At 50.3% G+C, this 102521-nt stretch overlaps 9 protein-coding genes across 17 annotated transcripts; 4 read left to right on the top strand and 5 right to left on the bottom strand.

Moving 5' to 3' along the window:
- Window positions 1-2508: 2508 nt before the first annotated feature.
- Window positions 2509-6278, top strand: TPRG1L (tumor protein p63 regulated 1 like). The gene is made up of 5 exons (XM_062507591.1): window positions 2509-2712; window positions 2791-2882; window positions 3360-3536; window positions 4095-4248; window positions 4926-6278. The coding sequence occupies exons 1-5, from the start codon at window positions 2509-2511 to the stop codon at window positions 5118-5120; spliced, it is 822 nt and encodes a 273-aa protein (XP_062363575.1). The 3' UTR covers window positions 5121-6278.
- Window positions 6279-6390: 112 nt separating this feature from the next.
- WRAP73 (WD repeat containing, antisense to TP73) lies at window positions 6391-22434 on the bottom strand. Its single transcript, XM_062507461.1, has 12 exons — window positions 22313-22434; window positions 21101-21253; window positions 20451-20567; window positions 13445-13517; window positions 12547-12650; window positions 11676-11762; window positions 11016-11150; window positions 10852-10929; window positions 9484-9589; window positions 8891-9016; window positions 7977-8168; window positions 6391-7151 (listed from the first exon to the last, which is right to left on the bottom strand). The coding sequence occupies exons 1-12, from the start codon at window positions 22379-22381 to the stop codon at window positions 7042-7044; spliced, it is 1350 nt and encodes a 449-aa protein (XP_062363445.1). The 5' UTR covers window positions 22382-22434; the 3' UTR covers window positions 6391-7041.
- TP73 (tumor protein p73) lies at window positions 20703-52182 on the top strand. 8 transcript variants are annotated; one of them, XM_062507453.1, is made up of 14 exons: window positions 20703-20734; window positions 29213-29308; window positions 29953-30070; window positions 34663-34908; window positions 46034-46220; window positions 46334-46449; window positions 47196-47305; window positions 47622-47764; window positions 48094-48182; window positions 48490-48614; window positions 49120-49274; window positions 49374-49506; window positions 50226-50319; window positions 51862-52182. In XM_062507453.1, the coding sequence occupies exons 1-14, from the start codon at window positions 20703-20705 to the stop codon at window positions 52180-52182; spliced, it is 1965 nt and encodes a 654-aa protein (XP_062363437.1). The 8 variants fall into 8 exon arrangements, with proteins under 8 accessions (XP_062363437.1, XP_062363442.1, XP_062363438.1 ...); XM_062507458.1 differs by lacking the exon at window positions 20703-20734 and adding an exon at window positions 27122-27135; XM_062507454.1 differs by lacking the exon at window positions 20703-20734 and having other exon boundaries at window positions 29250-29308; window positions 29953-30055.
- A 2035-nt stretch (window positions 52183-54217) lies between these two features.
- Window positions 54218-61448, bottom strand: LOC134052779 (myo-inositol 2-dehydrogenase-like). The gene is made up of 9 exons (XM_062507414.1): window positions 61213-61448; window positions 60153-60656; window positions 59189-59259; window positions 58662-58770; window positions 58399-58529; window positions 57900-58007; window positions 56872-56990; window positions 55939-56095; window positions 54218-55490 (listed from the first exon to the last, which is right to left on the bottom strand). The coding sequence occupies exons 1-9, from the start codon at window positions 61446-61448 to the stop codon at window positions 55342-55344; spliced, it is 1584 nt and encodes a 527-aa protein (XP_062363398.1). The 3' UTR covers window positions 54218-55341.
- A 120-nt stretch (window positions 61449-61568) lies between these two features.
- CCDC27 (coiled-coil domain containing 27) lies at window positions 61569-63891 on the top strand. The gene is made up of 6 exons (XM_062507413.1): window positions 61569-61665; window positions 62457-62587; window positions 62721-62798; window positions 63060-63272; window positions 63531-63635; window positions 63751-63891. Exons 1-6 carry the CDS (start codon window positions 61569-61571, stop codon window positions 63889-63891), a joined length of 765 nt encoding a protein of 254 aa, XP_062363397.1.
- Window positions 63892-65318: 1427 nt separating this feature from the next.
- LRRC47 (leucine rich repeat containing 47) lies at window positions 65319-69068 on the bottom strand. Its single transcript, XM_062507734.1, has 7 exons — window positions 68430-69068; window positions 67909-68355; window positions 67055-67171; window positions 66627-66742; window positions 66209-66311; window positions 65715-65804; window positions 65319-65531 (listed from the first exon to the last, which is right to left on the bottom strand). Exons 1-7 carry the CDS (start codon window positions 69063-69065, stop codon window positions 65319-65321), a joined length of 1722 nt encoding a protein of 573 aa, XP_062363718.1. The 5' UTR covers window positions 69066-69068.
- Window positions 69069-71514: 2446 nt separating this feature from the next.
- Window positions 71515-83602, bottom strand: CEP104 (centrosomal protein 104). The gene is made up of 21 exons (XM_062507676.1): window positions 83490-83602; window positions 82811-82984; window positions 82395-82533; window positions 81748-81813; window positions 81301-81377; window positions 81022-81190; window positions 80613-80771; window positions 79779-80009; window positions 79378-79581; window positions 78702-78869; window positions 77967-78140; window positions 77442-77618; window positions 76200-76406; window positions 75630-75746; window positions 75188-75224; window positions 75028-75109; window positions 74319-74427; window positions 73908-74046; window positions 73157-73224; window positions 72825-72915; window positions 71515-71648 (listed from the first exon to the last, which is right to left on the bottom strand). Exons 1-21 carry the CDS (start codon window positions 83600-83602, stop codon window positions 71515-71517), a joined length of 2835 nt encoding a protein of 944 aa, XP_062363660.1.
- An 813-nt stretch (window positions 83603-84415) lies between these two features.
- DFFB (DNA fragmentation factor subunit beta) lies at window positions 84416-88398 on the top strand. 2 transcript variants are annotated; one of them, XM_062507544.1, is made up of 7 exons: window positions 84416-84529; window positions 84814-84940; window positions 85021-85209; window positions 85892-85971; window positions 86130-86303; window positions 86710-86810; window positions 87288-88398. In XM_062507544.1, exons 1-7 carry the CDS (start codon window positions 84416-84418, stop codon window positions 87502-87504), a joined length of 1002 nt encoding a protein of 333 aa, XP_062363528.1. In that variant the 3' UTR covers window positions 87505-88398. The 2 variants fall into 2 exon arrangements, with proteins under 2 accessions (XP_062363528.1, XP_062363527.1); XM_062507543.1 differs by lacking the exon at window positions 84416-84529 and having other exon boundaries at window positions 84621-84940.
- Window positions 88399-88930: 532 nt separating this feature from the next.
- On the bottom strand, window positions 88931-92233 carry C23H1orf174 (chromosome 23 C1orf174 homolog). Its single transcript, XM_062507672.1, has 3 exons — window positions 92078-92233; window positions 91028-91513; window positions 88931-90269 (listed from the first exon to the last, which is right to left on the bottom strand). Exons 1-3 carry the CDS (start codon window positions 92231-92233, stop codon window positions 90156-90158), a joined length of 756 nt encoding a protein of 251 aa, XP_062363656.1. The 3' UTR covers window positions 88931-90155.
- Window positions 92234-102521: the final 10288 nt, after the last annotated feature.

Genomic DNA, 102521 nt, shown 5'->3' with positions numbered 1-102521 from the left:
GAAATCCCTCCCACGAGCTGCGCCCAGCCCCGAGCAGAGGAGGGGGAGCCCCTGCTCGCAGGGATGGAGCAGCGGTGCTTCGGGGCTGTTTCTCCACAGGCGGCTCCTCTGCACTACCCAAGGCCGGCTGCGGACACACCTCCCCACACCCCTTTCCCAGAAGCTCGAAAAACATCCCACGGAGATTCAGTCTTCCCCATGCACTCCTACAGGTAACAAAATGGATCGCTTCCCAAGGAGATTGTGCTGGCAGGGACACCTCCAACTGCACACAGCAGCTGGCACAGTGGGATGGGGAGGAGGAGAGCAGAGCAGAGCAGGGATGCTGCACTAAACATCTCAAACACCTGCCGGCAAACCCTCCCCAAGGACCAGGAGGAGCCAGAGCAGCAGCCAGGCACTCCTGAGCTGCCCCGGAGCACTCCAGAGCTCACTTGGCCTGGGGCAGGTGCCGATTTCCATCAGAGAAGCAGGATAAGAAGGCTTGAAGGAAGGCTGGGATAGCTTCATGGACATATTTTGTGGCTGAAGGACAACCATTAATCAAGACTAAAGGCCCCAAGGACCATGCCCAAAGCTGTTGGCTCTTGGGAAAAACTGAAGCAGCTGCTCCTTACACCAGAACTCTCCCAAGGTCACAGCAGTGCCATAAATCCTCAAGGAAGAGAAAAGAGCAGTTGAGGGGGGGTTAATGCTTCCACTTAGCAGTAAAATATCAGCCAAGACTAACGGATGGGAAGAAAACATCCTTCATTCTTCTTCGAGAAGAAAGGTAGCTACATAAAGATGTTTTATAGCAACAGAGAGAGCTTCAGGATACAATAAATCCAGGCCTCTCTTTTTCTATCTGAGATTAAAAAGTTAGGACTTTCTTACAGTAGGAAACAGGCTGCTCCCAGTTAGATTTCCAGGGATTCCTCCCAATGGTCAGGGACCGGGCAGAGCCGGGAGTCGAGCTCCCTCTCCAGGACACGGCTCGAGGCCAAGGATGGGGATTGATCAGTCCAGCCACAGCTCCTGTGTCGCGTCAAGTGGCAATCCTGGCTGTCACACAGGCGGGACACAACTCACTGCAGGGTCCTGGCTGGCCTGGCATGGCCACTCTCCCACAGGCTGCCTGCAGGGAGAAGGGGAAGGTGCAATGGGAAAAGCTGTGCTTTGAGGGGTGACCTCAAGGTCACCCTGAAGTCAGCTCTGCAGTCCTTTTAAAGTCCCTTTAAAGCCAGCAGTGAGGTTCCCACCTAAAGAGGCCCGTGTGAGCAAGGACTGTGGAGAGCACAGCAGGGGATTCATGGGACACATGTGAAAGACAGATATCTGAAACCCTACCCTGTCTGTGAAGTCAATTTAGTATGTTTTCAATTTTATGTAATTTCTCAGCACAGCCGCCCACCGAGGATGTCATCCCCTGGCTCTGGTAAAACAGCCCTGAAAGTGGTCCAAGATATGATACAGCTCCATAAATACTGATGATAATATCTGCAGTCATGCCAGAGACCGCAGAAACTGAAATATTAGCGTGCCATTCATTCCCCAGCATTATTTAATCTCCGCTATCAAGTGTGCTGGTTGTGATATGGGCGCCAGGGCTCTCCATGCACAATCCTGTCCCTATCCCACGCTGCTCTGGTACCCTCCTGAGCTCTGTCCTGGTGATATTTAGGGATCTTGCACATCTGACACATCTGCTTCACAGCAGCTCTGCCTGGCTTCTGTAGACCCACAAATCTTGTTCCTTTGTGGGTATATGAGAGTCTTGCCCAGACCACCTGGGCAGAGCAGAGCATCATTTTGGCTGAGCTCAGGGCTTCCCACTGTACACTGTGTGATGTGTGTGGGTTCTTGTCTTAGCCCTGAAAATCCACAGAGCTGAGACAGGCCCCATACGCCTCTGCATGTGCAACCATGGTGGCACCCAGGACCTCATACAGCCCCAGGTGTGTGCCAGCAACGACACCTGGCACCTGATACAGCTGTGGGCAAGGGACAGTGACAGCACCCACCACCTAGTACAGCCCCGTGTTTGTGACGGTGACAGTACCCAGTACCTGGTGCAGCCCCAGTGTGTGACAGTGAAGTCATCTGGGACTTAACACAGCTCTGAGCAGGCAAAAGCGACGGCACCCACCACCTGGCATAGCCCTGCTGTGTGCTGGTGACAGCATCTGGTACCTTGTAGAACCCAGGTGTCCCACGGTCACAGCACCTGACACAATCCCTGGGCATGTGACAGCGATGGTACCTGGTACCTAATCGGCTCTGAGCAACTGATGGCGACAGCACTTTGTACAGCGCCAGGTGCGCGATGGCGAATGACGGTGACAACATCCGCTACTCAGGACCAGCGGAGCGGGGAGCGCTGCCGTGCCCCGCATCCCGCATCCCGAGCCTGGGCTGCAGTGCCGCCTCCCGGCCCGGCCCGGCCCGGCCCGACGCGGAGCGAGAGGCGGCCCCGGGCGCTGCGCCCGCCCCGCTCCGCCCCGGAAGGCTCCGAGCGCCCTCCCGGCGATGCTGCAGCTGCGGGACGCGGACGAGTCCGGCCCGGCCGGAGGCCCCGGTAGCCCCGGCAGCCCCGGGGCCGCCACGCTGGTACCGGGGGGTGCCGGGCCGCCCTTCGAGCCGGCCGCGCCGCCGCCCCGGCAGACGCTGCGGCCGCTCAGTGTCCGCACCGCGGGCCGCGCCGGCCGCCTCCGCCAGTACTTCGTGTTCCGGGTGCGCGCCGGGAGGGCCGCGGGGGCGGCAGCGGGCCCGGCCCGCACACCCTGACCCCTCTGCCTTCTCCCCCCGCAGCCCGGCACCATCGAGCAGGCGGTGAGCGAGATCCGGGTGGTCGTGCTGCCCGCCGAGGACGGGGAGGTGCAGAGCGTGTGGCTGCTCACCGAGTGAGTTCCGCGGAGGGATGGGGCGGGTGCTGAGGGCGGGGGGAGATGAGGGCCAGGGCAGCCTCGGTCCTGCGGGGTTGGTCCAGAGCCGCACATCCCTCTGCGCTTCTCTGTATTAAACCCGGTGAATATTAACGCGCGCACGAGGCCTGGAATGGCCCAGGCTGGCTGCAGCCATCATTATTTATAATCCGGCCCTCCAGTTCCAGACCAACGCTCCCCTGTTAACACCTTACAAAATCCAGTCCCACAGCGAACCCACTCCTGCAGTTTGAAAACCTAACCCAGAGCCCCGTGTGTGCAGCGGGGCGCAGACCCTCAGCCCTGCTGACACAAAGCAAAGGCTGTAAACACGAAATAGAGCACCACCGTGACTTCAAATTTGTTCTCCTCAGCAACTCTCCTGTCTGCCAAGCTCTTGAGTGTTTCTAGCCAGGAGTCAAAACCACTTAAAGCTCACTCGTGTTCTCTGCCCAGAATCGACCACTGGAACAACGAGAAGGAACGCCTTGTCCTCATCACGGACTGGTCCCTCCTGGTGTGCAAGTACAACTTCATCAGCCTGCAGTGCCAGCATGTGACCAGGATTGCCCTCAGTGCTGTGGACACCATCGCCGTGGGGGAGTTTGAGTTCCCACCCAAATCTCTGAACAAGTAAGCAGCTCCAGTCACGTGTGAGTCTTGCAGTTACTGGGAACAGATGGAGCTGTCAGCCTGACCACTGGAATGGTCTGAGAGTTCTTCCTTTTGCTTGCTTAACTTTGCAAACAATTCCTGAAGCTTTATTAGAAGACTTCAGGGTGGCTGCTGGTTTGCTGGGGCGGTGAATAGTTGCACTAACAGCAAGTTGCTCAAGGACTTTCAAGATAAGATGAGTAGATTTTGGAGCAGAAACTCATCACCATTAGATAATGCAGTAAGAATAGTAACACCACCTCACCATTAGAAAACTGTGAGTGGCCCCAGGGGCTGTCACAGGCTGTGAAGGATGGCCAGGGTGTCCCAGGTGCTTCACCTTCTTCAGCTTATAGGAATGTCCCTTTGCATGGTTCAGGGGCTGAATTATTTCATTTCTTGCCTGCAGTAACATTTACTATCACTTGTATTTCAAGATAGCTTCTAGTTTCAAGTAGGTGTTTCTCAGACAGAATATTTTTAGTTAACCTTGCTCCAAGACTGGGAAGTTTTACCTTGTTCATTCTGCACTCTCAGGAGGGAAGGTGTCGGTATCCGCATCCAGTGGGACAAGCAAAGCCGTGCCTCCTTCATCAACAGGTGGAACCCCTGGTCCACCAACATCCCCTATGTGACCTTCACTGAGCACCCCATGGCAGATGCTGACGAGAAGATCTCGTCCCTGTGCCGGGTAAGGAATGGCCTCTGCTGCTCCAGGCAGCTCACTGACCTCGTAGGGTGGACACAACTTGGATTATTTTTAAGAAATACATCAATTAATCAAACAAAAACAGTTACATCAGAGGTAGAATTTAAGAGTTGAGAACTCCACCTCCCCAGTCACCAAATTTTGACTTGCATGGTGGCTCCACTGCCCACTTTTGCCAGCCAACCATAACTGGCTGAGACACAGAGGAAGCCAAAAATTCCAAAGGTGCAGAGTCCTGTATAACCCAAAACTTTTCATCTAGGACTGCTGGCTAATTAACAGATGGTTTAATTGCTCACTGAAAACCTTCACTGAGGTGGTTCTCTGTTGTTTCTGTAATAGGTGCTTCCTTCTGAAGGTTTGCCTCAAATTACAACACTATTAAGCGTAACACATCAGTGATCAGGGCAGAACCACAGTCAGAAATAAACACCTGGTCACCAATAAATCTTTATCCTATTCTAAGTCACACATCAGGAGTGCCCTGTGTGAAATTAACTGAATGTCATTGAGGTTAAATATCAGACTGTGACTATGACAGCCCATAGAGCCTTGACAGCTACAGCTTTAATGCTAATCCTTCACTATTCCTATCAGCAGCTACTTGTCTTAACAGTTTGTAAAATAATGCAAAAGCAAGGTGATTTCTTTTCTTCCAGCTGGAAAACTTTCAAACGCAGCTGATCCAGGCTGTGAAGAAAGCTCACAAGGAGGGCCCAGTGCCAGGAAGTGCTAATGGGGTGTTGGTGCTGGAACGGCCCATCCTCATTGAGACCTACCTGGGACTGATGTCCTTCATCAACAACGAGGCCAAGCTGGGCTACTCCATGACAAGAGGCAAAATTGGATTTTAAACCCCCTTGCTTGTCACCTATTCAAGGGCAAGTGAGTTGCTGGTGGTACCCTGGGGAGAGGGTGCTGAGGGCAGAGCATGTGATAAAGCAAAGTTGCCAGGGGAAGGAAAGAGGGAAGTTGTAGGACAATTCCCAGGTTGGATTTGGAGCAGACACAGGGTGGTGTCAGTCCTGTATTTTGTACCCGATTTACAGCCCTCCCAGGTCCTTAGGCAGAGTGAATCAGCCATGGTGTGTTCTGTTTCCCAGTGCCTGCTCTTCCCAGTCCACAAAGTGCCACTGGAACCTGCTGCAACCCCCAGTGCACAGCAGAACCTTTGTGCCACAGCCCTGCTGTATCCCTGTGTACGGTGTCAAATCCTGTCGTGTGCTTGGGACTGCTTTTTGTTGTGTAAGAGGAATTGCTGTTCCAATCACCATGCTCTCAGTGCTCTGATTAATGCCTGTTAGGAATTTTTGAAGCTGTCAGTCAGTCTTTAACAGTAGTTGCTGGCTCTTGCTAAAGCTGCACTGTTCCACCTGCTCAGCAGCAGTTTGTGAACTCAATATGCATTTCTGAGCTTCTTGTAAAAATCCCTCTAAGAACTACTGGAACTTCCTCTCTACTTCTGTTTCGTTGCTGCAGCCACAGAATAAAGACTGTTGTGAGAGAACGCTGCCAAAAGCCTCAAAAACACGTTTGCCTTCAAAGCTGTTCTTTGTAAAACTGAAAAGGAATTCTATTTTGGTTAGATTGATACTCTTAGCCATTTTTCTTACATCTGCTCTAGTTTGGGCCAGGATTTTCTAATGGAGACAGAAAACTTTCAGCACTATGTGTCAGCCTTGGTTTGTACATTCCTGCTCTGAACCTCTCATCCAGGGATGAAATTCAGAAGCAGCCCAAGAGATTACAGCTGTAGTTGCTCAGGAGATGACTCTTAACAAGCTTTTTCCTTATGTATGACCTTCTCTCCATGCCTTTTCATCAGAGCATTTATCTGCTGGATGAATACTGTGCTGCAGTGGTGGGGTTTTTTGACCTTAATGTAGGTGAGTGTTTGTGAAACTCCTGTTGCAGTCTGTCCCAACTCCAGCTTTCCAAGCTTCTCCATGTATTTTCTAAATTACCTGTTCAATTTTCATTAATCTTGCAGTAAAGCTGAATTTCAACTCTAACTTGGTATTTGTTCTTCATTTTCTGGAGACTGAGGCTGTGAAATTAGGAAGCAAAAGAAAAACCATGCAGTACATTCCTAAACAAGAGGCTCCCTCCTTGGAGGGACACAGGGAAAATAAGGATATCCAGCTGCTCTTTCCCTGCCAAACCATCCAGTCCTATTTGGCACCCAAGCTGGGACAAGAACTCCCATTTCAGTTACCTGTAATTTAGTATCCTGAAGTGTCAATTGTGATCCCTCTGGCAAAGATTCCATGTAATAAATCCATGGTGGCCCAGGCAGTTACTGTCACCCAAAATTATTTGTGTGCAAATAACAGTTTCCTCGTGCTGGGATAAATCACTACATGACATCACTGATCACACTGAAACAGACTTTCAAGTGCAGAGGTGCAGGTTTATAGTTTGTAACTATCAAAATATTTATTGGGAATAGAAAATTTAAATAATAGCTATACATTATATACATACAGAGCTACAGTAGTAGAAAATAAGGGTTCAGTGTTGAAAAAGAGATGATCAACTCCATCAATACCCAGATTTTTTGCAATAGACACTCATTCCTTACATTTCACTTGCTACATCACTTCATTCAAATGCAGTCACAGTATTTCACACACTGAGCTTGGAGCTCCTTCAAATAAATAACTTACAAAAGTTAACTTATAACTTATACAAACACTTCAGACTGGGCAACAGGTTTTGACTCCTTTCCTCTTTCTTCCTCAGACCTGGGACCATTTTTAATGCATTTTAGTTCTTTTATTTTACTTCTTCTCTTTCCAAGTAACACACACAGAAGTTGTCCTTACTCAGGAGCAGCATGGAGTCCCCACTGGAATGCCAGGAGATAGATGTGATCTGGAAGTCACCTGTGGGAAGAGATGAGAGTATGTCAGCAAGGAGCTGGCAGCCCATCCTTCTGCTGGAGGAAAAGGCAGCTGGAATCAGCCTCACAAATCCCTGAGACATTTCCTGTGTCTCACTACAAACTCTTTGCCCTAGGATGGAAAAACCCATTTTTAAGCAGGTCCAAGAACACACCTGAGCTATTTTCTGGACAACACTTGGATCAGTTTATAAATGGAATATTTTGTCACTGAGTGACAGTGATTAGTTTGTTGTTATTTTTATCTAGAGTTAGAATTGAATGTTTGAGAGATGTATTTTTTTGTTTGGACTTGGTTGTTTATAAAATTTTACTTAAAGTATGGAGAGTTCTTTAGTACTTTTAGTTATTAAGTCAAAAGGGAGAAAATAGAGGTGAATTGAGCTAGTTACAAGGTCTTTTAAAGTTTAATTATCTGATTAAAAGCTAACATTTATATTATTTATATTTACTTAATTAAACACTTGTTTAATTAGCACTGTGGTACTAATTACCCCAATTAAAAACTACTACCTGAAATCATGAAGGACGAACAAGAAGAGACAACACCCCAGAACTTTCATCTTGTTTTACACTTATCACTCTATTTTAAAACCCCAAATTTAAAACTCTTTTATTATGTGAAATCACACACTTCCATTCTAACTAATCTAATGCTATCACTCAAATTTGGAAGCCTTCTCCAAGGCCTCAAATCCAAGCAGTGCTGTTTTGGGGGTCAGCGTTAGAAAACGCAGAAAGTTTGAAACTCCTTTCAGGTTTCCAACAACCGAGCAGTTGCTGAGAGGTTGTGGCAGCTACTGCTCACCTTCCCCAGGCACCTGCACGACCACACAGCCAGCTGGGGACCACAGGTACACTCTGCTGCTGCCTGTGCACACGGCCAGGCGGGGCTGGCAGGGGTCCCACTGGAAAGCCTGGATCGTGCACAGCTGCTCCAACACCACTGACAGCTTCAGCTTCCGGATGTCCCAGATCCACACGGCGTTGGGAATGTTATCTGCAGAGAAAATACCAAGAGGTGATAGCTGGAGGATAAAAGGATCGTGGCTTGTTTGTTTTCTAAATTAATAAATATATATAACAAACTTTTAGGTATGCCCCAGGGTTAGCTTCACTTGAGTTTTCGAAGCAGAGACTTCAGGAAATATTCAGCCTTGGAAATATTGAAAAAAAACCACAAAAAAGTAAAAGTGATCTAGTTCATCTCCCAGTCCCTCCCTGGCTTTTAGCACGTGAGTCTGTCTGGTGGGTTTTGCACCTCACCCAGAGCTTTGATATCCAGGCACAAACAGCCCCTCAGGACCAAAAGGAAAAATGGAACATTAATTCCATGACTTTCACTGTTCAGGAAGTCGGAATTCCTCCTGTTATGGGTTGTGCAGAGTTCTGCTTTTGAAGAGACCCAAGCTGTAAGTGGGAAGATTTGTTTCATTTTCAATACAGTGAGCTCACACTAACTTGAAGAAAGATAAAGCCCCACTATTTTCATTAAATACAGAGCCAAGGCTGAGTTCATGCCCTGATCAGCAGTTCTGGCAGCTCACAACAGTTAACACACACTAGAAGACAGGCTGGAATTCCTCTGTAGTTACATATCTCACAACAGAGCTGATTTTACAGGGCCATGACTCTTTTTATAGTGCAAAGGATCATTTCTGCTAAGGAAACCCCCACATGCCCCACATGGTTCCCCTCTAAGGCAGGGCAGTCGGAACTTACCATTTTTGGTTGCCAGGAAAGAGTTATCAGCACTGAAAGCCAACATCCCAACTCCCACTTTGGGATTTGCCCTGTCAGCAACTGGTTTGATGTACTGTAAAGAAACTGGCACCTGGGAAATGTCATCTGGAATGGGAAATAAAAGTATTTCACTGAGTGAGCCTGGATGGACAATGCATTCACATCCAACTGTCAAAACCCCTCATCTCTGAAGTGATACAATCATATTTTATTCTTCTCCAAGATGTTCCAATCAAAATTTCAATTGCTTTAAGACATCACATCTTCATACAGCCACTACTACTATTCCTGCCCTCCTACAGAAAAGGAAAGGCTGGAAATTCAGGCAAGACTGAGATTAAATCAGGAAAATGAGAGAGATTAATTTTTCTACTACCTTTTAACTAATATTTCAAACACTATTAACCAAAGGTGATTTACAGTGCCACAAAGACTGAGACTGATTTTTACTGCCCTAGAGAACATCCAGAGGATCTGTTCCACCATCCAAAGGGCAGAGTTCATCTACAATGTTTATTTAAAGACTTCCCAAGGCAAACTCAAGTGTCTGGTTTGAGTAAACTTTGGCTTACATTTACTCTGTGTGCTGAAGAGAGAACTAGCCAATGCTCTTGTTGGAGGGAAAGTAAGTCTCTCTGTGTCAACAGTTGGGGATTTCTCCACTTCTTTATACACAATCTACAAAGAAACAAGTGAGAGCTCTACAGAAGGGCCTCGGAGAGTTTGAACATGGGCTGTTACCAAACACCCACATCCCACTGGCTCATTTGCACATTTAGTTCATCAACAAAGGAAAGAGCTTCAGCAGGATGGAATCCAGTAATCCCAGTGAATCATGGGCCATTTGGAACCGTGATCAGGAAAAACACTCCAAAGAATAAGTCTGAGGGAGTGTACCTCGTTCATTATTTCTGACAGCAAATTAAATCATCCCCATTACAGTGGGAACATAAATCTCATTTTTGCAACCAGAAATCTTTAATTTGATTCTATCACAAACAAAGTGCAGCACTGCAGAAGGAAAACAGCAAAAAATATTTTAGTGTGCCTGCAACATATTCCAAAACACAAGCACCAGGATAAAACACAGCAACTGCAATTCCTGTCTGTGTAGTGGAGATTAACAGAGCTATTTCCATTTGTTTTCCATGACATATTTTACACCTAACTGGATGTTAAGGCATTTTTCAGCCTCAGTGAGAAGCTTTGCTGAGGTGCTTTAATGGCTCATGCCTTGCTCCTGGTTAAGAGGCAGTGTCACGTGAATATTGCAGGCTTACAGTCCACACACAGATTCCTCCAGGAGGTCTGTTCAGTCCCTCTGCAATGGTAAACAGCACCACACACTGTTCTTGTTACCTCCAGGGATGAGATCAGCTCAGGATTTTGGGAACAGCAGCCCTGCACCTGCTGCCAACAGCCCAGAATCTGCCAGGCCTTGTAGGTACAGGTATAAAGGATAAAAATCAATGCTGACAGACGTTCCAGGAAATGCCCTTTAGGTGAGCTGGATGAGCCTGTCCACACAGGATGGAAAATTTGAACACAATCCAGTTCCAGCACTGTTTAAAGTTAGGAATCATATAAAGCTGAGACAAATCTCTCCTGTTTAGGTTTTCAGTTTGTCATTGGCTGCACACCCAAACCTGTAATGCAGCCACCCCCTACACCAAAATACACTGGCATATGACAGGAGCACCTGAGAATCTATTACTGCTCAAGAGAGAAGATGACAGACACACATTCCATCAAATTTGAAAGGATTCCCATATTTTTGTGACATTCCCAGGTTGCCATACAATTTCCCAAGTCCTAGTGGCGAAAAAAGTAGGAAAAAATTCATTCATCTAGAAAGAAATGGATTCATCAGCATCTTTCAGATACAAACAGCAGCACCCAAGCTCTGCTAAGGACTCCATGGATTTGGGATCCACACTTACAGTCTTTTTGCTGGAAATGGTTGCTGGATGGTCAAGCTCTGTGATCTTCTTCCACGTCACATGGTTCAGGATACGCACCTGGCTCAGGGAGTGTGGCAAGGGGACACTGTCAGGGCAAAGTTCTCCAAATGGTTTAGATAAAAGAGGCAGGAAACTTTTCTCACTTTCTCATCAAAGCTGCCAATGGCCAGGAACTGGCTGCTGGGACTCCAGGCGATTGATCTGACGCCCAGGGGCCATTCGTAGGCGCGGTAGGAGGAGAGCAGCCGCCCATCCAGGGAGTACAGCAGCACCTTGTACTGAAACACAGACATGCTCAAATCCAGCAATGCTGCCAGAAACCACAGGCAGGCAAATCACCCCCTGCCTGTTTAACATGCAGCAAGTTAAATACAAAGGTACCAATGGTCTCTTATCTGTGAGTTAAGAGGATTCCTTGCTCTCTTTATGGATGAGTACTTTCATTAACTGTAAAATCACTGTGCAGAGCAATGTCAGTAATGCTGTAGAAGACTCTTATATTCTTCCATTATTCTTTTTCCATTATTCTTTCATTATTTCAACAGCAGCTTCTGCAATGTTTACAATTTTTTTGCAAGATAAATTAGAAATAATTTGTGGTCATTGAAGGCTTACAGAACGGCGACATCCACTTCAAGGACACCCATCCCTAGTACAAGTGTAATATTTAACAAAAGCTGGACTCACACCCTTTAAGTTCAAAAGAAACATTTTAAACATTAATTATTTTAGTCACTGCTTTATACATGATGGCCAAAGACCAGCTTGAACCCTTCAAGAAAATAATCTGCTTTTCCTCCTACCTCCAGGCATGTGTCCCACGCTGCCAGCACACAGCCATTGGGAGCCCACTCAATCCCAAACAAATCCTGGGTTTCAGTGTCAAAATGCTGCCCACAAAAGAGAAACCACAAAACCATCTGAAATACGTCAACAAATCTTGTTGTACCTAAGCTGACAATGTTCAGTTTTAACCTTTCAAGGGTTACCACAAACATAAAAGAGCTTTTCATATCCCAGAGTAGCAACAAAAACATTTCCTCTTGTAATACATGCTGCATTCAGTGGATCTTTGATCCCCTCTACAGAAAAGCTAAAAGTTTCTCTACCTTCAAATTAACAGCATTTCATAAGAAAATTAAATTAGTTGCATTGAATCATTCAAAACTCCAAGAAGCCTAATTCCTTGTCTTAAAGCCCAATACAGGATCACGTAATTCCCAGAGTAGCCCCAGCTGGAAGGGACTTCACAGCTCATCTCATCCTATGGGCAGTGACACCTTCCCCTGTCCCACATTGCTCCAAGCTCCAGCCTGGCCTTGGACATTTCCAGGGATGGGACAGCCACAGCTTCCACTACAAGGTTCATTAGGGAAAAGCTCAGATACATGACAAACATTTAGTGGCATCTCCCAAATTTTCTCTCAGCTTTTGGTGAGGCTCAGAATTCCCAAGTTAGAGGTGAGACAACATACAGACAAGTCTTTGGGAGGTTTAATTGCCCAGATCCAGCCCGTGGCCAATGAACTCCATGAACATTATGGACTGATCCCATGTGTGAACAGTTTATATCATAAGTACCAAGCACTTGCTACTCTCACCGTTCCTAACTGAGCAGTGTGCAATATGTGCAGGTAGCCTCCACAGCAGAGTGGGAAGAGAGGCAGAGCTTACCCTGAGGAGCTGCCAGTTGTTGCACACGAAGATGCTGATGAAATCCTTGCAGTCACGTCGCTCCGCCACGGCCACGTAGCGCCCATCCTTGGTGAAAGCCACCCCTGCCACGGGACAGATTCATTAAAACTGGCTTAAACAGAAATCAGACAACAAGGCAGAAGAGTTGACAAGGCTTCAGTGAGGAACGGTTACTCCCAAGTCAAAGCAGAAATAAAAGAGGAGACAGAATCTCTTCACAGAAGGTCACATTAATCAAGGCAAAGCACAGCGTTACTGATTCACTGTGTCAGCAATTTTTCAGCTCAGAATGTACAATTTCTCAGGATGCAGAGCTCCAGCATGCTTCAAAACACATCTAACCACTGACAGTTGTTATATAAACCCAACAGATTTCAAATAACCACTTCATTTAGCCTGGCTAAATGGATCAGTTATGCAACCATCAGGTCTCCACCAACTCCCAGGCATTGCTCCCTATCCACTTGGATTTTACATGGAATACATAATTGCCTTTGTCATCTCTGGGACACAAGCCTTGGGCAGGAAACTGCTCACCACAGCCACGTGGTCTGACAGCCCTGACACAAGCTTTCCTTTCCAGCCTTTCCATATGGAGAAGATGACAAAAGTCACTTTGAATTAACGCTTTTCATCAAGAGCAGGTCCAGCATAACTTAACGTCTTAAAGGATCCCTCAGAGGCAAACACAACACAGGTGCACATGTGAAGAGTAAGCACATGGATCAGCTGGAATCCTTCACTCAGACACCACAACCTGGCTGCAGGTGCTGCTCAGAAGGGACGAGACCAAACATGGGGTTTGTCATCACAACAAAGTCATTTTCCTTTTCTGCAACATTAGAGGACAATTCCCAGCTAGGTGTGTGACACTTACCTTGCTGGCATGCTTTGGGGTACTTGATGTAAGACACAGACTTGGTGCACAAGGACCACACCGTGATTCGCAGCTGGCACAGAAACAGGGAGCAGTTTTGGTTATTTTTGTAGATTAAAAAAAAAAAAAAAATAATAGGAAAACATCAACCTAATTCAGCAACACAAAGTGGACCGATGAAGCTTCTGTGATTGATTAATTCTGCAGCTATTTTGTAAAACACAATGTCCTGGGAAGCAGCTATGAGGAATTCTTTCCCAGTTTCTGGCAGTTAGCAGGGAATTTACCCTAAGCTTACACGGGTACTTAGATGGGGATACAAAACTGATACCACTGATATGGAGAAAACCTCTTCACAAACTGAAGTTCCTGACATTAGCACAGATGTCTTCCCAATCTATTGCCCAGAGCCACTTTGCATTGGGAAAAACAGACTCATCACAGAATCTGGAGGATGGGGAGTTTCCTGCCTTTATGAATGGATGACAAGTTACAGCCCCTTCAGAACATTGTATCCCTTCAGAAAAAGGCTTCCAAGTGTGAACAGTGAGCTGTATTTTACATTTAGAAATCCTCAGCTTTGATGGCTGGTTTGTGTTTTGCTCTTCCCTCCTCAGGCACACACAAGGAAGCAATCTTACAGAATTACTGAAAAATTCAGACACCCAAAACCTGCTATGCAAAGCTAGGCTTTACACTGGCGTTTGGGGGATTTCTGGAGAACTGTGCCTCCACAAGCACACCAAGAGCTGCAGAGAGGGCAGGCAGCTGCAGAGCCAGCCTCCCCACAGCTCCCCAAGGTCACAGCTGCACTCCAGGCTGTGCCTTGCCATCTGCACATTACCCAATTAAAAACAAATACTCCCTCTCCCTTAGCAACGGCAGCCCCAGACACATGGGCATTCACCAGCGTGGCACGTGAAGCTTTGCATTTGGAGCTGGAGCAAAGAATGCTTCCAGGGTCAGGTTTTTAACTTGTTTTCCTGCATTTTACTGCACCAAGGAAGAGCTACAGGTAGCTCTTTTTGCAGCGAAGCACCTCCATCACAAAGATGCCTTTCTCTGAACTGTTGAACACCAAAAATAATTCTGATCCATTATGTAAAACGCCATCATTGTCCCTATTTCCTGCTCCTCCCACACAGCCCAGCAGCCCTCCAGAGATCTTGGGAGGAAGGTTCTCCTACACCTTTTGCAGGTTTGTCCTCAACACACCTTTTCCTTCCCTAAAGAACCTGGCACTGTTCATTGGATCCTGAGGGAGCAGCCTATGGATCTGCTTCACTGGTAACACTGCAGGCTCTGTGTTGCAACAGAAGTTGGAGGCTTTTCCCGTGCTGACATGATCAGTTTTGGTGGGAAGCACAATTCAAGGGATTTATAGGGTTCAAACCAACCTTCAGAATTCCAACAAACACTGCCTCCCCAACAGAATCCATGGAATCCCAAACGGTCCCTTCTGCCTTCGTCTGTTTGTCAGACAAACTTCTGAGATTTGAAAGTATAACACAGTAATCTTTTTCCATGGAATCACAGAATGATTTGGGCTGGAAGGGACCTTAAAGCTCATTTTGTCCCACCCCTGCCATGGACACAGACACCTTCCAGTAGACCAAGTTGCTCCAAGTCCTGTCCAACCTCACAGGGAAGGATTTCTTCCCAGTATCTCACCTAACCCTGCCTTTTGTCAGTGTCACTCCAAGCCCTTGGAAATAGTCTGTCTTCACCTTTCCTGTAAGTTCTCTTCAGGCACTGCAAGGCCACACTGAGGTCACCCCAAAGCTTCTCCTCTCCAGGCTGGACAATCCCAGCTCTCCCAGCCTTTCCTCCCACCAGAGCTGCTCCATCCCTCTGCTCATCCTGGGGCCTCCTCTGGACTCTCTCCAAGAGCTCCAGGTCCTTCCTATGTAGGAGACCCCAGGGCTGGAGGCAGCTCTGCAGATGGGGCTTCACCTGGGCAAGGCAGAGGGACAGAATCTCCTCATCTAAGTTCAGCAGCTCCTGAAGGAATCCAAGAGATGAACATTAATCAGCTTTTATCCCTGGGGCCACTCACTTCCGGCCACCCAAACCCAGCATTGTCAGTCTGCTCCTTGGGCAAGATTTACTTTAAAAATACCAACACGATGCCTCCACACATTCTTCTGCAGCAACTGCAGCATTGAAATGCTGCTGGGAACTATTAATTGCAGGCCTAAATGCAATGGCTGCCCTGCCTCCCCTGAGTAAAATACACAGCACACATTCTCCAGCCACTTAATACAAGCTTAGCAGCTGCAGGCTTTGAATGCTGAGGGGTGGATCATCATTTTTCCTGACAAAGGCATCTGAGTGCTGCTACTCAGCCTCATCAACAGCTCCCCTGACTTGCTGGGCATGAAACACACTTCCATCCTGGACCACACTGGCTGATCCAAGCCTCAGGTGGCTACACCTATGCTGCTCGTGTTGAGCTCAAGAGCACATAAATCTCTGGAGATGAGACACAGCACATCCCGTGCTGAGTTCCCACTGTCACCTCCACCCTGCCCGAGGTTCAGCCAAAGAAAAGGCAAGGCCACCTTTGTTTCAAGATATTTCTGCATCCATCTGTTTCACCACAAAGGCACAGAATCATTTAGGATGGAAAAGCCCTCAAAGACCACTTAGTCCAACTATTTCCCCAGCACTGCCAAGCCACCATTACACCACATCCCCAAGTGCCACATCTAAATGTATTTTAAATCTGTCCAGGGATACTGACTGCACCCCTCCCTTGAGAGGTCTGTCCCAATGCTTGACAACCCTCTCCATGACTTTTTTTTTTTCCTAACATCCAATCTAAACCTCCATTTGCTGTAAAACATCAGCTTCTCCAAGAGGGTCAAGCTTTGAGACTCCTCAAGGAGGACAATAATGGTTTTCCTGCTTTTCACTGCTGAGCACGTGCTCCTGGCACTGGATGTTTCAGTGCCATTAAACCCTGATACTGCTGAGGGGGCACTGTCCCACCCTGTGTGCCCCAAAACATGGATAACAAACTGCCCCAGTGGCTGTGTAGCACTGGGGAGAGCCCACAGAGCACAGCCAGCACACATTTCATGACACAGTCACACACACAAAAACACACCTGCAAAAACCCAGACTACAACTAAGCCAGATGCCTCTAAGTGTCTGATAAGCAAAACCCTCATCTTCATCTATCAGCCACAACACACCTTTAACATCTAATAGGATCATAAAATCACAGCATGGTTTGGGTTGGAAGGGACCTTAAAGATCATCTTGTTTCAAATCCTCATTCACAGACTGAGGCTGGAAAAGACCACCAGATCATTGAGTCCAATCCAACCTGTGCCTCATACCCCCCTTGTCACCCAGCCCAGAGCACTAAGTGCCACCTCCAGGGATGGGGACTCCATCACCTTCCTGAGCAACACCTTCCAAAGCCTGACCACCTTTTCCATGAAGAAATTCCTCCTGCTGTCCAACCTGACCCTCCCCTAGCAGAGCTTGAGGCTGTCATTCTTTGTCTGTTCAACTCCAATGTCTCCCCTGTAAGGGCTGCAGGCTCAGAGGGAAGCACACAGACACGTTCTATAATTCCATTGTAACTTCCCACCCAACTCATACAACTTGATGGTTTGGCCTAATGCTAGGAACATTCAAAACCAAACCATTTTGATTCCTGAAAGTAGAATCCTTTTCCTTTGTTCCATTTGTGCCCACTCAGACATTCCTACAGAGAAACTCGCATTATGTGCTTAATCTATGGATTTCACACCCCCTTCTCTTAACATTGTGTTTACAACTGAATTGTGACAGAAAGGGAAAACCTTCATATTCCCACCTGGAACATTCCACAATCTCATTTACATTGCCAACATAAATGAGATGAAGAAGATTAGAAGGATTATGTCACAGCTTGCAGACAGGATCAGGAGCAACAGAAACACCAAACACAGAGGGTGAGAGAAGAAACCAAACGCTTCAAAAATGACAGGAAATTTCCATTGTTGCTCATTGCCTTTCTCAGGGAATTCACAGAGAAGGGACAATTGTTTTTACAGAAGGTGAACAGCCCATGGTCAGTTAAGTCTGCAGCAAGCTCTTCTCCACTGCTCCTTTTGGGGGGGATACTTTCTCTTCAGCATAGATAACTCGATTGAGTAGAGTTGTCAAACTCAAATCCTTACAATAATGGTGTCTGAGAAGTTTTCAGCTGTTGTTTTGCAGTGGAAAAACAAACCAAAAGCAGAAGCATTTTTAAAATAGCATAAAAACAGCTGAGAAATAAAAAGTATTTAGATGGTAACGTGATAAACGGTCTCCAGCGCTGGGCCCAGGACCATGGCCCAATGTTGACAGCTCCAGGCAGGTGTAGGACTGGTGATTTTCAGCAGACAAAAACACACTTTTAAACAACCTACAGCTCAAATGACTGTCAACTCTTGTCCCAGACTTGACTGGGTCACTTGGCCCCCTTACATAGCAGTGTCTGTCAGCACTGGATTTCAGAAGATTATTCAGAGTACATTCCTCGCCAGGAAGCATTTTTCAGCCAATGCAGCCATGCACAGTTACTAAGGATTAGCTGAGATACACACAGAAACACACACTTTTCCCTGCTGCTGGAATTCCAAAGAAGCTCCTTAATGCATAAGGACCTGACATGGAATGAGACAAAGTACACAGTATGTAGTTTATAAGCACAGCTCTTCAGAGAAACACTCCAGAACATCTTCACACTATTTATCCCAAAACACAAGGGTCATGAGGAAGCAGAGAATCACAGAATCCCAGGATGGCTTGGGTTGGAAGGGACCTTAAAGCTCATCTTATCCTACCCCCTGCCATGGGCAGGGACACCTTCCACTAGACCAGGTTGCTCCAAGCCCTGTCCAAGCTGGCTTTGAGCACTTCCAAAAATGTGAGGAGGATCCACTTGTTTTCCTTCAGATCCTCCACCTGCAGCTGTTGGTTAATAAACTGTGCCTGTAAATAATAGCTGTGCCTGTAAATTCTGGTGGAACGATGGTAGTGGAAGGAGTCACATGGGGCTCAACACCTTCCACAGGACACTCTGATAATGTGGAACTGCCCACTGGATTTCAGTAGAGGAGGAACACTGACCACATAAAAACCCTACAAATTAGCTGACGAATTCCACGTGTCAGAGGATGGTGCCAGACTCCTTTTTTAGGTGCCAGTGACAGGACAAGGACCATAAACTGAAACACAAATTCCACCTCAACATGAGGAAGAATTTCTTTCCATGGAGGGTGGCAGAGCACTGGAGCAGCTTCCCAGGGAGGGTGTGGAATCTCCCTTTCTGGAAACATTCCAAACCCACCTGGATGCTCTCCTGTGTCACCTGCTCCAGGTGACCCTGTCTTGGCAGGGGATTGTATGGGATGATCTCCAAAGGGCCCTCCCAACTCCAACTATTCTGTAGTTGTAGGGATTCTGTAATGATTTTTCTGAGGCACTGGTAAGTACAGATTGCTGAAAGAAATTAGCACAACCATAACCTTTAAAAAGCTCAGGGAATAAAAAAGTTCCTTGTGAGCTCTCAGAGGAGTTCACACATTGACCTGAGGAATAACAAGAATGAGTAGTTACTTGGTGCTGTTTGGAAGTGACCAAAGCCCAGGGAACCCCCAAACCCTCCAGGCAACTGCTGGATTTGATAACACATTGATATTAAATATCCTGAGCACTGCCCACATCCATCCCCCCAGACTGTGGATTTAGCAGGGAGGGAGTAAACACAGCTCCAACCACGGCAGCTGTCTGACAACAGCTAATTTAGCAACCTGTTTACAGCTGGAAAGGAAACTTATCCCAACACAGATGCCAACTTGGCAAAGGCTTAATGAAATCCTCTAAGGTCAAATGGAGTTCTGTTGGGAGGCAATAAATCCTCACTGGTCCACCCCCACAGGCACGTGCCATGAGATCCTCTCTGGGAGCCTCACACAGCCCCAGCCTGCAGTTCTGCCTCCTCTGCTGCTGCCTGACCACCAGGAATGGCTGCACTGCCTCCAGGCTAGAATTCTGGCCTTGTTTTTAATTTTTATTGCTACTATCAGGGCAATTCACACATGGGAAAACCAAGGCCTAAAGCTGACACTCGTATCTAGAGGGATGAGGGAGTTGGTCTGTACACACACACACACAGCAGAGTCCACAGCAATATCCCATTAACACTGGGGTTGGCTCAAAACAAGGGGGGCATGCTGCATGTGAATTCCATACTAACCAATGTTATGGCACAAGATCCTGCCACCTAAAACCTTCCCACAGGTTTGGAAAGAGTAAACACAAAGCATCTCACGCTCTTGGCTATTTTCTGACCCTTCATTGTTGCACTGATTAACAGGAATCATCAGCTCTAATCCAAAAGGTGGAAGAGTCGGAACCCACAAGCCTTCCAACAAACCTATCACACACAAACCAATTTGGGTTCTACACTAGCAGTATTTCCCACTATGGATCTTAAGAAGCATTAAAGGTGTTAGTGGTTCCACCAGCAGTATGGCTCCTGTGTGCCAAATCAAACAACTGGGAAAATACTTTCTGGATCTAAATCTCATCTTGTAGGTCAATAAACATAAGCCTGTAAGTTCTAATTAAAAAAAAATCACTCTGAAACATTTATGGTTTGGAGTTTTTTAACTAGAAATCCTGAGCTTTTCTCACTTTGCAAGCAACACATTGGATTTCGAAGACTGCTTTGATGAATGCCACCAAAATCAAAACCATCAGGATATGTTCTAAACCACACAATTTAACCTTCAAATTTAAGTGTCCATTTTCTATTTTATTGCCAGAAGCAAGAGGACAAAATGTCAGTGGAATAACAAACACCTAACCTGGAATTAACCTGAATTACACACAGGAATACAGAGCTGCATCCCTGCTCTCCACCACCGCTGCAGCTTTAAGGACTTTAGGTTATTTTAGGAGGCAAAGGGCAGACAGCAACATCTGACACCGAGGGGAGCAACCCTGCCTCCACACTCACATGGAACTCGGTGGTGTTGAGGATGTGACGCCCGTCCGGACTCCAGCATGAAGCCACCAATCCCGCGGAGCCCTCGTCGATCTTACAGTGCCAGTCCGGCTGCTCCAGGGACCAGACCTGGGGCAGGGAGCAACCAGACAGGGCAGGGAACATCAGCTCATCCAAAGCTCTGCTCACCCAAACCTCTGCAGCTGACAGCAGGCTCCTGTATCCTGCCCCAGGGAGCTCAGGAACACCCAAGTACCCGGAGCCATGAAGGACTGGCGCTGGATCCCGCTGCAAAAGTGAGTCCCACACCTCTGGGTGATCATGGAAGTGGCAAAGGATGTGGGGGTGGTTTTTCTCTGTGCCAAATATTCTGAATATCCAGCATTTCAACGGGTTTAGTCAATTTAACAAGCTTGCATGCTATTTATTTCCTACTGCAGTAAGAAACTGGTAAGACTCTCCAGTTCTGATCTGTTTTGCTAGATATTTTTATCCTAAAGATTCTTTTTAACACCAAGATGTTTGTCATAGCTTTCAAAATCCTGGCATTCTGGGTTATTCTCAAACTGTGTTATCAATAACATCAGGTGCTTCAGCAAAGCCTCAGCCTAGTGCTGGCTGTTAAAATCTCACATCACACCCTGTTCTGCTTTCAACCTCACCTGGACAATGCCCCGCTTGTACATGGCACACAGGATGAACAGGGAGTCTGAGGACCACTCGATGTACTGGATCTGGTCCAGGCAGGTGTACAGCTGGAGGATCTGCAGGGAGCTGGCATCCCGAACCACCAGACGGTGCTGTATACACGAGGCCTGAGGGGACAGGGACTGGGCTGAGCTGGGGCAGGATCCTGGAGGGAGGGCCCATCCCTGCCAGGCCCGCTGTGACCCCAGGTCTAGCTCAGAGAGGGTCAATGTTGCATTATTAAAAAAAAAAAAAAAACAAAAACAAAAACAAAACAAAAAAAAATCTGCCTGTGGGTGGTGCCCAGAGAAGCTGTGGCTGCCCCATCCCTGGCAGTGTCCAAGGCCAGGTTGGACAGGGCTTGGAGCAACCTGAGATGGTAGAGGGTGTCCCTGGCCATGGCACAAGCTTTGAACTAGACGAGCTTTAAAGTTCCTTGCACTCCAGTCTAGGATTCTGTAAGTCTATTCTATACACACTGAGCTCCACCACAAACTACAGTGAGAACTAACTCGGGGGAAAGGGAGTTTTACAGTAACAAATAGAATCTTCATTGATTCCATCACTGCTGGCTAAGTAACTCCAGTTCTCATAAAATTACTTTCTATCTTATGACTTATCTTATTTCACAGAATCCCAGAATTGTTTGGGTCGGGAGGGACCTTAAAGTTCATCCAGTCCCACCCCCTTCCACTATCCCAGGCTGCTCCAAGCCCTGCCCAGCCTGGCCTTGGACACTTCCAGGATCCAGGGACAGCCACAGCTTCTCTGGGCTACCTGTGCCAGGGCCTCAGGACCTTCACAAAGAAGAATTCCTTCTCAATATCCCATCTAACCCTGTTGAAAGCTGTTCTCCCTAGTCCTGCCTCTCCAAACCGTTGTAAATAGTCCTCCTCCATCTTTCCTGTAAGCTCCCTTCAGGTACTACATAACTTAAACTAGTAACTCGTCCAATTGATTAAGGTTAATTTAACGTAATTCAGGTCTCCGCTATTGACCCTTACGGCCTAAAAACCTCTGAGCTCAGGCCCGCAGGCTCCGGGGCTGCATCGCTGCCCGCTCCGTGTCCGCCCTCAGCCCGGCCTGGCCCGGGGGCCCCGCGCCGCGGCCGCTCGGGGGCCCCGCCAACCGCCCCGTCCCGTTCCGGGCCGGGCCGCGCGGCCCCGCTGAGCGCGGCCAGCACTCACCAGGCATTTTCCGTCGGGGGAGAAGCGGCCCAGGAGCCCCGAGAGCTTGAACAGCTCCGAGAAGTTCATGGCGGGCGCGGCGCCGCCGGGATTCGAACCCGCCGCGTTCCGCCCGCCCCGCTCCGCTCCGCCGGGGCTGGCCGGAAGGGGCGGGGCCGCACGGGAGGGGCCTGCCGCGGGGCACGCCGGGAGTTGTGGTCCCCGCGCCGGCCCGGCAGGGGGCGCCTGGCGGCGGGAAGCGCGCGGGAAGGCGCCGCGTGAGCCTCATTGATATGCAAATGAGCCGCTAATGAGCCGGGTAATGATGCGGTTAATGAGCTGAGGGGCGCGTTCCCCCTCCTCTCCCTGTCTTCAGGGAGCCCTTCTTTATCTGGCGCCTTTCAGCGGGCAGCGTCCCGCGCCCGAACAGCCCTTCTGGCTGATTATCAGCTCTTCTGGCTAATTAATCTGCCCTTCGGGCTAATCACTACTGCCGGTTAATTACCGACAGCAACGGGAACACAGGTGGAATGTCCCGCCAGATTCCCCGGACAGGACAGAGGAACTAACAATTGCCATAGAGGTATCCCAGCAAAAAGAATGTGAAGTGTCTGAAATCAATCAATCAATCAATCAATCAATCAATCAATCAATCGATGCAGGGACATCAGGAGAGGGGCAGATCCCAGATAACCCGTCTTAGGGCATTCTTCCTTTAGAAACCAGCCCTCTCCCGGTGCAGCCGTCTGCCAAGGAGCAGAAAAGCCAAGGGGGAAACAAGAAGGGTGGCAGGGATGTTGTGTTCCCAAAACTCTCCGATGCCTCGGGCTGAGGCTCCTCTGCATCCCTTCCCCCTTGAACAGCCGGGGGGATGCACGACTGCCCCCCTTCGTCCCCACGGTCTGTACCCCCGGATTTTTTGGGTGGCGGCAGCCTGGCTCCCGTCCCAGTGACAGCGCGGCCCTGGTGGAACCCCTCTCCCTATTTGGAGACCACAGTCAAAAAAACATCACTTAAAAATAAACCTCACGATCAGAGGTTTTGAGGTTTCGAGTCTTGATTTCACTACGGATTTTTTTGGTTTTCAAAAGCTGGTTCCAGCCCCGCCAATGTGTTTTTTGGGGTGGTGAATGCATCGGTTTTCTGCTGCCCCCCAAAAGAGGGACAGACGTGATAGCTGCTCTGCCATCACCACCTGCCCCACGTGGGACGTGGGGGTGCCTGTGGGCAGGGGGTGTCTGTTGGTCCCCGAGTGACCACAGGGGACCTGAACACAAGCAGGGATTGCCCGAGGAAGAGCAGTGCTCGCAGCTCACCTGGGCGACCGAGGGCAAGTGGCCAGAGAGACACGGGACTTTGTGAGGGGGTGACAGGTTGAGTCCCTAATCAGCCTTGCGGGTGGTGGGTTTTATTCAGAAATGTTCGGTTTTCACCCACTGCACCTCTCCGTGTGCCTTGGCAAGTCGCTGTTCCCCGGGAGAAGCAGCGCAGGGAATCCCGGAGCCATTCCCGACTCCCCAGGCCATCCCGGCCGCCCCAGGAGAGATGATCTGGTCACTTGGCTGAATGCAAACACAAAACCTGCTCAGCCCATCAATCTAATGATGGGAAGAACCTCCTTCATCTACGCTGAGTGTCCTTTGCTGGATGTCCCATCCCTGGAGATGTCCAAGGCCAGGTTGGACGGGCTTTGGAGTAATCTGGGATAGTGAAAAGTGTCCCCGCCCATGGCAGGGGTGGAATGAGACGCTCTTTAAGCTCCCCTCCGACCCAAACCATCCCCTGATTCTGTGACTGATTAAAGCCCAGCGGTGCTGCCGGGTGGCCGCCGCTGTTGCAGCCCCCACAGCCAAGTTGCCCGATGGCGCTGGGGACCAGCTTTAATTCCCTGGCACGCTTGGCTGAGCACTCCCCACCCCCTTGCAACTGCCTCCTATTCCAGGAAGGAGCGCAGGAGCTTTTGCCTCACTTTTCACACAGCTTTCAGCAGCTCCAATGTCATTGCCTTGGCGACCGGGACGCTACTCCAGTGTAGTGCAGTAAATAACGTAGATCCTCAATCCCAGGCCACTCCTGTCTGCGGGAGACCTCCGGGGGAACTCAAAACGCAGGTAGGAGGGAAAAAAAAAAACCTACAAAAGGAAACCCCTTGCTCTGTGTGTGTGTGTTTCTCGGCACGACCCTCTCCCGAGCTCTCGATAACTCGGCTGGAAGACGATTTGCGGCCGCTTTGCTTCGTGGGCTTGTGACACAATATTAAAGTGTCTTGGAAAGTTTGCTCCCAAGTGCTTTTACTCTGGAGTGAAAGCACTTTTGGAGGAGTCTTGAATGGGAGAAGCAACGGAGGGGCTGGATCCCGGTGGGATGCAGGGGCTGGCTGGCTGCCCCAGGTCCCTGGTTGTGCTGCCAAGGAGGGAGGGGGAGCAGCGGCCTCAGCCTTCTGCCCCATCACGAGCTGCTGTCAGTGATGCAGCCACAGAGGATTTCTGTCCAAACTGCCTCGTCCTTGGAAAGAAAATTATTGATAAGCTTCTGGACCCCACGGAGGGGTTCTGAGATTCAAACTGTGCCGCAGGAAAGCTCACTCACTCTCCGTTGCTTTTACAAACCCCATTTTGCAGGTGGGAATTTAACAGGATTAAATTTAACAATTTAATTTTAATGTCCGGGACAAATGAATGATAGCACAGGGCAGCGTTAGTGCCGTGGGACCGGCAGCGTTTTTGCAAACCTTAAGTTGTTTGCGGTGGGCTGGATGAGCCTGATGGGTCTCGTTGTGCAGAGGAGAGAAGGTCCAGGGCCAGTTCCCAAGTCATGGAGCAGCTCCGTGTGAGAGGTGGATACGGCTCGCAGAAGTCCTGCCCTCCCAGACAGTCCTCGGGAATTAGTCATAGCCCTGTTACATGGGGTTTGTGCATTTATCTCCCTTTAAGGTGGCTGCAAAACGCTGTCATGTTTCGTTCTGGGCTGTTGGAGTGGCGGGATAGCAGTGAATCACCAAGTAATAACAAATACTGAGCCTTTCTGGTGCTGAACCTGAGCCCTAAAGTTGATAGTGAGGTCAAAGATGCTCCTTCCAGAGAGAGCAGGAGCTCAGTGGGCTGGCACTGTTCTCAGCAAGGCTGAGAGCCCACGGTGCCCTCCACCGTCCTCAATGTGATGAAAAAAAGTTGAATTTATAAACATTCTAATAATTTATCCAGGCTCTGTGGTCACAGCAGGTGAGTGAAGCACGGTTGGATAGATGGAGGTTCATCTGCTCTGCTTCTCCGGGGAGCTGTTCTCCAGTTGTTCATCAGGGTGGCTGTAGGGATCTTGGTCCGTGCTTTTCCTTCTCCCTCCGTCTGTGGGGCTGGGTTTTCCACAGCACCATGGAAACCGAGTACGTGGAGCTTTTCCATACTAATCTTTGGAAATTATTTCAGTGGCCGTTCACAGGGAAGCTCCATGGGCAGAAGGAACCGGACCGGGTGTGACCCCGCCGGGTCCCGCATCCCCGGGGGTGGCAGCCCCGCCGTGGGCTGAGCCGGGTCCCGCGGGGAGCAGAGGTGGGGGATCGCCTGTTCGCAGCTTTCTCTCCCCTCTGCCGGGCTCTTTTCCCGTGTGCAGTCTCCCTGCAATGCCCTCACTAGCAACAGAGGGAAGCAGCAATCCAGGGAGCGCTGGAGCCGGCTGGGAGTGCAGCCCTCCCAGTGAACACCGGCAACCCTGAATCCCAGCACCAACCCTATGGTTTGCACATTTTGGTCTTTTTCCCCCTAGAAAAAAATGCAGTAAATCCAGTGCAGGTCCCTCCCTATCTGTACCAGCCGTGCCAAGCATCCCCCCTGCCTCCCTGCCATGTCGAGGTGGAAGGGATGGAGAATTCCTTGCTGGAATTTCCCTGGGCAAGGAGATCTCCACTTTAATAAGTAGTTTGGAGTTTGTGGAGGTGATAATCCTCTTTTCGGAGTCTGGCTGGAGAGCTCTTGCTGGAAGAAGTCAGAATGAAACCCTAGGTCTTCCCTCTGGTGTGGGGAGCTGATGATAGCAGGGAGCTGACACAGTCAAGGCAGAGGCAGAATAAGCTCTAAACTTGGGGTCTGGAAGGGGCAGGGAGCTGAGCTGGGCTGTGGATGGTCCTGAACTCAGCCCCAGGTGCCATTTGCTCTGCCTTGGGCATGGGAATTGCATCCAGGCCACCAGGAATTCTTCCAGAGCAATGCAGAATTTGGCTCTAAGGTTCTTCCCAATTTACCTTTAATTCTGATGTTGCACAAAGCTCCCACTGCTTTCCCACAGGGTGACTTTTCCTTCTGCAAGACCTCGCCATCACAGTGCTTTCCCAAATGTGAATGCCTCCTGCATTCCCTGGAACTGGGCTCTAAACTTCACCTCCTTTCAGAGGAATTACATCAGTACCAGACAAATTTTGGGGAACACTATTTGTAGGTAAATTGGTAGGTAAATTCTTTACCAGCCCAGGTGCTTGGTGCCAGGCTGTCAGTCTTGCTGCAGAGGCTCTTTTCCAGGATAAGCAGGGATGAGAGAGGCAGCATGTGCCTTAACAGCACCCAGAACCCCAGCTTCCCTTTGTACCTCTTAGTTCACAGCTCAAACATGAGAAGATGCTGGCCTGGCTTTGCAAACGCAGGTTGTGATTTGAAAGAGTGAAAGAGAAATTCTAAAACACCCTTAAAATAGTCAGATTTCTTTCATTTTGAAAACGAGAGCAGCCACGTGGTTAGAGCTGGTGTCACCCATGATGACCACACAGCCGGGGCTGCGCAGAGGCACTTTCTCCTCTGGAGGAAAAGGCCTGACTACTTCCTGCTCTGGGCCAGGAAAAGCAGCATGGAAGAAGGGTAAGGCCGCCAGCGATCCTGTTCTGTCACCTGCATCTGTTCTAGGCTTTTCTTCCTCTCAGAGCTGCCCGTAGGTCCTTTCATTTCTTTGTGTGTCGCACGTGGGATGAGGAGGGATGGGAGGACATCAAACTCTGCCAGATAGCTGTTCCTGACATGGGACCCGTGGGGTACAAGCCCTCCTGTGCCCTCCTGTGCCCTCCTGTGCCCTCCTGTGCCATGGGAATTCCTCCAGGCAGGGTGGCTGTGGATGCTGTGTTTTGTAGAAAGCAGCTCACGGGATTTACCAATGGGGAAAGCTTCCCTGCTTTCATTTTAACTCTCTCCCCTACAGCTGCCTAGTCCCCAGCTGAGTCAGAGAGGCCCAAGCAACCCCGAGCATCACTCACTCAGAGAGCAGCTGCCCTGCACTCAGCAGCTCGCGCCCCAAAAGCAGGAAGTGTCAGGTTTTTGCTATGAGATGTCACAGCTGAGATGGGATGCCAATACCAATGTGGGTAAAAGGGGCAGCCAGATGTGCCTGAGGGTGTATCCGTGTCAGTCAGGGCAGGGAAGAGATCCTGCTGCTTGCGGGGAGAGGGTAAGGGAGGAGGAAGATGGTTCCCATAGGGGAAGGCAGCACGAGGCTCAAGATGGCTCCGTGAAACCTCCAGCTCTGGCTGCTGGGTCTGACAGGCTCTGCGCACACAGGGAGAGCTGGGCTGGGCTGCTTTCCTCCTGTGCCTGAGAGAGGTCAAGAATCCTTGTGCAGAGGCAAGGGGAACGGACTGGACTGAGTATGGCTCTGGTTATGACTGTGCAGCAGCATCCAGGAGGCTTTAGCTGAAAAACAGATTCCTTCTGCTGAGTTTGGGTCATCCCTGCCTGCTGCCCTGGCCTGCACTGCTGGGAGTGTAGGTATTGTCCCCCACAATGGGCCATGTACAGGTACATGATGGGCTCTGGGGAGCTCTGCTCCTCTGTGTCCCCATGATGGCTCTGAGGGTCTCTGGTCCTGTGTGTTCCCCACCATGGTTCTGGGGACTCTGGTCCTGTGTGTCCCCCTGTGTGTCCCCTACCGTGGGCTCTCTGGTCCCTGCTGTGCTGCTGGAAGTGAGTTGGGATTGAGGGATTCCTGCCCTTGGGAAGCTGCTTTGCTGGAGTGAGATGGCACAGCACAGCACAGCACAGCACAGCACAGCACGGCACGGCACAGCACAGCACACACAGCACGGCACAGCACACACAGCGCAGCACAGCACGGCACAGCACAGCATGGCACAGCACAGCACGGCACGGCACAGCACAGCACACACAGCACGGCACAGCACAGCACAGCACACACAGCACACACAGCACACACAGCACACACAGCACAGCACGGCACAGCACAGCATGGCACAGCACAGCACGGCACAGCACGGCACAGCACAGCATGGCACAGCACAGCATGGCACAGCACAGCACGGCACAGCACGGCACAGCACAGCACACACAGCACACACAGCACAGCACAGCACAGCATGGCACAGCACACACAGCACAGCACAGCACGGCACAGCACAGCACAGCATAGCATGGCACACACAGCACACACAGCACACACAGCACAGCACAGCATGGCACAGCACACACAGCACAGCACAGCACGGCACAGCACGGCACACACAGGACAGCACAACACACACAGCACACACAGCACACACAGCACACACAGCACACACAGCACACACAGCACAGCACAGCATGGCACAGCATGGCACAGCACAGCATGGCACAGCACACACAGCACACACAGCACACACAGCACACACAGCACAGCACAGCACGGCACAGCACGGCACACACAGGACAGCACAGCACGGCACAGCACAGCACACATAGCACAGCATGGCACAGCACACACAGCACAGCACACATAGCACAGCACACATAGCACAGCATGGTACACACAGCACACACAGCACAGCACAGCACGGCACAGCACGGCACAGCACACACAGCACAGCACACACAGCACACACAGCACAGCACAGCACGGCACAGCACAGCACAGCACACTGGCAGTGCTAACCCTGCTGTTTCCCTTTGTCCCCAGAGTGATTTATCCCCTGTCTGACTCCCCCATTGTGAAGATGTCCCAGTCATCCCCAGCTGATGAAGGCACCACCTTCGAGCACCTCTGGAGCACGCTGTAAGTGGAGTGTGATCATTGCCTATGGGGGGTGTTCAGAGGCAGCAGTGGCTCTTTACCGAAGACGAATTTCCTTTTGCATCCTCTGCTTTCCTCAGATGCATTTTGCCACTTGGCAAATTTTTCTCCCTCGTTTCAGGGCATTCCATTTGCCAAATAACATGGCACTGTCTGTCTCAGGGGTAGCTCCTTCTTGGCTGCAGTGCTCTAGGGCAGCATGGGGACAGTGTCAGGGTCAGAGCAGAGCTCCCCTCAAGCTGGGACCCTTAATTCCAAAATTAAACATCTTTTAGCCCCACCAAGATGTTTGCAAGCCTTCTGGCCTTTGGGCCTTTTGGTCTAATCCAGCAAGGGAGGACTGTGCTTCATTTAATCTTCCTTCTTGGTCCTCTCATGTAAAGACAGCCCAAGATAAGAGATATGCTGGAGTAGCTGGGTGGATGCAAAATTTCCTATGTCTCTGCTTGCTTTATCTGCCAGGTAAAGTCTGCTGTGCCATGTTGAAATAAAAAGCAGATGGTGGAGAAAGAAATTGGGGAAGGGACAAGGTTTGCGGCGACTGCGAGTTGCTGGGGGGTGGGTGGTGGTGGCACAGGTTGTGTTGGAGAGCTGGGGAGATGACTGTGCCCTCACCTTCTCCTCAGGGAGCCAGACAGCACCTACTTCGACCTCCCTCCAGCCACCAGCAGCAATGAGGTCTCCAACAGCACAGAGGTCACGATGGACGTGTTCCAGATGAGAGGCATGGCCGACCCGGTGATGGTGAGTGTGCTTAGACAGCAGGAATGGGGACCCGAACCAGACACAGGCTTGATTTCCCCGCAGGGGTGGGCTGGGGACTCTGGGGGAGGCACTGGGGTGTAATAAAACACTGGGGTGTTTGCTGGTTCTAAACCAACCTTGGTGCCGCAGCACTGCAGGCACTGGTGCAGGGTGTGTAACCAATGGCACAAGGGTCAGTAGAACCGTGGCTATTTATTGTTAGACAACATCAGTGCAGGCAGCAGGACAGCAGCACACTGTCATTCACACTCCGGGACAAGCGGTGTGGAGCAAAAGCCATTTGTGAGCTGCTGGAGGGGCACGCAGCTCTGCTCCCACCACAGCCCCAGGTCCGTGCGCTGCCCTTCCTTTGCTTCTGTCTGAGACAAAGTCTTAGAAAACATCGCGGGTGTGAGAGACATCCCGGCCGCTTGTGCGCGTTCGGTGGCTCCCGGGAGCATCCCTGAGGCTGCCCTGGCTGTTGGCTGAATCTCCCTGCGGAGAGCCGCTGCTTCCCTCCAGAAAGTCGCTCTTTCCCTCGCCGACAGCTTGCTTCCCCTCCCCCAGCCCCTTTTCCCTCGCTTTCCGCTCGCTTTCCCTCCCTTCCCCGGCCTTTCACAGCGGGCAGGAGCTGGGCACAGTGCTGCTAATTGGGGCTGCGCCCCTCGCTGAGCGAGCCCTCGTCTTTCCCCTCGCTCCCGCTGTAACCAAAGCCGAGCCCGGCGGGGCCGGAGCAGCCTGGGGGACACGATAAGAAGTGCTCTGGTAATGGGATGCCAGCGGCAAGAGAGGGGAGAGGCTGCGGAGGGACCACTCAGTCCGTGCTGATTCCCGCTGCTCTTGGCACGCATTGGTGCCAGAGTGGTGCTGATGCTCGGTGGCAGAGAGCAGGTCACCCAAATGCTCTGTCCGACATCTATCCCTAACTATTCCTGTCTATCCCTCTAGATATCCATCCATCCATCCATCCATCCATCCATCCATCCATCCATCCATCCATCCATCCTCACCCATGCACATCTGTCCATCCAGATGGAAATAACTCCACATCTCTTACACATGGAGCTCTCACAGAGTCACTGCACTACCTGGTCAGTGCAAGGGTGGGCACCTCAGTGTGCTGGTGACAGGTGCCAGCCCAGCAGGTCTCCAGCCCCGTGTGGCTGGAAGAAGCTTTTGGGAGCGGGATCCGGGCAGCTTTGGTGGTGGAGCTGGACCCCTGCTCTCCCTGCAGTGGGAATGGTTGGTATCGCCCAGTCCATCACTGGGCAAGCTGGGGCCTGCCCTGTGCTTTAATGAATAGTCATGAGGGACAGAAGGGGTGGGCCCCGTTTTGTTGTTGGATGCAGCGAGTTGACAGAACTAAGGGAGATGAAAAAAGCAAAAAAGCCAACAGACGGCGGCACACGGGTGGCCAGCGCAGCATCCCTGGCGCTGCCCGCCCGGCCCCGCTCCCGTGCTCCTTCCTCCCACCCTCCACCCCACCCCGGCCGCCGCCCCGACCCCATGACTCCCGTGCCAGGAGGCTTCCCCGTGCTCCGTGAACCCCGAGACAACTAAAATGCTCTACATCAGCGACCCGATGCAGCATTACACCACGGTAGGTGCTGCTTGCTATGATGGGGTTTGCTTTGATGCTCTTCTTAGAATTAATTATCCTCCACTTCTGGGGTGCCTGCTCTGGTTCTGCCTGCCCAGCCTGCCCAGCTCTGGGTGCTGCTGCCCAGGATGCTCCAGGGGCTGTCCCAGCACACGCCTGTCCCCATCCTGCAGCTGCAGGGAGGACCTGGAGCTGGTCCAGTCGTGCTCATGAGCTGAGTTGGTGCAGGATGCTGCAGCCTCGGCAATCTGTCACTGTTCCTCTTGCTTTGCCCCATCTGGTTCTTGCAGAGCCCAAGGTGGGATTTGAGCCTCAGGTGCCAGGGGTGCAAGGTCCCTTACCTCTGTGTGCACAGGCAGGAAGGGTGTCAGAGCATCCATCCAAGGAACACCTGGAGGTGCTGGACACCACCAGCACCACTTTGTCATCCACCGAGGACCTCCTCAGCTGTGCCCACACCTGCCTTCCCAGGCAAGCTTCCTTTCTCTGCTGGAAATCCCTGGGGGGTAGAGCAGGTGAAGCTGTACCTGTGCTGCAGGTAATACATTTCCAGCCCTGTCCTCAAGCACTGAGGTTGTTTCCTTAGGGAAAAGGGGTTTGTGTCTGTCCCTGGCATTCAGAGCAGTCCAGCACAGGCACAGAGGGAGCTAGAGATAGAAGGAAATCTCTTCATTCCTGGTTTTACCTGTGTTGGTCCCATTGTTGGGGCTGTTCCATGGGAGGTCGTTGCTGCAGTTGTGTGAGTAATTATCCCTGTGTGTGTATGTACATATTTACATACACACACACAAACACTCCTGCCCTCAATTAATCTTTTAGGGGAATGTTTCCACCATTTCACCAATTTTAAACAGCAAGTCTGTTGTTTTGCCCACACACCTGACTCTGGGTCTCTCTGTCAGCAGATTCCTAAAGTCTGGCCACTCAGGATGCTGCCTCTTGCTTCGTGCTAAGGCAGCCCAGCTCGGGGCAGCCAGCCTGGCTGGTGGGGATGATATCTGGGTCTTACATCTCACCATTCTTCCTGAGGGAAGGTTTTCTCCCACACAGAGCCCGGGATGGTCCGTTCTGCGATGGGTCTCCATTCACTTGCCCATTTACAGCCACAGGCTTCAGCCATGGATGGTCCTGTCTCTCAGCATGGGAGCAGAACAGCTCAGTCCTGATACTCCTAGATCAGCTGGGCTGTGAGCAGCCCCATCCAGCAGCAATCCCTTTTCCCGTGTTGCTGTTCTCCTGGTTGATCCCTCAGCTTTGCTTGTGCCACCTCACTGGCTCTGCCCTGCCCACGGTCCCCAGAGCAGCTGCATTTCCAAGTTGGATGGCAAGAGCTTTCCTAAGGTGCCTGTTTTGCCAGAGTTTCTCATAAGTTTTTCTCCAGGTGAAGCCTGGATTAAGGAAAGCTTGGCTTGTATTTGGCTGGGCTATTTATAGAGCGGCAAGGAGGAATAGAGGGATTTAGGCACATATTTTAGGGGAGAAAATGGCTGGATGCATAAAAGCAAGCCAGATCTTGTTCAGCATTCCTCCAGTTAGTCACTGGCTCCAACGACCTTGTGAGAGATGCAGGCAACAGGAGAACTTTCCTGGAGAAGGACGATTGCCTTTAAACCATTCCACATCGAAGAGGGTTGGGTGAGGTTGGGATCCCAAGTTAAAACACGTCTCCTGATTCCTGAGCCATGAGCCTTGCAGCCCTTTGGAGAAGGCTGAGCCTGCTGGCTGTGCCCACGGCTGCTTCTACAGCTTTTGGCTTCCCAGAGCTGTCCCACTGGGTGCTGGGGACAGGGACAGTCCCTGCCAGGTATTGGGGGGGGGGGGGGAGGGGGGGGGCTGTGTCCCTGCTCCAATGCAGGGAGCCAAAATGACACACAGCAATGCACTGGACACTGCATGTGGTCACCAGCACTGCCACTGCCTGTGGGGCTGCAGGGTCAGAGCAACCCGTGAGTAATTTGGGAACTGCAAATTTCTGGGAGGAAAAAAACATCCCACTCTGAGAAATAGTTGTATTTGGGTCTGATTTTCTAATGAAATACTAAAGTCGCTTTAGCCACACAGCTCTTGAGAATGTCGCTGTGCTTGGGCTGTGCCTGTGGGTAATGGAGCTGCCAGCTCTTATGGGAAGAATTTGATAGTAATTGGCCAGAAGAGGAATAAGAAAAAAGTTGTAAAAAGTCATGGTTTGATCCAAGAGGTCTGGAATAAGAGTCAGGACCTGCCTAAGTGGGTCCATTTGCCCCATGACTTTCCTGCAGTGCTCTGCGTTGCAGCCGTGTGCTTTGTAGGTTTGAGGTTTTCCCCAAATTAGAGCTGCATCAGGCACTGGGAGTAAACATCCCGCTGGGAAACCAGCTCCAAACCACTGCTTGGGGCTGGCTGGCTCCGGGAAGCACGCTCGGGAGCGGTGTGTGGGTGTGCGTCTATGACCAGTGAACACACGAGGGACAGGTTGGAAAAGAGGTTGGAAAACAGGACGGTATCTCCGTCGCGATGGAGCGATGTCATCGCCAGGGGCAGCTGCACACCTTGGCAGGGTGGCTTCAGCGACCTGTGGCACTCTGGCTGCTGGAAGGGACAGCGGGGAGCAGAGCCCTGCGTGCAGGACAGGGCTGTCACTCCCCGCCCGCAGAGGGACATGTCCCACACCTGAGCAAACCCCACAACATCTCTGCCCTGTCCCCACTGTCAGAAGCGTGGCTTTCCCAAGGCAGGTGCGCTAGAAATCCAGGACTGTGGCACCTCGCTGCTTCCAGAGAGGATGGAGCAGCTCGAGGGGGGGATTTAAGCACAGGGAGTTCATCCCTCACACAAGTGGTGACCTGTCGAGCCACCCAGACCAGCTCTTTTGGCTCCCCCCCCCCCGCACGCTGGCCCTTTAAGGAGGCTGTAACAGGACACCCCAGCCCTGGAGAAAGGTGGCTGAGGTTTCCCTGTCTCTAAACTGGCTGGTGTTTTCTTTTTTCCCTCCTCCCCTTTTCCCTTCCTCCAGTCCCAGTTCAATTTGCTGAACAACAGCATGGATCAGAGCATCGGCAGCAGAGCAGCCTCCACAAGCCCCTACAGCTCCGAGCACACCTCCAATGTCCAAACTCATTCTCCCTACTCGCAGCCAAGCTCTACCTTCGACGCCATGTCCCCGGCTCCTGTCATCCCCTCCAACACCGACTACCCTGGTCCCCACCACTTCGAGGTGACCTTCCAGCAATCCAGCACCGCCAAATCAGCCACCTGGACAGTAAGTTGCGTTCTTCTACCTCGGCTAGGGAGATGCTCAGCACTGCCGAGCGCGTCCTCACCGCCAGCGCCCAACGCGGCGGCGCTGGGGAGGCTCGCACGGGGCAGCTGCGGGATGCAGCCACCACTGATGGGGACTTCACCGGCACAGGTGGTGGCCCTGGGAAGCAAAGCGTGCTGGAAACATCAGTGCTTGCTTTCCAGGGGGTTTCTCGCAAAGGGGTGTGAAGCACAGCGCTGGGATGTCACTTCCCTCGCCGCAATTCCCTAAATTGTGGGTGAATGTCCTTCGAAAAGAAATGTCCCGGGGAGGTACCTGCTGTGTTCTCACGGTGCTTCCCGGCGTATTTGCCAGCGGGTGCTGTCAGAGACGAGGCTGTGGGCGAGAGGGACCTTAGCTCGTGTCCCCCGGCACGGTTCCCAGCTGTGCTGTAAATGCCTGCTTGTCATTTACAGTCCTTCTCCATCCCGTATTAGAGGAGTAACTTAATCCCTACAAGTCACAGCAAATAACAGAGCAGGTTTTTAAGCGCAGTAGGTTTTGATGCACAGAGGGATTGCTGCACAGACAGCTCCTGCTGTCTGCCCGGGAGCCGGGATGCCGGTTCGGTCCTGCTGCCCGGCACAGAACTCTGAAAACAAGGACCCAGGGGCCGGGCAAAGCGCAGGGGGGCTGCTTTGCTTTTTGTGGCAAAAACGTCCTAAATTCGCATCCCTGCTGCTGGCTCAGGGCAGCGTTTTTATGGAGAACCAGCCAGTGCCACAAGTGGCAATCCCACAGCGGGTACCTTTGGAGAGCAGCTCACCACGCTCGAGCCGGGTGGGTTTTCTCCTCCGGGAAGCGCTGGCAGAGCAGGAAGGTTGGGATGGGATGACTGACACCCCGTAGGAGCAGCTCAGTATCCTCCGCGGCTGCCATTTGACATTGCCATGGAACGGGCAGAGCAGCCCGGGGATATTTAAGCTCTGTGTGATAATGACCTTTGTTTGCGGAAGGTGACGTGTTTAATTGCCGAGACAGTCCTTCCTGCGGGAGCCAGAAGGCATCCTCGGATGCTGTCGTGCAGGAGCACCGCGGGCAGCGGCCGGCAGGATGCTCCCTGTTGTCCTGGGGGGATGCGGGAGGGGACGGGCTCCGTCAGCGGCCGCAGCGCTGGCGCTGTGTCCTGCCGAAGCCAAGGGGTGCGTGGAGCGGGGAAAGCAGCGGCGAGCCGGCAGCGATCGGGCGTGTGAACGCAGCCGAATTCCCGGCTGGGACGGTCCCGCAGCTTCCCCGCGCCCGGTGGATGCTGCTTCACACGGACCGGGGACTTGGGACAGCGCCGTGGTTTTAAACACGGATTGCCCTCGCAAGGGTGGTTAAATCCCCACTCGTCCCACTGTTTTTCCTCGCGGGATGTTGTTCAGGGACGCATTTCATCAGGAACTGAATAAACCGGAGGTCCTCGGGCGGGGTGTGATTCCAGCCCTCTCCTACTCCTGCTGGGGGACAACTCCTATCAGACACAGATAAAGCTGCACAGGACCTGCACAGGGAAGGGAGGCATTCCCGTGCCGCTAAAGCGTCCGAATGGAAACCGAAACAAGACACTGCAAGGTGTCTTGTCCCGGCACGCAGGGATGGGGGCCAGAACGTGTCCCATGCTCGCTTGCCACTGTCCCCAGCTAGGAGTGCTGGGGGATGGCTTTGGGGTGGAGCAGACACAGCGCAGCCGGGCTCCCCTGCTGAAAGCCATCCCATTCCTCTGGGATCTTTGCACAGTTCTAGCTAAAGGGAGCTCAGGCTGTCTCACATCACCCTATGCTGACTGTGCTCCTGTAGCTGTGTCTCACGGGAGCTCAGCTCACCAGGACAGGATATGGGAGTTTTTCCCAAGCTTTTGTGGGAGTTCAGGGCAGGCAGTGCAACACGATGCACTCCCAGATTTGGGGGAGCAGCTGGACCCAAGAGCTGCCCAGAGAGCACATTCATTCCATGGGTGGCTGGGAGCATCTGTGGAGGATGCACCCACCAGCTGGGGCTGGGAGCCACGACTGCAAGGCGGGGTCCTAGGAATGGTCCAGAGTGAGGATTGGAATATCCGAAGCAGCTTTCACACTTGAGGAGACAGTGAGAGATGTGTGGCCTTCTAAGCCGTGATGCTGGGGTGTCTGCGTCCCCCAGACCAGGTTGTCTGCAGGGCCAGTGCCCACCTGCACTGGAGCTGAGCCTTGTGGACAGCAGCAGTGGGTTGGCAGCATCTGGCACCCTGGAGAGCACAGAAGATGTTTCATTTGAAGCAATGATTCCTGCAGGATTGCCACAGTGGGTACCACATGAGGAATGGTCAAGCTGCGGTGACAGCTGGTGTCACTCCATGTCCTCCTGGTGTCCTCCTGACTGGGGCTGTCACAGGCATGGTCAGTGCTGGAAGATGAGGCTGCTGCCTTCCTCCCGCTCACCATGAGCTCTGCAGTGCCACTGCCACACCTGAGAGTTCATCCTGGTTTGACAGGGAAGGGAGCTCAGCAAAACAAATGCGTTCTGTGTTGTCAATGAACTCACAAATAACACTGTGTGGGACATTGGGAACCTCCACAGGAGCTGGAAACACACACGTAAGATTAGGAAAAGCCATTGGGAAATGCAGACACTTGAGAAGGGAAGGTAAATGTCTGGCCACTAGGGCTGGGGACAGAAAGGGACTTTTGACAGAGCAGTGATGTTCACACCAAACACAGCAGCACCAACCATCCTGGTGCTCTGCAGGACACACGTGGTTTGGGACAGCACTTGGGAAGAACCAACCCAGCCTGCTCCTCTTGGGGAAGCCTCATGGCTGTTGGACACACTGAGCTTTGATGCACCCAATAATTTATGCCAGGATGGCTGATGAATTTCCACCAAGTACTGACCGCAATCTCAGCAGAACCAACGTGCTGGGAAATATTTTGGAGCAGTGAGGGGTCCACTGCACTGGAAGGAGTCTCAGCTGAAGGTCTCTTGCAATCTGAGGTTGAATCATGGAGGTTCTGGCCACAGAGGAAAGGACAGCTGGTGAGCAGGCAGTGCCAAAACAAATGGTTTGTGTGAGTTATCTTGTCAAAAGATTTAGCATAATTTTTTGGATATAATCATGAGCTTGGTTGATAGAAACATGCAGCCCAATGGCCTCCTAGTTTTGAAGGCTTTTGACTTGAATCCTTGTGGGAGATGTGGCATGACCCATTATCCCTCACTTGGGAGAGGAGGCTCCTAAGGACCAGGTGAGCTGGCCCCTCTGGAGTGCTGGGCAATCCCTTGCTCTACAGGGCTGGGCAAATCAGTGTCACCCGGGCAGGGGAGCACAGTGTCCTCAAGCCCTGCCCAAACACAGTGCTCCTGTCCACACTTTAAACTCTCTATTGGCAAAACAGACGTGGCCTGTTTTGGGCCTCCATGGCCCATGGAGGGAGATGTGAAGAAGTTGAACAGTTTGGAACAGATTCCTTGTAGAGCAGTGCCACAGAAATGTTCTGCATGGAAGTTCCCCCCAAGAAGAGCAAGGGGGTTCGATTATGGTGTGCCCAGGAGATGGTCCCTGATAGCAGCCAGCTCTTTTAATCTAATACCAAAAGACATAATGAGATCCAGCCCTTGGAAGCTGAAGCCAGGCAAATTCAGACTAGAAACAAGGAGGAATATGTTGGGGTTTTTTTGTTTTTTGTTTTTTGTTTTTTTTTTTTTTAGCAGTGAGGATAATTAACCATAGGAACCAAGGAATGTGGTGGATTCTCCCAGCTCCTGAAGGATTCAAATGAGGAGTCTGCATATCTCTCCAGAGATAAGATGTGCTTTAGCAAATAGCCTTGACTCAGAACAGGAGGAGGAGGAGGAAGGGGACTGAGGATAGCAGTGTGGGCAATAGGACCAGAACATCATCATCAGCTGTCCCTTGCTTTAAAATGCTGATTTTCTTATTTAAGAAAAAAGATGTGAAGGAGAAGGGTGAAGCCTTGGGACTGACATTACCCAGCCCTGTCCTCGCAGAAGGACTCCGGGCAGTGATGTGTGACACTGGCTGTCCCGACCCCGGAGCTGAGCTCTGACCAGCTCTGACCAGAAGCAGCCGCACCAGCCCCTACTGTGGGAAGCCCTCTAGGCTGCTACCACCTCCCTTTTCATTTTTAATGGCCTTCTTATCACAGAGAGCAACGGCCAGATGCCGAAAATAAGGTTTTCCCTGCGGGTTGGAAGCCCCCCTGCGGCAGGCTGCTCCGGCGGGGCGGGCCGAGCTCCGGGAGCTGCGGCACAGCAAGACGGGGCACGCCGGCATCCTGCCCGGCCGCCGGGGCCACCGCGCTCCGCTGCCCGGAGCTGCCCGGACACGCTGCAGCCGCAGCCGATCGCGGTGGTTTTCTCGCCGCAGCCCCTCTCCACGGCAGCCAGCTGGTAACTGACGGATAATTAGGATTTTTCTCGAGTCGGGCTTGCTGGCGGAGCGGGGCTCCCTCCCCGCCGGACGCTGTCACATGTGCCAGTGATGCAGAGGTGTTAATAGGGTCTTTGGCTTCCCGCGGTCAAAGGGACGTGGGGGTTGGAGCCCACGGTGTGGGGGAGCTGCTTGGACTCACGTGGAGCCCCTGGAGCCGGGCGGAGATGGACAAACCCCCGAGCAGGCGGGCTGGGGGGTCTCTGGCACAGACATGGAAGGGTCTGAACCACACCCAGGGTCCTGTTGCTGTTTCGGGGACCAAACAGCCTGCGAAGGAAAGGCTGAACAGGTCCACAGCCGAGGAGAGCTGCTCCTGCTCCCATGGATGGCTGTCCAGCAGTCACTCACAGCGAGCCGGTCTGCATCCCAGGGCTCAGCCAGCGGGAGACAGCAGCGTGGAACTGGTTCCACTTGCTTGATAGATCTTGCAGCTGGAGCATGGGCACTGGGGAACTGAAATGCTTTCTCTGGTCCTGACTGAATGAGGAGGATGGGAGTAATTGGTGTGCTGGGAGACAGGTTCTCCCTTGCTGGTTGCTGACTTTTTGGGGTAGAGGCACATATAAAGGGAAGGGAAAATTTTTCAGTAGCATCTCTTTACCAAGAACCCCCTCTGCAAACTGTCTCTGGCACCTTTCCATATCCCGGGGAGTTGCTGTCCAACAGCCTTGGCCTGGAGATGATTTGGGCCGCTCACAGCTGAGGACACCCTGAGTAGCTCTGCAGATGAGTGTGGATATTTTGGCATGGCAGAAGTAGGAAAGCAGCCCTCAGCAGCAGCCTGCTCTAGAGCCCATTGAAGCCAACCCACTGGAGGCTTTCCACCAGCTCTCCCAGGGTGTGGATGAGGCTCCAGGAGCTCTAGACACAATGGAATTAAGAAAAAAGGCAAAGGAATTCGGTGTGTGATGTTCCAACACGATCCCGCTATCAGCTCCACTATCTTGAACGTGTCTGGTATGCGCAGGTCAAGGGAATGGCTTCCTGGTAATGCTGCTCCATCGGGAAGGCAAAGTTCCCTGGCAGGAGAGGTGGGAGAGGGCTAGGAGTCCTGATCTCTGGTGCATGGGAGGGGGAAAGGATGCTGGTGTGCCCTCGGCAACCCCACTCACTGCCCGTGCCCACTGCAGGCAGTGGCTGAGAGAGAGCAGAGGAGCAGCCCCTCCTGCATGGCACAGCCCTCCTGGGATGCTCCAGAACCAGTGCTTTTCCCCTAAATCCTGTTCTTGCTGTGCTGGCTTTCACATTTCCTTCCCAGCAGCAATTCCCAAGGCCAACTTAGCCTCCTCTTCCCTCTCCACCCAGCCTGCTCCCTGCATCCTTGGCAGTGTGAAGTAACCTCCTTGGGTGGCTTTCTTTTTCAGGTGGGAGGGTGCTCTGGGCTGGCCTGGTCAGGGGATCTGAGTATCCACCACACAGAGGGAGTCAGACCTACAAGAAGAGATTAAACCCCCAGAGTGCCAGAGTTGGATCAGCAGTGAGTGAGAGAGATCCCAGCTGGAAGTTATTTTAAGGATGTGCTTACTGGGGAAGGCAGGGAGAGGAGTCCTTTTGGGGGTGAACCAAGGAATTTTAATTGGCAGTAATAACATGCTAATTAAGGTAGAAGAACATAAGCTGGAGCACAGGGAGCCTCCCTGTGCTGCTCTGCTGCAGGGCCGAGAGCTCAGTGGTCTGTAGGGCTGAGGGACCTGTAGGGGACAGCTGATGATGGCTGAGGTGATCAGGGGGCTCTGCTGAGTGCCTTGAGATGCCCTGTCCTGAGCACAGCTGGTGGTGGCTTGGTGTCACCCCAAGGCATCACTGCCATGGTACTGGGACCACAGGCACAGGGAGATGAGTGTTGGAGCACCCCTTATGGCCATCACCCCAATCTATCACCACTGTGAAGCAGGAACTGGAGGCACAGAGTACCAGGGTATCTCTTACAGCCATCCCCAGGGCAGTATCCCCACTGTCCAGCTCACCTGTGTGCTGGACAGGTACCTCAGGCCCCGCTGGACACTCCCCTCTCAGGTACCAGTCATACTCAAATCCAGCTCATGGTAAATGAGCAACAAAGTAGCTTGGGGAGGAATTTCCAGCTCAGTGAAAAGTTTACAGGCCGGTGATTAAAAAATGGTTATTAAAAAAAAATTAGACGGAGAAAAAAAAATTAGCTGTGCCGCCGGCACGTCTTCCAGGATCTGTCGTAACAGATTCGTCCGAGCCGGTTAACGGTATTTGCGGTTTGCAAGATGCTACATGTCTGGGGAAGATGACAGACACGTTATTATCACCTCTCGGCTGAGATCTGCCCCAACCTGTCCCAGGATGCAGCTCCGCAGCTGCTTGCCGGGGAGTGCAAGGAAATTAGCAGCCGGAGGCAGCACTTTTCTTCCCTCTCCCTTGCCAGGCCAGTGGCTTTATTGGGGATCCATTGACTGCAGTCCTGGACACGTCTTGAGTAAAGCTAATGAGAAGCCTGGAATGTAGGGGAAGAGGAGGAGGAGGAGGAGGAGGTGGCTGGTAGGGAGGAGGGGGAAGGAGGATTTGTGGAAAAAGCAATTGTTGAGCAAATCATTTCCTTCTAGATGGAAAGGAGGCTTTGGCTGCGCCTTCCCCAACAGGCAAGTCTAGACACTTAGGTGTCAACAGTTGAAGATAAATAAGATTTTATCAGCTCCAAATCTGTCGGGACACATCCTCCTAGCGGTTCTGCTGCCCAGGGATGGCCGGGCGAGATGGACTTCACCAGGAGGTCTTTCCAGGCAGAGGATCCAGGTTATTTTTTTCTGAGGCTGTCAGCATCCATAGGGAAAAACATCTCCCCCTGCTCATTTCCTGCGTGGGGAGGCAGCCCTGGGGCTGAGCAGTGGCGGCCTCTGGAACCATCTCCTGGTCCTCTCTCAGGGTGGGCTGTGGAGGATGCTGAGACTCCACATCAACACTGCATCCGTGAGTCATTTGGGGTATTCACTTGGTGAAATCTTGTGGTGTCCAGAACATTTCCTCGGGGCAGCAGCACCAGGATAACCATGGGAAAACCTCACGGTGGTGGCTGGCACTACGGGGTGACTGGTTTATGTTCTGTTCCATTTGGCAGTGGTGCAGCGTGATCTCATCTCACCCAAGAAGCAGCTGCATTTCAAACACATCCAAATGCCCTTTGTGGTACCAAGCTCTTGGGGAAACAGAGCTTAGAGCTGATAGGCTGCTAGGAGTTAAATAATTTGGCTTTTCCATTTTTTGGCTTATTACTAGTGCTCTGGACAGACAGCAGTAGCAGGGAAGGGACAGAGACAGATCTGGCATCACAGTATTAGCCCAGAAGTCAAGGGTGACACTGGAAGGTGCAGGAAATCCCAGAGGAATAGAGGTTCTGTGTGTTCCCATAGGTTCCAGAGACTGTCAATGCTGCTGCTGCTCTGTGCTGGTTCAAGCAACCCAGCACCCACAAGCCACAGAAACCATTTGTGTTCCTCAAACACATGGCAACACCCAATAACAGACACTGTTCAATGTTTTCCAGGAGCAGAGATGACCTGAGTCCTAATGTAACTGTAGAGATAGACACCAGTGGTCCCCAGGGCAGAGCAAGGTGTGGAGACACAGGCCAAACATACCCTGACTTCTTTGTAGGTATGAAAGGAATCCTGGAGCTGAGGTCTGGACGTGGCAGGAAGGGGTTCAGGTGCCCCAAAATGTTGTTGCTATGGCCGGCAGCAAGCTGGCCACAGCTCAAGTGACCTGAGCTTTGGCTGTGACCCACCTGCCACATGTGGCCAGTCCTGAGAGGTCAGTTTGTCTAAACACTGCAGAATGGGAAGGATGTGGGTGAACAGAACGAGGTTCTCCCAGTGCAGGTGGTAGAGACACAGCCATGGTACACAGAGAACTGAAGCAGCGATGTGGCAGCGCTGGTCTGTGATTAAATCCCAGCATTTTGATCTCTGGGTTCTGCTCTGCCACTGCCTCATGTCACACTTGAGAAGCACATGGTCCCTGCAGGGTTCTGTGCAGGATATGGCTGTGCTGGGAGGTACCAGGGCCTCAGGTGATGCAGTGCAGCCCAGCAGAGATGTGCATGGGGCAGATAATTATCAAACACAGATAATGAAGGAGAGAGGTGTCTGCCCAGGGACATGCACAGTACAGGTTTTGCTGTCCCCGACAGAGAGTGTGCATTGCCAAGCTGGGGATGCAGCACATCTGGGGCTGCAGAACCTCCTGGCATCCCAAAAACACAATGCTGGTTGTCCTGGTGGCCATGAGCAACCTGGGTCTGCAGGACTGGCGTTGCTCAGCCCTGGATGCAACTGGAGATGCAGCACAGGACAGCTCCACACAGACAGGAATCAGGAACATGGCCGCCCAGGGCACAGCCTGGACTTTTCTTGCCCAGTATTATCAGCAGGGAGTTCCTTAAAAGAATAGTTTGTTATTGTGGAGGGATCTTTGAAGGTGATCCTGGAGCTGTTGGGACACGATAAGGTTATCAGCAGAGGCAAGTCTGCACGGAGCAGCCGCCTTCCCCCTGCAGGGCATCACTCTGCTATTTAACAGAGATTTATCCATGTCATAACATGGTATAATGAGAGAATTTGTTACCAAAGAACTTGCCATAATGCACCCCTGCTCTTCCAGAGCAGTTATAGTTCCCAGGCATGTTGAGGGCTGCCCGGGAATGTCTACATGAAAAGATCCTTTGACAGGAGTTGTCAGTATTTTAACACCTGGCAAGGAAGAGCCCCCTCCAAATAACCCTTGTTTTGCCATGGTGGCTCCTCTAAATGAGGGTGTTAAACACCATCGTGGTGGGTGAGTGGGTCCCGTGGGCTCTAGCCACATGGGAGTTTCCAGCCAGGCAGAGTGGAGTCACCACACTGTGAGTGGAGCCCACACTTCCAGCTCAGGCCTGATCCCTGAGAATCCCTGCTGGGGGTACAGGATCACACCCAGGAAGCTAAGCTGGCCATGGAGTCAAGTTGTAGTTGGCATCATCCCATATGAGTGCAAAATTTGGGGATTTCAATAGGTGTTTCCAAGCATCATCTCCTGTTGCATGAGTCCAAGTGCCTATAAAAATAAGGATTAATTCTTGTTGTCAGGTTCCAATGCACATTACACCTCTCAGTCATCACCCTCCAGTGACCACTGGATGCTGCACATCCCTGCTCCCCCCAGCACCGAGCAGGTTCTGACCTTGGGACGCCCAGGATACCCCACTGAGCCTCCAGGAGCTGGTACCTGCTGCTGACTGCCACCAGTGCAGTGCTGGAGGAGCTGCAGGAGCTGCTGCTGTTTGCCTTGGCAGAGCCTCTGCCCTTTATGTCTTCTCAGAACCTCCCCAGAGACCACCTAAATAGACAACCTGGAAATGGTTCCTCTCCTTTGCCCTGTCCCAGTCCTGGCAGTGGGAGCACCTCACTCAGCCACAGACAAATCTACTCCTGCAGCCAGGGCAGAGCGACTGGGGAACACCAATCCTTCCTGCCTGATCCACAGCTGCACTGGGACATTCTCATGGCCAGGAAAAATGGAGACTGAGCCATCACTGTCAGCCCCTGAACACCCTCCAGCTCTGCTGAGCCCCCATGTTTTGGGCAGCCCCAGCTCAGGAACTGCCCGGCACAGGGAGAGCAGAGCCTCCCCTCGGCACAGCTGTATTTGGATGGCTCAGGACAAGCTTTAACATCCCCACAAAGGCTCTGCACGGTGGTATTTTTTTGGCACCGGGTGCTGTGTTGTGGGGATGAGATAAAATACCTGGAACAGGAACATGCCCTGCCATGTAGGGACGGGCTGCTCTGAGCACAGGGGTGGGCTGGTGTATAGCAAATACATTCCTTGTGAGATGGAAAACAGCATGGCACGGCTGAGGTGGAAGGGAATTGCACATCCCCACACCTGGGCAGTTCCTGGAAGGTGAAGCACAAGCTCTCCTTCCCCAGCCCTGCTCTGGAGGGGCACACACTGCTGACTCTGGAGCTTCCCCCATCCAAGGGCCTGGTGAGAGAAGTTTGCCACCGAGCAAACCCCACTGTGCCCATTTTCTACTCATGAGTGACCGCTGGCACTGCCTTCAGCTGCCACAGAGCATCCTCCTCCCACAGCCAGCCCAGGCAGTGGTCCCCATCATGTCCCTACCCCATCCCCTCCATGAACCACTGCTGCTGCAAAGGACTGAGTCAGGATCAAACCCGTCTGTGTCAGAGCTAACCAGGTCTTGCCTAATCAGCTGTGACACTGCTAATGTCATCAAGCATGATTTCCTCAGGCTGTGGTGTGTCAGTGCCCTCAGTGCTCCCGACCCTTGCCCAGGAGCCCTGTGTGAGAACAGACTTGGGAATGTTCCCAAAACGGGCTGAGTGATGCACAAATGAGGGTTTTGCTGATTTTCAGTGAGATTCCCTCTGTCTCAGTGCAGTGGTGCCCTGCTCTGCCAGAGCCCTGGCCCATCTGGGAAGCCCTTCCCTGCCTGCCCCAGGAGATGGCTGTTTCTGGTTCATGTGGAAAGCAGATACCACATAGTGTGGATGAAATTGGTCAGATTTCAATATTTCCAGAGGAACGGGAAGAGAAGGAAGCCTTGCCTTTACACCAGAGCAGTGGAGGAAGCTGAGGCTGGCCAGGAGAGCACCCTCCACCCCACCACTGCTGCTCACCTGAGGGATGTCTCCTCTTTTCCAGTACTCCCCGCTGCTGAAGAAGCTCTACTGTCAGATCGCCAAGACATGCCCCATCCAAATCAAGGTGTCCACCTCACCTCCCCCAGGCACCATCATCCGGGCCATGCCCGTCTACAAGAAGGCAGAGCACGTCACCGAGGTGGTGAAACGCTGCCCCAACCACGAGCTCGGCCGTGACTTCAATGATGGTGAGGGCTCCGAGCTGTCCCCACGGCCTGGGGGTCCCTTGTGCCACAGCCCTCGTGTACACAGGATGAGCATCCTGGGCAGCCACGGCTGTAACTGGAGGTTTGTCTTGCAGGCCAGTCAGCCCCTGCCAGCCACCTGATCCGTGTGGAAGGCAACAACCTGTCGCAGTACGTGGATGACCCGGTGACGGGGCGGCAGAGCGTGATGGTGCCCTACGAGCCCCCGCAGGTACCCGGCTGCTCACGGTGGGGAGAAGGACCAGCCCCTGCCTCCCTGGTGTGGGCTGCTTGGCCCAATGTCCTCCTTGCTCTGGCACATCTAGCACCCTGTGCTCACTCCCAGCACTGCTGACAGCTACACCCCAGCACCTGCATCTCCCAGCCCTGTGAAACATCCCAGAGCCGCCTGGTCTTGGGAAGTGGGGTGTAAAGGGATATCCCCTCCAATCCTGCCCCAGATGAATCCATAGTCCTTGTACAGTTCCCTCTTTCCAGCTGGGACCATCCCCACACCATCCCCAATGTCCCCCTGCTCATCCTGCCAGAGCACCAGCCCTGTGCCAGAGGGTCCAGCCCTGATTCTTCACTCCCAGGGGATCCCAGCCTTCCTCCCTTCCTCTTCTTCACTCCCGGGGGATCCCAGCCTCCCTCCCTTCCTCTTCTTCACTCCCGGGGGATCCCAGCCTGCCTCCCTTCCTCTTCTTCATTCCCAGGGGATCCCAGCCTTCCTCCCTTCCTCTTCTTCACTCCCAGGGGATCCCAGCCTTCCTCCCTTCCTCTTCTTCACTCCCGGGGGATCCCAGCCTGCCTCCCTTCCTCTTCTTCATTCCCAGGGGATCCCAGCCTTCCTCCCTTCCTCTTCTTCACTCCCAGGGGATCCCAGCCTTCCTCCCCTCCTCTTCTTCACTTCTGGGGGATTCCAGCCTGCCTCCCCTCACACTCCCTGCTCAGCACCTGCTCTCCCCTCCCGGGCAGGTGGGGACCGAGTTCACCACCATCCTGTACAACTTCATGTGCAACAGCAGCTGCGTGGGAGGGATGAACAGGAGGCCCATCCTCATCATCATCACCCTGGAGACGAGAGAGTGAGTGGCTGTGGGAGCAGGGATGGGCTGGGGAAGGGACCCTCCCCTGCAGGGAGCACCCCCAGGGAACGGGATGGGGCAGCCCGAGCTGGTTGCACAGGAAGTCTCCCATGTGCCAGCTTGGAAAAGCGCTGGCACAGAGGGACCATGGACCCAGCCCAGCAGCTGGAGCCTTCCTCTGCCCCGGGATCTCCTCTTCCCCAGCTGCTGAGGGGCTCCATTGCTCACTGAGGGTCGCTGATGTGGTTTTTGGCTGGATTGAGTCACAAAGCCCTTCCCAAGGGGAGCAGGGTCACTGATTGCTCTGTTTTCCCAGCGGCCAGGTCCTGGGGAGGAGATCCTTCGAGGGACGGATCTGTGCCTGTCCCGGCAGGGACCGCAAAGCCGACGAGGATCATTTCCGAGAGCAGCAAGCCCTGAACGAGAGCACGGCCAAGAACGGCAACGCCAACAAGCGCAGTGAGTCCCCTGACAGGGGATGGGGGGCTCAGGACACCCGAAATCCCGGAGCTCCTGAAGTTTGGGCTCAAATCCACATTCAGGGATGGTGCTTTGACGTTTCTCCACTAAATCTCTTAAGACGGACATCACCCCTTTCCTCCCAGAGGAAAGATGCCTGTGCATGACTCTCATGGCCAGATATATTTATTCATTATTGACAATAACAAAGGTGCACTCCCATGGCAGGCCCCAAGGGAACGTTTTTAGCATTCTGCACAGCTTGAGGTGCTCCCTGCCATGTCCTGTCTCCCACAGTTCCACCAATTCTCTTCCCCTCTCCTTTCCAGCCTTCAAGCAGAGCCCCCAGGGCATCCCAGCACTGGGAACTGGCATTAAGAAACGGAGGCACGGGGAGGAAGAGATGTACTACGTGCCTGTAAGTGTGGGTGAGCTGCAACGGGGTCAAAAATTGTCTTGGGACAGTGGTGGTACTGTCCCCTCTGCCAGAAGCACCTTGGGGAGGGGATGTCAGACAGGTTGGGGTTGTACAGGCTCCTGTAGGACAGCAGGGGCCTTGGGAATAGGAGCAAAAGCATCCAGGGATGCACATGTCCAAGGGTTTCCAGCACCCCAAACAGTCCTTGGCCACAGTGACAGTCTGGGTGGAAAAAAAAGGGAGCATGAGGAACTGGCCAGGTGGGACTGGAAAAAAAACTAAGCTCTGGTCTTGTTCCCTCCTTCAGGTGCGAGGCCGGGAGAACTTTGAGATTCTGATGAAGATAAAGGAGAGCCTGGAGCTGGTGGAGCTGGTCCCACAGCAGCTGGTGGATTCCTACCGGCAGCAGCAGCAGCAGCTCCTGCAGAGGCAGTGAGTCCTGCCACAGCCCTGAGACCTCAGAGCCCTCGAGACCCTCGCAGCCCAGAGACCTCCACAGCCCCTGAGACTCTCACAGACCATCAGAGCACATGAGAACCCCAAATTCTCAGAGACCCTATCAGCCCCAGAGACCCCCCCATAATCCCTGAGACCCCCCCACAAGTCCCTGAGAATCCCCCAGTCCTCCAGACTCCTGTGGCCCCTGAGACCCCCACAGTTCTGAGACCTCTGCCATCACTGGGGCCCCCACGATCCCTTAGATCTCCACAACCCCCTAGAGCCCTGAAGCTCCTCAAGACCCTTGCAGCTCCTGAGACCCCCACAGCTCTTGAGACGCCTGCAGCCCCACCAGACTCCTACAGCCCCTCGACACCACCACAGCCCCTGAGCACCCTTGGTAGGGAGGCCTGATGGGCTGGAGGGGAGCTCCAGGCCAGAGTAGGGCAACTCCATCCCACTCATCCCAGTCTGACCAGTGTGCTCCCTCCCCAAACAGGAGCCAGCTGCAGACACCTTCCTCCTACGGCCCTGTCCTTTCCCCCATGAATAAAGTCCATGGTGGAGGAATCAACAAGCTGCCCTCTGTGAACCAGCTGGTGGGGCAGCCTGCCCAGCACAGCTCCAGTTCTGCACCCAGCCTGGGCCCCATGGGTATGTCCTCTGTCACCTCCTCAGGGCTCTTCCTGCCCAGGAGTGGGGGTTATCAGCTCTGGGTGGTGTCTAATGGCTGCATTTCTTGCCACTGCCCAGGACCTGGAATGCTGAACAGCCACCCCATGCAGCCCAATGGAGAGATGAATGGGGGCCACTCATCCCAGTCCATGGTTCCTGGGTCACACTGCACCCCCCCACCACCCTACAACCCCGACCCCAGCCTCGTCAGGTAGGGAAGGCACCCAGTGTCCTGTCTGTCTTGTCCTCTGTTCCTTGCTGTGTCCCTCGCTCTAACCTTCCCATCTGTCTGGCAACTGGTCAACTGGCCACTGGCCCCAACTGAGAAATCACTGCTGTTCCTCTCACCTCAGCAACCAAAGCCCAGCTACCAATCAGTCAGAAACCCCCACTGCCCTCATACACCTCCCTGAGAATCCATCCCTGATCAATTAGAAATTAAGTACATGCAAAAGAAGGTCTTTGTCCTACATGTCTAATGGCATGTAGTTTTATGAGCTTCCCCCTTCCCCTTCCAGCAACACCTGGAAATGGCTCCATGTGGCTTATTTCAATCAGAAATTCATTAACAGCTCTGCAGGTTTTTAGTGTTTTGGCCTTTATAAAGACCACTGATGTTTTGGAACACCTTGGGCCAATATTCACACAGGGCAGAGCCCGGGGCATGATCTGATTCCCCTCCCCAGTAGTTTGAGCTCCCTCACATTATACGAGTTCCTGAGCCAAAATCTCAGACAAACAAGAGGAAAACATCTGTAGTTTTAGGAATGAACATAACCCCACACTTTGCTTTGACCTTAGTGGCAGTGGAGGTCCCACCCATGGAGCTCTCCACATCCCCCACCTGACATGGTCTGTCCCACGGACATGGGACACAGCTGTTGTTCATGAGAACTTAATGCCACTTTATTTTCCAAACTTTCTCTGCAGTTTTTTAACAGGATTGGGGTGTCCAAACTGCATCGACTATTTCACCTCACAAGGGTTACAGAATATTTACCACCTGCAGAACCTATCCATAGAGGTAAATGCTTTGGGGAGTTCTGTTCTTACCACTTGTTTCCAGCAGCTGTTGGTCTGAAAAGCAAAACCAAAACTGTTTTGAAGGAAGGGAAACCTGTGTCCCAACCCCTCACACAGAACATGTGTTCCCAGGTTTGATGTCTGTCATTCCTGCCCCCTTGATGGTCCTTTGGAGGTAGCTATTGCTCAGGCCTTGGTAAAAATCACAACCAGTACCAAAAAATTACAACCAGTCTCAACTGCTACCTCCAGACTCTCAGAAACAATAATGATCAAAATCCCTGGGCCAGAGCTCAGGAAGATTTTCCATCTAACACAGAGAACACAGCTGAGATGCTCAGTGGAACACCCCAAATCCCACAGAGCCAGCAGGGATACCTTACTGCACTTCAGGGAGGTTTAATCTGGTCTCCCCTCTTCCCCTGCTAATCTTTAAGATTAAAAAGCCTGAAACAAGGGAGTTGAGCCCAGGGCATTTCTATTAAGGGATGTCTGGAACGAAATAGCCCAGGTCAGGCAAAAGCAGTCAGAAAAAGCATGAAGGGGATGCTGGAAATACCTGTGTGTGCCCAGAGCATCAGCCTTTGCTGCTGCCACACTGTGGTGCTGGTACCAGGGGCAGCACCAGAGCCAGAGCTTCCCCATCCCATCAGAGGAACAAGGAAAAGGAAAAAAAAAAGGTAATCCTGAAGCCTTTGAGGCGTGGCAAGCCCTGTAAATCCTGGAGTTGGTGTTTTGGCTGAGACAGAGCTCCTGCCAACCCTGTTTTGACCCCATTTTGCCCCAGGCAGGTGTAGCAGTGTCTCTGCCTAGCAGCTACAACATCGCACAGGAGAGATGATGATTTGTCGCTGGTGGCTGGGGCCAGTTGTGTAACCTGAGCCTGGCTTTGGACCATTTGCTGAACTAACTCCATGACTGTCTGTCAGCTGTTTAAGGAAACGTTTAGGAATGGCCAAAACTTGTGTCAGGGCAGAGCTGTGTGTCTGACTCGGCATTTGTAGCTACTAATTGCATACTCGCTGTCTGCTCCAGTTAACGCTCCTGTGAGTCTTTGTGTTGGCATTAACATGGATCCCTGGCAGCTGTGCTGGTGTGTGTCCTGGCACATGTCCCCAGTCTGAGGCCACCCACCTCTCCTGGTGGCACCCACCTCAGTGCTCGGGGCTGCTCCTGCTCCAGCCTCCTGAGCCAGGACCAGAGCAGAGGCCTTCCCAAGTGCACAGGCACAAGGACGCTCCACACGCCGCTCTGCAACCTGTGTTCGAGGGGAATGATCCCTTCCTTCCCTCCCATTTCCACATCAGTCTGATGTGAACCCCTCTCAAAACAACAACTAAAAGCCTCCAACCTGCAAACTTGCGGTTGAGTAAGTGTGTTACAAACAAGAAACAACCCAGGGGATGATGCAGCCATGGCCATGGAGGGAGGTCCAGCCTTGCTCTGTTGCGCATCGTGCCCACGTGTGCCCCCAAAAGCGTGGCCCGGGGGCGCAGGACTCTCCTGCCGGTGCAGTCACATCTCTGTGGTGTTGTCCTTGCAGGATCTCGGAGCACTGAAGATCCCGGAGCAGTACCGGATGATCATCTGGAGGGGTCTGCAGGATCTCAAGCAGAGCCACGACTACGGGGCCCAGCAGCTGATCCGCTCCAGCAGCAATGCCTCCACCATCTCCATCGGCAGCTCGGGTGAGCTGCAGAGGCAGCGGGTGATGGAGGCCGTGCACTTCCGAGTGCGCCACACCATCACCATCCCCAACCGCGGCACCGCCGACGACTGGGCTGACTTCGGCTTCGACCTCCCGGACTGCAAATCCCGCAAACAGTCCATAAAGGAGGAGTTCACGGAGGGAGAGATCAACTGAGGGGCTCCAGAGGTGGCAGCGAGACACCGGCGGGGTGACAAACCGCCCCCCCCTTGAAATGTATTTGCAGCCTTGGGCACCTGGAGAAGTTTGATTTTGTTATCCAGGGGAACTGCAGGCCCTGAGCCAGGGAGGAGATGCCTGCCCGGGGGAAGAAACTGGAGGTGAGGAGGAGGAAGGAAAGGAGGAGGGCAGCCGAGCCAGCTCAGCAGCTGGGGCAGGATTTCTGTCTGCCCGTGGCACAGGAGGCACGGTCTGGTTGGTGTTTTCCTGGAGCATCCCTGCATCCAGCAGTATAAGGACAGCACGTTCTTCTCATCCCTGCTCACTGTTCGTGTTCTCTGTGGTGTCCCAAACTGAGAGGGCTTTGTCAATGACCTGAGGACTCAGCTCTGACCTGTGCAGGCAGTGCCAGGGACTGGTGTGAAGCCACATCCTGCTTTTCCATGGACTGCCAAACACCCCTCCCCTCAGCTCTCTGTAGAGCCAGACCCTGTTCGTCCATTACCAATGTGTTCTTGTACTTAAAGGTTGGTGTATATAAATAGAATGTACATACAGTAAACTCATTGTGCTGTAAGGAGAGAGATTTATTTTCATGTAAGCTATAAAAATTGATACTGACTCCTGAGACACTGCAGTGTCAAGTAAATTAATTTCATGTTGTAGCATGTAAACATGCAGAGAACCCTTTCTCCAGCCTTATCTGTTCAAAACTCAGTTTTTTTCCTCCTCTGAATCTCTTGCATGTAGTTGTGGAGGAGGGGGAAAGCCAGTGATTGTACTGGGAAGTCAGAGGTCTGGATAATCCATCCCTGCTCCCTTAGGAGTCAGACCTGACAAGTTGGAATGCCATGGTGTAAATTCCATCTTTTTGGAGCACAGCATGGACTGGCTTCCCAATTCTCTTCTGTTCCTCATCATTTTTCCCATCTGTAATTTCTCTATTGATTCAGAAAGGGAAAAAAACCTTCACAAAAAGCAAGGACACAAATAGGCGTGTTCCCTCCCTGAATGTTTATTCCCTACACATTTGGGAAGGCATAGTCCCACAACAGGTCTTGGAAGGGCACTAGAAGTCACAGGAGCTGTCAGTGTGGGAGGAAGGGTGGGCAGGGAGCTGCTGCATCTGCCTCAGTTTTGGGTCACTCAAGATTTTGGGCAGCCTGAGGGAACCTGCACAGAGATGATGCCACCCAGCACATTCCCACTGCTGCATTCTCCTTGTGGAAGCCTGCAAAGGCAGCCCTGCACCTGGTTCCCATCTCCCCCATGCTGAGGAAGGGGCTGGATACCCTTCCCAAAGCCCTGGACCCTTGTTTAGATAAGAGCAGAAGAAGAGCTCAAGTCCCACCAGGGCTCAGCTGAGATGTGCGAGTTCTCCAGGCAGGCAGTGGCTGTTCCCTCTCCAACGGGGACAGGAGTGTGGCCACTGGACATGCTGCACCCACAGCCCTGGGCCAGGGACCCTCCTCCAAAGCCTTGTCTGGGTGTCCCACAGCAGCTCCTTCAGCACACACAGGTGGCCTGTCCCTCCTCTCCCTCTGGTGAGCTGCAGGTGCAGTCACCATCCCTGAGGCCATCTCACCCTACAGGGATTGGGAGCTCCTCTGGCGTGGCTGACAGTGAATCTGTGTCCCCATGAAACAGCTCAGAACAGCACTTTAATGCTTTAAGGCTTTTGCAACAACCACTCACATTTCCAGCGTTCCCGGGGCTGCTCCCAGCAGTATTAATGGATCACTCCGTGGTAGGAATTGTATTTTTTGTAATGTTATCTTTGCAAAATGTGTTATTTTTATAGCTGTGGTTTCTCTTTTGTTTTGGTTTGGGTTGTTTGTTTGTTTGGTAACACAATAAAAGCACACGTGGGAATTGCTGCATCTGGAAATTGAAATTGGACAGAAAGTGCCCTCCTAAACCAGAGTAAACCTTCACCTGTAGGACTTCAAAGGGCCTGAAGCAATTGAAACAAAAAAGAAACCCACCATTGAGTATTAAACTGCTACAACAAGTACAGAGATCCAGAAACAGCTCCTGGATACACAAAACTTTTTTTTTTTCTCAATAAATGGCTAAAAAATAGTGAATGAAATGGAGGACAAGCATTAAGACACAGTTCTTCTGAGCATGAAAAATTACACCGTTAAAAACAATTTCCCAGACAGAACACAAATGCCACCACTACTTCTAGCTTCAGTAGTATATATTCCATAGGTAGGAACTGGAAATTGATTGAACTAAAGGTTCTTGCAAGAAGTTTATAAACTAATGCCTTGAAATGGAAGAAGTCAAGAATGTTGTTGTAATTCAATAAAAATACAAGATAAAACAGGTTTCAAAAGATCTTGAAGACTGGCATGTGACAGCCAGAAAGGAACAGTCAGAACCACACACCTGCAGAGAGCTCCACACATGACAAAGGTCCAAAGCTCCTGCAAGACACACTGACTGGCCTGTGCCTCTGCCTTCTGCTGGGGTCTGTGTCCCAAACGGGATCACAGAATCCCAGACTGGTTTGTTTGTAAGGAATCTTAAAGCTCATCCCATCTCATCCCCTGCCATGGGCAGGAAAACATTCCAATATCCCAAGCCCTGTCCAACCTGGCCTTGAACACTTCCAGGGATAGGGCAGCCACAGCTTCTCTGGGATATCCATTCTAGTCCCTCACCACCCACAAAGGGAAGAGTTTCTTCCATATATTCAATCTTAACATACTCACAGACCAGATGCTCCTGTGGTTTTTTGAGCATTACATCACCTCACTTGTGGCACTGCTGAGAAGGCACCCCCTTGTGACTTCTCCTCCAGGCAGGCAGTGGCTGTTCCCTCTCCAAGGGGAGACTTCTCCTTCATCCCAGCTACTGCTGGTCCTACACCACCCTGCCTGGCCTGAAGAGCATCACTCCTTTCCCAGGAAAACAGTGCTCCGTGGTCAGCAGCACTCTCCAGGAGGAAAAGCCTCCTGGATTAAACCACACAGAATTTCTTGCAGGCTCTGGCTGACGTGGTAGGAACCCTGCACTGCCCCAAGTGCTCCTGGTTCAGAAGTGCCTCTGTCTGCTTGGCATTCCCAGTGGGAACACCAAAACTGCCATCCAGGCTTCTGTTGAGGCCACTGGCTGGGAAGTCCTCCCCATGTCCCAGATGAGTGGTTGTCACACAAGCTCAGTCTTGGCTCCAGCCGGATCCGTGGCACTGCTGTGCAAATCTACAGCAGATCCATTCCTCCAGGACTGCTCAGCTGCTGCAGCGACCTGGATTGTCCAGAGGAACTGCTCCTTGGTGACCACGGGAAGCTCCTGGCCTGTAGGACATGAACAAAGCACTGGATGGAACCCGTGGTCCCCCGTGAGCACAGATCCCACCACAGCAGCTCCTGGTGCTGGGGCTGCAGGATGTAAAACATTTCAGCCCCCTCCTCCTGCCCTGTCAGTGCAGCCACAACAACTGAAATACTGTTGAACAAAAATCACTTGGACTAGATGATCTTCAAAGTCCCTTCCTACCCAACCCACTCCATGATCCTGATTTTTATCCCTTCTGGGCAGCCAAGGGTCTCCTGGCTGTCACAAACAGCTGCTTTCATCACAAAGGACAGTAAGGTCCAAAGTAATTTCCCCTCCCAACTCACATTTCTTCCCAGCAGTGCTTCAGATCATCAACCCCCACCCATCCCCATGACCTGACACAGCAGATTCCCCAACAAAGGCAATCCAAAGCAACACCAGCCATCAATTTAAGCCTTGCCCCACCTGTCAGGGTTCTCAGGAAGTGCCGGAGGAGCTCTCTGTATGCATCTCTGTAGCGTTCAGCTTGGGTCTGGGGACAGATGGACACAGAAGTCCCGTGCTCTGTGATGCCCAGGGGGTTCTGGTTATCCACCCTTAATGTCCCTTGAGACCCATGAACCTGAGGGAAGGAGCAAAACAGGGAAGAAAGAACATTTTTCAGTTATCATATTTACAATCTCACACACCTGGCCAGGTTATAGAAGCCCTGGTTTGTAAAACCAAGACAAAAGTAGGTTCTGAAATGAGGAGTCACACCTGCCCCAGCCCTGGTGTGGCTCAGACACAACAGAGATGCCATGCATGTGCTGTAGTACAGTGGCTTCCACTTGTGTGATACCTCACCTGAGCAAAGCCCCTTTTCTAGGTGTTTAACAGAAATTCCTCCCCAAGACCAGCCCCATGGCTATAATTATTCATGACTATAGGAATATACACTTTTCTTCCCCTTTCATATGCTGGACTACTGCTACACAGCTGAGACCACCCTGGAAAGGACAAAGGAAATCTGCACAGTTTCAGCCTCAGGAGAACTGACACCAGTTACTGCTCTAGTATGATTGATGCAGCTCATAACACCACAGAATGCATGGACAGAGGGAAAATTTGGGCGAGAGAAGAGAAAGTGGATTGTAGACTGAAAAAGGACAAGAAACCATTGCTGCTGAGGCAATAGCCCAACAAATGGATGTGGCACTCGGAGCTCTGCTCTGGGTGACAAGGTCGGGATTGGTCACAGGTTGGATTCAACGATCCTGGAGGTCTTTGCCAACCTCAGTGATTCTGTGATTCTGTCACAGAGGGGTTTTGGGAAATGTGATGCAGGCATGCTCAGAGAGGAAAAACTGTGCTGGGCAGGGGAGTGAAAACAGACTCGACTGAGCAGCAGGACCCCACCTCCAGCCGCTGGTCACAGCTCCTGGTGCAGTGCTGGCTGACATCCAGAGTGACAATGGCCCCACCAGGGAACTTCATGCTGATGGCGACCGTGTCCACGTCCCCCAGGAAGCCCATGTCTGGGGACAAAACAGGCCTGGCTCACCCAGGAACAGCAAACCAGCATGTTCTACAGCTACAAACTGCTCTTCTTCCTTCGGGAGGCGACACTGGCTTCGTGGCACCTTCCCACAGGATGCACTGATGACAGCACTCTAGCTGCTTGACCACCATTCCTGATGGAACACAGGCAGTTCTGCAGGAGCACACAGCCCCAGGCCCAACTTCACCTTCCCAGCTCCCTAACGAGGGCACCCACCTGTGCTTCCAGGATTAGGCAACTTCCAGCATGTTGCTGGAGCAAGGCAGAGGGTACAGAACTCTCATGAAGGGCACTTGTTTGCTGCCTTTCAATGCTGCACCATGGAACAGATTGTTGCATCCTGCCCCTCCTCACCCCAGCCAGCCAAGCTTGGAAGCTGCTGCAATTACCTTAATTAAAACTCTGCATTTCCATTTCAAAAATGGCAGCTTCAACCTTTTATGGTTCATTTAAATGAGTGTGGTAACCCAGAACGTGCATGTCAGCCCAACATGACCCAGAGCAAATGCAGAGCTTTGTGCTGGGATCCACAGAGAAGGGCCAGAGAAAGCAGAGAATTAATATTTCATTGACATTCTTGTGGGCTCAAACCTTTGCTCAGTATTTTCTGTACTCTGGTTCCAAACCTGAACTACAGGTGAACTACAGAGTAATGTTCAATGATAACTCCACTGCAACTGCTTCACATCAGCAGGAGATCCACCAGGTTCAGAGAACTTCACCAAATACTCTCGAGGAACCTGCCCTTTGTTTCACCAGCCTGTTTATTCAACTGCTCCATGATGGAACAAATGTCAGGGCTATCATCCTCTCGTTCCTTCTTTCTCCCCAGTTTTAACACTGAAGTCCTGAGGCACTCAATAAAGCATCAAAGACTCATTCTTACCTGCACAGAAGGCATGGCCCAGGGAAAATATTGTATCTGGCACACTCTCTCCCAACAACAAAGTGATAATATCTATGTCATGCACAGCAGCATTGTAAAAAATTCCACCTGGAAGAACCAAAATTGTGTGTTAAGGTCTCCATACTGAAACCCACAGCCAATGTACATTTCTGAACTGCACAGAGACAGTATAAAAAGCCCCCACAGTGAAGAAACTAGTACTAAATGGACAAAAAAAATGCGCAGAAATTAAGTTTGGTAAAGAAAACAGTCCTCAAAAAACGCTCCTCCCCATGGATCTCAAGGCTATACAAACTCAGGGGAATTCCCACAGAACACAGAGACATTTCCAGGCCAGGTACGACACATATTGGATCAACCTGGTTTGGTTAAGGTGTCTCTGCCCATGGCAGGGGCGGAACATATGAGCTTAAACCACCCAAACCACTCCATGACTCTGAGTCAAGCCCAGACTCTTCAGCAGGAGCCTGCTGGGTACCTGAGGCTTTCAGCAGGCTCAGAGAGGCTGCTGGATAGAGGCTGCTGATGGTTGATATCCGATGGATCCTGCCCAGGGCCTGGCTGTCCCGCACCTTCTTGTACAAGAACTGCAGGGCTGGGTCAAAGCGCCTTCCAAGGGAAACAAGGAATGAGGTGAAACCAAGCTGATTTGAGGACAAAGCCAGGAAAGCCTGTGGAATCAGTGCTGCTTCCAGATGTGATTTTATAAAGAATAAATCACAGGAAAACCACTGGTCTTACTTGTAGAACCCACACACGAGTGGCCTCCCAGACCGGTCGGCCTCATCAAAACAGGTCTCTGCTGTCTGTCTGTCCAAGCTGGGCAGCCCCTCACAGAACACACCTTTACCTGTGCAAAACAGGACACACACGAGGCTCAGGGGAGACACACTGCACCAAACACCTTGGATCTTGCAGTAATGTACACAACTCTCTACATTTCTGGTTTTGATGGCATTTACCCCCTTCTGCCTGCCTGCTGTGGTTTCAGCTGCCCCAGACACCCCAGAAGTGGGACTGTTTTGGTGACAGCTTTTCTGTGAGTCCTGATGGGATTTTAGGATGAGACACTGCCCAGTCATATTGGGACCAGCACAGCACAACCCCCACCGGTGTCCAACTATTAACACCAGCAGTGATCTCAGTCACTTTAATTACACAATTAGAGAGTCTGCACAGCTGCAGGGCTGCTGCTGAAACACAAGCACACTCACAAGTGCACACCAACAGGCACAGGGAAAAACTGAATGTGCAGCTGCTCCTCTTACCTGCACGTAAGGCACCTCTTACCATCTCTGGGGCTTCAGCAGGTGGGGAACAAATAATGGCTCCAGAGACTCTGTAGGAATCAAGAGAGATCTTCAGTGAGGACGAGGTTTTCACTAGATCAAACAATACTCAAAAGTTCTATTTGGTTACAGTTAAAAAAACTAAAACCCCATTACTCTGGAAGAGCCAGCTAGGTTATAGAAGGAGCTCGATGCCTGCTTCAAGCAAGAAATATAGAGTGACACACACAGGTTAAAATCACAAGTGGCATAAAGGAATTGCACTGCTTTTCCTGCATCTTCTAGGAGAAAGTCTTTTAAAGGTTTCCTTTACAGAGGATTTAAATCCTGTCAGTTAACATACACGGACAAATCCAAAGTATTTATGCGTTAGAGCTGCTGATTGATACATCTTAGCATCCTGTGATTCTTTAGTTTCTAGTATCAAATCAGTCTTTCCTAAAAGCTCTGCCTTCTGCTCCAGCAGTACTTTAGATCTGACAGTAACAGCACTTTTGGGATGTTACAGTTGTTCAGTTCAACTGTAAAGCAAAACACCCCAGTCCTCCCTATTCACACCAACCCTCGCTCATCTCAGAGCTCCAAGAGCCACCATACTCAGCCAACTGCTCTGAGACAGGAAAACTGGCAAGCAGCAGGGTGTCCTTTATCATTGTTCTGTGGGAATGGAGAAAAACATTATTTTTTAAATATTTCTTAACAAAACTGCCTGTTATTAAATACCTCCAAGTATCCATTAATCTGGATATGTAAGCCCGGTTAAGTTTCTCAGAGACTCCTGAACGACCCGTGGGTAGGTGACAAAAAGGCCCCTCACTCCTACATGTATGGCCAGAGGCACTGTCTGGGGCTGCTACAGAGTTTGCCAGAGGGGAAGGCAAGGCTTGTACGGATCCCCCTGCCCTGATCAGAGGCACACACAGGAGCTGGTGGCTGTCAGTACCGTGGATCGCTGAGTGCAATGGCAGCATCCTGCTGCTGCAGCACCTTGGTGCCAGCCGGGACCTCGCTGCCAAAGGCACGCTCCAGCTCCTCTGGCTGATCCTCCACCACGTACAGCAGGCAGCAACCCGTTTCCTCCCGCAGGCTTTGCAACAAGGCTTTGCTCACAAGCCCTGTGCCGAAGAGCACGAGGCTGACGCTGCTGCCACGGTGAGATGAGGAGGGTGTCGGGCTGCTGGAGGCATCAGGTGCAGGCCCACTTTGGCCAAGAGGTGCAATCCCGGTGGCCAGCGGTGAGGGCTGGCTAGTGGAGGGCGTTGGGTCATCCCTGTGAGCAGCGGGGATGGGGTGGTGGGGAAGCAGCAGCTTGTGGTAGGATAGTGGAGAGGGGACCATGCTGTAGCCGGTGCTGGATCCAGTGGTGATGAGGAAGGAGGGATGGGAGAGCAGGGAAGGCACGTCGAGTGGCAGGGGCAGGCTCAGGCTGGAGTCAGGACCTGCAGAGCTGAGGAGACAAAGATCAGAGGATCACAAGGATCACCAAATCCAACTCTTGAGAAGAACACCCTGCCTAATAGCACCCCAAGAATGCTACCATTATGTCTGAGGATGTTGCCCAAATGCTTCCTGAGTGGGGTCAGGTGAGACAGATAATTAAAGAATCATTAAGGTTGGACAAGACCTCCAAGATCATCAAGGGCAAACCTTTGACTGAACACCTCCTCGTCAGCTAAACCACAACATTAAATGCCACCCATAGCTCCCTCAGCCACTCCTCATAGGACTGACTCCCCAGACCCTTCCCCGACTCCATGCCCCTCTCCTGACACGCTCAATGCCTCTTTTGTACTGAGGGACAGAACTGGACACGGCACTCGAGGGGCCTCAGCAGTGCCCAGCACAGGGGGCCGGGTGAGGCAGGGAAGGGCCGGGTGAGGCAGGGAAGGGCCGGGTGAGGCAGGGAAGGGCCGGGTGAGGCAGGGAAGGGCCGGGTGAGGCCGAGCAGCGCTGGGTGAAGCAGGGAAGGGCCGGGTGAGCCCGAGCAGCGCTGGGCCCCTCACCGGAGCCCCGGGGAGCGCAGCCCCAGCTGCCGGAGCAGGCGGCGGTTGCGGCAGTGGCGGCCCGAGCTGAGGTGCTCCAAGATGCGGTCTCGGCGCACCCTCAGGGGCAGCTGGCACGGGATGCAGAACAGCGTCTCCACGGAGCCCGCCGGGCTCGGCCCCGCCGGCTCCCGCCGCACCGACAGCTCCGAGAACTCGGCCGCGTAGTCGTGCAGCGTCTTCCTCCTCCGCCCCATGGCCCGGCCCCGCTGACTCGGAAGCGGAAGGCCCGCCCGCCTCACGCCGTTGCCCGGCAGCGGCCCCGCTCCGAGCCCGCGGCGCCGGGAGAGGCCCCGGCCCGGTCCCGGCCCCGGACGATGGAAGGCGAATCGCAGGGACCAGCGCTCACCGAAACCATGGGACAGCTCCGGCAGGAGCTGCGGAAAGCCAAGGATGACCACAACATGGCCATAGGTACCGTGGGAGGTGCCCGGAGCACACCTTTACCTGCCTAGGTCTCGTTCAGTTCTTTGATCTTGGAAACGTTACGGGGTGCTGCTCACGGGGTGAAAAGCCGCTTGTTTTGAGAACCTTCTTTCTCCCCTTGGAAGTGAAGAAGATGAGAAAACCCAGCAGAGAAAACCCTGAGCAGAGTGGCAAAGCGGGGCTTGAGGTGCCTGCTCCGTGTCCCCAGAGCAGCGCCCACCTCACACAATGTCAGGTTGTTTGATACACATCACAGAATGGTTTGGGACTGAGGGACCGTAAAAATCACCCAGTCTCACCCCCCGCCTGGCCTTCTGCTATCCCAGACTGGTCAAAGCCCTGTCCAGCCTGGCCCTGGACACTTCCAGGAATGGCAACCTGTGCCACGGCTTCACCACCCTCACAGGGAAGTTTTTCCTAATATCCCATCTAACCCTGCTCTCTTTCAGTGTGAAGCCATTCCCCCTTGTCCTGTCACTCCAGGCCCTTGTAAACAGTCTATCTTTCTTGTCAGCTCCTTGTGGTTACTGGAAGGCCACAATGAGGTCACCCTGAAGTGAAACCACCTTTCCTTCTCCAGGCTGTACAAACCCACATCCCAGCAAAGCACCACAAACCATATTATCACCTAGAATCACAGTGGCTGCAGCATTAATGTGACCCAAGTCTGCTCCCAGACTGTTCACACAGTGGCTTTGCTTATGCTCACCTGAAAAAAGTAGCCACAGAGCATTCAGCAGGGATTTGCTTTGCTAACAGAGTACTCTCCCACTTTACAGGTGCCATCTCTTCTTTGCAAAGACAGATGGAGGTCCAAGAATCTGAGCTGCGGAGAATCAGATCTGAAAAGGATTTGCTCCAGAAGCAGCTCAGAGAGCGAGAAGTCCAACTGCAAGCTGTGTTTGACAAGGTATGGCCCAAGAGGGTGGTGGCCATGGCTAGCAGGAGACATGGCAGCTGGGAATTTGGGATTTTTCCAACATGTCCCTCTCTCATAGGCACCTGTAACTGCAAAACTCAAGTGTAAAATATTCTCTTTCCAGTTTTGCAGCCTGACAGAAGAACAAAGGCAGGAAGAAATTACAGTGATGATGAAGGAGGAGAACCTCAACCTTCAACAGGTGAATTCGTGCAAAGCCTCTACAGAAAAGTCTGGTATTTTCTGCTTCACTGGGCTGGTTTTAGGGCTGGTGAAGTTTGGCATATAAAACCCCCAACTCAATCCAAGTACTTTGGAGAAAACACCAAATAGTAACAGGTACCAATACTGGTGAGTCCATAGATTCTGCTTCAGAAGCATTTGAATGAAATAGTGGGATAATGAGGCTAAACTTGTTCACTCTTTTCCCCCCAGTGACAGCTGAATTTCTGTATCTTCTCAGGTTGTTACAGCACAGGAATCCCAGCTGGCTGAGCAGAACAAGCTCATCAGTGAGTTACAGGAGACAATCAGCCAGCTGCGGGCCGAGGTTGTGACCACCCGCCTCCAACTCCTGAAGCACAAACAGGCCCAGAAGGAGATGCAGAGCCAGGCTGAGGCACTGCAGCACAAGGAGCTGCAAACCAGAGTGGCACTGGAACACATCAGCAGCAAGGTAAGCGTGGCCTCTTTCACCTCAGATCCCTGTCTCCCTCTTGGAACACACTTAGAATCTCAGTCCATTTGCTCCCTAGCTGGGGAGCAGGCAGCTCTTGTGCCACTTAAAAAGAAAACAGACCTCAAATACCAGAAACCCTTGAGAAACGTGAGTTCTCAGGCCCAAGCCTGACAGCACAGTCTCTGTAAATCCACACAAATGCCAAGGAATTGCACAAAATGCCTGAACACACCTGCTCTCCTCTTTTATCCAAAGTTTGAAAGGTATCGAAACAAAATAATCCAGGGTGTGTTCAGTGTGGAGGGCAGCCGGGAACCTGTGGCTGAGCTCACGGACAACGAGGTGCTGGAGGCAATGCAGGTATGTGGGTCTTCCCAACAGCTTCCAGCAGCCAGGAAGGGACTACTGAGGTAAGAGAACACTTTGCAGTGCTGCTCTCAGCCTTCCCACCTCTTTACGTATCGCTGATTTTCAGAAAATCATTAACGAGCGGATGGAGTTCCAGAGGAAGCTGAAGAACAAGGGTAGCAAGGTGTCAGTGCACAGCAGTGACAGCTGCGTGGCATCACCTGCCACAGCAAGGAAAAGGAATTCCTCCAAGATAGAAAAGCTCTAATGGCTGAGCCAGAACCCATCACAGCCTCAGGCTCTGGGTTCTCAGCTTGGAGCTGGTGTCTTACAGCAAATTAAACTCATTTTACTGACACCAAGTTCTGTGGGAATATCTGATTCAATTGTTTCTGCCAACTCAGAGCACAAGTCACTGTAAGTCCTTAGTCTGTAATAACACTTGACTTCCTAGAGAAGCTAGAAGCACAAAGATGGCTTGGCTATAAGCAGTTGGGGAGTGTATAATTCCCATTTTTGCTTTTGGAAGTTTCTAAGTGATACAACTGAACATTCACTAATGCCAAAACGGGGGACAGTGCCAGGGCTTCAAAAGCTGTTTTATTTTTCCATTCCATGTGCAAGTCCCAACACGGGGATGTATTTAACATAGTAGCAGTTCAGTTAGAGCTCCAAGATATCATTTATACCAGAAGAGAGTCAATTTGGGGGTCACCCTGGCTTAGGGAGAGGTGTGAGTTCACACCAGTGCTCACCCACACATACAGTTCACCCACAGACTGCCAAACGAGAACTGCTCCAAATGCCTATATTTTGGAAGGTAAAAATATGTGGGTGGGTCTCCAGGAGGATCACTCTGGGCACCAGTGCCTGTATTCTGGCTCTGGGGATAGGGAGTTCAGCAGTGTAAGTTAGAGGCAGCTCTGAATGGACCTGAACCTCCTCAGCAAGAACAAAGCCAACAAAGCTCAATCACAGTAACTCTCTGGGCACACACAAGGTCATTACAGTTCCCACAGAGATGGAGGATGGCCCTGAAATGCACTGGGACACACAAACCCTGCAGATGACTCAACAAACCTCTTAAAAATGGAAGCTGTGCTCACACCTGAACACAGAAACCGTCACTTTAAAAGACATCCCTCAAGTTCTGACAGCAATTAAATGCTTCTGACAGCAACTAAATGTTCACATTTACTCCAGATAAAAATAAAATTCTGCAGAACAAGACGTCAACAAAATGCTTTGGCATTCTGACTCCAGGTTGTACCCAGCAGAGGACCTCAGTTCCATGCTGTCAATTACTGCATTCCTCTTCTGCCAAAATAATGACCCAGATGAAACACCAGAAGGAAAAAGTGATCTTGCAGAAAAATGTGACTGTGCTTGTTTTAAACAATATGATTTTCTCTACTGCATTCTGACATCCAGCAGCTTCTCTGCCTTCAGTCCATGTTGCTGCTTCAGTCCAGATGCTGCTCTTTCTGCCCTGGCCCAACATTGATGATATCTGTTAAGATCCCAATTCTCCTTGCTGTAGCTCATCAAACTCTGAAGTCATTGCCTTCCCAGTAGGATACTCTGCATCTTTTCTTTAAAAACCCAAACCATCTCACTGTGCACCAGCTGCATTGTTGAATATGTGGAAAAAAACTGAAAAACGGAAATGGAATCCTCTCTCAGCTCAGGCAGCTGCTAACGGATCACAGTCAGCAGAGAGGAAACTGTGGCCAGGTCAGTTTTTGAAGGGTAAAGTACTTTCAAGTTCCCATCTGTGTCCACCACGCGCACCTGCTCCACCACCAAGGGCAGGTTCAAATTCCCTGGTCCACAGTGAGCATCCAATTCCATATCTGAACCAGAGCCTTCCTTGTTCTCCAAGGTAGATCTGTTCAGCTCTGCAATTTTCTGGTAAAAGCAAAATACAGAGAACATCAATTCTGTGGCAGAGGATGAACGAGAGGGAGTAACAATACTACTAAAATACAAATCAGCTTTTGTATTCTTCTCAATGCATATGAGCAATGACACATTTGGTAGGAGCCCCCCTTCCCCCCCAAGAACAGAAGCATATTTTCCTGAACTTCCTACCAGGATAAGGGTGTCCATCACATCTTTGCAGATCTGTAAACTGGTATCACTCGTCACTTCCAGAAACAGGTCCCGTGTCTCTTTTCTAATCTGTAATTACAGAGTTTCAGAGATAAAGCAAGTCAGGACTCAGAGCAGCTTACCCCACAGCCCCCTGGATATATCCCAGTACACAGAGCTGAAGGCTTTCACTCACTTTAATCAGGGGCAAAGCTCTGCTGTTCTTTACAAGTCAAAAGCCACATTCCTGCCCTTCGACAAAGCCTTTGCACAGGCACACTAGTGCTTTGGAACAGATTTCCAAAGGTAAAACTGTAACTCCAGATCCCTCTCAGTCTGACAGTGCAGCCCATATGATTGATGCAGGCTGTAAGAGTTTACACTTGGACTACAAGCAAAAGTTTCACAGAACTGTGCATGTCTTTACGTTAAACATCTCTCAACAGAAAGAAACACTGCTTAATTATTAATGTATTTCCGTGAATGGGAAGTACCTTTGTTTTCTCACTATTGGTTATTGGTGGGAAGGAAATCACAGCACCTTCAGCATCCACCAGGCACGGGTAGTTGTCTTTGCCATCCAGCAGCTGCAGGTACCTGCCAAGAGAAACAAAGCAGCAAGAAGTGAGCTACTGAGAGAGCAGCTGGACACAATGGCAGGAAATAAGAGACAGAAAGGAATTAGTGTGTGATCTCTGCACGAGCAGTGAACAGCACAGGGCAGGGCCACATGCTGCTTTACAGCCCATCTGCTACTACATCAAGTTTACCTCATCTCTGATTCCCTTAGCTGTGCACCACACACCCTTCAATCCTCTCTGCTTTGCTTCTATCTGCTGTTCTAAACAGATCTGTCATATCCCCAGTGCAGTCACCTAAATATATGCAGGAAAACCACAACAAGGTACTGACTTGTGCAGCCCAGAGACGTTCTGACGCTTCTTCTGCTTCCGCTGCTCCTCAGCCTCCAGCTGCAGCTGGCGGAGAAGATCCTTTGCCTTGATCTCCTTCCGACCCAGGGGCATGATCTGCACCACACAGGAAACCAAACCATTTCAATTCCATTTCCTTCAAACACCGGGGTTACAACACTCCCCTGTAAGCAAGTCAATAATTAAACAATATTCCTGCACGTTGTCATGCCTTTTTTCAGCATGGAAATACTTTCCATTTCACATGGACTGCTGTAACACCCACTGGAAAAACAGGCTCAGTCACTAGCAGTAAACCAGGCACCTGCTAGAGCAGGACAGCAAGGAAATCAGTACAACCTCTAAAGTAAAGTTCCTGGAGTTTGTTTTCTAGGCCCTATGGGGTAAGAAAGTACCCTTAAGCTCTACCTTGAGCTCATCAGGAGGCTGAACATCGTATTTCAGAGGAGCTTTGACCAGCTGAAAGTCGTGGGTGGCAATGGTGGCCACTGTGCGCTTCTCACAGATGTCCTCGTGCAGCTTGGTCTGAAACATAAAGGATGTAATGGAAACAGATCAAAAAGTCAATGTGAATTATCCCTCCTATGTGCAGGTTCTTCTATATTTAATGTTAGCAGCACTACCAGCCAGATGACTGAAACAGTGCCCTTCCCTTCACCTGTATCTCCATTACAGCACAAATGCAAAGGTAGCAAAGCCTGACAACACGTGATACGTTTCTCTAACGGGAAACCAAGTTTTAAGTCAGAAAGCAATTCCAAATACTCAAGTCTCTTGTAACCTGAAAGCAGCTCCCACCTGCCACCTAAGGGACAGGTGAGCAGCACGGACAGGTCTGTGGGCAGAATACCTCAGTCAGAAAGCTGGGTGTGTAATATGGTTTCAAACACGTCAGGGAAGCTGGAGCAAATCCAGGAGATCTCTACACATGGACACAGGGCTGTTTTTAGCTTTTAACAGGTTCCACAGCACTAACAAGCAGCTGTTACAGTCACAACACAAATGTGAGTGTGTCCATTGCCCTCATGGCAATACCTGAGCTCTGATGGGTCCTTCCCAAAAACCAGTTCTGCTGATTTAGGACTGAATGGGCAAGTGCTGCTGGCAGGGACCACTCACCCTGTATCCTCACACCTGCTGGGTGAGGAGCTCACCTTAAGTTTCACAAACTCATCTGCTGGAAGGGGCCTAGAACAATGTATTTCCAACTCTGCCAGCAATATTCCCACTCCAAATGAGTAACAGGAGGCTGCAGCTGTTACCTGCATGGTCAGGAACCTCTTGAGAGCATTTCCCGGCTTTAAGTTCACTCCTTTCAGCACACAGCACACGATGAAGGCTCGAACATCCTTGACACCGGGGCTCACTTTGACCACCAAAGGCGTTGGATTCTCAGAGACGTGCAGAACCTTCACCAGCAGCTTGCTCACCTCTTCCACATCATCCGGCTCCCCATCCCCGCTGTCCTTCTTCTGCTGCTTCTCCCTCTTCTTCTTCCTGACCTCCTCTCTGGCACTCTCGGCCTTGCCCTTCCCACGGCCCCCGGCCCGTAGGTATTCCAGAATAGCCTTCGTCTGGCACCCATTGACCATCTTCTCCAGCCGCTTGTCCCTCAGCTGGTTGCCCCTGAAGTTGGCCTCCTTCAGGCGGGGGCAGTCGGCCAGCGCGGCGGGCAGCTCCCGCAGCTGGTTGTTGGCCACGTCCAGGCTCTGGAGGAGACAGAGATGGGGCGGTCAGGGGTGCGCGATGGGGACCCGAGCGGGGCGCCGGGATCGCTTCCCACCTTGAGCGCCGGCAGCGCCGCGATGTCCGCGCCCAGCTCGGCCACCTCGTTGTCGGCCGCGTCCAGCCGGCTGAGCAGCGGGAAGGGCGCGGGGAGCCCGGCCGGGGGCAGGAGCCCGCCGGGCAGCGCCCGCAGCCGGTTCCCGGACAGCAGCAGCTCCTGCAGCTGCGGAGCGGCGCGGGCGAGCCCCGGGCCCAGCTCCCGCAGCCGGTTCGCGCTCAGGTTGAGGCCGCGCAGCTGCGGGAAGGCCGGGGCCGCGTCCTCCGCGTCGTCCCCCGCGCCGCCGAGCGCTGCGGGCAGCGCTTCCAGCCCGTTCCCGGACAGGTCGAGCAAGCGGAGCGCGGGCAGGGGCCCGCCCAGCCCCGCGCCCAGCCCGGCCGGGCCCAGCGCGTTGCGGCTCAGCACCAGCGTGTGGAGCGCGGGCAGCGCGGCCGCCACGCCCGGGCCGAGCTCCCGGAGCGCCGCGCAGCCGCTCAGCTCCAGCGACTGCAGCAGCGGCAGCGCCAGCAGCGCCTCCGGCAGCCGCCCTCCGCCCGCCGCCACCCGCTCGGCCACGGCCGCGCCCGCCAGCGACAGCTCCCGCCGCCGCTCCCGCAACGCCGCCTCCAGCTCCGGCCACGGCCCGGCCGCCGCCATCGCGCCCAGAGATCCGCCCGGAGCCGCCGCCGCCGCCCAAGGACCGCCCCCGGCAGGGTCCCGGCCTCGGGGAGGGTCCCGGCCTCGGGGAGGGTCCGGCCGCCGCTGAACACGCGGCGGGAACTCAGCGGCGCGGTCCTGCCGGGACGGGGCTGCGCGCTGCTCCTGGATGCAGCGATACCTTAAACAAAGGCAAAGCACGGGACCGCATCGCTGCTGAGCCGCGGTGCCGCACCAGGTCCAGGCACAGCTTACACAGGTAAAGCTCACACGCGTACAAGTCACACAGGTCCGGTTACAGCACTCGCACGTACAGCACACGCTGGTAGCAGTCACGCACGGCTCCCACGCTTGCAGCTCGCTGGTACAGGTCCCACAGGCAGGGCTCACGCAGGTCCAGCACTCACAGGTACTGCAGGAACCACAGCCTCACCCCACCCCGGACCCATTTCCATTGTAGCGGGTGGAACATGCACACGTACCCTCCAAACTGGCTAAAGTAGTTTATTAAATATGTGCAATAAAAAACTAACAAACTAACATTTAACACAAGTGACTACTTTTCTTGATAAAATCTCCCAGGTTTCAACATCTGATTTGTTCATGCAGCACTTAGGAATATGCAATCATTATAAATTGCTCTCTTGGGGCAGTGGAACACAAGAGGTCTTTTGGGATGAGATCAACTCCTGAATGGATGGGCAGGGGCTGCTCTGGAATCATCTCTGCAGTGACACATGAAAATGCCTCAGCTGACACTCAGGCATAGTTCACATGGACAGAGATCACACAGGACCCAGCCCTCAGCTCAGGACCACACTCTTTCCTTGCTTTCCTACTGAGGCCCCACGCTTTCCAAATCCAGATTCCAGACAAACATTTTTTGCAGATCTTCTTTCACTGCTCAGAACTGCACCTGTGCACTGGCTTTTCTCTAGACTATTTTGCTCAAGACTTGGTGGCACAGCACCAAACCTCACAGTGTTTTTTCACTTCAGTGTTTATCTTGCCACTGCAGCAAACCCAGGTTTTTAATTAAGGAGCAACCCCAGTAAATCTGCCTTTAAACATGACACTGGTGGTACTACTGTGCTCCAAAAGGGTCCTTTCACATTCTAAAAATGCCATTTTATCATTGCTAAGTTATTTCCTTAGTGTACCACAGAGTAGGTTTCATCCTTACACCTCTGAGCAATGGTTATTTTGAGATATTTATTATTTATTCAGCATATAGAATCAGGCTCTCAAACAGGAACCCATGTCATTAAAGGGAAAATAAAAATACCTATATATATGTTCCTAATGTGTGTGTAATTATTGAGATATGTATTTGGAAGAGTCAGAGAAACAATTTATACAAAGATTTTTGAAATCCAAGCACACTGATCTACCTGGAAAATCCATAAGCTGGTAGGCAGGCTGCAGGCAGACTAGAAAAACTGTATTACAAAATCAGCTCTGTATAGACAACACCACAAAGTCACTCCATGGGAGCAAAACCCCTCAAAACTCCCCTCGTATTATCATGATCACTCATTCCTGTGCCCATGGTACCAACTCCACAGTGGAAAGCAACAGCTGGAATGTTACAGGTAGAGATGTGAGAATTGCTGCTTTGGTAGAAAGCTTCATGCCTTGGGTCTTTATAGACTTTCTCTCTCTGAAGCTGTTAAAGACACGTGCTCCAGTCTGTGGATGGCTTTTTAAATCAATATCTAAGTACAGAAGCTCAGTATTTGAGCTAAAAGTGCACTAAAGCAGGCAAAAAGGTCTAAATTTACTAATTCAAGGTTTTCAGGGCCCAACCAAGATTATTTTTTCGTTTCTCTAAGGGGCCATTTCTTGGGGATATAGACTTGGAGGGTTTGGTTTAACCCTCCAGCCAAGTGGGCTCATAAGGCACTTGGTGCACAGTGAGAGAGGCCACAATGTCCTGTCACCTCCAAAACAGTGATACAACACAGGAAAACATCCAACCAGCCCTCTGGGTTTTCCATTTGGTGCTAATTTCTGGCATTGAGCAGTGCTTTGGGTACAGCTCTGCTGCCTTTAGAACCCTAAATCTGACATACACATAAGGCCAGGCTTCCCCCACGTGAAGCTCCTGTTCCTTGAGCACCTTGGGGGGACCCAGCAAAGAGACTTCTTTCCCCTGACATAATTAATGTGCTTGAACCTATTAAATCACAGACATGGGCTTGGAAAGGAGAGCACAGATATCTGTCAAAATAATGTTTTTGTCCCAGAACATTAGGTATTTCCAACATGAGCATTCCTAGGAGCAAAGCCCAGTGCTGCAGTGACAGCAATGCCATGGGAATCCCACCAGGCACTGCTCAAGGCTAAAAACAGCCCACACAAAAGATGATACAAGTGGCCCACATTTTTTAAATACCTCTGAATAGCCATGTCCCCAGTTATTCAGACAAAGGAAGAAATACTTGTCCTGTCATCGCTTTGAGTATGTTTTGCCAGTGCTTTTATTTGGGCCCCCTCGGGTTCTGATCTTGCTTCCTACTGAAGGAGGTTGAAACTTTGCTCCTGAAGGACCTGGCTTCCTTAAATAGTGGCCACCTACTTTGGCTGCAAAGAGAAAAATAGAGATCATTATTGCAAGATATACTAGATATACATCTAGTTCCAGGAGTAAATTTAATCCATCGTTTTGATTCCCAATATCTGTTAAGTCTGAATGACTGAAGCAACCAGAAGCTGGCAGGCATGGAGCCTCAGCATGCTCCACACCAGCAGTGGTCAGACTGAAGGGTCAGGGCTCCTTTCCTATCTCCACGAAATAGCTCTGGAATCAGAGCTTAGCCAGGCAGGATTTGCTTCTGTTTCCAAATCCTAAGCAGCAAAAAACTAACAACTGACTGGCATTTCATTAGCCAGTACAAACAGCAAAGGAGAGGACAGACAGACAGGACTGTGGATCCAGTCTAACACCAGAAAGTGCTGAGTTTAACCCCTGTGATTCACTTAGGTCAGCTGGAATGGGCAACTCCACAGCTCTTTCCAGGAACGTGGAATTGTGACATGCAGATACGAGCAGAGCACAGCTCAGAGCAGGTGACTCTGAACACACAGCTGACTAAAAAACTCCAAAGAGTTTGAAGGAGGGAAGGTTTGGATGTTACTGGCCAAAAGTTCTGGTGCTGCAGGCAGTTTGTTTAACTTCTGTGCTCTGGAAATGAAAGGATTTTCCATGTTCTCCATAAAGGGAACTGCTGAAAAAAAAAATCACCTGACACCATCAATGTCTCTTCGATGGTGAAAAAGCTGCACAATGATAAATCTGTCAGGTTCCTGAGTCTGGACTGGAAATGAAAAGCAGTGCACAGCACCCACTGTTCAGTTCACTCTGTAATTAGGATCAGATTAGCAACCTTTGATTGGACACTAAAAGCTAACTCAGGCCCTGGTTCCCCGTGTCAGCATTCAGGAGCTTTCCAGAACACTGTTCAGCTGATTGTTCTATTCATGGTCATCCTGTTCTGCAGAAAAAAAACCCTGAACTGATCAACTTAACTTATTTGCCAGTTTTCCCCACCAACTGAGCTCATGTCCTCCTTTTAACATGATTGTTATTGAATGATTTTGGGCATTTGCTCCCCAAGCACACGGTTCCAGCACAACACCTATCACCCAAATGCACACCATGAGTTGCACAGACCCAGCTCTTGGGTATGAAACACTTTCCTTAAGCAAAGGCAACACAGTAAAAAGCATAAAGGTTATTATCATTAACTAGTGTCTCACCAGGATGCACCACAATGGTTTTGCTCATGGGGGATGTCCTCCGCTGGTTCATTTTACAGCCATCTTTGTCCATCAGGTGAGATCTCCAGGCCTGAAGTCAATTACAAAGAAGTGATAGTACAACTCCAGCAAAATCAGCCAACGTCACATGGACAAAATGATAACTGTGTACAGACTTCCTATCAACAGCACTTTCATCTGCTTTTTTCAAAGTATGAGCTCCTTGCTATCAAATAGAAATTAATATTCCCATTATTTTAATAAATCTTGAAAGATTTATCACATTAAAACAACCCCTAACAACATCTGCCCAGTGTGAAGGGTGGCCTCACCTCTTCTCCAGGGGGAAAGTTCTCATGGCACAAAGGGCAGTGGTTTGCCACGTTTTCTGGTTTGGCAGCTGAAATAGTTTGAAAAATAATGTAAGAATGGCAAAGAGAGGCTAATTTCAGACACAAGAAGAGAATTTGCATAGCAAGTAGCATATTACTACCCCATGTCTAACCAAGTTCCTGCCCCGTTACCACTAACTGATCCTAAAGAAGCCCTGTGTTTAACAAGATTAAAGGAATCTCAGAATCCAGAATTACTGGATTGGAAGGAACCTTAAATATAATCCAGTTCCCCCCTGTCCTGTCACTCCAGGCACTTGTAAACAGCCTCTCTCCACCTTTCTTGTAGCCCCTTCAGACCCCACTGGAAGAACATAATTAGGTCACCCCAAAGCCTTTTCTTCTCCAGGCAATCCTAATTCTCCTGGCCTTTCCCCAGAGCAGAGGTGACCCATTCCTCTGACCAACTTGGTGCCTCCTCTGCACTCATTCCAACAAGTCCACGTCCTTTCTGTGCTGGGACAGTGCTTAATCTACAGGGATATTGAAAAGATCTTCCAGTCTTTTCACTCACCCCTCCCACACACATTCACAGAGGCCAGTCACTGGAAAACTCAGGTGTTTATCCCAAATCTTTTCCCTCCTAAGGATTTATTTAGATCCCCAAGTCTGAAACACAAGCAGCCAAGGATCCCTGGTGTTTGAAAGTCTGAACCTCTGATGTTTCACCTTCCTGTCTGGAGCTACTCACGATTGCAAATCCTGCTCTTTATGTGTTTGGGCAGCTCATCCCTGGGCACAGCCTCTCTGCACCGTGGGCACTTCCCAAAGCTGTCCCTTTGGTCACAGTCAGTCAGCAGGTGCTCTGTCAGGCTGGCAATCTCCAGCATCTGCAACACAGCCAGCAAGGTTTGTGCTGAGCAAATAGGGATGGGATTAGAAAAAACATCAGTTTAGCCTCACCTTCCAAAATTACAAAGGGAAAATTCAATTTCATTCCACTTATTAACTCATCTTCTAATGCTGCTCCTTTCCAAAAGCATGACCCAAATTACATTGGTTTGTTCAGAATTCACCTACCCAAGTGTTAAGTATCTCACAGTGCCTCTAAACCAGAACAACAACAGTCCATGCATTAATAGGTCTGGGAAGTCATTCTGACCTGTTTGCAGTGCTCACATCGGGTTAACATGGGGCAATGCTTCCAGTAATGCAGATCCAACCCTTCCTCAGTGAAGGACTCGCTCCTTTCACCACAAAAAATACACAAGCTGGGAAAAAAATACAAACATCAGTGACATCAGAGAGAAATGGATGAGCCTTGTTCCTTCTGTTCCAAGCTGTTCTCAAAAGCAGCCAATATCTCAAAGAGTTTATTTTTCCTGGGTGGAGCTGAGCTTAGGATGAGGCAGGTACTGGGTTGTAAATTAGGGTAAATACAATTATAGAGCATTTTTTTTTTACAGAACGATTTATTTCATGGAAATTCTGAGAGCAGCTCACCAAAACTGGCTTTCCTGGCTCCAGAATTTCCAAGTGCTTCTTCTATGACTTCTTCCTACAACACCCAGCAAAGCCACACCACATTTTCCCCTTATTCTGCACTCACAGCTGAACATTAAACTGTGGCTATTTCTTATCCCACAAGCAAATACTCAAAAAAAAATAAAAAAAAGTACAAAGTCACACTATCCAAGAACTTAAAGAAAGGATTGCTTGGTGATAATTCCAAATCTATTAGAAGAGATTTTAGTCTTTATTGTTTCACTGTTGAAGGTATTAGCTTTAATCTACTGGAAAAATGTTATTACTGTTAGGAGCTCACAGGTGACACCAAGGGCTTAAGGTGATTAGAGACTCATCTCACTTACTTATCCAGGTAATTTGCAACAGAGGAAAGTTCCTCCTGAATCTTTGCTGCTGTGGACTGGGGGCTTTCGTATACCTGGTAACCTGTAAGGAGAGAATTATTAAATCAAGACTGCATTTTAATTCATCTACATTTCTTAACTCTTATTAGAAACTACCTACCTTGATTCTTTGCCTTCTCAAAATCAGATTCTTTCTCCTATCAAACAAAGAAATTTAACTCAAAAATTTGCCTTCCAGAGAGAAAGTGAACACACTATATTCTGATTTCTTTCTGGAATTTAAAATTTAGAAGCAGAGCCAATACATTACAACATTTGTGCTTCTGGTTCTATAGCAAATCTCTTGTATTAAGGTATTATTTATATTATAAAAGGTATTATTATATTGTTATATTATAATAAAGAATCCAAAATTTACACTATGTTAGGAAAAACAACACCCTAGATTTTAAGCTGGACTGCTGAGGAAAAAAGTCACCCAGGGTATGTCTGGAGTTTCTCACTCTTTTTAATGAGACAACACCAATCAATGTTCATTATCTAAAGTCCACGATATCCAAGCAGCAAAGGATTAAAACAACCTTAAACTAAAATATGCTCACCTCTTCAGCTTCAACTTCTGCTTGTAACTCTAACTTTAGAGCTGCTGGGCGATCTTTTAGAACTTTCATTTCTTCCTCTGTCTGTTTCTCGGCTTCTGTTGCTGCTTTTCTCTGTGCCTGGCAGGAAATAATTACTCTGTCAGCTCCAAAAGCCTTGGAACCATCCCTCATACACAAGAGATTGCAAAACACATCAGCACAGAAATCATGCAGAGGACAGGAAATGTCCTGCTTGGTAAAGTATTGGGTGTGATACAGTGACATCTCTCTCTTTCCAAATTCCTCTGCACCATCTGGAAGGAACACACAGCACAGCCTTTGGGCTCACTGTTCCCAAGGATTGACAGCAGAAAAAAAAACATATGGGCATTTTCCAAACTGCTTGTCCATCTCACAACTCCTTATCGAGTACAGGGAATACACCCAGCTTTCCACACTAAAGAACATTAACCACACACCTGAAGATACTCTGCTACCTGCGCAGCGCCCAATCCGGCCACGAAATCAGGATACCATCACCTAAACGCCACGTCTGAAGTGACCCTGTACATTCTGCCTCTCATTACGTACCCTCAGCTCAGTTTCAGAAGATTTCCCATCGATTTTGGCAAATCCCTCAAAGAGCGTTTTGTAGCGCACGGTCTTGCGGGCGCCGGCGTCGTCGGTTGGGAGATATTCCAGCACAGCTGCCCTGTGCTCCCTGTACATGGCAAAGATGATCCGCAGCACCACCTCTCGCACTTCATGAGCCCTGTGCTCCAGAGCTCCCGTGGCAAACTGCAAATAATTATAAAAAGTGATGTGTAACGGGGTGGTGTTTTGCACCACTTAATTAGTGGCTCGTCTGAAGTTTCTTCTGTCTTTCACTTAGAGCCAGGATTAAAAAACGTGGAGATGGATTTTCTCGTGTTTGGGTTTGGTTGTTTATTAAATCTTATCTAAAGTACAGAGAGTTCTGCAACACTTCTAGGTACCAGCTAGAAGAAAGCAAAATGGAGGAAGATCCAGCTGCTACAAGGTCTCTTAAAGCTAAACGGTCCAATAGAGAATTAACACCTATATTATTTATACTTTTGACCCAATAACCAAACTCCTGTGATCCTCAGTGCATCACTAACTGTCCAACCAGAAACTACTACCTGAAATCATGAAGGAGGAGGAAGAACACCAAAAAGGAGACAATATCCAAAATCCTCCATCTTGTCCCATACCTATTACTGTATTATAAAACCCTCAAATTTAAAACCCTTTACCATGTGAAATCACACTTTTATTTAACGACGCCTGTGACTTTAACCCCATCACTTAAACTTAGAAGCCTTCTCCAAGGCCTCAAGTCAAAAGCAGTGTTCCCCAGGGGGTCAGTGCCAGAAAGCACAGAAAGCTCAAAAAACCCAGGTTTCTGGGATCCAACAGTTATGCCTCTCTTTTCTCACATTTTTAAGGGTTGGTTTATTAGCCCAAGACTCTCCTGCAGCAGGAGAAATCTTCCTACAAGACAGGTTTTTGCAAACACTTTTAAACCCATTGGTTCTTTTTTCCAGATATTAACATCTTGCTTCATAGAATCCCAGAATAGTTTGGGTTGAAAAGGATCTTAAAGCTCATCTCATTCCACCCCATACCATGGGCAGAGACACCTCCTACTAGACCAGGTTGCTCCAAGCCCAGTTCAACCTGGTGTAAAATTACCAGCACTGTTGATCAGGAGAATACACCTCTTCAAGAAGTTCTCAAGCACTCCAAAAAAGCCAGGCAGGCCCCAGAAAACCATCAGAAAATCCTCCATGTGCTGTAACCTCGACCTCTTACCTTCATGACATTGTTGATGGTAAACCCAGAGTTTTCAGTCCCCATGGCTCCCAAGAGAGATTCCACCAATTCCACGTGACTCATTGCCAGGTGTGTTGGGGAGTTTGGTTTTAATGTTTTAACCAGGTGGACTGGGATAATCTGGAGAGGCTTTACTTCAGGGCATAATGCCATTTCCTAGAAACACACAGAGTCAGTGAGCACACAGATGCCAGATAAGGACAATTACCTGTCTCTGCAAAGCTGGGTTTTCTCATCTCTGTGGCCACTTGCAGCAAAGAACACAACAGTCACACCTGCAGCAGCAGCAGGTACCCCCAGACTGCTCCAGGTAAACCCCATTTGGCAGGGGTTGGACTGGATGACCTCCAGAGGGTCCTTCCAACCCCAGCTATTCTGTGATAAATTGTGGTAAGATTCTGTGATAAACTGTAACACTTAACAGCAGCCAACCCCAGTCTCACAGTCCACCCTGATCAGGTGCTTCTCACCTATGAGCTCCTTAAGTTGAAGGGAAACACCCACCCGGATAAAGGTTGAAGCCAGAAGACGAAGACGGGATGAAGAGTCTCCTGTTCTAGAAAGCAAATCTGGCAGGGTTTTTTCCACACAATGTGAAGTTTCTAGCTTCCCTAGTTTGTGTTTTGGTATATATTGGGTAATGACCATTTTTAGAAGTTTCAGGGAAGCCTGAAAAACCTAAGTTAAAAAGGAAAAGGAAACACTGAGCAAAAATAACACAGAGATCCCTGTTTTCAGACAATACAGTAAAAGATCTAGTCTTAATCTAGAATTACACCCTTAATGGAAGCTAATTCAGACAACTGTCTTCCAGAAAACCTGGTGCTAGGTCATAGATGAAAGGCTTCAGAAATTGTTCCATAAAGAGTACCATGATTTTCTTCTTTTCTTCTTATTAAAGGTTTATTGGACGCCCAAGTGTCCTTCAGCTAAGGGCAGTCCCTTGAGCTGGAAACTAGAAGTTACTTCATTGCTGTATTTCATCTTTAACAAAGAAAAATGATCAAGCTCACTGCACATTTATTGCATCAGCTCATGGCTCAGCCCAGGGCAGTTTTCTCCATCTGTTCAATGCCAGACATTGCCCAGTTGTTTTGGGAGTTTTGAGGGGCTTTGTTCTGATTTTGGATTTATTCAACAGTAGATTCATAAACTACTTGTTCAAAGTATCCTAACCCCATGGTTCTGCAATTTTGGCTGCCAGTTCTTTGCTGGAGCATCAAACCTATCCCAACTTACTGAAGATACAGTGTCTTTGATGGCCCTCCTGACAAGGAAAACAGCAGCCCTCAGCATGTTCCTTAAATCCTCCTTTGGAGTGTCCACAGATATTTCCATCAGCTTCTTGTACACAGTGAGTAAAGCGTCTTCTCGACACGACCACGTTCTGGAATATGCTCCTGAAACCTGAGCACAGAACAAGCCTATCTATTAAAAGGTCCCTACAGATATTTCAATACATATTTAACATTTATATAGAGAACCAGCCTCAAAAGAACATATGAACTGAAGCATGAAATCCCCAGGTGTTCCCCACAGGAATCTGGCTTTATTAAAAGCACATGTTTTGAAATGCAGTGAGTGAAATTGGATTAACAGGTCAGGTTCATGGAGCCCTTCCAGGCACAGTGAGGGCTTCTCTCCCTGCAAAAGACAGTGGCAGTTATGGGTGATCTGGGTCCATGCCCTAAAGCAGTCTGCTGGATCCTGTTTATCAGCACATCAAGTAATCTAATCCATCATCAAAGGTACAGATTTGTAGAAATGCTGTAAAGAGGCATCCATAGAACCAAGGCCAAATTTTAGGCTCAGATTTCAAAACAGCAGCTCTGAACACAAAAATCCTCTCAACACAGAGCACAATATCACATAGGTTTCTTTTACTGGGTTTTCAGTTTGTTCTACTGGTTTTTACCAAAGTCTCTCCAAAAACTTCCACAACAGGGCTGGCTTCCCTCAGTGCCTTCTCCGTGAGTGGTTTGGGCTCCCCAGTATTGCCAGTCCTTGGAGTATCACCCATGTCCTCTTCAGTCACCTCTGGCTCAAGGTAGGCAACAGCTTCATCCACCTGCTTGCAGATGGCTGGGAGAGGTCTCTCATCATAAGGTAAAAATTCAACCTAGCAGAAAAGATAAAATCTGTTGTTCTGGAAATGACTCAGATGTGAAGTGGTTTTATTACTAATTGGATTCACCTCAGTGAAATTTTCTCACATCAAAGCAGCATCAGTCTTCAGTTAAGCATGAGAATAACCACATTATTTGGAAGGTTGGACAGATTGTTTGCTCTGACAGTAGCAGAGGGAACACTACTCACATTTTCCTTGGAAAATGCTTCCTTGGAGGTTGTGGGCTGAGTCCGAGGAGAAAGAAGGGACTGGTAGGGAACAACAGGCTCAGAAGAAGCAGGATCCACCAACTGCTCCTCCAGCACAGGCTCTGCCCTCCAGGGCTCCTCTTGGGGTGGGTCTGTGGGCTCAGGAGGGGAGCTCTGGGGACTCTCAGTGCCACTCACAGATCTCAAAGGCAATTCGGGTGGCTTTTGGATCTGAGAAAGGGAAGAAGATTTTTAAGCAAGGCTAAAATGTGCTAAAAATCAATCAGTACAATTACAACTCTGTCAACAGGCTTCTGGGGATTTCAAGTAAACATTGAATGTGGCTCACAGGTGTGTCATCATTCTCACTGGATGCAGCTTTATGAAACCATCAGAAAATAATTCTGAGTGGGTGCATGTGTGGAGAGATTATAAAACTTCCTGTTCTGAGAATACTACATATCTGTATGTATATAAAAAAATCACACGGATTCTGTATGGTTAGCCTTGCCACCATCCTAAGCCTTCTCTACCCCTTCAAAATATGAGAAAGTACCTTATTCATCTGCATCAGGTAGTCTTGAAATTATGCAAAGCATTCAGGATTCTAACATCATTTTCTTGAGACCTCAAAAGTTTAATAGGACTTATGGAGAACTAAGCATGTTCATAAAACAACACAATGAGAGTCTGAGGCTGAAAAACCCACAATCCAAACAGAAAACTGAAACGCTTTAGTAAATCTCAAAATTTCCATTAACCTGTGAATGAAGTTTGGTTACTTTGCCATTTCTAGTTAGAACACCCTCCTGAGTTTGACCTAACAGCACCCACCAGCAGCTGTGCATCCAGGAGGTCATGCAGGTCCAGTTGCTGGTACACCTTCAGCCTGTACTCATCCATCTGCTCCTTCTTTTTCTTGGCAAGGTCATAATCCTCCTTCTCTACCGCATAACGCTTCTCTACCTCGTACCGGCCGAGTCGCTCACCCACCTAGGATTGGTACAAACACCTAGGAACCATCTTACTGAACACTTCTTGGAATCACTTTACTGAGCATTTCTTAGAATCACCTTCTTCTACCTGTTTCATTGCTTCCAGCCAAATTAATCAGGTTATCTGATTTTAAAATTATTCTTTTGGGAAATACATTGAAAATCATTAAGATTCCACGAAAACAGCAAGGCCCTGATGGGCCACTGGAGTTCTGCCCCATTTAGGTGTCAAAAGATCTTTCAAGCACCTTCTGCAAATCTGCAATGGCCTGTTTGAGCTTCTTGGCATGGTCGTAGCACTCGAGACGCACAGCTTCCCTCTTCTTCTCATCCAGCCTCCGGATTATCTGAGCCACTTCTGGGTCCTGGTACATGTCAAACGCCAAATCATCCAGAGGTGAAATGGAGTCCCGTTTCCTGCAGATATTAAATGAATAAAGTAAACCACAATAAGTGGTTTACTCTCTTTTCACTAGCAGGGAATTAACAAAACACATACCCAGGCTATATGCAAAGAGCATCCTTACCCAAGGTAAGTTCCATCTAAGGCAGGGTCATCCAATTTAATTCCCAAGTAGTGATCTATCAGCTTATCTCTGGAAGGCTTTGGAAGGGTGGAAAAAAAAATCTTAGTGCACATTCACCAACATCAGGCATACGTTCAAGACAGAATTCTGACTTGCGACCACCAACATCAGCTCTGCAACATAGAGCACTTGTGTTTTGGGGCACATTGAAGCAAGAAAACCTGGAGACGTTGAAAATTAAAATGTCCCAACTAATTGCATTTTAGTTTTTGTATTCCTGTATTAGGCTCAACTTTTTGCTTCAAGAGAACATTAAAAATAAATTAATGCAACACAGCTCTGCTAAAGCACAGAGCTGGCACAAGAAAGGTTCATCCCATTACACTAGGAACCTGTAATTGAAGAAATGGAGTATCAGTAAAAGGAACAGGGATGCTTTGGACTTACACTGCTCAAGCTGTCATTGCCATAGTCTGCTGGTTCCCCAATAATGTTCACAGCCACCAGGGCAACCTGCAGAAATTCAGAGAAAATGCAAATATGTAAGCTCATTCCTCTTTTCTTGGAACAAAAACCATGGGCTGTGGTCAAGAGGGTGATATGGAAGCAGGGAGAAGCTGAGTCCTAAATGTGCCTCCTGCTCCACTGAAAATGTATCACCAAATCTACAACCCCATTGTGGTCCCAGCAGTATTGAGGCAAGTGTTTGTTTGTCTGTACCATGGTGGCTGTGCAGCATCTTCACTTAATGCCACAACAGATCCAAAACACTCAGAGTGGCTTTGTGACCCCAAAGCTGTTCTCAGAGGGAGCTCCTTGTTCTCAACACAGGCCCTGCTGTGCAGGCTAAACATCAGCACAGACTAGAGTGACAGTGTGCCCTTGACCTATTTGCTCTGGATGAGGTGCATCCACCTGATCCCAACTCACTTCTAACCTGTTATTTGTGTTTTGTGCTTTAAAACAAACTAAAACAAACACAGGAGTTTTCAACCAATATTTTTTGTTTCTACAAATCAAGGGAGAAGATTTCTGTGCCTGCTCTTTACTATGAAAGTGTCACCTGGGTTACCAGGTAAAGACTTCTAACTCACCTGTCCATACAAGTTGTATTTATTGGCATAATTTTTATGGAAAATCAGCTTCAGGTACTGGCCAACTGCATCCATGTATACAGATTTCAACTCTCGAGCTCTGAAATCAGTCTTCTCATTGTCTGAGAGAGGGACATAACTGGGAAGGAAAACATAACACATGAACAGAGGATATATCCAAATACACAGGTGGATTTCCAACCCTCGGGTTTAAAACCCCCTCATAACTGAAACAATGAGTGCTGTCACTTAGTAAGGCAATTCACCTGCACCTCCAGCTTTATCATGGATCTACACAAGTCCAGGATCCCTCAGCTGCTCACCCAGCATCCACATCACACACAACCCACAGTATTATTTTCCCCTGAAGCTGTTCTGATTAAGACAATTAACTGATCCAGAACTTTCTGTCTCACCCAAGTCTCTGAAACCTCTCTGACTGATATGGAGCAAAGTACTCAGGCAGACTTTCACTGATGTAGAACTCAATTTTGCTTGCAATCATGTACTGGTGAGCGAGCAGCTGCAGCTTTCGGATCCGACACCTCTCCACCAACTGCAGGATGATTTCCTGGGGGTACTGACAGAGCCTGAAAGAGACACAGTTTCTGAATTCAATCATTATTTTAAACCAGACTTCACTTCTAACTTGACCAACATTTAATTATGGAACTTTCAAGTTATTAATTGTAAGCCAGCATTATAAATATTGTAAGAATCCCAAGACTAGAGTGGAAACACTTCTCCCTTCCCTTTACTGCATGCTTATGTTCAGGTGCTCCACACATGTTTAGAGGATGTGCTGAGTCAAATGGATTTTTCATACCAAGCCAAACCAGCTGCAAACTCCAAGACTGCCAAGATTTTCATTTTCCAGGACTTCATTTCAATACAATGCAGTGCCTTTAGGTGTTAACCAATATGCTGTTTTCCCCCAGGATGAGGGCTCCATGGGATTAAAGTAACTTTTTTTTTGCTTTATCAGTTTGCTTTGGGATACTGTAAACTGCTCTGACCATGCACATTACATGTGCCACTTGTTTTAAACCTGGTGCTTCAGAAATTCAGTGCTCCAAGACCACCCCCTCACAGTACCTGGGCGATCGCCACCCGTTCACTGTCGGCGCATGAACCATCAGCTCCCGAGCACTGAACCCATCCTCGTGTCCCGACGAACTGACCACCGTGAAACCGATCTTGTGTGGCATCCTGGGGAGCTGAGCAGGTCACAGCCACGGCCTTCAAGCTTAAACTCATCCCTGGAAGGATGACAAAAACCCAGTGAGGCACTACAGTCAAAGAATTGCATCCTGTGGTCTGTCGAGTCAATAGATGATGAGTGCAGATATATATTCCCTTTAATTAACACTGGCACCAAAAATGTTGTTGGTGTGGGTTTGACGAGTGCAGAGCGAAACGAAGATTTACATCACTTGCAGTGTAGTCTGCCAATAAATTAAACCTGCTAATCCAAGACGAACCTTGAAACTAAGAGTTCCAAATGCATACAGGAGCAACCTGTACCAAACCTGTACCTGCACCATGCTCTGCGTGTTGGAGTGAGACGAACAAAAAGCAAAGCACAAGATCAGTTTAGTCTCTTTGGGTAAGCCACGCACCCACCGTGGCTACTGCTGGGGACACAAGCACCGGGATCTCCGCTGCCCACCCCGGGCCGTGTCGCTCTTACGGCACCAACACCGGCCCCGTCCCTCCCTCCCCTCGCCGGCCCCAACCCCGCAGGAGGCGCAGGCCCCGAAGGATCACGGCCGCACCGTTCCGGGGGCTCAGCCAGCACGGGCGGCGGACAAAGCCCGCGGGGGCCCGGCGGGACTTCGTGGGGTCCCCTGGGCGGAGGGAGAGCGGAGATCGGAGCGCGGGAGAAAGCGCCGGGCCCGGCCCCACCTGGCTCAGCGCGGCCCCATCGCCGCTCTCATGGCAACGCGGCCCCGCCGCGCAGGCGCGGCCTCCCCGCCGGCCCCTGGGCGCCTGCGCGGGGCTGCACCGGCCCCGGCCCGGCCATGGCGGAGCCGCTGCGGCCCTTCCGCCTGCGCGGGTGCAGCGGCTCGCAGAAGTTCGGGGTGGCGGCCGGGAGCCTGCGTGGGTTACTGAGAAAGGGCTGCCGGCTGCTGCAGGTGCGGGGCGGACGGGACCGGACCGGGCACTGCCGGGCTACGGATGGTGCGGGATGGGCGGGAGGCACCGCTCGGTGCTAGAGCGCCGGGCTGGGATGATACCGGGCTGTGGTGCCGCTTACCGATGCGGGGCGGATCTGCCCGGGCTGGACGGCACCGGGACTACCGGGTGCTGCAGCTCCGGGCCGGGGCTGGCCGCGGTGACGCGTGCGGAGCCGCAGCCGCTGCCGTCGGGGCCGCCCGGAGCCGGGGTCCCGCCCGCCGCTCACCCGCCCGTAGGGCAGCTTCCCTTGGCAGGCAGCCGCCTCTGCCTCTACGAGGACGGCACGGAGCTGACCGAGAGCTACTTCCGAGCGCTGCCGCCGCAGACGGAGCTGGTGCTGCTGGGAGCCGGGGAGAGCTGGCCGGGATGTGAGTGCGGGGCCGGGCGGGGGACGCGGGGGCAGCGCCGGCCGCGGGGGGCTCAGCCGGTGCCGCCTCACCTGCCCCAGGTGCCAGCGACATCGAGCGGCTCCTGGCCGCGTTCTCCAGCCAGCAGGGCGCTGTGGTGGAGGCTGCGCGGAGGCTGCTGACGGACGAACGAGCTCCCCACAGGCAGAAGCTGCTGGCGGATCTCATCCACAACCTGAGCGAAAACATCCTGGCCGAGGACAAGGAAGACGACAAGAAATGGTTTGAAGGTGTGTTTGTTGCCGTAGGAAGCTGCTACGGGATTCCCAGATCTTGCTCTGCTCTGAAAAGTCACTTATGTCAAGTTTTGTTGCTCTTAAAGCAAAGTTTGGGAGCTCTTGTGGCTGGTGGCATTGGGTACTTGGTCAGGGGTTTAGTTATCCCTTCTATTAGCACGTTTCCTTAGGTTTCTTTAAAGTATATGCACGTTTACTATCAGAGAATATTTTTTTTTTAAATAGCGTTCCCTATTGTTTTAATAAAGATAGCCCTAGAGTACATTTCCCTCCATTAATGTAAATCTGCATTTATGATTTTTTAAATTATTTGCTAATAATATATGGATAGCTTGCACATCTCTGCCATCTAACTGTGCTTTATATTTTCTTTACACTCTGCAAGTCTCCCTTCCCATTCCCAAGCCATTACTGCGGTTATTCCCCAACAATTCTGTTTTCCTTTCATAATCTCTTGGTGTGCCACATATACACAGTAACAAGAAACATAACAGTATCAGCTACTGCTCTCTCAGCAGATGCTCTACAGCATTCTTTTAAGTGCTTAAGAGCAGGTAAAATAAAAAAGAAATGGGAAATTATAAAACCTGTGCAACCTGAGTTAGTGGAAAGCCAGGATGAACTCCCAGCTGGGCAGGAGCTGTGCTGAAGTACAAAATAATCTCATTCCCTCCAGGGCTGGAGTCTCGGTTCAAGAACAAATCCAGCTACCTGCGGCACAGCTGTGAGAGCAGAATGCGAGGCTATATGAGAGAGGTAAAAGTTTCCCTTGAAGTAACTTATGTCAAGCTGTAACAGTAATTCTGTGGCTGCAGGAATATAAAGTACTGCTACAGTATAATATTGTGATTGTAGAAAGGAGCCTCAGGCTGCCACGAGAACCAAGGAGTGATTGTTGCATTTCCCCTCTCTAGGTTAGTGGTTTTATTTCAAATGTTCATCCTGCAGCACGAGATGCCTACAGAGGGATAATCGACCTGATGACAGATAAACTGAAATCTGTGAAGTACAACGGGTGCTACTTTGACAGAAAGGAGGAGGAGGAGGCAGCACGCCTGTGCACTGCAGAGGGGTGGTTCTCCTGTCAGGTACCTGCAGCCTTCCTGAAGAATCACCAGATGGTTTGGGTTGGAAGGGACCTTAAAGATCATCTCATTCCACCCCTGCCATGGGCAGAGACATCTTCCATAGCCCAGTTTGCTCCCAGTCCCATCCAACCTGGCCTTGGACACTTCCAGGGATGGGGGCGCCGCAACTTCTCTGGGCACCCTGGGCCTGGGCTTTACCACCCTCATAGGGAAGAATTTCTTTTGTATACCTGACTTAAACTTCCCCTTTTTTAAGTTTGATCCCATTTCCCCCTCAAGATCAGAGGAAGGGAACAGCTTCCTGGGTGCAGTGTCAGGCTGGGTGGGATGTGGAGTGCAGGATCTCTCTGGTTCACTGGCATGTGGCAGGTGCACGCGGGGGTGACAAGTGTGACATCTTTCACAGGGACCTTTTGACAGAGATGACTGCCCCTGTAAGCATTCCATCAACCCCTACAGTAACAGGGAAAGCAGGATCCTCTTCAGTACCTGGAATCTCGACCACATGTATGTAAAAAGTGTTAATCCAGACCTACTTGCTTCATGGCTTTCAGCTTCTTCAGAAGGTTTAGCCTTAGTCCCTTCCCCTCGGTGTGCAGCTCTGCTGTGAATATGTTGTGAGAAAAAGTGCTGGGATGCTGTTAAGAGCTGTTAAGAGAACAAAACCCTGAAGACAGATGAAATGCTTCCTCTCATTAGCTGCTTTGCTTCTGTGCAGACTTTCTTTGTATGGAAGCAAACCCCTCCTTGCTGCGTTATCCGTGTGAATTCTCCTCTCTGGCAAAACCCCCTCTGACTCATATCAAATGTTGGTGTGAAGCAAACAAGATTTGCTAAAGTAATTTCCTTGGGGGAAAAAAAAATTGTATGCCTAGTTATGGAGAAAGAATTCCAATTCTGCCTGGCTCTGAAAGGAAGATGGAGGCTGGATTTTTCTGAAAAAACTCCTGATGGCAATATTGTCTTGTCTTTTGTGTCCCCAAGAATTGAGAAGAAACGTGCTGTTGTCCCAGAACTGGCAGAAGCTGTCAAAACACGAGACGGGAGAGAAGTGAACTGGGAATATTTCTATCAGCTGCTGTTTACCCTGGATAATTTAAAACTCGTACATATTGCTTGCCATAAGAAAACCAATCATAACCTCAGTTGTGACAAAACCAGAATTTACAGAAAGAGGAAGCAAACCCATGAGATTTCCTAGTGCTGTCTCTGGAAGGGACCTGCTGCTTTTTTCAATCATGTCTGTCTGTTGTTTTTAAATAGCTCCAATTTCTTAAATAAGAACTATTTGAGAGTCCCTAGCACAAGACTGGCTGGGTAACCCAACAACAGTCTCACAAAGCACTCTCCAATATCCATTTAATTCTCCTCTCCTGCCTTCCCACTCCTTACAAGCTTCCCTCAGCTCAAATCAAGTGTGATAAAGGTACAAAATGAGCCAGAGGCTGACACTGATTCTAACCTGTCATCTCCGGCCAGTGTTGGCCCAAAACTCACAGTACACAGAAATGAAACTTGGACAAAACATTTCTTACAAACTAACCTGCAGGGGCTCATAGACTCCTATTCCTCTGGAGATGAAGCCAAACAAAGCAGGATTCAGGATCATGTTTCACTCTGTGCCTTTTGCAGGTAGCAACCAGTGTATTTCAGGAATGCCAAAGGTGATTCAGCAGAGAAGCTGCCACCTCACCTGTACCCAACTCCTGCCCTCATCCCCACCTGCCCCGTTGCCAGTGCTTTGGATGTGCATCTCCCAGAAAGAAGAGCAAAGCTACAGCATATTCCCACATTTTTGCTTTTCCTTTGTTTGCCATCTTCCCTGCTGATTCCCTCTCCTTTCTAACACTTCCTGCCTCTTCAGGTCGAGTTTGCTTGATGCACCCCCAGCAAGGACAGCTATAATGATCATGTTTACAGTAATGTTTACCCACTGCCTTGGAGAATATTGCTTTGGTAAAACATTTCGTACCTCAGGCAACAAATCAGGACTACTTCAATTTTTTACTTGAATTTTTTTTCTTTAATACCAGTTGATAGCAACCAAATTTTTTTGAATTGTCAAATGTAAATGGTGTGAACTTTTAAAATAAAAAATGCCCCCACATCTGTGTGTGTATGAGTACGTGCACAAGAGATTAATCAGATGTGATAGAGCATGAAGGGAAATGTATTTATCAATTGAGCACCAGCTACTTTCTGCTCTGTAAATAACTAGGAAAAGCTCTATTTTCTATCAGATTGTTGGTCCTGGATCAGTTAGTCCACATGAAATTGTGTGGAAATGGTATTTCTGCCTGAGCCCCAAATTACTGGGTCTTGGAAGCTCTGCTAAAGAGATTATTCATTTACTTTAAACAACACATTCAGTCCCTTCCCAAACACTGCAATCTGAAAGGCAAGGAGGTGCATTTTAAGCACAGGATTTCTAATTCCACTGCATGCAATCAATCTTTCCAGCTTCCCTTCCTGCATTCTTTGGCACTGGGGAGGGCAGCACCAGCAGGATTCTGGTGATAAACCCTGTGTCACCTGTGTGGCACGTGTCCCCCAAACTGAAAATGTATTTTGCACAGTGAAGTGAATGTCTGTGTGTGAAACTGTGTTTGCTAGAAAGAGCCAGCAGCAAACACAGCACTGAAGGAATGCTGGGAGGAGCTGCTGCAACATAGAGCTAGGGTGGAACTATGAATATGCAATTTAAAAATCTGGATTTTTCTGTGTTACAGAATTAGGGTGAAAAGAAGCCAAGAAATATCTTTGACAGAAACAATGCATCAGCTGGAGTGGAAATGGGAATGCATTACCATGCCATGCATATGCAATTTGTTTGCTTTACAACTTCTGAATGTTTAACAGGCTCTAGCTGTAGAAATTAATATTTATTTAAACCATCTGCTGATAACATTTTCTCTCTATTTTTAGAAACATAGAAGGAGCTATAACAATAAATACCTAGAAGCTTATTGCATAATCACACTTTCAAAGAAATATTCCCACAAACACTGGGTGAATTAACAGTTCCAGGAATCAGCTGAGGTTGCTCCTTTTCTTTTTTAAACATGTAGAGGGGGCTGCCCCACAGCCTTAGCAATCTTCCTCTGTCCATCAAATCCAAGGGATGGTATTCCTTGTGTATCACCACCAAAGCATTTGTTTCCAAAAATCCCTACTGGAAACCAGTTGAAAAAATACACAAAGGACAATACTTGGAGCAGCAGGTGGAAGGAGGAGGCAGCACCACGGGGTGGGTGTTTGGGGAGCTGACATGCAATGAAAACATGCTGAGCTCCCAGAGATGAGCACACTAAACCCACTCTGACATACTGCATTTCATTTTGCCAGCACCACTGTATTTTAGGGGTTTAATTGGTCCTGAGTTAGGTGTAAATAACCCCACAGAAGGGAGACCCTTGACCTTTGTACCAGGGAGTCAACTGGCTCCTTTATTACCTGGATGCCACAGACATCGCAGAATTAAAAGAACCTTGCTCCAGCATCTTTTTTAACTACTTTGAAAAAAAGGAGTATAACCAAATACTTTCTCAAGATAGAGGCTCAAATTTACCAAAAAAAAAAAAAAAAAAACAACAATACAAACTCCTATTTTCCCTGTGTTTTTTTCCTAAGTATCAGTGATAAAGTACTAAATTATACTTTATTTCCAAATCACTGAAACTTCAGTATTTGCACCAGATAACCGCTGGAATACTGTATCTGCCAATTCCTGCAAAACAAACTCTCCCAGTTCTCTCCCTGAGAAAAGGCAAACAGACACTTCATGTTACTGACAAAACCATTGCCATGTGGTCGCAAGGAAAAAGAAGGATTTAATTTGTTTACAGTTTGTCATCAGACAACATCCTCTTCCTCCTCCTCCTCATCATCTTCCTTTGCAAAGAAATGGAGCTTCCTGGCTTCTCTCCTGCTCCTCGTCACGCTTGGGAGCACAACTGCTGGGAGATGCTGGAGGGAGAAGATCAACAAGGAAAATCTGTGATGGCAAATGGCAGAACTTCTACCTCTACCAGCTCCCACCCTCTCTCAGCTGACACAGGAACCTAACCTCAGCTTGGGAGCAGTGACACAAACCCAAAGCTAAAGCTGTGGGGCTTTAAGGGGAGTCTGCACAAACTAGATCCCAGGGCTGGCATTCCTTCCACTGCTGTGAAAAGGACTGACAGAGGGTGAAGGGCTCTCTAAACAAATCCTCACTCTTCCCTAAATACCACAAGAAACACCTAAAAGATGGCAGCTTCGCTTGCCCCAAAATTATGCTTTGTTAAAGAGACTCAAATACAAAGCTCTGGCCCTTGGATCAGTTCAAGAGCTGAGGTAGACAGAAACCAGTTTCCATTCCAAACAATCCCAGTGCAGCAGGGCTGGAACTGGGTGATTAGAAAAGTCCCTCCAACCCACGCTGTTCTATGTTTCTGTTAAGAACCAAAGACAAGCAAAAATCTATTTTGTCAACAATATTATGTCTCCATAGTGTCATTATCAGTAAAAATACCTATTTCACGGAATTGGGCTAAAAAGTCTAAATAAGAAAGATTTTACACCTGAAATGAATTTAGCTGGGCAAGTAATTTCATCTCTGATAGAGTCAATTTCATCTGGGGTACAGGGCCCAACAATACTGGTAAAATTCATCAAGAGTTTTGAGGTAAATTTTAAGCAGACCAGGGCTGAGCCTTAAGCAAGGAACAGACTCATCATCTCACCAGTTCAACATCTCCAAAGAACCGGTGCACTGGCATGGGCTGGTTGCTGTCCTCATCCGAGAGGCAGCTGCTGTACTCCAGGAGCATCGGCCTCCACAGGTGATCCGCATCCTCCGAGGTGGCCCCATCAAAGCTCCCACAGCTGCTCTCCTCTTCACTGAACACATGAGAGTGGTGTAGATATCCACCCATTTTTAATGGAGTACCACTGGATTTCACTGCTTGTGGCTCCAGAGGAACGCCAAGCTCCTTTCTCTCCTTCCCTTCACCAGTCTCTGGAATGCTTTCATCTTTTTTCTGTTGGATTACATTGCTATCTCCTGGATCTTCTGAACCTCCATCCTCATCAAATGTTTTAGGTGCTTCCCCCTGAGCAGCAAGGTTTCCACTTTCACATGTGAGTCCCTCTAGCTCTGATTTTAGACTGCTTTCTTCACACTTCATCCTTTTTGTGGGCTGTCCTTCAGCAGCTTCATGTGATGAACACTGCTAGAAAAAAAGATAAGATCCTAAAACTCACTAGAAATAAAATAAAATCACCTTATCTCTTTCGTTGTAAAGCTAACAGAACAGAAGGGCTCCATCACACGAGTGGCATTTTGATCCAAACCTTCTAAGTAAAGTAATTAGTAGAAACAGCGTGTAGAGAGTAAAAGAGTAGCAGACAGCTTATATAAACCACAATGTACAGACCATCACCAGCAAGTGAAGAAGACTTTGCTCAGAGAAAAACTAGCACCGTATGAGGCCAACCACCATGTTCATCTTTTCTTAAGAATGATGCTAATGGGATTACTGTGCCAGGGCCTGACTGTCATCACCCAGTAGAGCAAGCAACTAAACCTGCTCTGTATTTCTGCACTGGCACAAACGACGGCGTGGGAGGAGCGGGAACGGCAATAAATTTACCTCAATTCTCCTGATAAATCCCACATGGTGATGCTCAGATTGTAGCTGTTAATAATTACATACGATCCCCCCGCTGTAATCACCTGGCCCCGCGGCCTTTCCCCTCCGCAACACCATCCCACCCAGCCGCGTCCCCCATACCGGGCTCGCCGTGTCGGCCGCTTTCCCCGCGGGCTGTGCGGGGTCAGCTGCCGGGGCTGCCGTCGCGGAGCGCCGGTCCCGGTGTCGCGGCCGTGGGCGAGCGGTGCCGCGGGTGTCCCAGCGCCTCCGGCCCCGCGCCGCGCCGACCGCCGCCATCTTGGGCCGCGCGCGGGCCCGCGCTCGCCATCTTGTGGAGCTCGGTAAAGGAGCCCCGGGGCGAGCGCGGGCACCGGGGAAAGGACTCCGGGAAAAGCGCTCCGGGCACCGAGCAAAGGGCACCGGGCAAAGGGCTCCGGGCAAAGGGCAGCCTCATCCTGGCCCCTGAGGGCAGGGAACCCACGGCCCTCACACACAGCAGCCCCTAGCTTGGACCACAGACAGCATCACCTTAACAGAAGTTTTGTCAAAGGGAGCACAAGGCAGCTCTCACAGATCACGGAATGGGGTGGGTTGGAAGAGACATTGAAGATTACCCAGTGTCATCCCCCTGCCATGGCAGGGACGCTTTCCACTGTCCCAGGTTGCTCCAAGCCCCGTCCAGCCTGGCCTTGGACACTTCCAGGGATCCAGAGGATCTGCTCTGGGCACCCTGTGCCAGGGCCTGCCCACCCTCACAGGGAACAATTCCTGCCCAGTGTCCAATCTGAACCTACTCTCTATCGGTTTAAACCCATTCATCCTTGTGCTGTCACTACATGCTTTGGTAAAGAGTCTTGCCTCATCTTACCTATAAGTTCCCTTCAAGTATCCGAAGCTGCAATTACAGTTTCTGAAGGGAACTTACTGACCTCCCTCCTGGCTGCTGCTTGGGGAAAAACCCAACCCCATCCTGCCTGGGAACTATGTAGCTTATAAATACTTGAAATCGTTTGCTTCCCATTGTGTCTCACTCTGGAGCAGCACTCGCTCCCATTCAAGACGTGGTCAGAGAGTTATTATTCAGATGTTCTTCTCTCTGCTTTCCACAGCCCTCAGGGAACAAATTATGTCAGTAACTCAAATCCCTCTTTAACTTCAAGGACTCTGAGGGTAGCAGATGAATTTCTGTTTAGTAAAGCACCCAGATTTAAGTATGTAATTATCCTGTCTGATGTTCCCGGGGAGGTGCTGCAGGGAGTGATGGCAGGTACCAGTGCCCTGATGGCCACGTCCTCACAATGGGGCCCACGGGCTCCATCCATCACATTAAACACAGCTCCTTTTCCAGTTAATTCAGTGCTTTGGGGATGCTGTGGGGATTTTTATAATTCCGTCCATCTGAGGGCACAGGAGCTTGTTTCTTTATAGCAGCCTTTAATGTTCTTGCTCATTGCAGAGTCGTCCCACGAGTCTCAGTGGTACCTGTGCTCCTCCATCCAACTTGGCTGATTAAATGCTTGTCCATTCAGCCTGGCCTTAAAAAACAGAAGCAACAATTTAAATTGCAGAAATAAGTGGCAAGACTGTACCTATGGGGATATTCAAGAAATACATTTTTTCTCAAAAGTATAAAATCCCCCAGTTAAACTGTACAGGATTGGAGATCTGCCTGCACGTTGTTGTGCAATTTCCCTCAGTGCTCAGGGTCCGTCTGTTCTTTGTTCTTCGGGTGAGATAATTCATATTCTTCTCCAAAGCTTCCTCGACTTACTCCACTCCCTCACAGTGTTGTTGCTTGCAGCCATGGAATACAGATGATTGTTTTTATTAGGCAGTGAAAACTTATACTGTCTTGTAAACAGCCGCAGACTAAAACTGGCTGAAAAGCAGCATTTCTACAGCTGGAAAACGTGGTTCTTTTTTAATTTCCACAACAAACTGAAAATAGTAAGGAAAATTTAATGTTGACAATTCTAATAAGTACTTTTCACAACACTGTATGTTTCTTGGGTTTTATGCTGCTTTGGAAAGCTGATGTGGACATTGAGAACACTGAGAAGGGGGTGGCAAAGCCCTGAGCAGTCCTGTGGTCTTTGGTGACCTGGTGTGGGATGAGGTACACAACTACAAGCACATGATGTTCTGTGGGATGGCCTTGGACACTTGCAAGGGACACAGAAGCTTAGATGGAGCTGGGAAGACAGGGCTCCCTCCAGAACTCTCATGTCACGCTCACTCTCTTCCCCCCTTTAACCACGTTATTTTGGGGGCAGGTGGTGACAATTTCACAGCTGCAGATGTTGCTGCATATTCTGAAATATGGCCAAGATAAAACTGTCACACAGCGCAGGAAGCACCCGGGAGAGATTGCGGATCCCTCTGAGATCCATCCCCATCTCAGCAGCAGTGACTCCCAAGCGACTTAAAAGACGACAGGGGGACTGCCAGCAGCCAACAGCCCTCAGAGAGAATCAGAGCAGCACGAGCTATTTACATTAAACCCACATTTCCACATAAAAGGGGGCTTATTCTCAGTATTAAAAAAAAAATGGGTTATGTTAGAATATGTTGTCTAAGCAGGCGGGGAAGAAAAAAATAAAAAGAGGGTTTGTGAGCTCATTCCTGTGAAAACTGGCGGCTCTGCAGCAGCAGCTGATGAGCTTATGGAGCAGGAAGGGAGAGCTGGGCTGTGAAACTCCATGTGCAAATGAGCTTCTTGCAGCACTTGTCTCTGCGCCTGTCACTTGCACCAGTGTCCCTGTCTGTTATAATCCTCCCAGTTCATTTGGCTAAACATGACTGACATGCCAGGGACAGCAGCCAAAAAAAATGTTGCCTGTAAACATGCTGGCTGTTAACTGTTGAATGTGAGGTCTGTTGTACTGAACAGCCATCCATCAGGAGCTCTGGCTGGCCTTTTCCTGCCACGGGAAAGGTGGGTTGGGTTCAAATGGCTGAATTCTTCTGGGGAGAAAGCAGAAGGAGTATCCACTTCCCAATAACCAGGACCAGGAGCCTTGCTCCTGCTGCATCCTTCTGGCTGCCTCCTCTGCCTCCTCAGCAGGAAGCGTTGGTCTCGTGTTGAAGATATGAAGAAAAAATGTTTAGCTGCTGTTCCCTTCCATCACATAATGTTGTCATACCAGCTCAGGTAATATTGGTGAGCATTGAGGCTGGATGGGGCTCTGAGTAACCTGGTCTAAGGAAGGTGTCCTTGCCCATGGCAGGGAGTTAGAACTGGATGATTTTTAAGGTGCTTTCTAAGCCAAACCATTCTGTGATTCCAAAATTCTATGAACTGCCAGTTTTGGGCTCCTAGAGACACTGTCTCCTGGGAAATTCTTTGGTAGTCAATATCCCATATAGAACATATAGAATATTCACAAAAATCTGCAACCTTCCAATGCAGCTGTCCTGAGCACTGCTGACCTGAGGACCTTTGCACCACTCACATGGAATAAACCCCTCATTTCCAACACAGAGGAGTGCTGACATCAGAAGCTGGTGAGCCTTGACACAGAAATCACAGAGAATTTATGGTACATAATGAAACTTTATGCTTGCCATGTGAGAAATCTCTTTTAGTTCTTATTTTGGATTGCTTGCAAGTGTTTTATCAAGGACCAAACGTGAAAAGGCAGTATCTGAAGAAATTAATTAACACGACAGAGCTGTATGTGGGCTTTGTGAGAAAGAGCAACAAAGAGGAAACCTGTGACATTCGTTAATGACAAATCATAAGGGAGATCAGAGAACAGCGAGTGCAGAGAAGCCAGCCCAGGCTGGGGGGTTGCAGTGCCTGTCTGAGGGGCTGTTTGGCACTGGGCTTCCTGTGATGGGTACAGCTGGAGACCCTGGAGCCCTACCAGGACTCTTCCCCAAACCCTTGCCTGGAGCCCTTCTGTTCATGATCTTGTCCTCCTGCTACTGATGCACTTCTTGTAACAATCTCTAGTATATATCTGGCAAATCCTTCCCAAGGGACCTCCAAATACTACCCAGTGAATTCCTCCTGCCCCAGGTCTCCTGCCCTCCCTAAGCCCCTCTTGCTCTGGGCATATTGATTTTTAAAGTGTTTCACAAACCACAAGTAAATCTCTCCCAGCACAAAGCGTCTCACTGGGTCCAAATCCTTACCTTTGCTCCAGGAGACTGATTAGATAGATTTTAATGATTTACTGGCAACTCGGCTTGGCTGTTAAAAAGCATCAGCTACAGAAACCTTTTCCTGGCTCAATTTAAGGGCTGCAGTAACTGTAGCCGTGGGAACAGGCGCTCCCGCCCCTCCGCTTCCCGCTTTGTCACGTCTCTTTGCTACAGGCTTTAATTAGGGTTTAATTAGGGTTTAATTCCAATAGAACTCCCCGGCCGGGGCAGCAGCTTGGGCTCAGCAGCCGCCCGACGCTGGGGGTCAGTGTGAGACCGGCGGTGTGGCCGCGCCGCTCGTGGACACGGGGACACGGGGGACACGGGGGACACGGGGACACGGAGGACATGGAGGACACGGTGGACACGGGGACACGGGGACACGGGGGACACGGGGACACGGAGGACACGGGGGACACGGGGGACACGGGGACACGGAGGACATGGAGGACACGGTGGACACGGGGACACGGGGACACGGGGGACACGGGGACACGGAGGACACGGAGGACACGGGGGACACGGGGGACACGGAGGACACGGGGGACATGGGGGTACACGGGGACACGCGGGACACGGGGGACACGGGGACACGGAGGACACGGGGGACATGGGGTACACGGGGACACGCGGGACACGGAGGACATGGGGGACACGGGGGACACGGAGGACACGCGGGACACGGGGGACACGCGGGACACGGAGGACATGGGGGACACGGGGACACGGAGGACAGGGGGGACACAGGGACACGGGGGACACGGGGGACACGGAGGACACGGAGGACACGGAGGACACGGGGGACACGGAGGACACGGGGACACGGGGGACATGGGGATACACGGGGACACAGGGGACATGGGGGACACGAGGGGACATGCAGGATGGGTGACACCGGGGATAGGGGGGACATGGTGATGTAAAGGACACGGGACGGACAAGGAGTTCTCTCTGGTTCTCGTGGGAGAGGCTCAGCCCCCACTAAACCTATCTGCCCTCCTGCCAGGAGTCCAAACTAGGGAGACACAGGATGGCTGGGGTTGGAGGCTTATCCCATTCAGGCTTATCCCATCCTGACCCCCTGCCATGGGCAGGGATACCTTCCACTATCCCAGGTTGCTCCAAGCCCTGTCTAACCTGGCCTTGGATATTTCCAGGGATGGGGCAGCCACAGCTTCTCTGGGCACCCTGTGCCAGGGCCTTCCTCACAGGGAAGAATTTCTCCCTAAAATCGGATCTATATTTACCATCTTTTAGTTTAAAGCCATGCCCCCTTGTCCTGTCACTCCATGCCTTTGACCATTGTCCTCTCCAGCTCTCCTGGAGCCCCTTTAGGCATTGGAAGGAATTCGAGGGTCTCCCCAGAACCTCCTGTTCTCCAGGCTGGACACCTCCCATTCTTCCAGCCTTCCAGCCATGGGACAGATGCCCAGATTTTACCTGGTTGCTTTGCTGGGCACCCCAGGGAGCTGGGGCAGTTGAGTTCTTCAGCTCTGAGTATGCTGCTCCCAGCTGGCACAGGGGATCTCAGGAAAAACAGCTTCTCCCTGTTCCCTCCAGCCCTCCTGCCTGCAGGTAGCTGAGCCTGATTCTGGCATTGCCACCCTGCCCAGCTGTCACAGGGACAGGCTGGGAACACCACAGTCAGCAAGGCTGAACTTCATCCAAACGCTGAGCCTAGGCTACTCTCAGCATAATTTGCTTAGTTAGATTTAAAATAATAATAATTTTAAAAATGCCCTTCCTCTGTCCTACATGCCAGTGAACATCAGGCTCACCGAGCCCCAGCCTGATTTTCCACCAGTGACAGGTAACATTTTGGTGAATGTTGTACATTATTTAACACCATATCTTTGGGGATATAAAAATTCTTTGAGTGAATGCAAGTGTCTTCTCTACACACCTGACAAGGATGGAAGTGGCTGTTTTACACAAGGCTCATTAAATATAAACCCACCATGTTGACTTCAGCATCTTAAATTACTTAAGCCAATGTAATGGGATAAATATTTGATGGTGAATTTTATTAAATTTCCATCACTATTATGTTACTGCTAAAAATATAAAGATTTCTTTAAAGCCTGCTTGGTGGTCTCCAAAGGCAGATGATTGGAAATCTGACTCAAAATCTGCTTGCAGGGATTGCTTTGGGGATGGGAATGAATTATCTCCTTTTCTCTGTCCTCTGCAGGTAACAGCAGATTCTTCCTGCTCCCGTCAGGATTAGTCAGTCACTGAAAATAGTGACAGTAGCCCGGGCCAGGCCCAGAGCTGTGAGAGGGCAAACAGCCGAGGCTGTGCCCACCAAGGCTGGCTCTGCACGGGATTACCCTTGGGAGCAGCGTGGGGGTGCAGGGAGTGTCCCACAGGAGGGTGACTGCGGGCTGGCTGCTTTCAGATGTTCATCGGCTTTGATCTCAGCATCGTGGTTTTCTCCTCTCCCAGCTTCTGCGCTTTGCAGCTCTGCTTGGTAGGCAGAATGGAACAGAAGTATTGTGGTGTGGTGGGAAATCACCTGAGAAACAAACACCTGCACAAGCTGTGCGTGTGCCCCAAATCTGGAGGGGCCAGGGTCCCCACAGAGATGGGGGTGTGGTGTGGGCTGGGGTCACCTCGGCAAGTGCTCACAGCCACTCTGCCAGCCATGCAGAAAAGGAAATCCACCGAGGGACTGAAAAGAGGACAGCACCAGGATGTTTTTAAACTATGATTTGACAAAACTCTACCAGATTTTCTCTCATTAGCAGTTGCCTCTGAACGCAGCTTGAGGTGACACCTACCTTTCAGCAGAGCTGTGGCCCATACCAGAGCCCCATCCGAAAGTGCTGCCCCATGAATCAGTAGCACATCTCAAGTCAGAGCGTGGCAAGTTATGCAGTCCTGAGTCTATAAATATTTCTGTTTGCCTTTGAAAGGATTGCTGCACAATGGCACTTTCTCTCCATGTCACATAATTAACTCTCGCTCACTTTCTGTCACTTGTCTTGCAATAATTCAATACGTAAAGTTTAAAACCCCTTAACAATTTAAGTCTTGGCATTTAATCGTCACCAATTTCTGGACAGAGGAAATCTCCCAGGACAGAGCTGGTGCAAGCAAAGGCACATACCCATGGATGAGCACCTGATATGGAGAAGGCAGCTGGGCCAGGTGGCATTTTCTTAGCAGAGCAAGAAGCCATCAGCATTTTCCTGAAGAGGTGTCTCTTTCTCTGGTATCCTACAGAAGAGGGAGTTTAAGCCACTCCAGGAATCTCATCACAGTCCAGTAGCTCCCTGAATTAAAAAAGGATAATTACAACTGAAACACCCTGGAGCAGGGCCATGGAACAGGCTATTGAGGTCAGTCTCTTGTCCACTCTCACAACTTCTTTCAGAACCAGAGTAAACTTTGTGCCAAAAGAGCCCCAATTGGATTTATTTCTTTTTCCCACTCCAGTTCCCAGTATCCAGAAGGTCCCAGTGACAGAGGTTATGTGTAAAGAGCTGTAACTGCACCTCAGAGAGGACCTTCTACCAGTGAGGATCCTCAGACAGCATCTCTCTTCAGAAGAGCAGGAAAAAACAATCAGAGGAGACATGTTCTGTTCATGCAACAGCAAGCAATATTGTTCCATTGGTAGGAATCACACTAGGACAGCGGCTCCAGTGGCCCAGAGCGCCACGCTCTTACACATTCCTTCCAACTGGGGACTGCAGTGCAACAGGAACAGTTCTGTTATCAGCCCTGGGAGGCTCTGGTAATGAACCCACATCCTCATTACAATCTGCTGAAGTATTTCCTACATCGGGTATTGCCTCCATCAAGCATCACTGCTGATCTCCTGTGTCCCGACTCTTTTGAAGCAGGTTTTTCAGGAGCAGCTCCATTACACGATGCCACAGCTCTGAGTCATCTCCCACCTCTCCACAGGGCTGGCTGTGTGCCTTTGTCATCTGCACTGCTCACATCCTGCACAGAAGGTGTCACACAACTGTCCAGACACCGTCCCAGTGTGTAATAGCTGCTCTTCAGAGACAGATTAATCATGTAAGTGGAGAAAGGCTTCAGCCAGGCACTCCTGCTCAAGCAGTGCATTTCTAGGGCTCTTTTCTGCATGCATTGATAGTGCTTAATGCTTAACACAGAGTCAGAATTAAAAACCACCCAGGAAGAGGTTTTAGGGCTTGGAGCATTCTAATAACACTGTCACAGAGCCAGAAACTTGACTGCCACATCTTCCTGTTCATTTCTGTACTTCTTCCCAGGGCAGAGGGGTGACTGGTGCAATACCAATCCTCCCAGGTTCCAGTAGAAGTGCCTTGGTTTCTTCTTACTATTGTCGTGGCTCATTTTCTTCACTGCATGACCCTTGCTGGTTATCCTTTTCAGCTAAAAATACCTGCTCCTCACATGTCTGTCTGGTGGGCAGGAGCTGCTGGTGGAGTGCCGGGGATGTTGTTTTGACACTTTGATTTGATGTGAGGACACACGAATAGAAAGCCACCAGTGAATAGAAGAATAAATCTATATGTTCCTTGCTGTCACTTCAACTAGAAAGCAAAGCTGGCAGCTCTCGCTCTTCAGGGAATCTGAGATTATTTGGACAAAGGTTTCCCAATGGGTGGCACACTCACAGGAACAAAGGAGCAGGGTTCACAGGAGGAACAAGTGTCCTGCAGCCAGCGTGATCAAAAGCGAGCTCCGGAACTGTGTGTACACCAGGTTGGACAGGAGAGATTGAACAACAATCAGGTGCACAAGAAACCCATTCAGAGAGACGGTTCTGAGGGTATTGAAACAAGCATTGGCCCGGCTTCATTTGCAGACAATAGCACTGTTTAAGCAGAAACTGCTACACTGTGTGGCTGCGCTTTTGTTATCCTGTTTAACAGGAAAAGAAGTAAACCAAGTTCCTAGGCAGTGCCCAGGGAGGTGGTGGGTAACTTACCTGTGCATGACTGGCATGGTTTCTGTGCCCAACTGTATGCCAAAGTTTGTCATTGCTGGTCTATGTCCTGCCAAAATCCAGCCACATCACCAGAGACTTCTGCTCTTGTGCTTGCTTAACTTGATGCATTTTGCATCAGAAGTGTTTCAGGACAGATTTTTAGGGGCAAGAGAGAGGGAAAGCACTAACCCCTGCTCTGGCCAGCTTGGAGCATCTTGCACTGTTCCAGGAGCCAGGAACAGCAGCACTGTCAACTGTGGACCTCCTGTCCCACCTCCCAGACCTCCTGTCCCACCTCCCAGACCTGCTATCCCACCTGCACTGCCCATTCCACTTTCCAGACACTGTCAGGCTCTTCTCCATCAGCATCAGAGCCAGCAGAGCTACTCTGGCCCTGGAAGTCAGCCTGGCCCTGTGCCAGCCAGCATCCAATGGCAGGGTGATTCTCTCTGTAATGGATTTCTTCCGGGGAGGGAAAGCAGTGCAGTCCCCCTTGTTGCTCACACACAGCTGAACAGTGGCTTCTCCTCCCGTCTAAGCTCTCCAGAGACAAACTGCTCTGGCCAACAAGTCAGCAGGATGGAGTAGCCCCTGGATCGAGCTATTCCCTGGGGACAGCATTGCTTTTCCCACTGCTGACGTTCCTGCTGTGTTGCCAAGCTGGAGCTTCCCTCACTTCGTGTGCAGCTTCCCTGCACTTGACCCACAGCGATCTCTGCATTTGCAGCTTTGCAGTTTTCAGGGCTTTGTGCTTTCAGTCACAATCCTGCACGGGGAACAGGAGCATCCCTCGGTTTTGTCTCCACGCTCAGTAACCATGGGAGGAAAAAGCCCTTAAGGAGTGCCGAGGTTGCATCTTTGAGCAGCAGAACTGTACAGGTGTGCACTTCCGTAAGTACTGCAGACAGGAGTTTATTAGATTCCACTATCTTGGCAACTGCTGCATTACAGATGCTGGAGACTTTGGAAGGAAGCCAACCACCAGTTTCTCAAGGAATATTTTATCACAATTGGACTGTGCCGAGTGAGGATTCTTTTCCTCAAAGCAGGAAGAGCTGGGCAGGACGTGGAGAGGGGCCACCACAGTCAAGTTGAAGCAATTCTTTCTTCTGTAGTTTAATCCTCTTCCCTCCCCTTGATACACAGTTTATTTAATTGCGGAGACAAGATGCATTGCTTTCCTGAGGGATTGTGGGAGAATATTTGTAATCCAAGGGCTGTAATTGAACTCGGTAATAATAATTATACTTCTCTTCATTAATATGTCTTAAAGCTCATTACAAACTATTTTTGTGCCAGCATCTTTGCCAAATCCCTACAGGGTTAGAGATAACTTCTTATTTCAGTAGAGCAAAGACATAAAGGACTCTTGCAGGGCAGCAGCAACAGCCAAATCCCTGAGCTTGCTTTTGAGGCCAGGGAAGTGTGATCCCAAGGGATATGAGGAACTGACCAACATGGTACAGCTGGTCAGGGACTGGCCTAGGATAGGGAATCCCCAGTCTTGGT

The sequence above is a fragment of the Cinclus cinclus genome, chromosome 23 (genome assembly GCF_963662255.1).
Source record: "Cinclus cinclus chromosome 23, bCinCin1.1, whole genome shotgun sequence".
Classification (NCBI taxonomy): Eukaryota; Metazoa; Chordata; class Aves; order Passeriformes; family Cinclidae; genus Cinclus; species Cinclus cinclus.
This window is presented reverse-complemented; position numbering and strand designations above follow the sequence as displayed.

What these genes read in the sequence shown, in the direction of transcription:
- DFFB (XM_062507543.1), top strand. Translation starts at nt 84,625, where the DNA reads ATGATACCGGGCTGTGGTGCCGCTTACCGATGCGGGGCGGATCTGCCC. An exon ending in CGACAAGAAATGGTTTGAAG is followed by an intron (nt 85,210 to 85,891) that starts GTGTGTTTGTTG and finishes CATTCCCTCCAG; the next exon opens with GGCTGGAGTCTCGGTTCAAG. An exon ending in AGGGGTGGTTCTCCTGTCAG is followed by an intron (nt 86,304 to 86,709) that starts GTACCTGCAGCC and finishes CATCTTTCACAG; the next exon opens with GGACCTTTTGACAGAGATGA.
- CEP104 (XM_062507676.1), bottom strand. Translation starts at nt 83,602, where the DNA reads ATGCCACACAAGATCGGTTTCACGGTGGTCAGTTCGTCGGGACACGAG. An exon ending in AAGTTTTTGGAGAGACTTTG is followed by an intron (nt 78,870 to 79,377) that starts GTAAAAACCAGT and finishes TTCTGTGCTCAG; the next exon opens with GTTTCAGGAGCATATTCCAG. An exon ending in CTTCTGAAACTGAGCTGAGG is followed by an intron (nt 75,747 to 76,199) that starts GTACGTAATGAG and finishes ATTTCCTGCCAG; the next exon opens with GCACAGAGAAAAGCAGCAAC.
- LOC134052779 (XM_062507414.1), bottom strand. Translation starts at nt 61,448, where the DNA reads ATGGGGCGGAGGAGGAAGACGCTGCACGACTACGCGGCCGAGTTCTCG. An exon ending in ATTGCACTCAGCGATCCACG is followed by an intron (nt 59,260 to 60,152) that starts GTACTGACAGCC and finishes TGATTCCTACAG; the next exon opens with AGTCTCTGGAGCCATTATTT. An exon ending in CTCGTGTGTGGGTTCTACAA is followed by an intron (nt 58,530 to 58,661) that starts GTAAGACCAGTG and finishes TTCCCTTGGAAG; the next exon opens with GCGCTTTGACCCAGCCCTGC.
- WRAP73 (XM_062507461.1), bottom strand. Translation starts at nt 22,381, where the DNA reads ATGAACTTCTCGGAGCTGTTCAAGCTCTCGGGGCTCCTGGGCCGCTTC. An exon ending in CCCCCGACGGAAAATGCCTG is followed by an intron (nt 21,254 to 22,312) that starts GTGAGTGCTGGC and finishes CTGTCCCCTCAG; the next exon opens with GCCTCGTGTATACAGCACCG. An exon ending in ACAAGCGGGGCATTGTCCAG is followed by an intron (nt 20,568 to 21,100) that starts GTGAGGTTGAAA and finishes TCCCTGCCCCAG; the next exon opens with GTCTGGTCCCTGGAGCAGCC.
- LRRC47 (XM_062507734.1), bottom strand. Translation starts at nt 69,065, where the DNA reads ATGGCGGCGGCCGGGCCGTGGCCGGAGCTGGAGGCGGCGTTGCGGGAG. An exon ending in AGCCTCCTGATGAGCTCAAG is followed by an intron (nt 66,743 to 67,054) that starts GTAGAGCTTAAG and finishes TGTGTGGTGCAG; the next exon opens with ATCATGCCCCTGGGTCGGAA. An exon ending in TGATGGACACCCTTATCCTG is followed by an intron (nt 65,532 to 65,714) that starts GTAGGAAGTTCA and finishes TGCTTTTACCAG; the next exon opens with AAAATTGCAGAGCTGAACAG.
- TPRG1L (XM_062507591.1), top strand. Translation starts at nt 2,509, where the DNA reads ATGCTGCAGCTGCGGGACGCGGACGAGTCCGGCCCGGCCGGAGGCCCC. An exon ending in GCCAGTACTTCGTGTTCCGG is followed by an intron (nt 2,713 to 2,790) that starts GTGCGCGCCGGG and finishes CTCCCCCCGCAG; the next exon opens with CCCGGCACCATCGAGCAGGC. An exon ending in AGCGTGTGGCTGCTCACCGA is followed by an intron (nt 2,883 to 3,359) that starts GTGAGTTCCGCG and finishes TTCTCTGCCCAG; the next exon opens with AATCGACCACTGGAACAACG.
- C23H1orf174 (XM_062507672.1), bottom strand. Translation starts at nt 92,233, where the DNA reads ATGGCGGCGGTCGGCGCGGCGCGGGGCCGGAGGCGCTGGGACACCCGC. An exon ending in CGGCCGACACGGCGAGCCCG is followed by an intron (nt 91,514 to 92,077) that starts GTATGGGGGACG and finishes TTTTTCTAGCAG; the next exon opens with TGTTCATCACATGAAGCTGC. An exon ending in TCTTTGGAGATGTTGAACTG is followed by an intron (nt 90,270 to 91,027) that starts GTGAGATGATGA and finishes TTCTCCCTCCAG; the next exon opens with CATCTCCCAGCAGTTGTGCT.
- TP73 (XM_062507453.1), top strand. Translation starts at nt 20,703, where the DNA reads ATGAAGGACTGGCGCTGGATCCCGCTGCAAAA. An exon ending in TGCCCTACGAGCCCCCGCAG is followed by an intron (nt 46,450 to 47,195) that starts GTACCCGGCTGC and finishes CCTCCCGGGCAG; the next exon opens with GTGGGGACCGAGTTCACCAC. An exon ending in ACCCAGCCTGGGCCCCATGG is followed by an intron (nt 49,275 to 49,373) that starts GTATGTCCTCTG and finishes GCCACTGCCCAG; the next exon opens with GACCTGGAATGCTGAACAGC.
- CCDC27 (XM_062507413.1), top strand. Translation starts at nt 61,569, where the DNA reads ATGGAAGGCGAATCGCAGGGACCAGCGCTCACCGAAACCATGGGACAG. An exon ending in AGAACCTCAACCTTCAACAG is followed by an intron (nt 62,799 to 63,059) that starts GTGAATTCGTGC and finishes GTATCTTCTCAG; the next exon opens with GTTGTTACAGCACAGGAATC. An exon ending in TGGAACACATCAGCAGCAAG is followed by an intron (nt 63,273 to 63,530) that starts GTAAGCGTGGCC and finishes TTTTATCCAAAG; the next exon opens with TTTGAAAGGTATCGAAACAA.